Source organism: Nelumbo nucifera, chromosome 1, assembly GCF_055504915.1.
Source record: "Nelumbo nucifera cultivar China Antique chromosome 1, China Antique-T2T, whole genome shotgun sequence".
Lineage (NCBI taxonomy): Eukaryota > Viridiplantae > Streptophyta > Magnoliopsida > Proteales > Nelumbonaceae > Nelumbo > Nelumbo nucifera.
Window position 1 is genome coordinate 118,726,972 of NC_142649.1, and position 144,179 is coordinate 118,871,150.

Consider the following 144,179-nt stretch of genomic DNA (forward strand, 5'->3'; position numbering starts at 1 on the left):
AAACGGAGAGAGACGGACAAGAGTGGAGATACCGAGAGCGCAACACAAAGCAAGACATATGTATGTCTTTTTGGTAACTTGAGGCGGGCTTCATCTTTTTATTTTTTCTTCTTTTTGGATAAATTAGAAAGACCCTGTGATTTGTTTTGCGACAAAGACCCTATACTATGACCGTGAGATAAAGACCTCTTTCCGTTAGTCTTCCGTCCAAAAAAACCCGTTTTTTTATCCCTATACTACCCTTTTAATTAACTATTCCTTTAAAAATATTGTTCATCTTTCCCAACCTTCCTTCACATTTCTCTCCCACACAACAGCTGGCAGAAGAAAATGCTGCAAGTATCTCATACCATCACCAATGCCCAAATATCCCCAGCTAACCACAGTCAATATACCCATATTCACCTTCTCCACCCTCCTCTTCTCATCACCATCACTCGCATAAGAGAACTCCAGTCCCAACTCTGCCACAAGACCACTTGATACCGCGTTCGAGCAACACCCCGGCGACAGAAGCTCCTTCGAGAACCACCTCTTGCCTGCCGCAACAAGCCTTCCTTTCCCCTTACGATCCATCATGGAGAAAACTCCTCTCCAACCTTTTAGTACTACCGTCCATGTGACTCTCACCTCTCCAGACATCTCTATCATCGATCTGTTGTCGCCGTGAAGCTCAATATCAATTCGAAATACCCCGTTCCAGCGGTTGTTGAGATCACTGTCGGATTTTGCAAGAGTAAGAATGTTTGAATCGCCGTGGATGATGTCCACGGTGAAGATAAGGTGGTCGAGGGAGATATGGGGTACTGAAGGGCTGCGTAGACGACGCTTGCATGAGCTCTGTCCTAGAGCGAATAGGCGGTAATACGAGACGGCGGTGTCGAGGAGGCCGAGGGTCGAGAGGGAGGGGTAGTGAGTGAAGCATATGGGCTTCCAGAGGTGGTCTGAGGACATGGAGACGGACCACGACTTGCAGACACATGACGCCATGGCTAGAGTCTTGGGGTCAAGGTAGTAAACAACGAGGAGGAGGACTTCCCATGGAGGAGGATGGTTCGAGAGTCTGAGATGCAGAGATGTTCACTTCCATTTTCCTTCTCTTCTTCTGGTGTGTTCACTTGATTAGGGGGTGAGCAGTGTACAAGCCAGAAGTAACTCAGTTACATTCAAACACATTAAAGCGAGGCAATGCCGCAGGGGAATCCCAACAGAAATTAAAGAGCATAGATAAATTGGGTAGAAGAGAAAAAGAGATCACTCTCTCTTGAAACAACCTTTACCAGAAATAAGAGGCATCGACGTCGATACAGGAACTTCCACATCAACGTCTCCAGCTCCCGTGAAAGAATAAGAGCTCATCTTACCACGGCGGCGGGTAGGAATGTATGAAATCATCAAACCCCTCTTCGTTCTTCCCTGCAGCTTTGTAGTCCCCAAGCTCACTCAAGTCCTCCGGCATACTGATTTCCCCTTCGAAGTACCTGACCACCTGTCTCATGGTCGGACGCATAGCGGGGACACAGTGGGAACACATCATCCCCAACTTGAGAACCATCATCACCTCTGACTCGTCATACTCTCCATTCATCCTCGAGTCCACCACATCCAATATGGCCCCATCCCTCCATCTGTGTCATTCCAGCTCCGTAAGATTCCCAGAGGATCCACTAATTCGCTTTTGAAGGTTTGAAGAGCTTGAAAATCAGCTTGGCTTGAAGGACCAAGAACAAGTGGTTACAGAGGAAGAACCCGTTATTAAATGCAACATGCCAAAATGGCAGGTGAAATGCAACGATCCTCTTCCCCTTCACCTCTCACTCGTTCATCGCAATCTCAAAAGAACAGAGATCGGGTGAGAGAAAGAGAGGGAGAGGGAGAGAAACGTGAAGGAAGGTCGAGGGAGATGAATAGTAATTTTCTCAAAGGAATAGTTATTAGAAGGGTATTATAGGGATTAAAAAATATTGTAACAACAATTTTGGACGGAAGGGGGGTCTTTGTAATTTACCCTTTCTTTTTTTACCCTTTGTCTTTAAGCTGTTTTTTTACCCTTTGTCATAGACCCCATAGGGTGTTTTTACCCTTTCTTTTTTTACCCCCCTTGTACTATGACCCTGAAGGAAGGTCGAGGGAGATGAATAGTAATTTTCACAAAGGAATAGTTATTAGAAGGGTAGTATAGGGATTAAAAAATATTGTAACAACATTTTTGGACGAAAGGCTAACGGAAGGGGGTCTTTGTCTCACGGTCATAGTACAAGGGAGTCTTTGTTGCACATACCCCATAATATAGGGGAGTCTTTGTAATTTACCCTTTCTTTTTCTACCCATTGTCTTTAAGCTGTTTTTTTTTATTTTAGGAAAAATTCCATTTTACTACCCTTAACTTTGGGGTAGTGTCAAGTTAGTATCTAGTATCTAAACTTTAAAAATGTGTCAAGTTACCATTAATTAACTGTTAGTTATCTGTTGAAAATGTCAAAACTACCCTTCTAAAGAAGACAATATTAGTGTCTTGTTTTAAAGTTTATGTGTTCATTGTCAACCTGAAGTCTAACGGACTCTTCAAGTTCCAAATTTAGAAGAGGACGCATCTTCCCGCGTCAACAAGTAAATGAAGAAACCCTGGCCACCTATGTTCAGCAACAATGGAAGACATCGGGTTCTATGACTATTCGATTCCTAGATGGTGGTGACTTGGAGTTCTCATTTATAAATCATAATGACCGCTCTACTGCTTTAGAGGGTGGTCCATGGTTTTATCGATCGAGTTGGATTCTTCTTAAAGAATGGACAAACTCATTTACAAGTAAAGGACTGTAAAGCAGTAGAGTTTGGGCACATAGAGTTTGGCTCCAAATCCACATGATACCAAGAGGGACGGTAAAGGACAGTCGAGTATGTTATCTTACTAGTGCAACAGGAGTAGTGGTACCTAACCAGGATAAAATTCACACAGGACAACTCCTTAGAGGTATCTATGTTCGAAAAAAAATCATTATAGACCTCAGACAACCCTTGCATCCAGGACGATTCATCTTTTACAAGGGCAAGCCTATCTAGCTTTGCTTTTGCTATGAACAACTACCCCGAACTTGTGCCAAATGTGGATTTATTGGTCATATTTGGAATAACTGTAAGCGTTTAGACTCCTTCATTTCAGACTATAAGAGCTATCTTGATGGATGCATCATTGATCATCCAGGAGAGTGGCTCCAGGTCAATTTTTGGCCAGAAAAGCAATGAAATCTGCCGACTTATTCTACCAGCTCAAAGCCAGTTGGATCTTGTAAAATTATGTTAGACAGTTATGTCCTTAGCTCCAATTAGATTGATGTATCTTTTGACATTCATTGTAAATGAATAAAGTACATAATTGATTCATGTCATTGTGGTGTGTTTCTGTGTAATACCCTTAAACTGGACACTTATAAGACTCGTGTTAATTTAGAATCTTCACAACCGTTGGATAAATCTAGGGAGATTTATCCTTGGTTGGGGTGGCTTGTCTCAGCTGCCAGGGTGAGACCTGAGGTACATGCAATGTGGGTTTTTCTTGAAACCCTAAACCGGACCAAAATTCCAGTATTGCCCTAGACCTTGGAGATAGATGGGCAAAACTGAAATGTTACACCTGACCCCTAGACTCGATTATGGTACTGCACTAGGTGTCCGATCGGACTGTCTTTGATATGCCAATCAATGAGATCCTTAGTGGGGGTCAAAACTTGGGTATGTTGGGACAGTCCGGAAATTCATCTGAGTGGATGATCATAGTGACAGGATCAACCCCTTTGTCGGACAAAGTGAATGATCGGGTAATGCACTCTCTCTGATGGAACAGTGCTGCAGCACTGTTCCTTGTAGCCGAGGGAGAGGTCATCTCTTATTGGACAATGTTTGATCATTATGGGCTGATAGGTTAAGTGTAAGACCATTGAGGGTAATACCTGATGGGTTAATCTTGCATCTGCCCACATTCCTTGGGTTTTCATAAGATAGCTGGACCCAAGTACCATTTAGTGTAAATGTTGGGCCCATTAAGAGCCCATGGTGATGGACTCAGGGGGTTCACTGTCTCCTACAATGAATTCGGCCATGCCTTGTAACAAAGGTTGGGCTGAACCCATGTGGCTGATGTGTAGATCAATGTTTGGGTCTCACACCATACAAAGAGAGCCAATTGGACAGCAAGTTAAGAGGTTAAGTGAGCACATAAGCTTAATGGGCCTAAAGCCCAATTCGAACTGGGCTTAAGTTAGTTAAATAAAATGAGGCAAGATAGGATTTATAATCTAATTAGGATTAGCTGAAGGATAAGATAAGTCTTATCCATTCAAGAGTCCAGATCCAAATATCAGATTTGGATTAAGGAACTCTCTCCTAATTAGATTAGGAGGCTGATCCTAAGAAGGCTATAAATAAAGGGGCGGATTCCTCAGTTACATAACATAACAACCCATAGAATTCTCTCCTATTCTTGCCATCCCTACTCAGTTCCGTCTCCTCTTGAGGAATTGATCAAGAAAGGTTCTTGATATTGTTTCTTAGCTAAAGAAACAATCTGAAGTCGTGCTCACCAACCCCTGTTCGATTCTTGCTGAAGGATCCTTGTTCTTGTTGAAGAGCTATCCTACTGATACTGCTTCATTATACAATGTGTCATTTTCAGTGGAAGCGGGTTTTGGTATTCTCCTTGGAAGTGAACACCTTCATTGGGAGTTACTGCTACTTCATATCAGGTATATCCCTCTCCTCCTCTTTTGGTTTCAGATCTGGTCCGATTTTGGATTCAAGAACGATCCTTGAAAATGCAGTTTTCTAAAATAGGGAATGTGATTCCTAGATGGGAGAGAGAGAAATTTTTGAAATTTCGCCCAACCTTCCTGCAAGATTCGGCCATCCATATGATGGATCTCTCATCCCTTCAAATTCGCCACGTTCGAACGAAGATTTCGAAGATGGTTCTAGGGGCACAAATGGCGTTGTTTGGAGTAAAAATGTGATCTGCTCACTATGGTTTCCGGCCATGCATTGTCGCCGATGATGTCAAACGCCAGAGAAGGCCAATCGCATCGTAATACTCAAAACCATCAGCCAACACCTGTCTCGATGGAGACCTACCCTCATTTGCAAGGATGACACGCTAATATTCAAGTAGCGCCACGTACCTCGTATGCATGCGCCATGCATGAGCAAAAGTTGACACGTTCTCTTCATGCACATGAGCCGCATGGTACTTGTTTTGATAGTCCAAAGCCATCCATCACCACCCATTATTTCACCAAAATTGGTGGCCTAGGCACTATCAACCTTCTTACTGGGAAATGACGGCATGGCAAACCCAAATGCTACCACATGGATATGCCAACAAATACCCTTCTTGCAATCCGTAATGGACAAGTGCTCGACTACTTCATCGGTCAAGCCATACCACTTGAGAGAGTACTAGCACAAACCACATCGATTCTTCCACCTCCAGCATCTCTACAATCCTAGGCTCCATCCATCGGTACCTCCCACTTGCTTAGTCAGTCGAACAGTCTTGAGACATCCTTCCTGCCTAATATGGCTGCACCCACGCTTCCAATGGTTCACTGTGGTGTGGACCTACCCCCATTGCTCTTCTCTGACACTCCCATCAACCTTCCCTCAGTGTTGCCCACTTATCAGTTCTCTCAGGTACACCACCTCAAAGCTATGGTCATTTATAATCAATTGTTTACAGTTTTTATCTGTTTTCCATTCCTGTTCATTACCATGAAAATCATTTTGTGGATAATTAAAGGAGTTAATGATAATAAAAAGGTCCGAGAGTTAATAAAGTTTGCTAAAATAGAAATACTCGATCTGTTATTCCTCTCAGAAACTAAACTCTCGGCTGTAAATAGTACCCTACTGGCAAAAAAAAATGAAATTTGATAACTTCGCCTTCCAAGAAGCATCTAGCCATTCTGGTGGTCTCCTCTGTTGCTGGCTAAATTCTATCCTGGTCAACGTTGTTCATGTCAATACCCACTTAATCTATCTACAAGTTCTGAATTATCCTTCCCATACACCCTGGCAACTCCTTCTATTCTATGGTCACCCCACCAGACATCTCCGCAGAAATTTATGGGATGATATTTCCCTAGTACAAGCAACCTCTCACTCCCCCTAGATCATTGTGGGAGATCTAAATGACATCTACAAGATGGAGGACCACAAATCCTTCAAGCATAGCTCACCCCATCTCTCCAAGAACTTGCAAAATTTTATTTGCACATTCGATCTAATAGACTTTGATACTATGGGGCCCCAGTTCACATGGACCAATGGTCAAAAGAGCAAATCAAAAGTCCTTGAGAGACTAGGTCAGGCCTAACTACCCCTTCTTGGTGTCAATTATTTCCCAATACCATTCTTTGTCACTTTCCAATAATCAATTCAGACCATGGACCCATATTAGTGAACACTACACCGGCCTCTCCCCATAGAAAACCTCACTTTCACTTTATGTCATTTTGGGTTGATCACCTTGGCTTCAAGGAAATAATCTCTGACTCATAGAATCAGTCCATACACGGCTCTCCTACCCACCAGGTTATCACTAAATTGAAATCCTATAAACTTGCTCTTAAACACTGGAATAAAGTCCAATTTGGTCAAATACAAAGTCATTCAGAAAATCACCGACCAAATATCAAATTTACAAATGAGAGCATTAACAAAAGAGGAGCAAAGAGAACTTCATTCTCTTAAAAGCCAATGCAATTATTGGCTGCTCAAGGAGGAGCAATTGTGGAGAGTTAAGTCAAGGAAGGGGACAAAAACACAAAATTTTTTCATCGCATCGCCAACTTTAAGAACTCAAAGAATAACATCGATTGGATAAAATGTTGTGATGGTTCCTGGACCTCAAATCGGTCATCTATAGTCCAGATATTTAAGGAGGCACTTGTAGAAGTGGGAGGCCAACTAGAAGACTTTGATCTGGCTCAATTAAATGACATAAACCTCCCCAACAACAGTCCACTCTTTCAGTCCCTCCTTCCTTTGAAGAGCTATCAAAGGTGATTAAACAATTCAATCCTCATAAAGCACCTAGTCCAGATGGTTTTACACCATTCTTTTTTTAGCACTTCTAGAGCCTAATTGGCCATGGCATCTACTCAATGGTGGTGAAATTCTATGATTTAGAATTCCTACCAAAAGAAATAAATAATACAAATTTGGTTTTTGTACCCAAAAACAATAAGCCAGTGGATGTCTCAAGCTACAGGCCCATTAGCTTGTGCAATGTGTTGTTTAAAATCATATCCAAATGGTTGGTACTGCATCTTCAGCTGATTTTGCAGGAATTAATATCTCCTAACCAATCTGGTTTCCTGGAGGGAAGGCAAATCTCTGATAATATCTTCTTAGTAAAGGAGATACTACACAAGATGAAACTCCAGTCCAGAGGTAAAAAGTACATTGCAATCAAACTAGACATGTCCAAAGCATTTGATCGTATGGATTGGTCTTTTCTATATCATGTGTTTAGGAAGATGGACTTTCCAGATAAATGGTGCAATCTGTTACACCAGTGCATATCTACTGCCACCTCTATCAAAATAACTAGTGAATCTCGACTACTTTTCTTTGAAACGCGGATTAAGACAAGGTGACCCCATCTCCCCCTACTTATTTATACTAGGTATGGAGGTTCTTACCCAACTGCTGAATAATGTTGTGACATTAGGTCATCTTGAAGGGGTTCAAATTAGCTGAACTGGCCCATCAATCACACACCTCTTCTTTGCAGATGACTATATCATCTTCTACAAAGCTGAAGTTGGGCAAGTGAAATCCCTTGTTAACCTATTAAATTCCTTTAAAGCCATGTCAAGGCAGAAAATAAATTATGCTAAATCAAGCATATTTTTCAGCCATAATGTCCCTAGACATCACAGAAAAATTCTCTCCCATATCCTACACATCTCTAACACAATGGTTGGAACTAAATACCTTGGAACCCAAGTTGATGCAAATATTTGTTCCTCCCATAAAGAAGTTATTGACAAGATCTCTTCAAGGACAAAGTCTTGGAGCTCAAAACTCCTTTCCAAAGCAGGTAGAACCACCTTAGTCAAATTTGTATTACAAGCCATACCAATATACACCATGTCTACAGCAATCCTCCCTCAAGCCGTATGCTCCAAGATAGAAAAATTGATTAGGGCATTTTGGTGGGGAGTCTCAGCCAAAGTTTCTAGACACACAATCCCTTGGGGTAAAGTTTGTCAACCGAAGAATCACGGTGGATTGGGTTTTAGAGTTTTTAGTGCCATGAATAAACCAATGTTCAATAAGCAAATATAGAGGTTCTTAACAGATACATCCAACATTTGGAGTCACCAAATCAGAGATAAATACTTTCCCCATACATCATTGTTTGCAGCCAAGAAAGGCCATCACAGTTCTCAATGGTGGCTGCAATCCCACAAGCTGTTAAGACAACTACATCCTAAGTTATTGTGGTCTGTTCAAAATGGCAGTTCCATTGTGGCAGTAGCTGACCCCTGGATCCCCACTCTTAGGCCACGTGCCCCAACTAAAAGACTCGATGTCGCACTCTAATATCAGAAACCTGATGGTTTTCGAGTAACTAAATGCATAAGGGTCTCGGGATCTTCCTAAATTGTAGCAACTCTTCCATGAGTCAACGATTGGCCATATTCTAAATATAACTCCAGAGCCAAGCCTTTCGGATGACATTCTGGTTTGGAAGTGTAACACCTCCAGTGTCTATACCATTAAGTCGACCTACTGGTATTTTGCCTCCTTTGGGTGCTCCTCATCTGCTACTTTCTTCAACTGGAAGCTTAAGGTACCTTATAGATTTCAGTTATTTCTCTGGAAACTTGTTTGGGATGGAATGCTCACCAAAAATAAATTTCTCGCTTGGCTAAATGAATCGGATAGGCTTTGTACCTTTTGCAAGGTTCAAGAAGAATCCGTGCACCATCTCTTCTTCCAATGTACTTTTGCTCGAGTAGTTTGATGTGAGGCTCAAATTCCATACATACTCAATCTATACACATGGTTATAGCTGATTTGATTATCAAGTTAAGCACTCACCAAGGTAAACAATAAGTGTTGACCAGCCTAGGCCACTTCAGTATTATTGGATATCACATTTGGAAAGATAGAAACAAAAGTGTCTTTCAAAATGAGCAAGCGGATTCCAAAAAAGTGGCGCACACAGTTTCACCATATACACAAGAAGAGTATTTAAGTCAACCACAATCTGGCACACACTCCTGGCATCCCCCCACAAGTGGCATGGCCACGCTTCACCTTGATGGTTCTTTTGACCCAATTTCTGGTAATGCAGGACAAGGATTCCTCATCTGCCATTCCAGTCAACAGCTCACCATTGCAGAAGGATCGCCATGTTGGGCAATCAACAGCTATGACACCGAAGTCCGAGCCCTTCTAGGAGGACTACAAGAAGCTTTAGCCCACAACATCTCTCACCTTTTGGTATACTCAGATAATGAAGCATTGATAAATTTTGCTATTTCTGGTAATACATCCCAGTGGATTGATCAGTTACATAAGAATCACCTCAAAAGGCTAATCTCTTCTTTTGGTTTTGTATATTTTGTGCATGTTCATAGACAATACAATCAAATGGCCCACCTTTTTTGCTTATATTTCATGTAAGGGCCGGTTTAAGTTACACTACAACTCACAACTGTCACCACATGTAACTTTCTCGTTATAAATATATCTATCTTCTTTTTGCCAAAAAAAAAAACAGAAATAAAGATGTTTTTTTTCAGTTTTCCTTTGTGATTCTCTGCTTCTCTTGAACACTTTAAGGGTTGAGAATGCTCCACCCAAACTTCCCCCTTGGTCTAAGAGCTCTTCGGGGTTGGAGACCACTAGTGGAGGTGGATCAGTTTTCAGAGAGGTGGGTCTGAGAGCTCTCAATCTCTCTTCCATTATGTATAACAGAGAGATGTTTCTTTTCCTTACAATCCATATAACCATCAATCTCCTTTTTTTTCCTCACTTCCAAGCTTTGTCAATCGCCATCACTTCAAGAAACCGATCATCACTTCCTTCACTTCCAAGAAACCAATCATCTCTTCCTTCAAGCTAGCAAGGACAAAGGTGGGTATCCATAGGGGTGAGAAAAAAAACCCTAAAAATTGAACTGATCGAAACATAAACAAAAAATCGGTTAACGGAACCGATCGGTTTGGTGTTTTTAAAAAATCGAAGGTACTGGTTTGGTTTTGGTTAACCAATATAGAAGATCGACGGTTAACCAAACCGACTAGTATACATATATTTCTATATATTTTATATATTTATGTGTATTATATGTATATTTTATATTTTTATATATTATAAATTAATAAATATGCATTATATATAAATATATATTTATAATATATGTTATATTATTTATTATTTAAAATATAATATGCTTTCTTCCTTTTCTTCTCATGCAAACATGGCTTCCTTCCTCTTCTCCCATTGCTTCATCTATGTAATATTAAAATTAAATTCTCATTTCTTTATTAAATCTAATCCTCTCAAAAATCTCAACTCCATGTTCTCTTTGTTTATTCCTGAATCCCCACTTCCCAACAAGATTTCTTGTGATTATACCCACAAAAATCTTCCTCTTCCCCACTTAATTTCTACCCAAATTTCAACTTTCTTTCCTCCCCAAAAACCAACCTGCTTTCTCAACTCTGATCCAAGACCAAAAATGGAAAATAAGAACATTTATTAAAATTTACTTTGGAATTCCGAAAACAACAATGGTGCCCATGAAATTATTTCCTCAAAAGGATTATACCAAGATAGAATCCTAATCTGGCTCTCTACAACAATGGTACATATTGCGTAAGTGGGAAAATGTAGTGTAGATCGTGGAAGCAGAGGAGTGGAGGATAGTAGTAAATGATGCATGGTCATTGGTACTGATAGCATGGAACTAGATAAAATGGAACAACCATTGCCTTTTTCTTCTCAGATTTTGACTCCCTTCTAAGAGATTTTAGCCGAGTTTAGAATCTCGAACACCTCAATCGATTCAGTTTCAAGGTAGAAGACAATAAACAATGTCTTTTTTCGAAAGGTAGTTTTAACATTTTCAACAGATAACTGACACATAATCCAGCTTGGAATTGTTTTTTTTTTTTTCGAATTGACGTTCAATCTGATTATGTGTCCTTCGATGATGTGCTAGCCCTTCGATTCAATGATCAAAGGCTTGCTTAAAACTTGATAAATACCAATCCCACAGTGAATATAGGTTTTGAATTAGAGACAAAGTTGGTGGTGGGTCAGTATCTGTATATCATTTATACAATGCGATCTTTGTTTGTTGGATGATTTACCTTTACCATTGGACATTGATTGAAGGAGGTATCTCATTTAGAAACTTCTTAACACCATATTGGAATTTTGGTCAACAAATCAGAAACATAGATGAATTTTAGATCAGTTTTAGATTTAGATTAGTCACAAAATTTAGAATCCAATGGTGAATGCCTAGAGTTCATCTTGGTCTCTTGGAATCTGAGTCAAAATTTCTCAACATATTTTAAACATATGGCATTGCATGGTAAGAATGATTGATATTCCTACCTAACAAACTGAGCAATCTAAGCAGGCCACAGCCCCAAATGGCAATACTGATTACAACAAGAAAATTCACACTAAAGAACCCCGACATAGCCTATAAGGGATGCAAACGGATAGGATGAGATTCGAATCAGGGTATATCTGAATTCAATCTGATACTATTCATGTCAGATCCAATCGGATTTGATAGGTCTCGATTTGAATTCAAATCTTATTGGTAAATTGGATCTTCAGATTTGATCCGATTTGACTTGTTTTCTTTAAAAATTAATAAATTATTAAAAATAAAATATACCAATTTAAATAAAGTAAAAACAAAAAATACAAGTATTTTTTAATTATTTTCATCATATATATACATGTTTTTTTATAAAAAATAAATAATATAACAAATTTATACAAATACAATATAAATAATATATTTATAAATAAATAAATAAATAACATATATATGTATTATATATATTTATATGTATAAATATATAACATATATCAGATCGGATAGAGGTGATTTGGATCGGATCATATTATCCGATCCAAACATTCGACCAAATAGGACCAGATCATGATCCGATCCATTTGCACCCCTAGCCTATAGTTTTCACTTTTCACTTCACCTTTACTATAGCTTCACTCAATGTATCTTCCCTTAGGAATAGTGGTGCAACTTGGGCGGGCCTAACCCGAGCCCAAACTGGCCCAAACCAAAAATTTACATGGTCTGGGCCTAGTTTTTTGGTCCTCGGGCTGGGCCCGGGCCTAGAAAATCGGTTTTTTGTTTTAATTTCGGATTAGGCTCAGGCCAGACCATTGGCGAACTTGAACTCGGACTGACCCAGACCGATATCTACCCAAGCGCAAAAAACCCAAGCCCGTTCCGATGTCTGAGGCGGTAAGGCCCTTATAGTAACCCTAAAAAATATGTTTGAGAGTTGAAATTGAAAAAGCAAAAAGGTGGGAAAGAGTCGAAAGACTGAAAGTGTGAAACTGTGAATACCTTTCAATAGCCGATCCCTCTCTTACCTTCCAATAGTCATTCGTCAATACTCAATACCTGACCTATTCGAGTGTTCATTCAAGTTCCTTGTAAAAGACTAAAGTGTGAATCTTCTGGTTTTCTGCTGAGTACTGACAACTGATAACTGAGCAAGTTTCTAATATCTACCATGGCACCACATACTTTTCTTTATTCTTTTTTTTTTTTATGGATTAAATTTCTTGATTTTACTTTTCAGTTTTCACCCTTTGTCTTTCATCTTTCTAGTTTCTATTATAAAATAATGCAATGAATAAAATATTAGAAAATATAGAATGCTGCATCGATTCACTTTTCAGTTTGTCTTCTTTATTTTTTATTTAGTTATTTAATATTTATTGGATAGTTTGTCTTCTTATTAGTTTATGGCATTTCCTAAATCCCAACCCACCACAACCCTAATTCTGGCTTAATCATATTTCTCTATACTGGCTTTCGTAGAAACCATGGAAACCAGTTTGATCTGAAAAGATATGTCTAGGGAGTAGGGTGTCAAACTCCATTTGTCATTCTTTAATTCCATCTCTATCTCCACAACACAACTACGAGTCTACTACTGCCTTACTTCTGAGAGAGAGAGATTAACAAACCTGGACCGGATAATCAATACAAGGATTTGGAGTATACTAGAACAGAAACAAATCATATCTGTAGGTTTATACTAAAGCTTCTACAGAAAATCTAAACTCGAACTTTAAGAATTCTTTGACCGAGTTGACATGTGGCAAAATCAGCAATTTGGAGAATCATTTCTTCTACTGGAATTTGGGCAGACCCAATCATCCCTCTAGTACCAAAAAAAATCCAAAATTTTATACAGGTTACAGGCTGCTAGGATGGGCTTTGATTTTTATCCTCTAGATGGGCCATGGCTAAAAATCTTAAGCCTTTTTTTTTATTTATTTTTTAGACTTGGCTTGGATTTTGGGTCGTAGAATGGGCTTAAGCTCATAGCCTAAGCTTTTAAATTAGGGGTGAAACTTGGGTGGGCCCAACCCAACCCAAGCCCGGCCCTAGCCCGAACCCAGGCCCACTAAACTTGCACCCCTACTTAGGAAACTATACATTTGAATTGATTTTTTTATTCCGAAAATATCTATAAAAAAGTCTCATTTTATCCTTTCAGAAATAATTCCCCTATAAACTGGCAGAGTTAGGAATTTTCTTTGGAGGAGGGGGGAGAGTTAAACAAGAAAATGAAATAGGGAGTAGAAGAGATAGGGTTTTAAGAAAAATGGGACGGAAAAGTTTGGATCTATTACTGATTTTTTTTTAAAGAAAAATAAACAAAAAATTTTAATTTTGGGAATTGGGGGGCCAAAAACCAACTTTACTTGTTTTCAATCCAGCCTCCACTTACTACCTATATAAATGATGGTTTTAACAAAACTTTGGGGGGAGGACCCCACCAGCATACTTGGTTCTGCCCCTGCCCCCTCCTTATTCTATTCCAAAAATAAAACAAAAATTAATAGGAGAAAAAAATAAAAGTAAAAATAAAGTAAAATAAATAATAATAAAAGTAAAGTATGTAATAGTATAAAGAATATTTTATTGTATATTTTATTTTTATTCATTTTCTATTATCTTCCCTTAGTTTCTATTTTATTTTATCTTTTGTTATTTCAAATCAACATTTCAGTTATTTATTTTCTTTTAACTATTTTGCTTGAATATGTATCACGGTCAAAATGGCTTTTTCCACTTCCTTAAGCCATTGCAAAGTAGAGAGGGTACCTTAGTATATTGACTCGTAAATGACCCTAAATTTTACCATGTTATTGTTACATCTAGATTTTAGACACAACTTAAATTTACTCTTACATATATTTGGGAAAATTCCCCTTCCCATCTAACATAATCAAGCTTAAATCCGTCCAACATGCTTGAACACCCCACCGGAAAAGGAAAAAAAAAAAGAGAGAGAGAGACTTAACAAATCCTTGATATTGATTTCATACCTAAAGTCCACGTAATGGCATTGGCTACATTCAAACCAGTTGGTAAGGGATAGAAATATTTCCTGTAAAACCGGGGCCTGCCCTGCCTTGCCCCGAACGGGGCAGGTTTTTCTTGATCTTAAATAGGAATATGGCGGGGATGGAGAAAATATTTTTGTTCTAAATCGGGAACGAGGTTTGTATATAATTCTTCGGATCCATCTAAACCCAACGGTAGATTAGTAAACTATCTCTAGATTTAATATTGATTTTTAAAATGTCTCTAAATTTCTTCCAAATTTTTAAAATCCTAGTGTAAGCATTGTGGTTAGGCTATGTGAGAGCAGTCTCCTTGAAAGACAAAGGAAGAATCGAGGTAGGAAGTAGGGTTGAAGGATAGGGTAAATGGTAAAGTGATAAGGCCAAATGAGTAATGAGATGGTTGAATGAATCCCTCATCATGAGGTGGACCTTCATTTATAGGGAGGGATCCCAAGATCCCAAAAGGAAGGAGTCAAAAGTGTTTGATTCCCATTAGGAAATGAAAAATTAGATTTGTTGTTGGTCATCAAGGAGCACTTCTAGGGTTTTGTCACGTGTCTTATGAGATCTCTCAAGGACGAACTTTCCTTTCGTCCGAGGATTCTCATAATCCGTGTGTGCAACTTCCTTTCGTGACTCATTTAACCGATGTGGCACTGGTGACGTTATCATTTAGCAGGCACACCTTTATTAGACTTATGTGGCACCTTGTCACGTGTGTAACTTAAAGTTGCACGTGTAGTCGATATTTATTTCCAATTCATAGTGATCCTGCGGTTTTGTAATGGTCTTGAGTTCATCGTAACACTGCACGCATCTGAAGTTCGTCGCAGAACTACATGCATCCAAGGTTTATCACAAAACCGCGCGCATCTAAGGTTAATCGTAGGTTCGTGTTAGCCAAAGCTTATCATGTCTTGTGTCAAGTACGGGTTTGTCATGAACGTGCGATGAGTTGTATACTCATCGTAGGTAACCAATGAGTTATGAGCTCATCGTAAGCATCCATGTGGTATTAATTTAGTATCCTCTATACTTTGATGGTCTGAGCAATCACTATGTACCTACATTAGCCCCCTGCTTATCGGTAAGTGGAATCTTACTGATAAGCATTTTGCCTTCAGACTTGCCTTAAGGTTTTGTGCGTTGGGTCTGGTGATCGTTCCTATTTTGATTAGATCTCACATGGGTGAGGGAAAATTCATTTGGATCTTTTGTCAACACCCTTGCCTGTTGACGAACTAGGGATCAATCAATAGGCAGTTATGCATTTGGCTTATTGGTAACTTCGGATGAGGATTGGATGTTCATTACCGCTTAGCTTTCAACCCCCTGTCTTTTGATAATTTTCTTTCTATCAATAGGCAATTCTATGTCCGGTTTGCGAGTTTCAGCCCCTGCCTAATGGTAGGAAAAAAATTGCCAAAAGGCAAGTAGGGAAATGTGAAGTATGGGCGTGCAGTCCCCTTGTGTGTGTTGAAGTTGTGTCTATTGTGAATACATAGTGTTGGGTAGTAGTTTATCACTTGGTGACTTTTCGCATTTGGTTACCATTGAAGGGGGTGGGGAAGATATTAGGTGCTGATGACACGGCAGTCATTATTAGCACTTTTCCTAACCATCTTATCTTCATAAAGGCAATCTATTCGCGCGTGCGGCTCGGACGAGACATGCAACCTTTTAAAGTGGTTGTTGCTAATGTGGCATCATTTTTAAATTAATGCGTCATTTTGTCCTACCTATCTAGGGGTATGATTGTAAATTTAAGCACTTTGCCTTTTCGTTAAGCATCGTTTAAAAGATTGGAATCATGTATGTTCGTCTTCCCCAATGCTGTTTGTCATTCCCGACACATGGGAGGGATTTTATAAAAGGACAATACATCTTCTATCACTCTCTCCTATGTACTCTTGTTATTTTCGGTCAGTTTACTCTTTGTGTTTCATCTTTGTCTGTCTTGCAACTCTTCCTATTTGGCTTCTTCATCCTCCTACCTATTCTCTTGTCTGTCAATCATGTCTCCTCACCAGAAGAAATCTGAGTGCCCCTTCGTCAACTTCATCAGAGATTAATACAACGGAATTGTTGTCTAAGAGAGAAGCGGCTAGGATGGCTGATAGTGGGAGGGGTTTTTTGGCCTCCAATGCCAGTGTTGAGGGGAGAGGAAGGGGGTTTTGACACTGTGGGTGGGGATGAATTAATGTGTCTTTACAGGTGCCTAGATTGATCAGTGTCATTCAAGTGTTAAGAGCCCATTATCGATAGCTCAAAATCACCCAATAGCTATTCTGTTGGGCGCGTTACATCTTAGAAAACCCAATGTTCTACCATCTTTTACAGGATTATGGCCTTTTGCGCTTTGTAGATTGATTCATGGATCTTCCTGGTGGTACTTGGAACATTGGTGTTCCTGTACTCACACATTTGTGGGTGGGTTCGGTGAATTTACAATCACCGTTAAAGATGTGGTCACCTTATTGACATTACCCGTTGGTGGGGCGATGTCTGCCCACCATCTACAGTTTCCTGAGTCCCTTCCTGCTAATTTGTTGAGGCTTTGTGAGGAGCTATTGGCAGAGATTGCAGAGTTTAAGTCTCAGATAGACCAATTGACTGCCTGTGGGAAAATGCCTCTCGAAGCATGGGTGGCCTACTAATTTGAGTCTAATGGTAGGGGAGATGTAATGGTGTGCGGGGGAGAGAGCCAGTGTCACCTTGCGGCCTTTATTTTGTATGTGGCCTCTTGTTTCCTTTGCCCAAGGTTACCCGATTATGGCCTCTGTACGGTTTTGGTTCCTCTTGCTGTAGTGGCTGCCAAAGGCCATCAGCTCCCACTTGCTTCAATGTTCCTAGGGTATTTGTTCAAGCAAATGGATGGCATCGTCCATCAGATGATGGATCCAAGCCTTAAGAGATGTATCAGTTACATTTTTGCTCCTTTCTTGTTCATGTATATATGCGAGCATCTAGAGCTCAGTGTAACCCCCGTCCTCTTTCTCCAATGCGAGTCACCATTGTAACTTTGAAGGGGGATGAAACTAAAGACCAAATGTTAGGGGTTTGTTGTGGAAACCGGTGGCTTCACGCAACAAGGCTGAAGGACTTGGAGTGAATGAAGTCGAGTTGAAAATATCATCCATCGAGGGTTTTGTGTGGAGACCGTACACCCGAGGCGTTCAACATGCTATGCCGTTTTGTGTTGGCACCATGATTCCTGAGGATGGTGACCAACAATACGCTATGGAGATGGCACATCCTGTCGCAAGCGTAGCACACCTCATCCTGTGGCTTGGTGTGATCGCGTACATAGACCACGTCGATGAAGCTCAAATTACCGCCTACCACCCTGATAAGGTCCTATGCCAGTTCGGGTATGATGATCTTGGTGCCCAGTTTCTATGGTCCTCAGGGGAAGATGCCTTTTGGACCTGTCGGCATGATCTAGCATTCCCTGGAGGTGCCCGATTCCCTATTGCAAGTTATGAGAGGGTCCAAGCTTGTAAATCCTTCCACTTCGCTTACTTGTGTGCATTGTTCGAGGGTTTGCAAATGTTTACGTAGGCAATCCCTTGACCGCGTCATGTTATGGCTCCCACTAAGGGTCATGCTGCCAACCAGGAGCAGCCACCAATTAGCCCCATGCCGAGCCTGCCGATAGGAGAATTCACGGGCGTTGTTCAAAAGGGAAAGCGCCCCACTATTGAGAAGGGTGAAGGTATCTACCCTCCTACAACGAAGAAGCCTAGCTTACCGAGGGGACCTCGTACCACTGTTTCGTTAGAACCAACTACGCCACGTGCCCCCATATCAGACGTGGCATCATCTCGGGTTAGCAACGATCAGGATAAGCACTCGCCACTATTGGGCTTGGAGGAGGCCAAGAAAGAGCCTCCGATCGCTACGCCCGAAGTAAGGGAGACGGCTGACACAGAATCGGCGCAATCAGCAGTGTGATGCCCCTGGAGAAAGTTACTTCCGTCCATGTCTCAGGCGGACGTGTGAAGAAAATGGCTCCTCGTCCCATAGGAGGGTGCCTGAGAAAGTCGACTTGGTAATAATTTAAACTTTGTGCATTTGTTTTACTATTGCTGAAAATACCACTGCCATTACTGACTTGAATACAGTCCTTTATTCTGAAGCGAGTGGAGGCTGGAGATTCTTAGCCTGATACAAAGCCTCCACAAGCCCCTTCCAAGGACGTTGTGGGTGAGAAGGTATGTATAACTTAGGCATTTCTATGATTTCTATATTGCAATTGACTTAATGTGTTGATCGTTTGTAATATACCTCATCGCAGATGCCTTTCAATGTGGATCCTTCCACCATACCAATCTCGCCGATTATCAGATAGCAGGTTCATGAGTTGCAATCATCCCAACCCCCAGGTAGACTCAAGAAGCAAGTGAAAACCTTCATAGTGACCCTATGGGTGCCAAAGTGACTAAGGATGTTGGCGCCGAGGACATTGCTCCAGCTGTCGTCGCACAAGAAGAGGAAGCCCCCATGGTTGTGCAAAAGGAGACTCTCAGTGAGCTAGTGGGTCAACTTGAGGTTGCCCAAGAAAGACAGCCAAAGGATGTGCTACCCGGAGAACCCGCACAAGAGCCAGCGCAACCTGTCGCAAACAATTAGGGATAGGTACCCGTCGGTGCTAGTATTAAGGATGGTGGCACAGAACCTCCCTTGCAACTTCCTCATCATGTTGACGATGCAGGTGTAACTTCACCGCAACAACCTGAGGCTCAGTCTCCTTCAGGACCCGTGGCCGCAGAAGCTCTCTCACCGTCAAAACCTAGGGCTCTTAAGGAAAATTTGATTTATGTGTGCGAGGAGCTTGAACAGTACTATGCACTCCACAAGGTGCGCCCATTGGGTTATTTGGTTGACGATCTTGTTGCCATTCAGGGCATTTCTGAGGATGGCAAATATGTGGTGCCTAATTTTGTGGCCAAGGCTGCCTCATACGCCATGCAGTAGGGCTGGTTGCTTGATACAAAATTTCCTACGATTGTAATAGACACTTCCCTTAACACTATTGTAGGTATAATGAACTGCACCATAAGTTAGCCTTTGGAAGAGCTCTCATGGTCGGTGTTCACCCGTTGGCTGAAGACATGCACTTCATTCTCGTCGATGGGATTCCGACTAGAACAGATTGAGCAAAGGGTAGTTCAAATAACCTACGTCTTTTGGAAGGCTGGGTACAAGGAGTCCTAACCATTAACTGTAGAGGCTACAAGAGAAACTAATCTCCGTAAGAAGGTTGTTGAAGCCAATTTTGAGAAGTCCCAAAAGAAATTAAAAGTCATGATCAATGAGTGTGCGCAACAACAAAAATTGGTCTAGTAGTATGAAGTGGAGGTTAAAGAACTTACAGAGATTGCAGCAGATTGGGCAAAATTGGATGATATCACCCGTATGAAGGGTGAGTGGTTTAGAGAGCGGTGTACTTGTAAAACATATTGATACTCGCATGACAAGGAATGTCCTCTTTTGTCTATTTGTTTTCTTTTTGTCCTTACCTTGATAACCCCCTTTTTTTTATATGTGCTTGTGAATGACTCAAAAAAAAAACCATACTAAGCAGGTAAAGCTTTATCGCATACTAAAAAATTCGATACCTAAAAAATCCCTTAGTTCTTCGCGAAATTAGACATGTGACATTATAACGCCCTAAGGCTCAAGACTTATCGTAAAAAAGATCATTATTTGAGACCTTTAAATTTTGTCAAACGCGAAAGAGTCATCATAATAATGATAAGTAAATGTGTTAACCATAAGAAAAATGACAAACAGAATAATCATCTCGTATAGAGAAAACAAAATTTATGTCACTAAGATCTCGATGTGTCAAAAGGAATTGCTTTTATGAGAAAGGCGAGACCTTATCGCATTAGGTCATAGGTAAAGTTAAATGTTGCCCTATGCGAGGGTGTGACGAACGTAAGCATTATTTGTAAAAACTAATCGTGTAAATACCATCCCATGTGCCTAAATCGAGTAATATCGAAAAATTATAAGGCTTAGTACGAATGGTAAATCTAAATTGTTTTTACACAATAAGGCAAATGCCCAGGATGAATTTTAGGTAGAATAGAAGATAATTTCATCGTAAGGCAAATATCATTGCATGACGTATGCGAGAAGCGTTACGTGATTTGCAGAAAGGATCAAATACTATCGTGTCAGTATCCATTGTTGTCCTTTGCGAAAGAGGTGTTGTGAGCTATAGAAAAATGAAGTCCTATTGCAACTGAGGCAATTGGGCTTCATCTGTAGTTTTAGGGAATTAGATACTTATGTATCAGTGTTGTCGGGGCGTCGTTGTATTTAAAGTGGCTAAAATAGCAATTGTTTTTCGCAAATACAATGAGTTATGTATCGTCACAAGTGTTACTCACATTTATTCATAGAATGATGTTTGGTCAAAAGGGTAAATTCAACGCAAGACTCATAACATTTAAATGGCACGATGAATGCTATAATGAAGTGAGTGTAAGTGTGAATTCCTAAGTTAGGTTCTTAGGCAAAAAAGAAATAGTTTTCCCACGAAAGGTGTGGAACCCAAGGTTCAAAGTATCGATATGCTACTACGTATCAGCAGTATCGTATCGGTACTTAGAAACACACGAAACACCTTTTTTTTTGTTTTTTTTTCAAATCTTGGTTTTTGGGAAGTTAAAAATAGGTTTTTTTTTATTAAAAAAAGGTGAGGTTCCCGAAACACCTGTAACATGTGTTTCGAAGGTGTATATTTTTCAAAAGATACGATACGATACGCCCGATATGGGGCATGTCGTATCGATACTTTAAACCATGGCAAAGCCCAATCTTGCTGCAAAAAGAAATCAGCACTATTCAAACGTCCAAACACTATCCTACAAAAGAATTATCATGGAATTATGAGGAAATCAGATATTATCACAGAATTATCGCAAAATTAAGTAAATGAGGTTTTCTTCATTCATGCCAAAATCTGATATCATTACGCATTAGAAATGGAATCCAGGCCAATAAGGCCCCAAGCATAATCCTTGCATCAACAAGAATGAGGAAATGATTGCGTTCCAACTTATTGAAGTGGCATGACATACTCATAAGCAATTGTGTTAGTTTTATCTCATAGGCCAAACTTAACCACTATATTTTATTAGTTGTGTAGTCTGCTTGCGCATAAGAAAATCTTACCATCACAAATCTTTGACATGCTTGGTGCGATTAAATGTTCCTTGTGTATCCGTAAGGGCAAAAATACTCAGGATTCGCTATACCCGTATTCGGTATGTTTTACTTGAATCAACGTAATATGCAATATTCGTGTCTTGTTTTTGCCATCGGTCCTGGGGTTGCTAGGGCCTTCGTATTTAGCATACGGCTTGTGGAACTGGTCATGATGTCCTAGAACTGGCCAGGGTAAGTATGAGCTTACATGGGCTGCTAGGGCCTTCGCTTGTTACATGCGACATCATGGAACTGGCCACGACATCACGGAACTTGTCATGGCATCCTAGAACCGGCCAGGGAATGTGTGAGCACACCTGGGGTTGTCAAGGCCTTCACAGAAAGCATGTGGCATCATGGAACCGGCCACGGCATCGCGAAACCGGCTAGGGAATGAGTAACCGCGCTTGGGGTTGCCAGGGCCTTCTCATGTACCATGCAACATCATGGAACCGGTCGCGGCATCCTAGAACCATCCAAGGAATGAATAAGTGCACCTGAGGTTGCCAAGGCCTTCGCATAGAGCATGCGGCATCGTGGAATCGGATAGGGAATGAGTGAGTACGCCTGGGGTTGCTAAGGCCTTTGCATGGAGTATGCGGCATTGTGGAACCGACTAAGGAATGAGTGAATGCAGCTGGGGTTGCTAGGGCCTTCGCATGAAGCATGCGGCATCATGGAACCGGCCAAAGAATGAGTGTGTATATAAATATATATAGCAAGGTCAAAATTCATCGCACAAATTTCAATCAAGATATATTCATTAATAACAAATCATAGTCGCATCATAGAACATGCCAATATATCATAGCTTCATCGCAAGACTCAAAATACATTACAAAATGTCAGCTTATATCACAGATTCTAAAGTCATAGTTGAAACTCATCGCATAACATTTCTAGACTTAAATATGCATACAATGAATGTAAGGTACACTATGTTCTGAGTACAACACATCTTTCATATGACAATTGTCTTTTCAAAATATGTGACATGTTTGTCTTCACAAATACATAAGGCAACATTACATGTCTTTTTACAATGCTACTCAAAGTATGCTTTCAACCTGTGGCCATTCATGGTTTCATCTTATTCGCCAGTGTCTGCAGTTTTCAGGACATAATAGTCTGATGGGTGCGCTTCCTAGATTACATATGGTCCAACCCAATTAGGAGCAAATTTCCCAGCGGATTTACCTTGTCTAGCATGGAGCATTGTTTTAAGGACTTTGCCTTCTAGGCATCACCAATTTGTTAAAGTTTACAGCTATCACTAAGCAGTTGATCCATATCCCCTATTCGGAACCGTTTTCCCATCATAAAGGCTACACAGGCAGAGATTGTTTGTATTATTGTCAGTAGCACTGCCTCTTGACCATATACTAGGGAATAAGGTGTTGCTTTTGTACTTTTCTTAATCGTTGTGCGATAAGCCCAAAGAGTCTCTAACAATTTCTTTGACCAGTCCTTTTGGTTGACAACCACCATCTTGCTCAACATTCTTAGCAAAGTTTTATTTGTGGCCTCCGCCTGCCCGTTCCCCCATGGGTAATAAGTTGTAGACGTGCCCAATCTCACCCCGTGTTGCCCTAACAAGTTTCAGGCCTCTTGATTCTTTAAGGATAGGTCACTATCTGTTAAAATTCTCATTGGGACCCTAAACCTGGAATATGTGTTGCCTGAGGAAGTTTGCGATGTTTTCTGCGCAAATCCGTCATAATGTTATGGCCTCCGCCAAATTTGGTGCAATAATTTGTAACCACTATGATGAAACAATATCCCCAGGAAGATGGATGAATTTTACCTATTAAGTCAAACCCCCACGTGTGGAAAGGCCAAGGTGTGATGATAGGGTGGAGGTCATTGGCAGGCCGATGTATCTTTTCAACATGTACTTGGCACTTGCGCACATGCTTCTGGGTGTCCTCTACCATGGTAGGCCAATAGAAACCTAGGTGCAGGATGTGATTATATAGGGCCATTTGCCCTTGGTGTAGGGCAGGTTCAGCGCTGTGGGCTACCTCCAAAATTTCCTCTATCTCTTCACCAGTTAGGCATCATAGAGGTTTTCTAGTGTAACACTTTTTGTATAACATTCCGTCTTGAAGGTAGAATCTCTTGGCCCTTGCTAGGAGTTTTCTCCTCATCGTTGAGTCGACCAACACAGTTTTGTTTTCCAAGTAGTCAACATATAGGTTCCTCTAATCTGTTTCATCTATCGTGAGGCAATCTCCCTTATCTGCTTCTAGAATACACTTCTCGCAGTCATTTTGCACCTTGGCTACGTCTGACTTCATCGCATGTCAGTAATACCCCAACCTCTGTAGTCTCCTATATAGTTTGCATGTTACATCTCCACAGTAGGCCTTGTGAGCTTTGTCCAAGACTACTTCCGCTTCCTTAGGCCCTAAATACCTCATCCTAACTCCATTCGTCAGCCTATGGTACAGTACCCCGTTCACCAACTGAAACCTTAAAACTAACTTGCTATCTTGCATTGTCGTCATTGGGTTGTTCAACTTCTGTATTATGGCATGCCTCCAAACATCTATTGCGATTTCATCTTTCTTCTCTACCTAGTGTCCCAGTCTAATGGTTGAGGGTTCACAATGTGTTTGAATGGTGACACTGATAGGGTACTCATTGGGCTGGATTTTTTACCCCAAGGTTGCTAGTGCATCAACATATCTGTTCTTGGCCCTATTTTGGTGTTCATACGTTACCTCTAGATCGCTAGTTAGTCTCTAGATTAGGGTCCTATATGGCAGAATTTTTAACTCTTTGACTGTGGTGCTACCATCCATCTGTCTGACCACCAATTTTGAATCCCCCACTACTTTTACTCTTCTAGCCCTAAAATCTCTTGCTATGGTCAGTTCTAGTACTAGGGCTTCATACTCCGCTGTGTTGTCGGAGTAGGGAAACTAAAGCTCAAACGAGTAGGCCGAGGTGTTACTGGCTGGTGAAGTCAATGTAACTCCGGCCCCGGTTGAGGTACTAGTGCAACTCCCATCAAAGGTTAGCATCCACTCTTCGTCTTCAACTACTGTGATAATAGGTAGTTCTCTGAGCACTTCTTTGAAAATAGGGAAGTTGTCGTCTATTAGGAAAGCGACCAAGAGGTCTGCTGCCGCCTGACACTTGATGGCTCGGGGTTGGGTGTACTCAATCGTGTATTCACTAAGCATCATCCACTTGAATAATTTCCTAGAAAGAGGAGGCCTATCTATGAAGAACCTGATGGAGTCACTTCGTGCGATTAGCTTCACCTTCTATCTTAAGATGTAGTGCATAAACTTTTGCGTAGCAAATACCAATGCTAGGCACTGCTCCATATGGGAATAGTTCCTTTTGGTTGGCTTCAGGGTCCTACTGGCATAGTAAATTGGGCACTCAACACCTTCATTGTTGTCTTGGGTCAACAAGCATCCTACGGCCTCCAAGTTTGATGCGATGTACACCTTAAAGTCTTGGCCATTTTTGGGTGGAAACATGGTCGGGCCTTGGCTAGGGTGTCTTTAAACTGTTTAAACACCTTCTGGTGCTTCATTGTCCATTTAAGTTCCACAGACTTCTTGGTTAACTTCATCAGTGGCATCGCTGCATATGCAAGACCAGGGATAAACCTCCTAAGGTACGAAACTTTTCCTATGAAGGTCTTTAGTTAGGATTCATTGCTTTGAGGTGGTAGACCTAGGACTACTTTCACTTTATCTTTATTCGAGTGAATTCCAGTTCGGTCCACTCTATACCCTAAAACTTTCCAAACTACACTCCGAATGCACACTTTAAGGGGTTAAGCCTCAAGTTAAAGGTTCAGCATCGGTTAAACATTTTCCTCAATACCTCAGGGTGATCTTCCTGTTTCTTTGCCTTGACTACTATGTCATCTACATAACATTCAATCTCCTTGTGCATCATGTTGTGGAAGACACTTGTCGTCGCCCTCTGATATGTAGCCCCAATGTTCTTCAGACCAAAAAGCATCATCTTGTAGTAGAAATTCCCAATAGGTGTCCTAAAGGCCGTATGAGGTGCGTCTGTAGGGTCCATGAAAATCTAGTTATACCCGCTGTAGGCATCTAGGAAGGAAAAGAGTTGGTTCCTTACTGTCGAGTCTATCAGGATATTCATGTACGGCAGGGGAAATTCATCCTTGGGGCAGGCTCTGTTTAAGTCCCTAAAGTCGACGCAACACCTATAGCAGGGGTGGAAGGGGTTAGTTCACAGTATTGTTCTAAGAACTTAACTAGGCAACTAGACTTTAAATACAAACCTGAGTTGCCTGTTCTTTTTTACTGGGACTATATTGGCTTGCCACTGTAGGTGCACTATAGGTTTGAAAAACCCCACTTTTAGAAGTCATTTGACCTCCTCCTTGATTTTTAGAGCTACTTCTGGCTTGAAGATCCTCTGAGGTTGGTTTACAGGCCTAGACTTCGGATCTATACATAGGGAGTGTCTAACAAAGGCCAGGTCTAAACCTGGCATTTGGTCATACGACCAAGTAAAGACATCTTGGAATTCTATGAAAAGACACAGATTAGTCTGTTTTCCCTTAAACAAGTCCTAATTTGGTTGATAAGGAAAGGTTTTTACCTTTTAGCTGTGCGATCAAGTATTCTCTGTCTTCTTGTCCTAATTTGGTTGATATATACAATGGCCTTTTTTTTCTATCCCTTTTGTGACCATGTTGATTTCTTATAGAGGTTCTTCCACAACATCAATGGAATCTTGCATGCATTTGGGAGGCGGTTGAACCTCATCACAATATTCTGCGATTTCCTCTTTCTTCTCATGTTATCACGAGTAAGTCTTAATGCTTCTAATTTGATTATTAGTTATGTATTCAGTGCATTCTAGTATCGTACCTTTGATATTCGTTGTACTTGTTCAGGTTGTAATGTGTCTTTTTACGATGAGACTACTGCAATGTCTTTTTGTGGAGATGGCCCAGTGAAATAGTTCTAGTAGAAGTATTGTTTTGTAGACATAGTTTCATGAAGAGGAAGTCACAAGTATTCCATTCAAAGTACATGATTTGAAGATGATCTCGAATACACTCATATATATATATATACCCATTTGATGGAATGGCCATTACCGAAATCCCATTGGTGCTGACTCCCATTTCCATTCTCATTCCTAATTGAACCAAACAGACTATGGGAATGAACCATTCTGATTCCAATTCTGGCTATGATTATGATGATGACGAAATGTGGATACATGGATGCATTCAACGTTGAGAGAATGGTATCCCCACTTGTGAATTATAAATTGAAGGTGTTAGGCATTGATGCAATTCTTTGATTGTTGAGTTTAAAGAACTTGCCATATTGGCATTTTAACATAAAATGATAAAAAATCATGTATATAGATAATGAGGCTCACAAATCTAAATAGAAAAAACATGTAAAAGCAAAGGCCATCTCTATTGAAATACTCCAACCAACATAGGAATGGGTACGGGGCAGGGGGCACCTCCTCCCTATCTTTGCCTTGTAAGCAAGATGCTTTATCCAGTTCCCAGAAGTAGGACGGATTGAGGGTGGGGCAATCACTCCCCATCAATGACAAAGAATCCTCGATTTCTTTGCCCTAAATCAATTACCTAAAAATAATTTAATTTCTGGATATTTTACAAATAGGATTAAGAGAAATTGAGGGGTGAAAGGAATGGTAGGATCCATCGTATGGACGCCAAAACTGTTGCAGAATGGGTGGGCAAATTTCAAAAATTTCCTTCCTTCCTTCCAATTGGGAATCGCATTCCCTGATTTTAGAATCAAAATTCAAGGATCCTACTTAAACCAAACCAAACCAGATTTGAACCAGAAGAGAAGGGAGTGATTATACCTGATCCAGAGAAGTAGTATCTCCCAACGTTGGTGTTCACGCCCAAAGAAGATCCCAAGATCAGCTCCCACTAAAGATGACACAGTGATAATGAAGCCGAACCAGCAGTGTTCGTCCCGCGAACCAGGTTCTTTTGAAGAACTCGATGGAAGACTGTGAGCACCACACGAACAATCAATAACCTTTCTTGATCTTCTTTAACTGAGAACTCGAACTGGCAGAAAAGGTGGTGGCGGCTGCTGGAGGAGAATGCTAGAGAAGAAGGTGGCGAACTGTTATTTTCTTCTCTAGGGTTATCTGAGATCCTATCTCAAAATGCAGGGTGGTCTGCTGAAAACACCTAGGGTTCGAATTCAAGTAATTCGAAATTAGGATTTTCCTCCTCTTTCTTAGTGATTAAGAAAACCTCCTAATCATATTAGGAGTTGCCCTTATCCAAATCAGTATTTGGATTAGAACTCCTCTTAATCCTATCTGCATATTAGATCAGCTTTTGGGCTTAACCTAATCTCATATCCGCCCCTTTAAGTGACTGATCAAATCAGCCCAGATCGAAATAGGCTTTAGGACCAATATGTATTAAGTGCTCAATAGTCTTCCAAACTACTGCCCAGTTGGGCTTCTTTGTATAGCGTGGGACCCAAGCATTGATCTACACATCAGCCACATGGGTTCGGCCCAGCCTCTGTTACAAGGCCTAGCCGAATTCACTGGAAAGCCCAATGAACCCCTTGAGCCCATCACATGGACCCCATGGGCCCAACACTTACACTAAGTGGTCCCTGGGCCAAGCCATCTTATAAAAACTCAGGGACTGTGGGCAGATGCAAGATTAACCCATCAGGTATTATCCTAAATGACCTTACACTTAACCTCTCAGCCCATAATGATCAAGCACTGCCCGACAAGAAAGGACCTATCCCTCGGCTGCAAGGAACAGTGATGCACTCTCTACTCACATGGATCCCGGGAATTAAAATCATTTGCAAACATTTTGAAACCATATGTAAGTATATATCATATATATAAATTTTGCAAAACAAAATTCCAATGACTGAAATCAACTGCCGGCAGTTTGGTTTCCATCAGAGAGTGCATCCCCGATCATTACCTTTGTCCGACAAAGGGGCTGATCCCGTCACTATGATCACCCACTCAGATGAATTCTCAGACTGTCCTAACATACCCAGGTTTTGACCCCTGCTAAGGATTTCACTGATTGGCATATCAAAGACAGCCCAATCCAACACCTAGTGTAGTACCATAATCGGGTCTAGGGGTCAAGTGTAACTTTCCAATTTTGCCCTTCAATCTCCAAGGTCCAGGGCAATACTAGAAATATGGTCCGATTCAAGGGTTCAAGTAATCCTACACTGCGTGTGCCTTGGGTCTCACCCTAGCGACTGAGACAAGCCACCCCAACAGTTGGCAGCACACCAGTGTCAGCCTTAGCAGGATAAATCTCCCCAGACTTATCCAATGGCTGTGAACATTTAAAACTAACACAAGTCTTATTAAGTGTCCAATTTTAGGGTCTTACAAAGAAGCATACCACACAACATGAATCAAACATGTACTTTATTTATTTACATTAAATATCAAAAGTACATCAAAACTTATTGAAGCTAAGGGCATACAAAATTGTCTAACAGGGGGTATTTTAAGAATTATATTATGACAATTTAGGAATACTTTAGAAATAGAATTATGGGATCTAAGTGTAGGTACATAGTGATCGCTTAGACCATCAAAGTACAGAGGATACCAAATTGATACCACATGGACGCTTGCGATGAGCTCATAACTCATCGGTTACCTACAATGAGTATACAATTTATTGCACGTTCACGACAAACCCATACTCGACACAAGCCACCATAAGCTTTGGCTAACATGAACTTGTGATAAACTTTAGACGCGTGCAGTTCTGCGATAAACCTTGGATGCGTGTAGTTCTACGACGAACTTCGGATGCACACAGTGTTGCAATAAACTCGAGACCATTACAGAACCGTAAGATCACTGTGAATTAGAAATAAATATCGGCTGCACGTGCAACTTTAAGTTACACGTGTGACAAGACGCCACGTAAGTCTAATAAAGGCGTGCCCACTAAATGATAACGTCACCAGCGCCATGTCGATTAAATGAGTTATGAAAAGAAGTAGCACACACGGATTATAAGAATCCTCAAACGAAAGGAAAGCTCGTCCTTGAGATATCTCATAAGACATGTGGCGAAACCCTAGTAGTACTCCTTAATGAGCGACAACGAATCTAATATTCCCTTTCCTAGTGGGAATTAAACACTTTTGACTCCTCCCTTTCAGGATCTCGGGATCCTTCCTTATAAATGAGGGTCCACCTCACGACGAGGGATTCATTCGATCATCCCATACTCATTCGGCCTTATCACTTTACCATTTACCCTAGACTTCAACCCTACCTCCTGACTCGAGTCTTCCTTCGTCTTTCAAGGAGACCGCTCTCACATAGCCTAACCACAACGCTTACATTAGAATCTTTGGTTCCGTCCTTAATCATGAAGGATGGGCGCTCACAGGATCAATCTCTCACCCATTCCTGAAGAGCATGACAACATCCCAGGGAATACCAACCCAGAGATGGGGAACTAGTATGAAATAGAGACAACTGACTAGGTCGACATTGAGATCCTGTCGAATAAAGTCTACAAATTCGAAGCCTAGTTTGAGGCTCGATTCGATTGAATTGAATAGATGCAGGCCGACAAGGGCCGCCCTGCAAATTCTTCTTCAATAGTCCACCCAGGCTGAACACTCCCCTTTCACCCCGGCCGCTGCTCCCGCATCTATGCTTACCAACCATCATGCCTCCAATCCTAATCCTACCCTATCGAAGCAACCTACCAAGGTTAATCCGGTACCCGTGCAAGCCAGCCAGCCCACCATAGGGAAGTCCCAAGTCCTTCCTCAAGCAGACCCAATGACAGAAGTCCCGCTCAGCTAGAACAAACTAAAAGGGTATGTTCAAGGGATGGTAGTGGAAAGCCGAAACCAGGCCCAAGCTTCGATTGTTTTGCAAAAGTCTTACTCCGACCGAATCTTATATAAGCCCTACCCTGTCGGCTACACTCCCCAGAAGTGGTCATAGTATGATGGGCAAAAGGGGAGCCCCCAGGAGCATGTGAGCAAGTTTGAAGATGTCTTGGGGTCCTTCGCCCTCGATGGAGATCTAAAGGTTAGAGAATTTTCCAAATCTCTAATCGGGCCGACATACACTTGGTTCGTTAACCTTACTACTAGTAGCATCAAATCGTAGGAGGAGTTAGATAAGAAGTTTCTATCCAAATGGTTCACCCTGGAAAGAAGACTAACGTTGGTCGATCTGTGCAACATGGAGCAGCGCACAGGGGAGGACCTCCTGACCTACATCATGAGGTTCCATAAGTTGACCCATTCCGTTTTCGGCAAACATGCCACGGAGAAAAGCTTCGTCGAACAATGCGTATAGGGGATGCAACCTGCTTATAGAATAGGCATTGAAAATGTGGAGATTGACATGTTTAGCTAATTGTGGAGGTGCACAGAAAGGACATCGGGCACCATTAAGAACACTTCAACCCAGTCTACACCGATACTATGGCAGTATGGAAGGAACGAAGCTTATGCTGTTGACCGCAAGCTTCGCAATGCTGGAGGGCCCAGGCAGGGGCCCTATTACCATAACAACTCCCAAGGTAAAAGAAGCAGCTTACCAATCCCTGCTCCTTTTCCCTACACCAAGGAGGATGTTGCTATGATTATGAACAAGTTGGTTGAGGATAGAGTAATTAACTTGCCACCACCACCCCCAGGGGTTGACCCGAAAAAGGAAAGACGTAGAGGAAGATGGTACAACTTTCACCAATCACCGCATCATGATTTGATGGATTGTTTTTCTCTAAGAAGATTATTTGTACAAAAGGTAAAATTGGATGATTTTGTTAAAAGGAACCAAGCACAAGTAGAGACAGACCCCCTCCCGGCTCACACTCAGGGAGGAAGTATTAATGTAGTCAGAGCACCAGGCCAGTATCATCTTGACATGTTGATAGAAAGGTTTGAACAGAGCCCGGAGCTCTAGCAATTTTTCAGCAGATAGGGAGCTAGCGCCTCAACGAGGAGGTTGGCCATCAGAGCACTGACAGAAACATTTAGGAGGCCACTGGAACCACACCAATCTAACCGAACTAGTGTAGAATTTACTCAGGATGACATACTAGCCACCGACCATAGGTGGGGGCTTCAAGATGAGAAGGTCCATGGTTGACCCAGGGAGCTCTGTAAACCTAATATCCATCCATACGCTAAAGTTGATGAGTATACAGAAGGTGACAGTTAAAAGTTTGCCTATGGAACTGACAGATTTTAGCGGCAATGCATCCATCACGGAGGGGTCTATCGAACTGCCAGTCGCGATAGGGTCGTTCTCGATCATGCAGGAATTCCAAGTGATCTTAGGAATGACTGCTTATCACACTCTGTTAGGGCGGCCACTGATACATGGCCTGGCCCTACTCCCATCAACGTACCATCAGTGTATAAAGGCCAAACATAAGGGGCGTGTAATAAGAATCCCAACGACTAGAGTTCCCTTTAACAAATCAGAGGCCCACCTACAAGACACAATTTACTACACCAAATTGGTCGACAAAAGAGAAACAAGGATAGTCAAGGTGGAGGGACAGTAACTATCGAGCCTTACACAGAATGAACCCTCAACTACGCCGAAGAGGAAGAAGAGGACTAGGTGTTTGCGAATGACTAGTGACAATGGAAAAAAGCTACTACACCATCATTACGGATTTTGAGGATGGTGAGCCATCGACAACCAAGAAAGCAATCCCTAAGGTATGATTTTAAATTTAGTCGCAAGTTATAACTCATCCCTTGATATCTACTTTGTGCTTGCTAGAATAAAATATGACTGTTTTTGTTACCACCAAAAAAGCTTTGTCTATATATATATATGTAGATTTATTTATTTATTTTGGACATCACAACAAGCGAAACACTTTACATTTTGAGAACACCCCCTTAATTGTTCATTTTCAACATTTTCTAATGTGTTCTCTGGTAGTTCATGTTGGAGGGGTTTAGAATCCATTATATGGATGGATGAACCATGCTAGATGGTTAGGCAAAATTTCAAAAAAAATTCTAACCCTTTCGGGAACCGATTTCTCGATAAATTTGAAAACTAAATTTTCATGATCGATATTGCACTAAGTTAGACAAGATTTGAAACCAAATTAAAATGATATTATACCTAATACGGAGACCACAAACGTAGCTCCCAAGGTGGAAGTTCACGCCCAATAACACTCCCAAAATTGGCCTCCAATTGAAAATGGCGCAGTGTACGGGAGAAATTGATTCAACAACTCTGATTTCAGCAAATCTGCTATCCAACTGGTTTGGATCGAGTAGGATGAGTGAGCATGAGTTTCTTCAATGTTTTTATTGCAAGAAAATGAAAGAAAACTAATAGAAATCAGTTATTTCATGATGGGTATTTTGAAAGACAAGAGAGAAGAAGAAAGAAGAAGAAGAGAAAGCAAGAATGCGGATAAAGAGTCCAAGACTTGTTCACCCACTTCTCTCTTTATCTCTATATGGAACAAACTCCTAATCTGATTAGGAAATGATCCAAATTTGATTTGGACATAAGCTTTCCTATTCTTAATTGATAAACATTATCCTCTTAAGAGGATAAGTGCTCCATACCTAGTTTTGACCCAGATTTATACCTAGTTTATCCTCTAAAGAGGCTATGATATACCTAGATTCATACCTATTCTAATGTTTGACTTGCAAGGAGCGGTGAGGACATTCGAGAAACCCAAAGTTGAATGCCCAAAAGGAAGACAAATATCACTACTAGTGGCGTGTATCGTTAATATGTCAATTGAATATTGTATTTGAACAATTTGTTTTGGACTTTTCTAATATAATTAATCCTTAAATTACTAGTTGTTTTAAGTTACATTTTTATTTATCAAAGTTTTCATGTATCAATTGTCATAGGATTTCTAATAAGTAGGCATATTAAAATGTTAAATCATTAGAAAAATTCAGGTACAAAAAATGCTGAAATTAAGTAGGCGTATAAATTTTTTTTTAAAGAAAAAGGTCTATACCGGCGGTTAGTACCCGTCGGCTTAGCTATGAGCAAGATAGAAGTATGGGCCAGATAAGACCTAAGGCAGCGGTCAATGTCCGCCAGCTAGCTATTAACAATCATTGAGCCGGCGGTCATATGGCACCTAAGGCGGCAGTTTGGACCACTAGTTTAATCAGACTAAGTCAGTGATCATGGAAAACCTGTCGCTTTTGATAACATTGAACCGCCTTGGACCAGGAAGCAAAGGCGACAGTCATTCCTACCTAAGCCGACGGTCTTGATATAAGGCGATGCCAGCTTAGGCGGCGTGCATATGACCGCCGATTTATATCTAAGCCGCCGGTCTTTAGGCCTATGCTAGCGGTTTTGAGACAGCCGGCTTAGACCATTTTTCTTGGTAGTGTATACATAATTTAAGTTCAAACCTAAAATCCCTGTAGCATCCTCAATGAGAGCAGACAACAGAAGACTACCTTTTGCCATTGTATCAACTAACCTCTTCTGGTTTTCAGATCTGAAATTCTCATGCTGCAACACCGAGAGAATTGCAGCGACGGATCTGCTGGGAGTGATCATCTCCATAGCCATAACCTTTTAGAAGGAGCGTCGTGCCTCATTCGCCATCAAGGCCATTTGCCTGGCTTTCTCTAGAGCCATGTTCGGCTCTGATAGCTTTTCCCTCATTAGCAACGACTCTTCAAGAACATCAGCTGAGACAGAGCCACAGCAACCTGATCCGCAACGACCTCCACGATCTCAAGCTCCTGTGAGCTCCAGTCCCTATTCCCATTTGCTGGAAGGACCAATACCAAAATGGCATAGCAAGTCTCCATCATCTCCGGCATGCCGGTCTTGAAATTGGAAACTCTAAGCATGGGCATCCGAATAGCAACAACAGGTCCATTTTCGGCCACCCATCCTAACTTGGAATTAGGTCCCAAAACCCTAACCCGCTTTTGGAGGATGTCCACCAGCTCGGGGTCATTGACGGGAATAGAAACCAAATCGTCCTTCCACTTTAACTCATGCGTCAAATTCATCATAGAATTGAGCTCATCCGGCATCCAAATGTCACAGTTGTCCAGAAACAGAACGTTGGAGAGCTGGACGAGAGTGGTATACAAGATGGTGTGGCAGTCAAGCGATTAGCGGATTTCTCTAGTGAGCATGTGAACATACTGACTCGCCCTTCCTCCTGCCTTTTCATCAAACCAACCTCCTGGCCAAGCTCTTTAGTTTTCTTGATCAACAAACCCTCCCTAACCACCACCTTAAGCACTTGAGGAATGAGTGTAACTAAGGTAATAAAGGTGGTGCAAGAAACGAGAGTAGTGAGTATTTTGAGAATGGTTAAAGCAAGCATAACATACAAGGAGTGAGGGGCATAGGTCCAGATAGTGAGGAAGTGAGTCAAGCCACAAAGAACTATGAAAGCACCGAACTGAGTGAGGACCCAACGAAAGGGGAAGATGGCAGAGAATGTTGTCGACGGTCCAGAGAGCCTTCACACAGGAAACGAGTTCAAATCCTCACAGGAAATGGATTCAAATTCAATGAATCAGCCGCACCCACAAGAAAACAAAGAAGGGAACATGTACTCTTACACTAGTAGTATTTTATTGTGTATTTTAATTTTCTTGCTCCATACAAATATTGTTAGATTGAGATTTTATACCACAACTCAAGTGGTTCTTGTCTTGAGGTCCCAATATATTCTAAAGTAAATCATTTTTCTTTGGTTGAACATTTTTATTTTTGTCTTTTTATATAAAATAATACTGTTACTTGCGCCTCGTATCCAGACCACCCTTAAAAACATTAGTCGGTTTATTTCAATCTTCTATCTCCCTTTTCATCTTATAGACTTATACGGACAAATGCACATGCGATGAAGTATTATGATATGTTGCAACTATCAACAAAATATTAATACTAATTTTCTAATTTTAGATTGCCACTAAAATGTTAAAGGAGTCGACTATCAATATTTAAGTAAGTGTAGGAAAAATGAGTTGCAGAGTTAATTTTATTGTATAATTATTTTATTTTTCTGTTCAATGTGTCTTCAAACCCATTTTCCAAATATGTTTATGGGTTGTAATTAAACATTAAACAATTTAATAAAAATAATAAATTTTCTGTAAATAAGTATTTTTATAAAAAATAAGAGCAAAAGCATTTTTTGGAGAATTTATTTATTTATTTTTGATAGACGGTCAAAAATCAAAATGCACTAAGCAGTAAGCACATTGAACTGGGCCAATCTGAAAGACCCAGCCCATATTGTCGGGGCTTAGATTGGCCTTGCCCACACTATTTGGGGCTAAATTGGCCCGGTCCAGGGAGATCCCTAATATCGTCCCTAACGCACACAGAGATGATCCTTTGTTCTAATTCCCTTCTCCGCTCGCACATCAACAGTCCATTTATTGCAGCGGTGTTCCGGCATTTGGAGTGGTTAACTCCGTCCATTGCAATACAAACCCCTAAACGTCAGATCAGTCTTCATCATCGTCAAATTCAGAATCCTATCGTCATCGTTACAGTCCTCTGTGGTCGTATCCCCGAACACCAGATAGGTGAGCTCTATACGTCTCTTCCCCTTCTGTTGAACCGCTTCTCTCCATGTTGTCTATATATATGTATCGGCTTTATCTTCTTATACGGTTATACTGTTTTTTTGCTTCATCTTCTGAATTAGGGTTTTTATTTTTAAGGACTCCATTAGTTTCCGTGCCGCCGAGACAATTCTCATTATTTATTTATTTATTTTATTCTCATCCTAAGAAGAGATCTATACGGTTACGGTGCTTTTGGCATCTCCAGTTTCGTTTTCCTTTTTCATGTATAGATATTGAAGATTGTGATTGCAATCTGATGTCTGTCCTAAATCCAATTTTACAGAGGCAGGAACTGTGTAATCTCAATGGGTAGAAAGAAGCCCGCAGCCCGGGACGACGATAACCCTGTAACTCAAGGCGGGGGCAAATCGAAGAAGAAAGGGCATGTCATTGACGATGACGAATACTCCATTGGGATTGAGTTGTCCGAAGATCAACAAAAACCGGGTCCTGAGAAACAAAACCACGAAGATGATATTATGCCCATTGCCGGGAAGAAGAAGGGAGAGAAGGGCAACTCCAAGGCGGCAAAGCCTAAAGATGAAGAGGAAGAGAAAACTGTTGAAGAAGCGGAGGAGGACGATGCTCCTGCTGTTGTGTTGACTGGTAAGAAGAAGTCGAAATCAAAGAAAAGTGGTAACAGCATCTTCAGTGCGTCTGCTTTTGATGCCCTTGAGGAGCAGGAGGATGATAAGGATGATGAACCTCCCTCGAGGGCAGCTGCCAAGGAGGCACATAGGCTCAAGGAGGATGATGGCAGGGAAGGGGAAGAGGAAGAGGAGGAGCCTGTAATTAGCTTCACCGGCAAGAAGAAATCTTTAAAATCTTCGGAGAAGAATAATATTTCATTTACTGCTTCTGTTTTTGATGCCATTATCGATGAAGGAGAAGAGGAAGAGGAGGAGCCTGTGATTAGCTTCACAGGTAAGAAGAAACCTTCAAAATCTTCCAAGAAGAGTAGTAGTTCATTCGCTACTTCTGCTTTTGATGCCCTTCTCGATGAAGGTGATGGTCTTGAAAATAATGAATCTGCACACCAAGGAACAGATGAAAATAAAACCGAGAAGGACAATGATACCATAACTGTTTTTTCTGGTAAGAAGAAAAAACCTTCAAAATCGTCCAATAAGAGTAGTAGTTTGTTTACCACCTCCACTTTTGTTGGCCTTGCTGATGAGGATGAAACCAATGATGAAAATAAAGAAGAGGATGAAGATGCTCCTGTCATTACCTTTTCTGGTAAGAAGAAATCTTCAAAATCTTCCAAGAAGAGCAGTAGCTTGTTTGGTGCTGCACTTCTTGATGAAGAGGATGGAAATGATGTTTCTGCACCTGAGCCAGCATTAAGCATCAAGCCTGGTGATGACACCATTGGTGAAAGCACAAAGGAGAGTGAAGATGCCCTGGCAATTGCTTTCTCAGGCAAGAAAAAACCTTCAAAGTCTAAGAAGAAAAATAGTCTATTTACTGCCTCCAGTTTTGGCACTGGCCTTGAAGATGAAGGAGCTGAACCTGAGCAACCTTCTGTAAAAAGCAGTAGTAATGACGTTGGTGGAAACAATGCAATAGATGCCAAAGTTAGTAATCAGGGAGGTGAGGATATGGTGGAGACAGCTAAGAGCAAAAAGAAGAAGAAGAAGAGTGGAAGGACTGCTCAAGAGGAGGATGACCTTGACAAAATTCTTGCAGAACTTGGTGAAGGCCCTCCCCTTTCAAAACCTACTGCTCCTCTTCCACAGGAGGAAAAGGTTGTGGTTCAACCTGAACCAGTTGTCCAGGTTGATGATAAGGGTGAGGAGAAGGAAGCTGAAGTGGAAGCTGGAGAATCTGCAGCTGCAAAGAAGAAGAAAAAGAAGAAAGAAAAGGAAAAAGAGAAGAAGGCGGCAGCAGCAGCTGCAGCTGCATCTTCAGTGGAGGTGAAGGATGAAAAACTGGAGGAAGTGAAGAGCAAAGTTTCTGACAAGAAGCTTCCAAAACATGTTAGAGAAATGCAGGAGGCACTGGCAAGACGTAAAGAAGCTGAAGAGAGGAAAAAACGAGAAGAAGAGGAGAGGCTGAGGAAGGAAGAAGAGGAACGACGGCGACAAGAGGAGCTTGAGAGGCTGGCTGAGGAGGCCAAACGGAGGAAAAAGGAGAGAGAGAAGGAGAAGCTTCTAAAGAAAAAACAGGAAGGCAAACTCTTAACAGGTAAGCAGAAGGAAGAAGCTCGCCGGTTGGAGGCAATGAGGAATCAATTTCTTGCTCAGGGTGGTGCTATGCTTCCCCCTGCAGAAACTGGTGGTGCACCAACAAAAAGGCCCAAGTATCAGACAAAAAAGACAAAACCTAGTATTACACAAGCAAATGGTGTGGCTCCTGTAAAAGATGTACAAAAGGTAGAGGTAAAGGAAATCCAGCAGGATGCTTTAGCTGAGGTGGAGTCACCAGAAGTTGAGAAGGTTGAAGAAGCAGAGTCAACTGTGACTCTGGAAGAAAAAGTTGATCATATAGTTCAAGAGAACGGTATTGAGGATGAAGATGATGATGAAGATGAATGGGATGCAAAGAGTTGGGATGATGCTGATGTGAATTTGCCTGTTAAAAGTGCATTTGCTGAGGAAGATGCTGAACCTGAGCCTATTGGGAAGAAAGAGACAAAGCGTGTTACACCAGTGACTTCTGGTGAAGTAGGAGCCCCTCCTCCAGCAGCCAAAACAGTGGTTGCTGTCAAGAAGACTGTTGCTCCCCAACCTATGAAAACGAAAAGCATTGAAAGCAAAGAGGATCAACATGAGGCTGAAGTTACAGCGAAGAATGTAAAGAAGGAAGCACCAGCGAAAGGGAAAGTGCAGTCTATGGAGGTTCCTTCAAACCGTAGTGCAGATAACCTCCGCTCCCCAATTTGTTGCATTATGGGCCATGTTGACACTGGTAAAACTAAGGTCTTAGATTGCATACGTGGCACCAATGTTCAGCAGGGTGAGGCTGGAGGAATTACACAGCAGATTGGAGCTACCTATTTTCCAGCAGAGAATATTAGGCAGCGAACCAAGGAACTAAAAGCTGATGCCACATTGCGAGTCCCAGGTCTTCTCATAATTGATACACCAGGACATGAATCATTCGCAAACTTACGGTCACGGGGTTCAGGTTTATGTGATATTGCAATTTTAGTTGTTGACATAATGCACGGCTTAGAACCACAGACAATAGAATCCCTGAATCTCTTAAAGATGAGGAATACAGAATTCATTGTTGCATTGAATAAGGTACATTCTTATTAAATAGTAGTTCAGTAATGCTTCTGATGGGTGAAACATAAAGTGCATTGTTCTGTTTGGTAAGTGTAGTGTAATCCTACTTCGCTCTCTTTGTTTTGGCCATGAAGGTGGACAGATTATATGGATGGAAGACTTGTCCAAATGCACCAATTGTGAAGGCTATGAAGCAACAATCTAATGATGTACAAAACGAATTTAAAATGAGGCTTACTCAGGTAAGTGTATCTAGACCCCCTTTTCACACTGGGGATTGTCAGTTAGGCTAATCTGTTCTAACTCTCTTTGTTGCTCCCAGATTATTACACAGTTCAAGGAGCAGGGCCTGAATACAGAATTGTACTACAAGAACAAGGAAATGGGGGAAACTTTCAGTATTGTTCCTACAAGTGCGATCAGGTGTTTGCTGATGAACTTTATGCCAGGCTTTGTATCATGGTTGCATACTTGCATAAGAAATTGCTTATTCTTTTGTCTTTCTTTTTTATTGGATATTCTTTTGGTTATCTTTCTTCTGCCTTTGTTTTTTATTTTTTCTCTCTTCTATTTTTTTCTTCTTTTTTGGGGGGGAGAAGTGGTCTAATGACTTCTCACTTTCTGATTTTGTGGAAATATAACAGTGGGGAAGGTATCCCAGATCTTCTGTTGCTATTGGTTCAGTGGACTCAGAAAACTATGGTGGAAAAGCTTATGTTTAGCAATGAAGTGCAGGTGTAATTTTCTCTCTGGTCACTGCCTACTTAGTTATATGCATTAAAATGGTAGAAAAAATTTGGTTTCTAATTTTGGGTTGGGACTGTTCACCAGTGTACAGTATTGGAGGTTAAAGTTGTTGAAGGCCATGGTACAACAATTGATGTGATACTAGTCAATGGAGTCCTTCATGAGGGAGACCAAATAGTTGTTTGTGGCATGCAGGTAAGGTTGTTGATGCTTATTATTTATGGAGCACACACGTACAGATTTATCTATACTCCTTTAATAAAGTGTAAATGTGCTTTTGAAGATTCCTAAACATTTGTGACCAAAATACCTGTATTAAATTTGTGCATGTGTATATTGTCAAGTTTCTCATGTGTTGGTTTTCTCATTTTAGGGCCCTATTGTTACCACAATTCGATCTTTGATGACCCCTCACCCAATGAAAGAGATCCGAGTAAAGGTCAGAGTCTTTCTGCAACTTTCTTTTGTTTATCTTTCCATCTTGCCCTTGTAGACATGATTTTATTGAACCTGGAAGGTTGGCGCTAAATAAAAAACATATTAATATGTTATAGTACTTGTAAGCTTTCATGCAAAGTCAATTAGATGCATTTTATTCTGTTCCTGCTTTCCATTTTATACCAATATTGTCCATAGCTTAGAACTTTTATATTGACTTCATTTTATTTGCTTTCGTCTTAATATTACCAACTATACTATTGCTGCCATCTTTACTCGGCTCCTTATTTAGTTCTAGAAAATAAAAGAATCCCTTTGAATATGTCTTATCACAATCTGAGAACAGATTTCATCTCTTTCTTCTATAGAATATGCATGAGGATAAAATTAATTTGAAAGATTTTAGGTGATTAAGTTGGCATTACTGCTGCAACTGCAACTGTTTTCTTTTTTTTTTAATTTATATTTTTAAATTTTTGTAGGCAATTGCATTGCTTACTAGGTGCTTCAAAATTAATTGGTTAACCACATTCCACATAGGCTCTATCAACTGGATATTTACTTATGAGTTATGACCCAGGTATTTCTATTGCCATGTTATGGTGTGACTTACATAAAGTTCTAGGGGGAGTGGTTCTGCTAGTGAGGTCAAACATAAAAGCTAGTGAGGTCAAACATAAAGTTTTTCACTTAGAAGATTGATATTGAAGTTGGTTTCAAGGGTGAGTGTTATTGACATGGTGAAGAGACATGTGATATGGCAGGTTGTGGAAAAAAAGGAGCCCCAAGTAAGTCAATTCTTTTGTGATGGTGCTGTCATGAGCATGACATGAGAAGACCATTCTAGGGGAAGGGGGAGAGGTGTGGGTTTAGGGAGAAGGACAAGAAGAGGGTTTTGATAGGGAGGACTAATCTTGACTTTTGGGAGGAGTTTGTGGGTTTTCTACTTTGTTTTGGTTTTAGAAAGGGGAGCCAAGTTGTATGGTTTGATAGGTTAGTGGAGTCAGCTGGAGTTGCTTGATTCCTTAGCAATGTCTATTCTGTTGTTGTTTGGTTCTTGTTAGCTCAGGCTGTGCCTACTTGGTCAGGGTTCTTGTTGTAGGGATGTGCATAAGTTGGTTGTGTTTTTTGGGCCTTTATTTTCTTCTCTTGGGTGATGGCTTATCAGTTATCACCTTCCTCATGTGACTTCTTTTTCTTTTTATTTTATTTTATTTTTTCTTTTTCTTTTTTTTTTGTTTTTAATTTTACTCTTCTAAGAAAAAGAGCATGAGAACATCTAAAAGAGAAGGGAGAACTAGAACTGGTATATGGCAGGTTTAACAATTTAACTTGCATATTTGCATTAACCAATATTGGGCTAAATAAGCATCCATAGGAGGTCCCTTGGTAAATTTTGTTTGCCAATAATATAATACTTGATATTGGAGTGTGGTTAGATGCAAGTTCAAATAATGGAATGATGCTTTACAATACTTTGAGGCAAATAGGAGTAAAACGGAATGTATGCAATGCCAACATAATAATTGTAGGACTGAAGATGAAAATGATATCAGTGACCAAGAAATACCTTCAAACAACCATTTCTACTAATTTGGTTCAATAATCCATATCGATGCAGAGATTAAAGTAGATGTTGCCAAGGCCATTATGAAGTGAACAGGTCTATCTAGGTTCTTTCGTGATTACCATGTACAAGTTATGTTGTATGGAGCTGAATAAATTCCCATTTGTTTATATTCCTTTTGCATATAGCAGTAGTTGGCCTTATCTGCTACCTAATAAAATAAATAATTGGTCATGTTAAATTCATTAAGGAGAGTGAACTCTCACAATCTTGAGTTAGGAACCTCACCATACCATGTGCCCTAAAACTTCACCTATTGCCTCTCCCAAGCTTGAAAGGAGCACCCTTGACCAAGCTTCATAATTTTCTGAATCCCTTCCCAGATGCAATCTCCATAGCTACTATTATGTCTTGTTATTATCATTCCAACAGCCAGTGCCAACTAGCAGTTCATTTCTTTCCAATTCATTGTGATTATATTTTTTGGATAGATTTTTTTTATGATTAAAAAAAGAAAATATATTAAGAAAGGGCTACAAGAGATAAGATATCACCCGCAAGTCAGAAAAAGGAAACTCTTAGAACCCACCTCCCTCTTTTTTTTATCAGCAACACAGAAAAAATTTCATTAATTATGAGAGACAATATTACAACATGAAGTTGTGAAAAAGAACCAGCTATAGAAGCTGTCCCAAATCAGTACTACATTTGAGCCCAAAACATATGTATTCTATGTACCCCTTGCTTGCCTAAGCTATCTGCCAAGCTATTAGCAGTCCTCACCATTTCATTCAGATTAACATGTCCTGTGACAGCCATTTGAATTTCCTGAATTCATTCCTCAAGTGCCATGCCACCCCCTCCCCTTTAACCAGCGACTTAACCACAGTTTTAGAATCTCCCTCAATAATCAGCGTATAATACTCGGTTCTTTTGCCTTTTCAACCCCAAAAATTGCAGCCAAAAACTCTGGTCTTGCCACATCACCCTGCTCCACAGGGCCAGAGTATAAAGCAATTATATTCCCCTCCTCATCCCTAATGACTCCCCCAATACCTGAGGGGCCTGGGTTACCCAACCAATTCCCATCAAAATTTAGTTTCTTCCAACCATTTATTGGAGGAGACCAAACCTCAACAGATTTGTCTTGTAGTTAAGGATGCAGCAATGATACCCCAAGCTCTGAAGAAATCTTCAACCTTGAAATCCGAAAACATCTTCGAACTTTTTGCCCAATGGGCTATACTCTCAATGTTATAGTTTCAACCAAGGCTTCCTTGCTCCGTTCCTTCTCTCCAAATATTCTTGCATTTCTTTCCTCCCACACAGTCCAAATTAGTGCTGCTCTAGTGCATCTCCACAAGGTCCTGCCCCTCTTTTTTGTACAGCTAATGCTAGTAGGGCTAAACAAACCCTCCAACCTATCAGGAGAAGACCAACTGCATCCAAAGAGAGAAGTAAACCAATCCCAAAGAAAGCTAATAAACAGGCAAGAGATAAGAAGATGAATCACAGTCTCACCATTCAACTTGCAAAGAACACACCAGTTGGGGGACAAACACCAATTTGGTCTCTTCCTTTGAAGTAGATCAAAGGTGTTAATGCTCTTCCATGGAACACTTCCCAACAGAAGGTGCAAATTTTAGGGGGAATGAGAGAACACCAGATTTCCTTGACTGGGAAAGAATAGGAAGAAGAGGTGGCAACCAGAGAACGAAAAGGACTTGCAAGAGAAATCCCCATCAGAATTAGGGCCCCATACTCTAGAATTCAAGCCACCTTCACACAAGAAAACTGAATTCAGCAAGCTCAAAAGATCAGTCATCGTAGAAAGTTCAGATTCTCTAAGGTTTCTAATGAAGCCAAAATTCCAATTCAGTCCTGATATGATGTAAGAAGGTAGGAAGAAAATCATGGATAGCCTTCCATGGGGCAGCCAAGGTAACTCTACAGAGACATCCAACACCCCACCCATTGCTTGATATGCCATGAATACTCGCCACAACCTTGTGCCATAACTTTTCATTTTCATTAGGAAACCTCCTTAACCATTTGTTGAGTAAAGCCTGATTCTTCATCTTAACAAAACCAATTCCCAACCCACCTTCTGTTTTCAATTTCATCACTTTTTCCCATTTGATCAAGTGGTCCTTTTTTTCCCCGGCTCTCGGAAAAAATCCCTCATGAGTTTTTCAATTAACCTCACTACTTCCTGTGGCATCCTAAATACTAACATGTAGTACATTGGAAGGTTTGTTAAGGTAGACTTAATAAGGGTTTACCTCCCCCCCACCCCTACCCCCACCCCCACCCCAATGAAATATAGTTTCTCTTCCACCCAGCTAATCTCTTCTCAACCCTTTCCACCATTGGGGCCCAAAAGCTAGCTGATCTAGGGTTATCTCCTAGAGGTAAGCCTAAGTATTTCATAGGCCACTCACAACCTAAGGAGTCTGCCAAGCTCTTCAAAAGTTCCTCATCGATATTGGTTCCAACCATTAAGTTCTTCAACCAATTAATCCTTAAGTTGGACATTCTCTCAAATAGTTTCACCCCCAACTTCAAATTTTCCACCCCCTCTCTATAATCTCCATCACAAAAAATCAGAATATCGTCTACAAATTGCAAATGAGTGACCAAAATATTATCTCTCCCTATGGACCAACCCCTAAACAATAACAAGCAGTTTTCTCTTGAAATCAGTTTGCTTAGTACTTTAGCCACCAAAGTGAACAGAAAAGGAGAGAGAGGGTCACCTTGTCTAAAGCCCTCAAAGAAATCATACACCGTCCAATTAACAATAATTGAGTAGTGAGTAGACTACAAGCAACCCTTAATCCATTTACACCTCAATTCTCCAAATCCACACCTCCTCATAATATCAATTATAAATGCTTGTGACCAGACTGATAGGTCTAAAGTCCCCGGGCCCTATAGCATTGTTCTTCTTTGGAATCAACCCTAAAAAAGTAGAATTCATCCCCGCACTGATTACCCCCCTTCTATGGAATTCACATAAAACTTTGAAAAGATCATTTTTAATTATGTCCCAACAATCTTGATAGAATGCCATGGTGAATCCATCAGGCCGAGGGGTTTTTGATATATTCATAGAAAAAACTGCTTCCTTGATCTCTTCCTCTTCAAACAATCTCTCCAAAAAATGCACTTGATCCTCCTCCAAAGTCTCCCACTCCAACCCTTCAACCAACCACTTTTCATTTAAAGGCCTTCTATAGATAGACCTAAAATGCTCCAAGAAAGCCTTTGCGATCTCTGTCTGATCTGTAATCTCACTCTTCCCCAGCATTAGTGAACTAATTAAGCTCTTCCTTCTCCTTCCATTTGCAATGGCATGGAAAAATTTTGTATTACCATCCCCTTCTTTGATCCACCTTTCCCTTGATTTCTGCTTCCAACTTATTTCCTGTCTTAACAAAGTTTCCCCTAGCTCCTTCTTCAAAGACCATCTCAACTCCCTATCACCCTCATCAAGAGAACCCACCACTTCTTTGCTATCAATCACCTCAATTTGGGAGACCAGATCAGCTTTTTTCTCCTCCAGTCTTCCAAATTTCTCCCTATTCCACTCTCAAATCTCCTTCTTCACCAACTGAAGTTTTTTTAGGAAATTTTGGCCTTCCCACAATGAAGATTGTTCCAAGCTATTCCACCAAACTTTGACCTTCTCTTTGAAATCTGAATGAGTGAGCCACATGTTTTCAAACCTAAAAGGAATTGGACCACCATCAACACTCCTGAAACAAACAAATGGGCCAGTGGTCTGAGGTAATTCTAGGTAGAGTCCTCCCAGCTAGGCGAGTCAAATTTTCTTCCCAATCTAGAGAGACTAAGAGCCTATCAAGCCTATCAAGCTTAGATAAGATCGTCCCAGTTGAAAGTCTCTCAATTCAAATTCCTCAATAAAAGAATTAAACTTCCTCATGCTTGATGTTATCCTTTGTCTACCTCCAATTGACTCACCCACAAATCTTATGACATTGAAGCCCCCCCCCCAATACACCAGGCCCTTTCCCACATACCCCTAATGTCCCCTAGCTCTTCCCATAGTTTACTCCTTTCTTTATAAGAATTTGGCCCGTAGACATTTGTGAGGACCCATTCAAACCCATCTTGCAAATTCCTTAACTTAATAGGCACTGAGAACTTACCCACTAACTCTTCCGTACATTGAGCTGCCTCTTCTTTCCAAATTGTTATTGTTCCCCCCAAGGCCCCAAAGCACCCCAAGAAGGAGCAAAACTCCAATTAATATTCCTCTCACCTCGAATGCTTCTTATCCATTTCCTATCGACTACCTGAATTTTTGATTCTTGGATCAAAATAAAATCTGGTCTCTCCTTCCTCAATACTTCTTTAATTTCTCTCCTTTTTGTGGCACTTCCGAGCCCCCTTAGATTCCAATTTCCAACTAATGATCTTCATAATTGCAGCAAGAACTGAACCCAAGCCCTCTTCCCTATAATCCCCCCTTTCTCCTACCTCCTCTAGTACTGAACTCCTTATCCTCTTCCACATCATTAATAAATTTCTCCACTTCATTAAACTTCCTTCTCTTCTTTCCTCCCTTATTTTTAATCTCTTTATTTTGAGGTTTCATTTCCTTATCTTTCTCCACTTTCAACCCCATCTTGTCAGCCAACTCCATCACTGGATCCCTCTCATACTGATTTTCCCCACTTCTTGTATTCCTTTCCCCCTCATTGGTTCCTTCTTCTCTATAACTAGTTCCTCCCCTCTTGGTCTTTCCTCAGCCTGAAGCTCTGCAGGCCCTAAATCCCCATCCTCGCTGCTTCTTTGGTTTCCTGCAATCTATTCTCTCTAGCTTCCAGGACAAACAGCCCTCCTTCCTATCTCCAACTGTTTCCTTTTCAACAAGATCTTCTTCACCCAACCCCTTTTCAACAAGAACTCACCTCCCTCTTCTAAACAATCTTTCCAAAGCCCAACAAAGAAAAAACCCCACCCAAAACCCACAAGAACCTTGCATCACCACATACTTGATCCAATCCTCACCTTACGCTTAATAACCTACCCAGCCAATAACAAGACCATACAAACCCCCCACCATTTTTTTTTTTATCAATAACAGAAACTTTATTAAGATTTATGAAGCTTTAGGTACAATAAGGGGGAGATAAAGAGTCTTATCTCCCCATCAGCAAATTACAATGAAAGAAGATTAAAAATTAGCCCAAAAAATAGCCTCCCTATTCACCCCTTGCTTGGCCAACCCATCTGCAAAAGAATTAGCAGTCCTTTTCACCCAGCTGTATTGCATCTCAATGCCCCTACATAGCCATAAAAATTTTTTCTTTTCATTATTGTAACTCCACAAGCCACTGTCCTCTTTCTTCAACCAGCTAATCACCATCTTTGAATCACCTTCCAAATCAGCCGACTGATATTTAGTTCCCTTGCTCTTTGAACCCCTTCCAAAGCTGCAAGGATCTCAGCCCTAAGAGAGTCTCCTTCTCCAATAGGGCCTGAGAACAGAGCAATAACAATCCCTTCCTCATTCCTGAAAACTCCCCCAATCCCAGAGGGCCCTGGATTCCTTATGCTACTGCCATGAAAATTCACTTTTATAAATCTGGAGGGAGGAGGGGACCACAAGGGACTAAGAGTCCTCTTACACAGAGTAGAGGTTGCTATCTCTTTCCAGTTTCTTAACAGGTCAGCTATAGGAAAGTCTGAGAACAGTTCCATAGTTTTTAGCCAGTGGGCAGCCCTTAAAGGTATTAGGTCTAATAGTTCTTCCAAGGATCTTTCCTTTCTGAAAATATTCGAGAGTTTCTTTCCTCCCACAGTGACCAACACACAGATGCCTTAATACTCCTCCACATCATCTTCCCTCGCTTCTTAGGCCATTTGAAAAACGAAGGGGAGAACAAACCTTGGACACTCTCAGGAGGGTTCCAAGTACACCCAAAGCGAGAGAGTACCCACTCCCAAACAGTTTTAGTAACCTTACAAGAGAACAAACCCCCCACCATTTATACCCATTTAATCAGCTTGTTCGGAAATTTGGACCAAGGTTCAAAGTATCAATACACCCCAATACACCGGAAGGGGTGTGTCAGCATTTCGTACCTAACACATCATTTTTTATTTTTTTTTCAAAACTTCAGAATTAAGATTATTTAACTATTCACAACATTTTCCGGAAATACCTTAAAAATCATTTCGGGAGGTCACAGATACGATATGATAACCCTAAAAAACCCATCTTCAATCTGGCAAAAACTTTGGACACTCATATAGTACAGTGATTTCTTTGATTTCTGAACCTTCTTATTCCATTAGGAATCTTCTCAATGTCCTTGAAGTCCAGAGAGTTAGCATTGATCCTTTCAAGTTCCAACTTTCAAGACCACATTCTTCTCAAATATCTAGTTTGCTACCATCCCATGAGTCTCTTCAATCCCAACCCTTTCATCTCCATTTTCTCTCTCCCCGTTTTGTATATTTGTACTTCTTTCATTGTAGCAAGCCTCCTTATGAGCCAAACTGTTTTCCTTACCCATCAGAGGCTTGCCAATTTTTTTTCCAAGCCCTTGAGTTTCTTCCTCGCACATTCCTCCAATAAAGAGCAGTGCTAAAAAATTTGCTTACATCCACCGTAATATTCACTACTGTTTCCACATCAATTGTGTCCTCAACTTCATGAGTTTCATCAATTATGACATCTTCCTCTGATGACTCAAAGCTTATCATCACAGTCTTCTGTATCAGTGCTTCCATCTTCATCTTCTTTTCCTTCAAGCTCTGTTAAAGGTTTTGTGTTTTCTTTTCCTCGCATATACCCTAGGACCTGTTGCAATCATTATTGCTTTCCTTTTTACGGTCTCCTTTTTGCCCTCTCAACTTTTCTGTATCTACTTCCTCAGTGGTCTTATCATTTTCTTTATTATTCTCAGAATGTTCCTCAACCCTTCTATTCCATCAATGTTGCTTCCTATCAAAAAAAAAGCTTCTATCAAACCCTCGGTTTCTTCCAACATCCTAGCACCACTCCTCTTTCCTCTCCCCTTCATCATACATACCATTTCCATTTTTTTGTCTCTAGAATCTTTGTATTTTTTGTACTACCATCATCAAGATCCAATAATACTTCTTGTTTTTTTTTTTGATGAATAATAATACTTCTTGTTCTTGAACTGGCACAATTTCTAAAATCCCCTTTGTCTAATAAACTATTGTTGCACTTCCAGAAAGACAAGAAAAATCAAACCAACCTCCACATCCCAAATAGTCATCGTTGGGGAAGTGTGGCTCTCCAACATGTTATCAATTGAGTATTTCTTGATGCCTAAATCAGACAAAAAACCTTCCCTTGCCATTTTCCTTTCTACTTAGGTCGCTATAGTTGTCTTCTACACTCCTACCATTAGTAGCTTGAAATCCTTCTTCTCTCCATTGATCCTCACCTTCACTCTCTTTCTCAGTGCTTTCTTTTACCATAGACTAGATAACTTTCCCATCTTTAAACTCCTCATTTAAGCCTCCAGAAGTTGAATCTTGAAACCTATAATCATTACCGGCTGATATACCAAAGATAATCACCTTTACCTTTCTCCTCTGTTTTGTTGTCCATGAGGACCCTCGAATATTCGGTCTTCTTTTCTTTTCTCCTAACTGATCCTTTCACTTCACAAAATGAGCCTGATTCAATGATTTTCATTTGTTAAAAAAGACCCAACCTGAAAGCTTGGATCACAACTTTCCTTTCAAACTCTCAATTTGTATGTTTCTCCCACATAGAAAAGATCGAGCAGCATTAGAATCAAACTAGGGTCCTCTATTTCAATCAGGTTCTTGCCGATTGAATTTGCTCCCAAAGTCTATTACGAAAATCAAATCTTTTGAACTTATCACATGTGTTTCCTGTATCTTTGAATGCCTGGGTACTTGGTACCCCTCACATGTAGAGGTATGCCAAAGACTTCAATCCAAACAAATGTTTTTTGCTTTGCAATTTGCCCTAAACTTGGACACCAGCATTCCAGTTTCATTTCAAGGTAGCTTGTGAAACCCTCCTTTTCTCCTTCTAAAATTTTCTCAGCACCTCACCTTCTTTTGAAACAGAACAGGAAAACACCAGCACTCAGTTTCTTGTTCATGAGAAACCCCAACTTTTCCAATCTGATTTTGCCCACCTCCACCTTCACCGCTTCAGGATCCGAATTCAAAAAACCCAACTTTTCAAATCGATCTCCAACACCCATCACTAATCTTTGACAACTTACTATAGCTTTTGACGACTCTCTAATAATTGTATTAGAGGGAGATTAATACAAGAATATACAAGAAAGAGGATCCTTTTTGAGAAGATGAGCTTAAACCATAGTTGTCAAGGCAATGCCTAAGCAACAAGGCACCCATGGGGAGTGCCTCACTTAAGCACCTATCTGTTTTGTACTTATGAAATATTTTTATATACTTTATTTTTTTGAGATTAGAATAACAAAATAGACATTGTTAAATTAGAGTATTCATTTTGTGGGTTTATATAATAGCTTCTTTCTATTATGTTTTTGTTAGGCTATAGTCAACACACATGTCGATGTATGCTGTTTTGAAACCCCAAAGACTTCAAAACCTTAAGCGATAAGCAAGGAAGAACTTAAGTTTTTTTTTCTTCTTTGTCCTCATCATCATCCTTACAAAAACAGGGGCTCAGTCTCTATATTTTTTGAATTCTTCTTTTCTTTCTTCTTTTTCTTCTCATGGATATGCTGATTTCTATATTTTATTAAGAATTTTATACTTTTTCATGAAGACTATAGACAACTACTTGTGAAAGATGGCTGCTAGTTGTTATGGAACCTAGTGAATTATTCCTAGGATTCATGGTCTTCGTTTTAAAAAAATCCATCACCTGGACAGCACCTAGGTGACAAGGTGCCCCCCTGTTGACTAGCCTTGCTTTGGTGCCTGGAAAACTATGACTGAAACTGGGCCTTATGGGTAGGGGTTTAAGGAGAACTTGGGTGGGCCTAGGTTGAGCATTCACTAAATTTTGAAGTGGTGTTTCTATTGAAATTATTCAACCTGGGTGTGAGAATTTGCACCCTTACCTGTGGAAGTTGCAAGTTGCTGTGTTCGTTTCCTGTGGTCAAATTGGGAGCAAAGAAATTGTTGGGGGAGAGAAACAAATGCAAGAACAAACATGAAATTGGTAGGAACACCATGCATTTTCATCTTTTCCCCCCTTTTTGGTGGTTCATTATAATCATATGCATCAGTGGGAATAATTTTCTTCACACATTTGAGGTCTGATGAAATTATTTTGACAAACCTTTTAGTTTGGTTGCTTGGATTTATTTGGAAAGTAATTCCTTTTTCTTTGTTTACTGATTAAAGAGAGGCTTACTAATTTCTATCAAGTCATAAGGCTTGATTGCCTTTTCCTTTCAAACCATTATATAACAAAAACTCAAGTTGTTTATCTATTTGCAGGGAGACTTTTTGCATCATAAGGAGCTTAAGGCAGCACAGGGTATCAAGATATCTGCACAGGTGGGATTACATTCTGGAATGTTTGCCAAAATGCACTTTTATAGCTGCATACACACACAGACACACAAGCATACATCCAAAGAGAGCAAGAGATTTGAATTTCCCACTGTAATCTTTTTTATCCAAGTTTTGACATTTTTTCTGCCTTTTTGTATTGTGTTTGCTTGCAGGGCCTTGAACATGCAATTGCAGGCACTGGTCTGTATGTCATAGGGCCTGACAATGATTTAGAAGACATCAAAGAGGCAGCCATGCAAGATATGAAGTCAGTTATGAATAGAATTGACAAGAGCGGTGAGGGCGTTTGTGTACAAGCCTCCACTCTTGGGTCCTTGGAAGCATTGTTGGAGTTCTTGAAGAGTCCAGCAGTGAACATACCTGTCAGTGGAATAAGCATAGGCCCAGTACACAAGAGAGATGTCATGAGGGCCAGTGTCATGCTTGAGCGGAAGAAGGAATATGCCACAATCTTGGCATTTGATGTCAAAGTGACACCTGAGGCTCGTGAGCTTGCAGATGAGACTGGAGTTAAGATATTTATAGCTGACATCATTTATCACTTGTTTGATCAGTTCAAGGCTTACATAGACAATCTCAAGGAAGAAAAGAAGAAAGAAGCTGCGGAAGAAGCAGTATTCCCATGTGTTCTCAAGATTATTCCAAACTGCATTTTTAACAAGAAGGATCCAATTGTCTTGGGGGTTGATGTTCTTGAAGGCATTGCAAGGGTATCCTCTTTCTGTGTTTCTTTATCCTTGGTTATTTGTGTGTTGCATGAGCTGTTTAAGGTGCTTTTAGCTTTACATAATTATGCAGTTAAATATTAAAACAAGTATTTCTATGGGATTTGGAAGATGAAAAACCTGAGAAAAAAAGGAAGACCCCCCTCCCAAATAATAAATAAGATGTGTTTAAATAGTTGCAAGCCTTGCTTTATTTTTATACATTTTACAGTCATACGTAACAGAGTTCTAATTATACTGCACTTTGCTCAGGTCGGGACCCCAATTTGTGTTCCTTCAAGAGATTTTATTGACATTGGACGGATTGCATCCATTGAAATTAACCACAGACAGGTTGATGTAGCCAAGAAAGGACAGAAGGTGGCCATAAAGGTAGAGGATAGTGAACTGGAATTGCAAATTTCCAACAATTTGTTTGGTTGATCATATTGGGCATAATTCACTTACACTGTACTTTACAGATAGCTAGCACAAATCCTGAGGAGCAGCAAAAAATGTATGGAAGGCACTTTGAGGAGGATGATGAGCTTGTTAGCCACATCACAAGGAGGTCAATTGATGTACTAAAAGATAATTATCGGGTAATCTCAATAAAATCTTCTAGTTGTTTCGTTTCTTTCAAGTAAATAATTGAATGATTGAATGGTGTAGTTGAATTCTTTCTCTGTGATTGTTTTAAAATATACAGGAAGATCTCTCTCTTGAGGAGTGGAGGCTAGTCGTGAAGCTCAAGAACCTCTTCAGGATACAGTAATTTGTATAGTTACGATCTTAAACTGGATGGCTGTGCCAGTGGAAGTACGACAACTCCATATATGGCTCTCTGATTCCAGGAATGCGGGTTTTGATGTAAAGGTTTTCAGAGTTTTTGGCTGGAAAAGAGTTGTTTGCTGCGAATGCACTTTTACTGTTCCAGATTCTGGCATGCCGTGGCAACAAATTTGTAGTGCAAAAATGTTGCAGGGTGCGGTGTGAGTGTCACCCATTTTGGAAGGAGGGTGTCGGTGCTAATATGGCTGGAAATTGGCACATTTATTCCATCTTCAACTGCTAAATTATTATCTTCAAACTTGTGCTGTGGAAGCCTGAAAGGTGTGCGTAAGATATTATTGATCTAGGGTTGGCCTGTAAAAGTTGGGAAATCGTGGTCGAGTTTTGAAATTTACCTTTGAAGATATATTTTTGTGTTTGCCTTTTCGAACTTCACACAATTACTCGTGAAGGGGCATGCTAGATGCTACCAAATTATCTTAATTGCAGGTTTGAGCGTGGGAAACGGTCATTTTTCACTCAACAAGAGCTTTTAGATCTCCCTTTTCATGTCATCACGCCTCATGAGCATTAATAGCTTGTACTTTCGTCGTGACATTTTCAGAACAAGGATTTCGAGATCTTTGGTTAAAATGTCGGTTAGTCTGTTGTTTTTGGACTTTCTGTCATGTGTTGCAAGATTAAGCTTGCGTTTGATTAAAACTTCAGAATATATTTTATTTCTAAATCAGTTTTTTGAAAAAAAAAAATATCCATGTCCATACTCCAATTTACCATTCAGTAAACCTAAGAACCTCTGGAATTAGGAACAAAAACACAATGGATGCTTTAGTGGAAAAAGCCGCGATATAGCCAACTACTCTTACATGGCTAAAAGCTTGCACCGACCAAAATCTAGATAATCAGATGAATACATCATCTCTTTATAGCCCTCACAGCGCTGACCATACTCGAAGGCCCTCGAAATAGAAAATAGAGACAATAATTGACTAAATTTGCAATGGGAGAACAAAAATTTGGAAATTCCTGGATGGAGATGTAAATGTCATCTCAACGCCAATGAAATTATGTTTCTTACACAATGTAAAAGAATGGCAAAAAATGGATTTGCTATTTAAGGAACTGCTTTAACTAAGCCAGCTTTTTTGCCCGACCACTCGAAGTAACTGCTTCCTCCTTTTTTGAACCTGTAGTTTCAGGCTTTTTTGCCCAAGCAGGAGCTCGATCTGGCTCATAACGGTAATCATAGAAAAGCTCCTCTCCAGCATTTATCCGTTCCTTGGCAAATATACCCACCCTGTGATCCCCAGCTACCATGATGACCTAAAGCAGAATTATGAGCAGCATGAGCAATCACGTAAACAGAAAATAAATAAAATGGCAATACATCATTTTTTCCTTTACCAAGAATTTTGCAATTTTACGAGTCCCAACACCTAAGACATCCAAAGCTAGTTCAAAGAAAGAAATGCTCCGAAGGCATTGAGCTTAACATTCCGTGCATGCTCATGAAAACAGAAAATGTGCATGAGAGGGAGAGAGAGAGAGAGAGAGAACCTTGGCATAGCAATTTGGATCAGGTGAATGATTGGCAAACTTCAACTTGTCACCCTTACGATAAGCATCAAGGACAAACTGAAAGAAAGAAAGAAAGGAGGTTATAACTAAGAAATCAATGAAAAAGAAAAACAACTATGGCTTCTGGTACAGATCATGCCTGATCATTCAAATTGAAAAGAAATGATGAATTTTCACGGTCATAAATCTTTCCACGCTTATCAGCTTCACGGTGTGAAATCAGTTCTCCAGTGTACTCTCCAAGGTACTCATGTTTGCCAACACTATTCTGGAGAAATTGAAGATTATTTATTTAGTACAAGAAGAAACAAATGATAATATAAGACCCATATGTAAGAAAAGTTACCTTTAGAAACGCCCCCCATCCAGATACATCGGATCTTCCAAGTAGAACCTGTTGATGCATATGAACCAAAGCTGAATTCCAATTAGAATGATGCCAGAGAAAAAGGTTCATCTCCACTTCTAACTACTTCAGTTTTTACTTGGGCTCCACATTTTATAGAAAAAATTAATAACCCATGCTGTTTATACATCCACACTATGCTGTATTTCAGCTGATACTGGGGTGGCATTCATCAATTCACAGCATGAAACTCTTCAGCCTGCATCCAGACTCGGTGCATCTGTGCTGTTTGAAATTTATCCTAGCACTTCTGTCACTCATTTTTTTTGGATATGTTGCTCCTTGACTGCCCAACACTATACTCCATGCAGCATAACTGATCTTACAACTGTTTTATAAAATTTTCATTCTATGGGTGACATCTTCAACATCTCCCTCGTTATAAATTATCGACCAAGGTAACAAAAGAGGTCACAATGAGTTATATCTAGGTTTCCATCCCAAGATTACACTGATTTGCACTCCTAATATTGTTAAATTTAAATTGCATATATCCTGTCGTAGTCCTACATATTTTAAAACCTCTTGTTTCTAATGTAACTTTTTTTTTGGTAAGTCATGTTTCTAATGCAATTGTTCATTAACATAATTTTGCATTTAATCCTTCATTAGTTTTGTCAATTAGTACTATGTCATCTTGAATATACTTGCTCAATTCATCTATGACAAAATGCTGAACCTTGGAGAAAATCCATTGTAACCATAAAATCTGATGTCCCTCTACATGTTCTAACATTAGTTTTTGCATCTTCATGCATGACCTTTATTTAAGCCCACATATCTCCCTTGGGAAACTATTATATGCTTTCTCTAGATCAATGAAAAATTAAAAACCATATGGAGATTCTCTCTTCTTCTCTCTGAACTTTTCTATCAACTTAGTAACCGTTGCTCAGTTATTTCCACAATAATTATTACAACTTTGTATATCATCATTGTTTTTAAATATGGGCACCATAGTTCTGACCACTGTTTTGTGAATTCAATTCAGAAAAATCGGATTTTGAATATAAAGAATTAAAAAATATGAATAAACTTTCTATAGAAATTTATTCTACTTAATGAAAGAGAAATACTGTTCATGCAGCTGCTATAAAGTGAAGTTATCATATAGAATTGGACACTATCAAGGCCAACAAGGTCAAGATAATATCATCATCCTTACTACCAAAAAACTCAACAGACTTATTCCAACAATATGGAGTAAGCTACAAGATATCTTGTATTGCAAATAACTAAATAAGCAAAAATCTTAATTGGCCAAGTAATATTACCCTTTGTTGTTGTTTGAGGAGAAGCTTCATGTTCCTGCATTCATAATTGTCACCTCTTTGGGACGGAACTCCAAGAGTACCATCACCGCAACTGTCATGAGATATCACAGAACGTAAATGAAAAAACTTTGTAGCATGCTAATGGTGAAAACTAAAACAAAAAATAAATGACAAAAGAGGCTATACAAATCAACCATGTTTTAAACAAATTCAGGAATAGATCCTCAGTTCCTCATGTAAAGTTGCTGAAGTGTACTAGGAGGTAACAGGGCTATCTTTTACAATTCTAAGTAAAGGCAACTATCTATTGTTTTCAATTTCCTAGCTATCTGATGAGGCCTTGGCAAATAATCCGACTTTCAATTTCCTAGCTAGTGTGTTGGTTGTAATGGATGGTTGGAAGGAACCTCTCCCTTTACTGCTTTTCTTATTATATTTAATTCAATTTATCTTCATCTTTCAAAAAGAAAGTGGTTAATGATTATAAAGGTTTCAGTTTACATCTTTCCCTCAGGTGATGGAGGTTTGAACCTCAGACCTAAATATTAGCTCTTGCACATCTGCAATTCTTTCATACCATCATTTCAACTTGTTAAACATTAACAACTTCAACTTAATTATGCAATTTTTTATATTTTAAACGCAACTACATCAATTGTTTCATTAGAACTTCCATGAAAAACAATAACCGATGACAGCAATACTGATGCAATAAGAATAAATGATAAATAAGATGAAGAAATCGAATTCTACAACCATCTTAAAATTGCAAATTCTAGAAAGGAAAAAGGGGGAAGCAAGATATACCCAACCCAGCAATTTCTACAAACATCTGGATCACATTCCCTGTCTGCTGCAAAACATGGACATTGACGACTTCGGCATTGACTCTTGGCACAATGACAACCTCTGAACCTATTTTTACAGCTCTTAGGGCACCTATATTGGAAATTCGAGGAGAAAATGAGTAGAAACAGTAGAAACCAAAACACTTACTTGAGATAAACATATTTAAGCCTAGATTGAAATAATTGCTTGAATTAGTGAAAAGTTAGAGAATGTCCTTTAAAAAAATCCATGTATAGAACACATTTCCTAATGGAAAATCCAAGAGAAAATACAAAGAAAAACGTATAAGAATCATAATAACACAATAACGACCACAAATCTTCAGGGATAAGCTATTCAAATACATATATTCCTCTCAAAAATTTAAAGTGACTTACCCGCAGTATTTCTCACAGCAGGTTCCATTTAGAAGACAAGCACACTGCTTTCCACATGCTGACTTGCAATTACAGGGGTTAAACTGCCGACATGGTTGATCCTTCCTCTCAGTAATCCGTTTCCTAATTGAATGGTAACCAGCAGATTTCCAAGTATACTTCAACCGACGAACTCTACCCCTCCTACGCACAAATCTTGATCTTGTTCGCAGTTCACTACCCTGTAGTTTGTACCAAGCAAGAAAAGGGGGAGAGAGAAGAGGTATTTGCTTATTGTCGGAGAAGAAGGGCCAGATACTAGATGTACAGAAGCATAAAAATATACTAACCATAGTATCATTATAATCAACCTTGGAATGGCCTTCAACCAGAGAATTTGTACCATCACCTACTCTGTTTGATAATTTATTTTCCGTGCAACTCATGTACTGATAGACATCTGCACACGTCTTCATTCCATTCAAAAGGTTCCTTGCAATTAAACAGCTGTTCAGAGAAACAAAAGAACCCATACGAAATGAATAACCAAATCAATGCAAGGATTCCTAGAACTCTACATAGAAAAAAATCTTGAGCCATGATATTCTAGAAACCTTACAGAAGGACAATGCATTCCTTGTTTATTCTTCTTCAGTAATTTTTTATCTTGCTCCCCTTTTTTCAAGAAAATTGCCACACCCTTGCCGAACAGAGAAGAAAGAATCTAAAGGAAACCAAAAGGGAAGAAAAACGTAACAACGCCACAGTCCAAGTTCTTACTGTTCTTAATTTATGTTTCTATTTTGTTCAAGTCAAGAAATGAAAGGACAAGGTGCTAAAAAATGAAGTCAAAGGAACCAAGGAGTAGATTCAATAGATGATAAAATGACAAAAAATAAAATAAGATGGTTAGGTGGCGTGCAAAGAAGACCATGTACAGCACCTATAAGAAAAAAGTGGTCTGTTTGAAGTTGATAGGAACAGACCAAAAAGGACTTTGGTTGTAGTAAGAAATGATTTAAGGGTCCATTTGATTACCCGAAGTAGGCACCTAGAATCAGAATTGGAAAGGTCCATTGCAATTCCAGCTGTTTGGTTGGTTGGAATGGGATTCCCTCATATGTTAGGATGGCCTTTACAGACTCCCTGGGTATGAGATTCCCAACCCTTCATCCATCCCTGCCAACGCTCCCTACTTGAACAGCCAACTCCCCTTCCCTCCCTCCCTCCCTCTGTTGTTGCCGCTGCTAAAACCACCAGCAGTCAGTTTTCAATTCCGATTCCAATTTAGACCCTAAGCATGAACCAAGCAGCCCTAAGCACTCAAAATTCAAAAATGGATATGGCATTGGATAGAATAGAATGGAAAAACAGGATTTATGTAGCCAACCCCATACAATTGGGAGGACAAGGCTTAGATGATGAATCGACGATGATAATTTCAAATCATAATAGCTTTCTTGCTTCTAGTCTTGGTTTTGAGTTATTTATTCTTCAACCTTGATCTTGACCAACACCTCACTAATTTACTTCCTAATAATATTTTTTTGATTCTTAAACCATTTTTCAAATCTCTCAATCTCATTGTTGCCAACCCCTTCACCCCAAACCACTCGCCTTGTAAAATATCATTTTCTTCCACTCATGCCTTCTATGGTTCTACCCAGTACCACATTAACCTCCTACACAGACCAAAACCATTACAAATACTAGTCACCAGCATACTTAAGAATTGACCACTCATAGAATACAAGAGGGAAGAGTTCCACTCATATGGGCTATTTAGGCAAAGAGTTCCAGGCAAATCCTCTGTTCATCCTGGACATTCTCCACAGATTAATATTCAGATAGGTAATACCATAAAGCCTAAGAGGAACAAGAAAGACTAGAGAACTCTTGCAACATTTGATTCATTATTTTGACAATCTCATTTCATTAGTAACCACATATCACCAAAGAAACCAACTGGACAATTAGAATTGCCAACAAACCCATTTCTCAAGGGACATCAAGGGAGAAAGCCACCTTTGCCCCTATTATGTTAGTTCGGCATGTCCCCAATCAGATTAGCATCAGTTTCAGATTGGGGGGTGGGGGGTGTTCAGGAATGATTTTAATATTGTATAATATAATATATATTATGACTTGCAAATAACTTCTATGGGACTTGAACCCATCTCTTTGGTAAACATACAACATCAAAACCAATTTGTCAATAGATCTTTACTAATTTCATGTAAATATAAGCACATATACCTTATATAATCAGATAGGATCATAATGAAACGGATTGGGGTGAATTCTTGTTCAATCTAATTATAAATAGATCAATTTTGAATTGCCTTTAATGATAAACAAAAAACAGATTGAAAAAACTAAGTACATTATAAGAAAAATATCAATCTCTAAGAATTTTAAGTACCTAAAATAGTTGAGAAGATTAAGTTGTATTGTCTGAATTCTGGAACAAAGCAACTTATCAGGCAAAATTCAAGACTTTCATTTAGGAATATGTTAAAATTATCAGGAAGTTTGATTGGATGCTGAGGTAATACAAGTTTGTTATTTCAAAATTCTCAAAATCACATTCCCAGGGATCACCTGGCAATACAAATAAAAATAAATAAAATCTACATGCACTTAAAATAGTCCTTCCCAAAGATAGCTTCTCAACATGGCTGGAATGTACTAACCTATTCCTTCCAAAAATTTCCAAACCTTTTGCAAAAAGGCCCTTCTCGATAGTTTTCCAAGATTTATCACCTGTTGCTTCATTTTTACAAATGCTTTCATCAACAAACTCTTCTTTCTTTGAGGTCTCATCACTAATAGCCTCTGGTGGGCCTTTAACCATCTCATCAGATGGTTCATCATGACCATTAAATGTGGATTTGCTACTGTCCTGAGCTGGTAATTCCTTCTTCTTAGGCTTTCTTGTAGGTGGAGTTTTTACTTTTCGTTGTGAAGAAGTAGCCTCTTCATTTTCTTTGCGTGAATTAGACCTAAGCTTCATATCTCTTGGCCAAACGCATCCACTCACAACGAAGTCAGAATCAGAAGCAATCATTTTTTTCTGTCTCTTCCGCATGCAAACAAAAACACGTTCAGCAACTCGTTTGCTGTTTCTTTTGTGAACTCCACATTTTCCAACAAGCTTAGCCTTCTGAGGTGATGAAGAATTGTGGATGGAAGAATTATCCTGCCTGGGTCTTATCTCTGACTCGCTGCTTTCTGATGTATTTCTCGCATTAGATGAAGCACTTTCACTCTGGTTAGACTTTAGCTTTTTGCCAACAGATGAACTAGTACCTTTCTTTCTGGGAGATATTTGGTCCCCAGCACTACCAGATGAAGGAACTGGTTTTTCTTCAAGACCATTGTGCACAGGAGAGCTCCTTATAGCATTGCTTTCCAGTTTCTGGGCCTGAGACATCATTTAACTTGAGACCACATGAGTAAAGCAGGACAAACCCAGGGATTAATGTATCAATTTGGATCTTTATACCAAACTTTTATGGAGAAGTACAAGATAAACAAACAGCAACCATATCCAGCACATCAAATTACGTACCAGCCGGTAGCAATTCACACCACATGGTACATTTTCCTCATCTGTGTAGTTCCATGGAAGCTGTTTCTCAGCCTGATATCATAGGAACAAATAAAAAATAATTTAAGTCCAACAAACATCTAAACAACGTGAACCTCAAGATAATCAACATACAGGAAAGACAAGATCCTGTGAGCATCCATGCAATCTACAATCAAACACCTGCCAGAATAAAAGATGAAGTGCATCAGAAATAATTCTTGGAAGAAGTGATCACAGAGATCATAGCACAACATAGAGAATGATAACAATGGTTCTTACTAGACATCGCCGACAAAATAGATTGTCAAAAGAATCCAGTGCTGCATCTAAATCTTTATCAAAAAATGAATCATCCATTTGTGTTTTATCATCAGTGCTACCCTTCTTCTCGCACTGTGCATCTTTCTCTCCCTTCATAAGAATTTCATATCTTGCCTGTATAGAATGTTTGACGTTGTTTCATACCTCTGTAAAGCCAGCACAAGATGATTGGGAAACAGCTGGACCAGAGTTTCACACTATGACCAGTTTTTCAAATAAATTCTTACTATAACTACAAAACTAGTTCACAAAAACTGGTATCACACTTCTTATCATTGGAAGCATACCTTAACCTCACAAGGACTTCTAGAAAAGCACTGTGCCAATGAATCCAGCACAGCATCTGATAAACCAACCTCTTGGATGGTCATTCTGGAATAGAACATGAAGGGCAAAGTGAGTATCCCTTAAAGCAGAACTAGAATATAAAAGCTTCAGAGAACAAAAAATACAATAAGAAATAGTTAATAGACATCAGATAAGTACATTTTGAAGTAACTGAGAATCTAGTCATCTACTCAGGACCCATATGAAGGCACTCAGGCATGATATATGGCTTGACACATCCATGCATGCCCCCAAATTAGTAAAGACTAAACACAACATGGCATTAAATAGAATGGAATGAAAACAGGACCCATGTAGCCAACTCAATATAGATGGGATGAGGCTTGGATGATGATGATTATGAAACATAACAGACAGTCTCCACCATATGTGATCCAATTCATGAAATCATGAATTTACTGTTGAGAATATCCTTCCACACAAGAAACAAAACAGAAAAAGAGCAGAATAACAAACAACAGCCCTCATAATTTACATAAAAAGAACAACCATTAATTTCTAGAGGTTAGAAATCTTAAGAGCAGGAAAAGAAAAAGAACCATTAATTCACAAACTTCATTTGGTTTTATGGATATACCAACCGAAGGATATAATCTTCAGAATCCACAAATTCTCTCTTTTCTTCTTCCTCCTCAACTATTTCCTCCTCACTGTCACTGCAAATTAGAGCTTCTCCACCATTTTGATCATAATAAATTCTCCTTCGACCAACCACCGACTGATCCTCGGTCATTCTTTGGTTCCTGCATGGATTTGATTATGGAATCACTCAATAACCAACACAAGTTTAAAATAATGAAATTTATAAAATAAAATAAAAACTAGCACCAGCTCAAATGATAAGTGATCTTCAAAATAAAGCAGACTGAAAATTGAATGCACAAACACATATTCCAAAACAGAAGGGCATCCAGAAGAAATGCTCAAAGCATTAAAATTAATCACACAAACAACAAAATTAGTGAATTATTCATAAAAAACAAAGCCAACCAATTAAATAGTCTAGCGTAAAAAGTAATGGCATAGAAAGCATTTCCACGGTGAATTAGCATTTTATCTAATGCCAGGAAGCGAAAATAAAGATGGTCCATTCCGGGGACCAGACTAAAGAAAGCTTAGATGGCTTTTGATCAGAAAAAGGCAAATGTAATTTGTCTGAAGCTGATGTGGGATCTTTGTGATTCAGCACTATTCTTACAACCAACTTAGGTCTAGCTGCATAGCACAAACAAAGAACTAACAGAGGAAGAAAAGAAGAGATGGAAATAAGATGAAAGCCATAGGCAAACACACTTAAGGGTAAGGGCAATCACACCCCCAACTTGGCAATCAGACCAAATTCTGTAGAGAATTTTCTTTGTTCATTAGCAAAAACCTGTTCTTCAAATGAGCCTTACAAGTTTAATAAGAAAGAAGCTTCCGAAGGAAGAAACTTCCCCCCCCCCCCCCCCAAATTAGCTTGCCCAACAAGTCACTTGCAAAAAAAAAAGCTAGATTAGAGTAAACCTGCCCCAAACAATTACATACGTAAAGCCAAACAAAGGGAAATTACTAGACTATGACTTGTCCCCAAACATGCAAAATTACAAAATACCCTTACTGTCCAGAAATGTAAGAAAGTCAAATAAGCCCTGTCCAGCAACAAACTCAACCACACAAAGAGCATCTTAAGGTGGATTGAAGACTCTAGGGTCTTCCCAAGTTGATCCACTGCTAACCCAGCTCCCATGTGGGCTCCGCTTCATCATAATGATGCCAAATAAGCATAGGAGCAGCTTTGGTTCTCTTTTGATATGCCTTGAGTTGATCCCTATCAGAAGCCTACAGCAGGATAATAATAGATTATCATATTGCCATGGCTTCTTTTTTTATGAAAAAAAGAAAGCAAATTGTATTGTTGAAAAATAGTAGGTAGAAGACAACTCCTAACAGGCAGAATTGTTGTTGTTCTGTTTTATTGATAAATCTAACAGGCAAAATTGCTATCACTCTTGCAAGGACTTAAGCTAGATTATTAGTAGCTTGCCCTTAGGTTGGTCCACTTTAACTAGTGAAGAGAATTAGCAGGTGGTTTTAGACAGGATGCCTTTTGCGATAGTAGGTGTATCGTGTATGGTCTCTTAGGATCCAACTTAGAGAAGCTAAATCATTAGCTTCATTGCCAAACAGTTCATTGGGGTGGGTTCCTAGATCAGCCAGTGCCTGACTTGCATGCTAGAGGAGGGTAGAAAATCAACCTTGTTTGGGGAATTCCAGGTCCAGAGACTGATACACAGTGGTTGTTCCTTTGTTCACAATCTAAAGGTCTTTCAGATTGTTAATGAACCAACAAATAGGTAGAATATATGTGGCACCATTCGTTTCTCAGATTATAAAGAGCGGGGAAATCGGTCAATGGGATTGTGGTTCCCATTGACTCCTTTTCCCATGTTCATCTTCCGGATTCATCTAGGACCCATGGAAGAATCACTTTCCTGTGTATCACTTACCTGGGTAAGTGATACCAATCTCCCAGGTGGGCAAGTAACTTTTCCACCTGGGGGAAAGGTTGACAAAACAGGCAAGTTTTTCCTAGGTAATGCTTGCCCAGGTAAGTGAACTTACCCAAGTAAATAGCTTTCTAATAAACGAGCAAGGCCTAAAAGGACAAAAGCTTTCTTCAACGCATGCCCTATAGAGCATCAATTCACTATATCAAACAAAAATAAAATAAAATTAGTTCAAAATGAAGCTTACCACATTCATGAGAATTTAATAACCTAGTCCAACTAGGAAGTAATTTCCACAAAAATTTTACCAAGAAAAAAAGGTTGCTACAAAAAGTCCTACTTCTTTGCTTCCAAAGATGGAAAAAGGAACAAACCTCGACAAAATCCACTCAATGGAGCTAAAAACTTCAGACAGTCATAAAAGAAAAAGCTGTCCGATAAGATCTAGCAGGTATCACTGAATACCAAAATTAAAGTGAATGAAATTTTATACCATGGAAGAATCCTATCTTTGAAGAAAATGATCAACAGAATTCAGGTCCAGGTTATCTCAACACATGATCCATCCAATTCAGAACAGAGATACCCTTTGTACACTAGGTGAGCCAAAATATTATCTAAGAAAGCATGCCACAGAAATGCCCCCACCCTTGGAGGAGCTGGCACACCTACAAACTAAGGGCATAAAATGCATCTTCCACATTCCTTCATAAATAACCATATATACATATATATATAGAGAGAGAGAGAGAGAGAGAGTAAAATATCTCTTGATTTTCAAGCTTCTAAACCTGCTTCATCCACCTTAGAAGGAAGCATGATGGATTCTTAGTTTCTTACAGCTGCAAAAATTCATTCAGCCCCTTGTAAAAAAGAGATCTTGTAAAAAATAGACACTTCACCAACTCATCATCAATAATCATGAAACAAACAGATACCATAAAATAGAATCAAAGTGAGTAAATACCCTAAATGACATTATCCAATGTTGGTCCCAGATATTTGGGGACCTTGGAGGGGCTGACTGGATTCAATTCTAGCCTTTGGCATTTTTTTCACACAAAGTGGCCACTCTCAAACCCAAAATCAATGTTTTAAAGCATGGGAGGCATGACACAACATGAGGCATTCCACTACCAAGAGGCATGAGGCGTAGTTCAGAAAATAAGAGGCATAAGCCTCCTTAAGAGGAAGGGGAGGAGGAAGAAGAGGAAGGGTGATTTTTAACACTAGTTGAAGGGGGGGGGGGGGTCTTTCCTTCCTTACTCTTCCCTTTTCTTTTCTGATTGAGGTGTGCCTCCAGGCATACACCTCTCACGCCTTTTAAAACACTGCTCAAAGCCATACTCTCATACTTGCCAACCTTAAATTTTATCATTACACACACCAAGCATTGGCCCATGGTGAGCAGACACCCTAAAGGTGATATATATCTGAGGTGCAACTTCAGTCGGGTTATGTTCAGATTTTGTTAAGATTCGAAAGGGCCCAAGTAATAGTTGAAATTATTCAAACTGGGCAACCCAACTAGCACCCTTAAATAAATCATGTAGCTCATCAATGCAATTCCAGTCATTACCCAAAACAACAAAAGAAACACCCATTCCCCAACTTCACTTTCTGGTTGAGGTTGATACACATCTATGGGTCTTATGATCAGGTTTGTCATACAAACTACAACAGTTCTGCTGCCATTGTAATCACAGGTCAACATACACCAAACAGTACTTAAATCAGCATTTCCTCCATCCCCAACAAAAGTTTTGATACACACAGATCAGTTCCTGGTCATCTAGGCTCCCATGAACCAGGTTAGAGTGTGTTCTCAGATCTATTATGGGCTGATGTAGGTTTTTTGCATGTGTACAGCGTGTTTAATCGTCCTACCTTCAGTCCAGACACACCTTATGTGCCCACAATCTGAGAATCCTAGCCATACAGCTGGAAGTCCTATAGCATCAACATCAGTAGTTTGCAACCCCAGAACCCGGAAAAAGAGAAACAAAATTGTCTTGTTCGATCAGGCCACAAAAGATAAGAGTACCCAGTCCAATTGAAAAAAAAAAAGAGTAAGAATAAAAACTCATATCTAGGGGGGGCAAATGCTCAGATACCATGTTTTCTGCCATACAAAAGAGTTAGAAGAAGACAGTTAACTGTAAATACCAAAAACTGGTGGCCAGTTAAACCCATTCAGATGAGTTATACCCAATAGCTTGTGTCAACTCTGTATTTACAGAAAATGACTCTACAAAATGGACTTGACTCAAAATCCATTGAATCAAGTTCCAATTTGACTCACTGAGCTTAGAACAATGAATCAAACAACTTTACAGAAGAATGTTTGTGTGGGTGTGCATTTGTGTTCTCTAATTTAATTAACAATTTTATCTCTTCCCTTTCTAAATTTAGAATTAATTTTAAGTTTCTCTTATTTCACTTGTCTCTCTGCACAAATTCTGCTTTTAGGGTTTCTATGTAATGGCTTCTCTGGAGATCTTGAGATCTGGTGTCTGCAATGCACATATTGGTCCTCCACATGGTGATTTTGTCAGTCAGTGGTTAATCACACCCAACAGCATTATAGTGCATTCTACCCAGAGAACCAAATTTGAGCTTTTACTTTTCAAGTATAAGGCAAACCAGTTGAACTTTGAATGTTGGAAGAAAGTAGAAACACTGTTGTGGATTTGATCCATTCAACCAAGGAACAACTTCAACTGCCAGTAGACCTCAATACCCTTTTTAGTCTAGATGTAAGCATGCATAGTGTACCATATCCAAACAGATAAATTTGAATAGTACATTTTTTTACTGCAATCTCTTGCATCATTGTCTCAGAAACGAAGTGTTGATGAATTTCTTCATCATGCTAATTAAGTTTTAATGAGTTTATTCATTTTTTTTGTAAATAATTACTCTTTTATAAAATTTTCCTGGTTACCAGTTGATGAAACAGGAATCTCAGTTAAAGGGCCAGTCTACTCTAAATATAAGGAACTAAAGGCAAAGGGTACACAAAGGGAAAATTATGGGTTTTTAAAAAACTTTACACGCACATGATTCACATGCAAATGAATCTTGACAGATTGCTAATAGAGGCAAGGTTTTTGTCCAATGACATCACCTAGCAAGGGAGGTCTTAGTCCATTTTGAAAAGAGAAGGGAGGTTTAGTATTTACAAGAAGTGTCAAAGGAGATTGTGACTAACAGCAGAGACAGCCATAGATACTCAACAGAATTTAAAAAAAAAAAAAAAACAGAAAGCATTATAAGCAACCATTAACACATCAAATTCTAGCACATACAACCATTATTTTTTTATTGATAAAAAAATAATAATAACCACCTGACAAAAATCATACCAAGAGGACTCTTCCCATGAAGATAATGAGTCATCTAGAGAAACAGGTTGCAAGAGTAAGACCATGCAGATAAACAAGCATAAAAATATAAAACTAGCCAATTTCATGTCATTTGTCAATTCAAACACTGATATTAATCACCTATAAATAACCCATATTTTACAATAATATATATAAAAGGAACATCCAATATGGCATACATCGCAGAATAAATATGACAAAGGAAAATTAATGTGTGCAAGTACATAGTTGCATGACACACCTATCCAAAAATATCCATGTAGTATAAGGAGGCAATTTCTTCACTTCTGGAAGCTTGATGGGGCGAACAACATTCTTCATTCCGAAACTAGAACCTACAAGAACTGCTGATGAGGCATAGCTATCTTCCTGAGAACCATTCTTATCCTTTTCACCATTAGTCAAATCAAGACCATTCAGCATACCAAATGCATCTCTTTGCCTCTTTGTCAGCAGGTCTAGATTTTTTTCAGTATTATTTATCACACTGTTGCTTCTCTCTTTTGACAGTGTATAAACATGATTTGTAACACCGATCAGCTTTTCATTGTTTTCCACCATTCTTTTCTGTAAATAAATAAATAAGCAGCTTATACTTTCAAGGGCTAGAACCATTAGAATACAAGCTCCAATATTGAAAATAGGTACCAAGAAAACTCACCTTTATAAAGATGCATCTCTCAACAGCAACTTGTTTCTTCAAAGAATCAATAACTGACAGAATGTCCTTGGAACTTTGATTTGATCCTTGGACCCCCAACATCTGTCAAATCGATGTATAATTAGAAGCAAATTGAAAACATTGGAGAACAGAAACATAATGTGCCTAAGAAGTGTTATAAAGGAGGAGAATCTATAGTAATCATTTTAGCAAGGTTCAAAATAACTACTAGAAACAACTGGCTTTTTAAGTTCTCTGTTTATTATCAGAAAGAATGATCAAAAGGATTTCATTCATGTAGTACAATAAGTAAGAAAATCCATAGCATTTTATGTAGTTGGACCATATGGAACTAGTACATAGCTGACATTTTCAAGAGAAGTAAAGAAACCTTAGCAGAATGTTCCTCTAGGTCTTGTAACCCCATGCTAAACAAGTCGAACTTACCCCTTTCCTTGCTAATAAATCATCTAAGCCACTAATTGATCTGGGAGTCCACCCAAACAAGTAGTTCTGCCTGGCAGCCAAAGATGTCCTAGAGTTCAAAGTGTATCTCTGCATGCAGAAATCCAACCAATAATTACTTGACAGGCATGCAGTTCTGCTACAACTACATTTCAACCTGATGAGAAGGCTAATTTTAACCTATAAAGAAGAGCAACAAGTTCAACTCGAAGGAAATTTCTTTCAAGACAATGCCTAGACAAAAAAGGCATCCTTGGACGGTTACCTTGCCCAAGCACCTACATATTTTTATATAAAGTGCCACATAATGTTTTTATATTTTTGTTTTATGATATTAATAATATTAAAATAGATATTATTACACTAAATTATTCATTTTTTCAGGTTTATAATATGCTTATTTATTCTTATACCAGTTTCTTTTTATTATTTTCTTATTTGTTTGGGTTTAAATGGCACACAAGTCGGTGACATAGTCTTGAACCCTTTAATCCTTCAAAACTGAACCTATAAGTGAGAAAGAACTTGAAGATTTGTGTGCCATTTAAACCCAAACAAATAAGAAAATAATAAAAACGTATAAATGTGAAAGAACTTGAAGTTTTTACCCAATCAACACACAAGAGAAACCCTCTACTTCTTTGTTCTTTTTCTTCTCGTAAATATGTTGCTTTTCTATGCTTTGATATGAGGTTACTATTTCATGAGGATTGTGGTGATTATTAGTTAAAGATTACTGCTGATTACTATGAAACCTAGGGAGCTACTCTAGGATTTATATTTTATTTTAAAAACTCATCACCTGAGTTATGAATTTAATAACCATAATCTGTGTTCTGTAAATCCAGAAAGTTCACTAAGCCATACATGCTTGTCTACAAACTCTACACCACCTATTAAAAGATAATGAGAATCTCCTTCTTAGTCTACCATTTGGCCAAATTCACGACCAGATTTTATGAGTTTAAGGCTTTAAGCATTACACGATAGTCAAACATAGAAAAATTGTTATACCTTTCATCCTCAACATTGTTCAGAAACTTCATTAATTTCAACTTTTTATTGATAATGGTAAAAGAACTGTATTAATTTGTAAAAGTAAAAAGTATCAGTAAAAAATCCAATGGTTTGAACCAAAAGGAAAATCTGAAACTACCTATGATTTCAGACAGGCTTCCTACCAAACATACAAAAATTGAGATGATAGTAACATTCCTCATCCCTTCTCTTGCTAGATTATCTTCTAGTGAGAGGTGAGACAGGGAACCCAATGGAACAAGGGCTTCACTCTGATTACCAAGGATTCCGCCTCTCTGATCTGCTATGAGGGTATCCCAAGGCCAATACTGAAATTCCGATCCTCATTCACCTTGTTCCCAATTATAAGCCTCCCTCAGTGATTACCTTGTCATTAAATTCAAACTATAATTGCCACTTTGAAATTCCTTAAAAATCAGGCATTATTAAAAAGCAAAACACAGTGTAGTTGTACGCATTAGCCCTAATGATACATTTAGCCTTAGTTTGGAAGGAGTACAAATACAAATTTGTAGAGTGCAAAACCTTGTATTTTATATTATTTTTATATCATGTTGTATGTATTTATACCGTACATATTTGTATTTGTACTCTTTCCAAACTGAGCCCAAATATGACCCTTGAATAAATTCATATAATGACACCACGCAACAAGTAATGATACCGGAGAAATGGAGAAAGTGTGATCCCTGCGTAAGGCTCTCTAAACCCAATTACCTAATTAAAAGATCAAACAACTGCATTCAAATTAATCAAATCATACAGAGGGTCTGAAGTTCTAGTTGGTAATGTAAGGAAGGAAAGCAAGGAGATAAAATTTTTAACGTTGAATGGATTTCCTATTTTATGGAAGACTCTGAGTTGACTAGTGCTTATGACAAGTTTTTTTAAGTAAACTCTAGTTATCTTCCTTTTTTCCATTTTTGCTTCGCTTACCCGCCTTTGAAACAAATGCATCCATCTCACCATTGTTACTAGACAACAAAGGTCACTGTAATTCATTTCACCGCACTCTGCAATAGTAATGCAGGACCCGTAGACAATATATATAGAGAGAGAGAGAGATAGAGAGAGAAACAAGAGAAAAAGATGGGCCATTGTCCATTGAGGAAAGGAAAAAAGAAAAGGGAATACCTGAGAGTCCTTAGAGGGATCTGATCTGCTGGCGGAAGCCGAAGGCGTAGCCCTCGACGACATTGAAATCGTTGTAAATGTGGACGACGCAGCGTAAATTGAGATGCAACAGTTAAGGCGGACGACGATTGTGTTGAGAGTGGAGTTTTTGGCGGATCAGCCTTGGAAACCCTAATTTCCCGTGGGAAAGATGGGCGAATGGTTGGAGAAGGCAAAAGCGCGCACAGCGCCGTCCAATGCGAGATTGCAAGTAGGAAAACGCGTCAGATGCTGAAATTGAATGCGATGAGGATAGCGCGGGCGGGGAAATAAAATTGGGGGGAAAGACCTGAGATGGGGCGTCGTTGCTTTTATTTTGAAATCTAGTGGCGTACCTTCCCTACTTCACTACCGTATCTCTCTCTCCCCTACTAGTTCTTCGTAGAATCGTAGTTTGTATAATAGTTACCCGGTTTTTATTCTTTTCAATTAGCTACCTGGTTCGCTTGTTCCATGGCTAATTCGTCTGTAGGAAATATTTCTTCAAATGATGGAATTGATTGAAAGAGATGGTAAATACATATTGTTACTTAGTAAAAAATATAAGTAAAATTTAATGCGATTGATTGATATCCGGTGGAATGCACTTGTTTGGGTTCTTACTTTAACAATAAAGAATATCCATTTATTAAGTTTAGGTCTCGTTTATGACCATGTCTTTGTTTACCTACTATTTATTTGGATTTACAGGTTTTTATTTTTTTTTAAGATGGTGGAAATGAGACAAAGACCATGTAATAGCATAATGAGCTAGACACACCAACATGTAGAACTTTACAACATAGTGAACACATCTATAATCAGCAATTGTGTGGTGAATGCATCTTAAAACCGCATTTATGAAATCTATCACTGCTAATCCCTTCATGAGAAACCAGATATTGTCAATAGTTTCCAACTTTTCTAAGATTGAACTCTTCAATGGAACCAACTATAAGTGTTAAAGACAACGCCTGTTTTTTGCCTTACAACAAATAGGGGTAACATTTGCTTTGATTGAACTGAATCCATCGAACATGGAGGAACCAGCCCATTCTGTTGTTGCAGAACACTGGACTACAATCAACCACCTCTACACTAACCATATCCTAAACTACTTGTCTAATGAACCGTATAATGTCTATTCTTTTTACAATTTTGCCTATGAAATTTATAATGCATTAGATAATAAGTATGCTCTGGAAAATGCCGGAAATAAAAAATATGTAATTATCAACTTCCTGCACTTCACCATGAAATAAGACATGGACGTGTCTGCCCAAATAGATGAGTTCCAGGTTCTTGTGGGGGAACTAGCAAAGGAAGGCATGGTACTGCTAGATGAATTCATTATCGATTCTCTCATAGAGAAATTGCCACATATATGGAATTATTTCAAAACTAGTATGAAGCATAAGAGAAATGGCATTACTTTGGACCAAGTAGTGGTCCGAATTAAGATAGAAAAAAATAACAAAAGGAAATATGAGGACTAGTTTTCCAAAACCAATATAGTGGAAGAAAAGACTGCAAAATTAAAAAATAACTTGAATGTGAAAAATGATCAAAAATTCAATGAGCAACAAAAGAAAAGAAATTGCTATGTATGTGGCAAATCTTGACATTACAAGAAGGATTGTCGATACCGAAAGAAGAATGACTCTAGGAAACCGAAAGTCAATTTGACTGAGGATGTTATCACAACCATGGTAACTGAGGTAAACTTAATTGATAAGCCGAAACTGACTTCAGAAAAAATTCTAATGCTAAATGATGTGATGCATGTGCCGAAGATTCGACGGAACTTGGTATCGGGAGCACTCATCAACAAAGTATGACTGAAACTCACATTTGAAGCAGACAAGGCTGTGTTGACTAAAAATAATGTATTTATTGGAAAATGATATAATGTTGGAGGACTGTTTGTACTGAATATTTTTTATATTGTTATGAATAAAACTATTTCTTCTTCTGCTTATATCGTTGAATCTTTTGATATTTGGCATGATAAACCAGAACATCGTAGTGCTCCTTATTTAAAACATTTATGCAAGTTCGGAGTTTTGAAAGTCTCTATTAATTTTACAAATGAAAAATGCCAAGTATGTGTATAAACAAAATTCACTAAGAAACATCATAAAAGTGTACAGAGAGAAATAGAATTACAACTTATACACAGTGATCTAGGAGATCTTAAATGTCATAAAGTTATATGAGGAAAAATATACTATATAACATTTATAGATGATTTCTCTATATATGGAAAAGTAGTTTTACTTATATCAAATGATGATGTTGATCAAACTTTCATAAACTACAAAACTGAAGTAGAAAATCAGTTAGGAAAAAAAAAGACTTTGAACAAACCATTATAAATTTCTGTGAGGAAAATGGAATCATAGCTCCCTATCAACCTAAATTTAATGGAGTTGCAGAAAAATTGAATAGAACATTAAAGAAAATGATGAATGCAATGCTAATTAGCTTCTGAATTTGTGGGGGGAAGCAATCCTAATGGCTTGTCACCTTTACAATAGAATACTACCCAAGAATGAAGGACAAATACCCTTTAAACTTTGGCATAACAGAAAACCTAGTTTGAACTATCTAAAAGTTTGGGGCTGCCTAGCAAATGTTGGAATACCCGAAACTAAAATAAATAAATTATGACAAAAAACTTATGACTGTATATTCATTGGATATGCATAAAATAGTGTAGCTTATCGATTCCTCGTAATTAAAACAATTGAAAATATTGTCGAAAACAACACAATAATAGAGTCCCAATATGCAAAGTTCTTTGAGTACATATTTCATTGGAGAAAATAAACAATAAATAGGGAACCTTCCCAACACCAAACTAAAAACCAATAACAAGTGAGTGCTCAATGAGTTAGTACTTCACTTAGACAAGAACCAGACTTAAAGAGAAGTAAAAGACAAAAAAGATAAACAAACTTTGGTGACGGAATGTTCACATTTCTAGTAGACAATGACCCGGTAACTTATCAGGAAGCTGTAACTTCACCTAATGCAGTATCTTGGAAAGAAGTCATAGAAAGTGAAATAGACTCTTTAATCACTAATCACACATGGGAACTTGTAGATCTCCCACTTGGAACTAAGACACTAGATTGTAAATGGATCTTTAAGAAAAAACTAAAACCATATGTCACGATGGATAAATTCAAAGCCATATCAGTTGTTAAGGGGTTTAGACAAAAGAAAGATGCAGACTTCTTTGACACTTACTCCTCGGTTGCAAGATTAACAACAATTAGAGTTTTGTTTGCTATAGCATCCATTTACAAACGGATAGTTCATAAAATGAATGTGAAAACAGATTTCTTAAATGGGGGATTAGAGGAAAAAATTTACATTAGACAACCTGAAGGGTTCATAATGCCAGGACAATAAAACAAAGTATGTAAATTAATTAAGTCTCTATATGGCTTAAAACAAGCTCCGAAACAATGGCATGAAAATTTTGATAATGTATTAGTAACTAATGGATATAGTAGAAATGATTATGATAGATGTGTCTGTAACAAATTTGAAAATAATAAAGGAATCGTGATTTGTCTATATGTTGATGATATGTTAATAATGGAAACTAATCTAGATGTAGTAAAAAAAACAAAACAATTTATAATGTCCAAATACCAAGGACTTTGGTGAGGCTGATGTAATATTGGGGATTAAAATTCACAAAGAACATGAAAACTTTACTCTCTCCCAATCACATTATGCAGAGAGTATCCTTAGGAAATTTGGACACTATGATTGTAAACCGGTTAAAACACCTATTGACCGTAGTATTCACACTTAAGGAAACATGTAGGAGAACCTGTTTCACAAAAGGAGTATGCAAGTATAATTGGATCTATATTTTAATAAACTGTACAAGACCAAACATAGCTATAGTTGTGAGAAAAGTAAGTTAGCATACTCATAATCCCATAAATGAACATTGGGAAGCTCTAGTAAGATTATTAAAATATTTAAAATGAACCATAAATTTTGGTTTACATTACTCAGGTTTTCCTCATGTTTTAAAGGGCTTTACTGATGCGAATTGGATTTCAAATTCAAAGGATAGTACTTCTACAAGTGGATATGTGTGGAGGAGCAGTATCGTGGAAATCGGTAAAGAAGTCACGCAATACAAGTTCAACAATGGAAGCCGAGTTCATTGCACTAGAATTGGCGGGGTCCGATGCAGAGTGGCTAAGGAACTTGCTGGCATATATCACTTTGGCCACGGCCGGTTCGGTCCATATCTCTCCATTGTGATAGCCAAGCAACAATAACTAAAGCCAATAACCAAACGTACAACGGTAAAAGAAGGCACATCCATTTAAGGCATAACTTGGTAAGACAATATTTCAATTAAGGTATAATCGCTTTGGATTTTGTAAGGTCTGAAAAGAACCTTACAGATTTGTTAACCAAACCATAAACTTCTAAGGTGGTTTATGAGGCATCGGTAGGAATGGGGTTGAAGCCCGTTACAAAGTTATTGGTGATTGACAACCAACCTATGTGAAAGGAGATCCCTGAAATTAAGTTGAATGGGTAAAAATGAGTCGCTAGATGACTTGGGAAAGCACTATCAATTTGTGTTTCATTTCAGATGCCGAGGTAAGATAGTGCTTATTATAGTTTGAGGATGTTGAGCATGTGACTCTTAATCAATTAAGAATAGTGTGTGCAGTGCACGCTAATAACTGTTTTAAGTGAGTGTGAAGTGTGTCAACTTCTAAGAGAGATCTAAGGGCTGACTCTCTAAAACACTCTTGATTCCAAGAGGGGAACATGGCCGAAATGTTCCAAAACAAAAGAACCACTAAAGAACTGGTGAGTTGAGTTGATTGGCCGGTTAAGTAATTACGATAAGGAGGAAAGGTTGAAGGAGTCTGACTCCACCCGTACTCTATAACATAGCCTGTCATACCTAAGTGTTGATTGAAATCCAAAAGACATCACCATGAATACTTTTCTCACTGCGATGTTCAGATTGTTCGATCTTCTTGTAATTTTGAATCTTATAGGGGATTGTTGGAGGGAGATTCAAATTTTTAAGAATTTCTCTCATCCCTCTTATTTTTGTCTTTTCCTCTTGCCACCCTTGAGTGCATGGGAAGACTCCTTGTCTCACATTGTTTGGGAAATGAGTGGAAGTTGAGTATATTTGTAGCTTTGCTCTCTCTATGGGTAGGGACCCATAAGAAGAGAGCATTATAGATATTCCATGCATGTGAGGGGGGTTGGGGGTGCTTTTCATACGCGCGTGCCGAACTGGGCCAAGTCAGGGCGTAGGTGCGGGTGCACGTATGTGTACGTGTATGTGCGATGCATTGGATCATTTTGTTTTAACTGAATTACACATTTTTAAAATGTCTCTTCAAATTCAAATTTAATTTTAAAAATAAATTGTTTGCTTTTTTTGTTTATCTTTTTCCTCCTCGTGCCTCTTTGAACATGTGCACTGTTTTAAAGAGGCTCCTGTATGAAATGACACATATGTCCCCATTTGGGTCTGAGACCAATCTATAAAAGGGATGATGGTCGACCCAGTTTTCACACACAATTTTCGATAGTCTTTTTCTTTGTTTTCTATGAAATCTGAGCATCACCTTTTTGTGATTCGCGAAAGTCTGCTAAGCGAATACACGCTTATCAGTGGCGTACGGGTTGTTTTATCTTGGCGACCGATTTACGATCACCTGCCTGCACCGTAGGGGCAAATGCGGTTTTAAGGAGAATGACCAAGTGGCATGACTTAGCCCTCACTCTCCCTGCAATTTTTAATTCCAAATTTCTACAACAACATCACATCAATACAACTTCGACTTAAAAAGCGATTACTGATAAATTCCATTCTACCTTTCTATTTTTACTATTTTTACAACAATGCATGAAGGTGTGTCCATGACAACGCATCTCCTTAAGATGCCCGTATATAGAGCAAACGGATTCCTTCAAGCGATCATGACTTCAATTTATAAATTATAATGTGGCTCTATGCTAGATATATATATTTTTTTTAATGTGGCCGAGTATTATCGAATGATAATACTGGCATCGGATGAGTCTGTTCCCACTGCACCGTACGTCAAACATTAACTCGTGGTTTGTTCTTGAAATAAAATCACCATGTCATTTTCAGGCCCGCAAGCCAAGAGGCCAAACTATTTTCTCCGATCAAAGTCTGTCTTTGATTGAAATAGTCAAGGGTTAGCAAATTGGTAGCTGGGATTGTCCACCAATTTGGGCCTCTGTTAGCAAGCAAACAGGGTTGAATAAAAATTTTGGTTAGGTTTGAATTGGTAAATTTTTCGATATGTATGAGAGAAAAATTAATCGAGGCATGTGATGACGGGTGAATTTGCATCAGCGCCCCACACAATGAAACAGGGACACAAGGACAAGGACATGTGTCCTCCCACACGAGCTCTATCTTTATGTGTGTGGAGCTAACGCATGCTAGGCTGCTAGCTAACGGGGATCCCTTTCCCTCTCGATCCTCTTTTTTTATTCGATTTCAGAGGAGAACCCCTGTTTACACCGTCCTTTCGTCTTCGATCGAAATCTATTGTTTTTTTCAATGCTGGCATTCGTTTCGGCGGTCACACCGTCAAAAGGTAATAAACTCTCTGTCTCTCTCATCTTTGTCACACTTCCACTCTTGAATTCTTATTATTTTTTTCTTTGACTACAATCTGCAAACTAGAAGAGGGAGGGGTTTTTTCACCACCCCTCATCACCGGCAACATTTTTCACCTTCAGACCATTGGGATCATGTCATTAATATTGTCGTCGCGAATCGATGGAGGATTCGGATTCTTAGGACCTCATGTGCTCAATGTTGAATTCAACTTAGGCCTCTGTAGCGTTGCATTGATCCTTGAATGCCACCGGCTTGCGCTGGCAACCACATAGCTACAATCCTCTTTAATGCCGATTCTAAAAGTTTCTGTACTTCTCCTTCTTATTTCGAAACCTCCAAGTCATGTCACACTCATTGAGCTTCAACCCGTTAACAGGTGTCTAATAATCCAAGAACACAGTTGACTTAAATACCTTGAGATTGAACTTCGCAATCGCAACCAAAACATGCGGATCCGAACAATTCATAACTTTGCCACAGCTGGATTCTCCTCACTTTTCTCGATTATAGCTTCAGTCATTGGAACAACGGCAAACGCGGTGCTTCAGCATAGGGGTTGAGTTCATTCCACCTTGTCGGTGGTGAAAAAACCCCTCTCCCATATGTTTTGCAGTGAAAGAAAAAAATAATAAGAATACAGGAGTGACTACCTTCCGACGGTGGACCGCTGGAATTAATGCCGGCGTTAGAAAAATCAGTAGAGGAATGAGTGTACACTGAACCAGAAAGTAACAGTTGCTTTTCTGAAAATAGTAATGGGTGGAAGAGTGTAAAATTTTATATCGTATACATCGCATCCAAATATAACCGAAGAACGATAAACAAGGGTTCTCCTCTGAATTCGAGTAAAAAAAGGGTCAAAATGGAATCTCATTAGCTAGCATGCATCAACTCTGTAGTGATACGAGAAAACTTTGGCTGTTGGAAAACTTAGGGTTAACGTGTAATGTTAAGAACGTACAACAGTCAACAGGCCATTGGACCCCAACATTAACTCCTTGAATCTTTTGGCAAAAGGCGAAAAAGCTCCATTGAATATTGAATATATGGAAAATGCTATCCACACGAATGGGGCAAAGTCAACCATGATTTATCTGCAATGCGGGTAACCTAGACGATTCCCACCGTCCATCTGATCAGAGCAAAATCAAGAGTTTACTCACCAGCCACATGCATAATGCCAGGGAAAATTCTGGAGTAGACAAATAGCCATGTGTATATAGTCTTTGTCCTTGTGAGTTGTGACATACAGACATACTGAATGCAAGTGTACCATTAGTGCAGCACAAACATGTGCTTAGATTTGGATCCCATATCATGCATATTAGACCACAATTGTAACGAGACACCTGCCACAGAATGAATGGAAGTGCACAGTGGATTCCACCTCAATACCTAATACCATCTTGAAGAAATGCCAGAAAGGCAAGTCATCGGCAACAGAATGACGTAGGGAGTGTTGACTGATGCAAATGGTTTTTTTTGGGAGAATGACGGTTTATCCCAGGGTCAGCCAAAGTATAGTTGGAGTAGATACCAGCTCGAAATTAATGTAAATTCATGGGCGGGCATTGTATATAAAGTGGGGTTTTGAACATTTTGAATGTTTATAAATCTGACCTGTCCGTACTTTGTTTTCCATGACAAAAGCAACTGCCGAAATGTTTGATCAGTATAAAAGCATGCCTTCAAACTAATGGAAGACACAGTTACGTCGGTGGCAACATGAAATGAACACAGCTCCCATGTAATCGCAATGTCAAATATATACAACGGGAATCCAACAATACATACTGATGCAGGCACAACAGGACTCTCTCTCTCTCTCTCATTATTTCCAACTCCATGGTCTTGCGAAAGGCAAAGTTATTAAAGCAAAACCCTGATCATACTCTTGTTGTTACCACTTCATCCTCATCATGACACAACAGCGACGGAATTGGATGCTTTCTTGTTCCCTCTCTTCCTTCGCAACAGTAACTTTCTCAGCAGACCTGAACCACCTGTACGTTTCTTAATTGGCACAATAGCGAGAACTTCGACAGTGGTCGTCTCATTTTTGTGCTTAGTTTTCTTTAAACTAAGAGCATTCTCTAGAGATTTTACTGGGGCGATGGGGCCATGGACGGAATTGGAGTTATTGGAGGGATGACTAGGAAGTTTATTGGCATCTCCTGTGCATATAACTTCTTTTGTCGTGGGAGACTCGGTCACATCATCCTCAGCCAGCATCTGATCAAGTAGGGAGGATCGATGGTTTGTGCTCATGTTCTTGTTTTCGGTGGTAGTGATAGGGGAGGAGAAAACTTTATCAAACATAGCTGCCTCCCTGGGTGAAGCCAATGCCTTCAACTGCTTCCCCAGGTTTAAGATAGTTTCTTGGCACTCTGCCAACTTTTCAGAAGCAGCTGTGATCTCCCGGTCCTAAAAAGTTGGTTCAAGACAATTGGAATTAATACATGGCGAAAACATAATTTATAACAGGTTAGAGTAAAAAGTATTTCAAAAACCATTTGAGCAAAACTTCAGTCAAATCAACTTCGTCATATAAAAGATTGTGGTATTAAACATCCTTGGCACAAAAGGCTTTTGGAATAAAGAGCCCCCAATTGGGTTGAGGTTAGTTTTGAGATGTAAAATGTCAACCCATTCCAGTAATAATAATAATAATAATAATAACAATAATAATAATAATAATAATAATAATAATAATAATAAAGTCAAAGATTAGGTTTGTGTCCAGTCTACCTCCCAAAACCCCAGATGGCTAGGACCACCATTGAGACTGTGTATATAAATATGTAATGTTTTTGTGTAGACATCAAGTGTTTTCATTTCTTATTAGGTTATTCCCTATAATTTTATTTGTTTTATTTTTATTTAATTTTCATTGAAAATTTTCATCTTTTATCTCACCCGACCATGCTCTGATGTGTGCCTGACACTGCTTGGCAAGCTCTATTCATATTTGAGGTGGGATACGGTGAAGCCAGGTCAGGTCTGGGATAAGACCAGCTAGTACTGAGCCCAACCCATTGGCATCCCTATGCTAACCCACGGATCACCTACTTGGAATTGTCCCCTTCTCATTCAGAAGAATGTTTTCCGGTTGAACTCAAAGCTGGCATGGTCACTAGTTTCTGAAGGAGCAAAAGGCTAGGGTATTTAACGGTGTTGCATGGACATAGGAGTCAGAATCAAATGCTGGAAAAGTATGACTGAGCAAGATGAGAAAACATGGACTCATGCATACTTCTATGAAAAAACATATAGTATTAAAATAGTTCATAAATTTTGAATTCTAACATTATATACCTGCAATCATTGTTCGCTTTGTTAGTAACATTTGATATGAAAGATGACATTTATCTTGTACATCAGCGGTTACTTTATGTCAAATAAGCTAGGAGTAAAATGCAAATATTTCATAGAAATGTCCTTAAGAATCTATGGAGTATCAGATTCCAACGTGTGTCTGACATGGACACATCATCCATTTAGGAGAGCCCATGCAAGACTGGTATTTACTATTCTTTTTTCCATGCCTTCTGGCCATTGTTTTAACATGGTTGCTCAAACCAAATCATTTCTAAATGAATTGCAGTAGTACTGGGAACTTGGTAACAGAGCGCTCTAGATGAAGAAGTTGCAAGGTTGTACCTAAGGCTGCATTTGGAACCAATGTAAAACGTCATCGGTGTAAATATTTACGTCGGTTCGATTTTGTCAGCATTGGGAAGGAGTGTACAATCATGATTGACGTAAAACTCCACTCCGGTTCAGTTTTGCATACGTTTGGATGGAGTGGAGTTTTACATCATAAATCAATGTAAAAGTTCATTAAAGTCGAGTTTTACATTGATTATCGATGTAAATATTACATCAATAAAATCGATGTAGAACCCCGCTTTTCTCATGCACACTTTTCAAAATTCAAATGGTTACTTTTTAATGGTTCAATGTAAACCATCACCAGTGTACTTTTACATCAATGACGTTTTACATCAGTTCCAAACACAGCCTAATCAAATTATTAATCATTCCCTCCACAGTGTCTTTTGACATTGTTGGGCAAATTAGGTAGGACTGATGAGCTATATCTGTACAGAGAGCAGTGTACAGGCAGACAATATTGCTTATAATGGTTGGCTCAATCGTAAACACAGTACATACTGCAACAAACAATAACTTCAGAGATGTTTTTACAGGTAGAACAGTGGATTTCTACCGTTAAATTAGTCATGATTTATGCAGGGGCTTTTTAGTCTTTTTCCTTCTTTTATTTATGGCACTAAAGTGTTTCTTCTCTTAAGTCTCATAATCAGGGGTATTTATGTAATTTTTGTTTTTATGAATATAATATAGAGAAAATTTCCAATTAATACCTTGTACTTTGGGCCTAGTGCCATTTTGGTCCCTGAACTTTAAAACATGACAATTCAGTACCCTAAACTTTCAAAATGTGTCAATTTAGTACTTAACCACCTGTTAAGTGGCATTTGAAAAGGCAGAAATGCCATTTGAGTGTCATCTAATATTCTTTATCAACCATCCAAACATTGACCAAAAATGAACAGTCCCAAATCCATGCCTCTTCTATTCAAGAAAGTTTGGGTCACCAGAATGCCCACTGAGACATAACCCCAACTTTCTTGAATAGAAGAGAATGATTTGGGACTGTTCATTTTTTGTCAACATTTGGATGGTTAATAAAGAAAATTAGGTGACTCTCAAAGGGTATTTATGTCTTTTCAAATGCCACTTAATGGCAGGTTAACAGCAAGTACTGGATTGGCACGTTTTGAAAGTTCAGATACTGAATTGTCATGTTTTAAAGTTTGAGGACCAAAGTGGCACTAGGCCCAAAGTGCAGGGTACTAATCGAGAATTTTCCCCATAATATATTAAGTGGGCGGTAGTTGGGTCTCTCGATTCAGACTGTCTCGAGCCCTATTCTCTTCCTATTCTTCTTCTCTTCATTCTGCTCTACTATATCTCTGTATCCTGGGTTTCTACCAGGATTTTATTTGTTTATTCTGCACATTATACATCCACATAAGAAAGTTAACATTTTTTCCCATTTGTTTCCATGTCAATAAGATTAAGGCTGACTCACCCCATCCCCTTTCTTCTACTTTATTTGTAGTAGTGTTGGTGGGAATGAAATCCTTATGTAATGATTAGGAGTAACTTTTCCTTGTTTCCCATCTAACTCTTTAGGTTGTATTTGTTGATAAAATTTTTTAAGAGTTGCCTGAGGTCCCTACATCTTTATCTGTTCAAAAAATGCAGTAATGCACGCCAAGTAGTTCTGCTATAAGTATTAATATGAAATTAAAGTTAATAGTGTGCCAATGGATGGCTAATTTCTTTCTTTCTTTTCTTCTATTCCCCACTGAAAACCTCTTTTTTTCCACTCTTTATTTATTAATACAATAAAGATTGGAGCCTCTTACCTTCTCTACAATATTTTTTTTAAATGTCCATGTAAAAGAAACCCAGATAGCTTGCTGCTAATTTCTTGCCCCTCCAAATATATGGATGCAAAGAAAAAAATAAATGAAGGATGTTCTTCATCCTACTTTAGTCTGATTTGTTCTCTTTAAAGCTTTGTTGCATTTATTTTATCATATACTAAGTCCAAGGAAGTTTTTCTTCAGTCAGGAAGTAATTATACCAGTCATCTGTTCATATGATGATTGACCACTTTTGCAAATAAATGCCAAAGGTTAGGACCATATCCTGTCCACCCCTCCCAAGACCCCACATAGCTGGGACAACATTTGGTAATGAAATGTTCATAAGGGTGGACACGAATCAAGGTTTTAAAGAGCAATTCAAGCTCAGCTCGGTCTAAACCAACCTTTAAGCCGAGTTTGGGCCCAATTTAAAGGCTCATTTGCTAATCAAGCTCAAGACCAATGAAGCTCGAATTGCGAAGCTTGCAAGCCTAATCAAGCCTATATTATATATAATATTTTAAAGATTTTATATGTATATGAGTAAATAATTTTTTAAATGTATAATAAGAAATACATTTTTAAAAAATTATTTACTCATTTTTGTAGTTCGAATCAAGCTTGAGACCAAACTCGAGCCTTATGTTTTTCTATCAAGCCAAGCTCAAATAGCTAGATATTTGGCTCGACCTGAATCCACCCCTACCTGTTCATATATTGATGCTCAAAGTCTTTCCATTGTGAAGAAAGCATTAATTGGTTTATGAAACAGGTCATGTTTACAATTTAAGTATATGATCTGTATTTGGCAAATGTTAGCACATAGCGCCAAGTTAAATACACAAATTATAATTTTCTACATGTAGAATTTTTTATTTTTTATATGAAACTTGGCACATTGTCGAGCTCATGTTTGTTCAAATCGAGCTCGAGCCTGAGCCTGAACTCGAGCCTTATGTTTTTCTAACAAGCCGAGCTCAAATAGCCAGATATTTGGCTTAGCTCAGCTAGGCCCGAATCCACCCCTACATGTTCATATGATGATGCTCAAAGTCTTTCCATAGTGAAGAAAACATTAATTGATTTATGAAACAGGTCATGTTTACAATTTAAGTATACAATCTGTATTTGGCAGATGTTAGCACATAGCACCAAGTTATATACATAAATTACCATTCTATGCATAATGTCAAGCATGATATAATTATCAAATCTACAATTTATACTACTATAGAATAGAAATTATTTTCTTAACCACAAAGTTAACATTCTATTTTTTATAGTAAAAAAACAAAACACACAGGCATATAAAAAGAACCTTTACTACTGTTTCAATTCATCATGATGATTTAGTTCATTAAAGACTTAATTATTTATCTGTACAATAAAAATGTTGTTGTTATTATAAAGAAATGGGTTCTTACAGTTTGAAATTGCTTTTCCTCTTGATCTGGATCATGCTTTGGATTTTCCTTCTTTGTTACACTGAGAATAAAATATTACCGCAATCTGAGATTTACATCTCTGTGGAATCAAATTTAGTTGAATTCCAAAAACATTTAGGAATGAAAAGAAAAGTGTACCTTTCTAATTGGAGTTCTAATTCATGACAAGTCGCCTCTAAATCTACACAACAATTACGTTTATCCTCAAGCTCCAACTTCAGAGATGGAAACCTTTTGTGAGACTCATTTAATTCAACCCTGGCAACTTTAAGCTGGGCATCAAGGTCCTCATTAGCTAACTTGTTATTTTCAATCTGATCCTCCATAGTCCCTTTTGATTCTCTCAAAGTTTCTAGTTGTGCTTGTAAACTTGTAATATCTTTTCTCGATTCATGAATCTGATTCATCAAGGATTCACTCTTTTCAGTTGCTGATTGGAGCCGCAGTTCCAAATCTTTCTTCACAGATTCCACACACTTCAGCTCATCCTTTAATCTCCTATTTTCTTCATTCAGGACAGACTGAACCTTTTCCATTTTAGATACATTACTATCACCATTTGAGACACCAACTAAAGGCAAACATGGCAGTGGTTCTTCAATAGAATGTATTTTATCTGTTTCTGAAAGTGAACCATTCTCATGTTCAGTTTCACTTCTGGCATCATCCCAATCAAAGTGTTTCCTGATTGTATCCCTCATGCTTGAAACATCTTGAAGGGAGAAACAGTGGCTCGTAACCCACTCCAAAGCTGAAGTTAACTCTCTGGCAAAGTTTTCAAGATCAATTTTTCCATTCAACAGATCATAACAAGCATTGACAAAATTCTGCAGAACAGCAGTGAGTTCAGGACTTTTCCACTGAAAAATACGAACCATGTAACCTGTGGGAGTTGCTGAATTCTTATATGGTAAAGAATTCCCATCATTCTCAGCTAAGATCTGAGGGGTACTATAATCCATTAGAGACGGCTGACTAATTCCTTCAATAAGTTCAATCAGTCTAGAGATTGATTTATTAAGATTTGATTGAGGCTTCTGGTCCGCATTTTCCTTTGAAGAGAAGCTAATTCCAGATGATTCATCAAATGAATCCACTGGTAGAGAGTTATTCGGAGGTCTCCATGAAATATACCCACTAATATGTTGAGGATCCGAATCTGATGTTCCTGAATGGCTTGAGCTTTTCCTTGCACCAACTGCTTCACTGGGGTTTGAATTATTCGTATTTGTCAATGCAACTCTGACTTCCTTGAGAATCTCATCAAAGCTTCTTCCTGTAACCAGGTTTTGCTCCAACACTACCTTCAAGATATCCTGAAGCCAATGAGGATATTTTCCTAGAGATGCATCATTTGGTTGGGTTTTCTGAGTTATGTAACAAAAGCCTGAGTGACTATCCATAACTGGAACTAGTTCCTTACCAGCTGCATCTGAGGGATAAACAGCTGATTCAGTTCCCAAGGGCCCCACAGCTGCATTACTTTCATCTGAAGAAACAAGGGAATTTCCCAAAGGTGTATCCACAGAAACAATTGCCAACCTTTCCATCTCAATAAAGTCATCCATCAGACTTAGGTCTGAAATTCCTACAGATTTGCATGACAGTGGTGTCTTTGGTTTTTCATTTCTGAAATGTTCCAGTTCTGATATTAAAGCAGAGGCCCATGATTCTGCACAACTTAATTCATCATCGTTGCCAATACCAGATGTTGAATCAACGGACAACATATTTGGTATCGAACTATTCTTTGACAGAACCATAGTTTTCTGACCTTTCATCAAGATTCCAAGCTGAGCCTCAACTTGTGATAGTTTAGAAGCTGTGTGTGCATACATGATCCTTGAGGACTGAAGTTCACTGTCTTTCTTGATTAATGCTTCTTTGAGAGCCTTATTTTCTTCATCCATGCTACATAACCGTTCAACTAAGAAATTGATCCTTTTACTGGGAGCATCAGGAGAGTGTCTGGAAACAAATCCTACCACTGGACCTGCCATTGGAGGACTTGACTTACTTCTCCTCTGATCAGTTGGATCCCTTCCAAGCATTTCAACTTCATTTTTCATTTTTGCCAAAGCAGCTGGTCCAGGCAATCTCTTTTGAACCAGGAGTCGTAATCTCTGACATTCAGTTTCTAGTTTTGCTATCTTCTTTACACTCTCCAAATGTTGCTTGTGTGAAGCATCAGCTGATCGACGGTTAAATTCCCTCTCTTCATTCCGAATCTCAAGCTCTTTCTCAAGCACACGAACCTCATATTTGAGAGAAGAATTACCTTTCTCAATGGAATTTAATCTAGCTATTAGTGCAGCGTAATCAGCTTCTACCTGAGACTTGCTTGCATTTAACTCTTCAATCAACTTCTCCTTCACCAGAAGGGCCTTGCTCAATTGAGTATTCTCGGCACCTAACTTGGCAAGATTTTCATTTGTTTCTACCAACTTATCCTCTAAATCCATCCTTTCTTTTTCAAACTCTTTTGATGTCTTTGTTATAGCATCATGAATCCTTTTCTCCTGTTCTTCGCGAACAAACCGTAACTGTTGCATACATTCCTTCAGAGCTCCATCTATTTGAGCTAACCTTTCTTCTGTAGCTACCCTCTGTTGTAAAGCTTTATCCAATTCTTGCTTAAGAGACGTTGCTTTGGATTCTGCCTTCTCCCACCCTAGAATCAATTAGATCAGTCAAGACCAAATTTGAAGAAGATTTCAATAAATATGCTTGAGGAAAAAGGCTGCACACTGGAAATATAACACTGGATATAGAAATCTTAACTACAGAGTTAGGGGGGATTAGCAATAGTAGATAACCTGCAATGGCGTCTTCTGCTGCTTTTGCATGTTTTGTCACAAGATCATCTTTTGTGCTACACTCAGAGAGGGCAGCAGATAGCTTCTCATTCAGATTTTTCAAAGATCTTTCCCACTCTACTTCTTTATCCACAACATGTGCCTGTCAAAATAAGACAGAACATCAAATTGAAGAGCTATACATATTATAAAAGTATTTACATGAGGATGCAGGTTTTATATTTGCAATAAGGAGGGCCTATTTATAGACAAAAATTTTGCCTCGTGCTCATATAAAAACCAAGTTCAAAGCTATCTTGAATATTCCTGATATAAAGAAGACACCAAAAGAGGTAATAACCACATCCATAAAGCAATGAAGCAGAGACAGGAATGCATCTAAGAAGTCCAAGACAAGAAAACATAACAAGGAAACAATTAGTGCATGTTATAATATATCTATATGCTGAAGAATAAACGATCAAGTATAAGAGTATGGGCATTCCTGTAATTCTGCCATGTGTTCAAGGGTGTTACTGTAATTGTGGGCAATGGAGTTTATTTGTAGTTGCTTCTCTCAATTGGCTTGCCCTACGGACTTATTTAAGCCAATTTGTTAGTCTTGTAAGAGCATGAGAATGTAGTAAGGAGTAATGGGCATATAGAGGATAGTGATGTTATTATTATCAAATTCTCTTGTATTTTTGCCTATAGTGAAATATTCCTCTCTCCTGAGGACGTACACAATTTTTCTGAACCACATTAGAACCTGTGTTTCTTATTTTCTGCTATGATTTGCTATTCTTTTCTTGCAAATTCCTCAGCAGTGCATGCCAACTAGGTGTCCCAAATGCCTAAGATGGCCAAATACAATCATGCATCATTATGAACGGTTATTCCAATGATGATTGATGGCTGAGAATCAAGTCCTCATAGAAACATTAGCAGAAATTTATATCAAAAACAACAAAGTTAAACTTCTTGAAGTGATTTAAGACTGATATAATCAAAGGCTGGATAGGTAACAAATTTGTGAAAAGAATCCCTTAACCTTCTCCCATTTTGTATATCACATACTACTTTTATTTACCAATGGACGGGAAAAGGTAAGTCTAATTGGAAATTTTTCATTCAGGAGTGTGCTAAGAGCTTAACTAATGAAAGCATGAGGTTTCAGAGGAACAAATTTCATGTCAATACCATGAAACAATTTGAAACAAAATAACTTACTATTAACACCACTGAAACAGAACATGGGATGCAAAGACCATTTCACTTGCATTTGCAACACCTTTTGTTAAACAACAGAAGGGAAGAAGTTGAATAATGAATCAAATAAGAGGTCTCCATATACCTCTTCATTTTTTCCTTTTGACAAGAAGTTGGCTTTATCAATCACAACAATTGTCTTCTCAGATGATTTTTTCCTCCAAAGCCATGTCTTGTGGTCCATGATTTTACCACGTCCTGCCATACATAAGACATGGAAAAGCTTAAGATAAAACATCAAAACCTAGGATCAACTTCATTGAATATATCTTTATAAAAGAGTCATGAATAGTTGTACTTATTTTGATAAGCAACAGATAATTATAATAGTACATCCTTTCTACAACTTAGTTTCAGTACTCTGGACAAGTGTTCTTTATAAATTTAACAGATGTGCCCATACTCATTCCACCTTTTAAGATTTTTCTTTATACTTTTGACGACTCATATATGCTGATGGTCGCTTAAGCCCCTCTGGTCCATAATATTGTAAAACGAAGTATATAAATAATGCTCTTGACTAAGATGAAAACAGTCCAACACTTTTGCACATGTTAATTGACAAATAAATGCTCATATATGCTTACTATTGATGTATCTATCATTTTCATTTATGATTAACTATTGCTGAGGCAAGGATCAGTTGTCAAGGGAACAAGTTTATAATAATATATTGTATAGTCTCTGCAGTAACCTAAAGGTCCAATAGTCCACCTTTTTCACCAGAGGACTAGTTGTAGCTGATTGGACACTATCTTAATAAGTGATACAGTAAGAAACAGTTCGTGTGGGTTGAAGGGGGCGAATTTTGGCAAGCTTACATGCCTTACAGATCTCTGTGTATTAACACTTCTGCTCACTATGAAAGACCCAGACGTTTTTAGCCCGATTATCACAAGACAGTGAGAAATGATATGAGCTTTACACCCTCGTTAAGTTGACATTTTAAATACCTTTTTTTGGTAAAGATATGTACTAAATTCCCCAATGCATGAACATAGTGATACGCTCAAGTTATCTAACAAGAGGGAGAAGGATCTAGAATAAGGAGAAGAGAGAGAGAGAGAGTTTGTTTGTAGAAAAGCCAATGCCAACTCCATTCATTCAGGCTATATTTATAGCCTTATGGTGCTACAAACTGGGAGTAGAAATAGGAACTACTGCCCCTTAATCTTAGGAGCTTATCAACAAAAAAAACAGAATGCACTTATCTAGGAACAGAATTGAAGACTTATCTAATGCACTTATCTAGGAAACAGAATGCACTTATCTAGGAACAGAATTGAAGACTTATCTATTCTAACAGAATTAAAACTGAATGGATAAGGCTTATCCCAACTAAGAGCTAACATGACCGGGTCTTCTGCTGCTATCCACTTTGACCGGGTCTTCGGCTGCTGCATGCATTCACGTATCATTTTCCTCCCCCACTGAAGGACCCTTGTCCGCAAGGAAGTCGGGATAAGATTTTCTGAAGCGCCATTCATTCTCCCAAGTTGCATCCTCAGCTGGCGCCCCAATCCATTTGACCAAGACTTCGGATTTTGGGCGATATTTTCCCTTGTGAATAATACGACGATCCAGGATTGCTTCCGGTTGGGGTAGGATGGTCGAAGTATCCGAGATTGGAGGAAGTTGAGTGGAAGTAGGGGTGATGGGTCCCAAGTGCTTCCGCAGCAAACTGACATGAAACACATTGTGGATTTGAGAGCCGAGGGGCAAGGCTAAGCGGTAGGCTACTGGACCAATCTTCTCAATGATTGGGTACGGCCCAAAATAACGTGGGGCGAGCTTCATGGAACGCCGAAATGCCACCGAGGTCTACCGGTAAGGCTGTAGCTTCACATACACGAAGTCACCTGCTACGAACGAGACTTCTCGTCGGTGCTGGTCCGCTTGACATTTCATCCGGTTCCGGGCTACCTGGAGGTTATGTTGTAGCTCGCGTAGGATGATGTCCCGGTCACGCAAGTATTCGTCAACTGCCCCTACTCGAGCTGTACCCGGTACATAGGTCAGGAGACTAGGGGGTGGGATTTCGTAGACTGCTTCGAAGGGTGTCATTTTGGTGGAAGAGTGAGTGGAGGTGTTGTAGCTGTATTCTGCCCAAGGAACCCACTCTAACCATTTTCGCGGCTGGTCACCTGCAAAGCACCGTAGATATTGCTCCAATGTCTGGTTAACAACTTCGGTTTGCCCATCGGTTTGGGGGTGGTAACTTGAGCTCATACACAATTTCGTCCCATGCATCTGAAAAAGTGTCTGCCAGAATGAGCTGATGAATACCTTGTCACGGTCGCTAACAATGGATGTTGGTACTCCGTGTAGGCGGACAACGTTGGCAACAAATGCCTTCGCGACTGTGGTGGCAGTGAATGGGTGTTTTAAGGGAATGAAGTGGGCATATTTTGTCAACCGATCCACAATTACCAAGATAACCGTGTACCCATTGGAGGGAGGCAATCCTTCGATGAAGTCCATGGAGATGTCTGTCCACATTTGAGTAGGAATTGGTAATGGCTGAAGCAATCCCGTTGGTCTCATGCAATCTGTTTTGAAGCGCTGACATACGTCACATTGTTGCAAGAACTCCTTCACCGTCCGACACATGTGGGGCCAAAGGAAGCTGTGCTTGATGCGAGAGAGGGTCTTATGAAACCCAAAGTGTCCCCCTACAGGGGATGAGTGGCAGTCCGCCACCACCTTTGAAATCAAGGTGGAGGCGGGGCTCAAATAAATCTTGTCCCCCTTGAACCATACCCCATCCCGTTGAAGCAACTTGTGGGAGGGTCGCCTTTTCATCAATTCCCCATAAAAGGTGTCTTGTTTGACCTCTTCTTGTAGCGTCGACCACCAGTCTGCGTGTGGTATAGAGATGGAAAGAAACTGAAATTCAGCCATACGTGACAAGGAATCCGCACCTTGGTTCTCAGCCCCTTTTTTATACTCGATCTCATAGTCGTAGCCCAGTATCTTTGGCAGCCACCGCGTTTGTGCCGGTGTGGTTATCCTCTGCTCGAGTAAATATTTAAGACTTTTTTGGTCGGTGCGGACTGTGAATGGTTTCCCAAGCAGATATGGGCACCATTTCTTAACGGCTTTGACAATAGCTAACATCTCCTTCTCATAGGTGGATAATGCCAAGGCTGAACCTTTCAATGCTTCACTGAAGTAGGCCACCGGTCGGTTTTGCTGGATGAGGATGGCGCCAATCCCGGTTCCACTCGCATCGCATTCAATCACAAACCGTTGGGAGAAATCTGGTAGACGTAGGATTGGCGGTGAAGTGAGTGCCTTCTTCAATTGCTGAAAGGCCAGCTCTGCTGCCTCGTTCCATTGAAATCCCCCTTTGGTCAACAGTTGGGTTAAGGGAGCTGCAATGCTTCCGAAGTCGCGGATGAACTTCCGGTAATATCCTGCTAACTCGAGGAAGCCACGGACCCCCTTTGCTGATGTCGGTGTAGGCCATGCGAGAACAGCTTGTATTTTGGCTGGATCAACGGACACGCCTTGTTCTGAAATCACATGACCCAAGTACTCGACCTGCAAAACCCCAAATTGACATTTTGACATTTTTGCAAATAATTTGTTAGAGGATAATACAGTTAGAACAACTCTCAAATGAGATAGGTGGTCTTCCCATGATTTAGAATAAACCAGAATGTCGTCGAAGAAGACCAAAATAAATTTCCGGAGGTATGGGTGGAAGAGGTCGTTCATGAGGCTTTGAAAAGTTGCAGGTGCATTCATCAAGCCGAACGGCATCACTAAGAACTCGTAATGCCCTTCATGTGTTCGGAAAGCCGTTTTAGGAACGTCTTCTTCTTGCACTCGAATCTGATGGTATCCCGACCGTAGATCTAGTTTGGAGTAAAATTTGGTGCCATAGAGCTCATCTAATAATTCATCAATCACGGGAATGGGATACTTGTTTTTAATAGTGATTTCGTTCAGTGCTCGGTAATCCACGCAAAACCGCCAAGCTCCATCAGCCTTCTTCACTAGCAAAACCGGCGATGAGAATGGGCTATTGCTTGGTCTTATCAGCCCTGTCTGCAAAAGCTCCTTCACCATCTTCTCTATTTCGGTCTTCTGGTAATACGGGTATCGATATGGCCTCACACTCACCGGTCCTTTGTCGGGAAGCAGTGCAATCCGGTGGTCATGTGGTCGTTTAGGAGGCAGGCTTGTGGGCGGCTCAAACACATGGGAAAATTCGGTGAGAAGGTGGTCCATCTCGGGTGGAAGAAAACCTGGTTGGCCGCTGCTATGTGAAGGAACTATTTGAAAAAAAAAACCCGTACCTTGTAACCCATTGCATTCCTTGTTGGTTAAGGCTTCGATGCTGGCTCGTCCCAATCCTTGGAAGGTGCAAGAGAGTCCCTCCTTTTTGAACGTCAAGGTTAGTTGTTTGTAATCCATCTCGACGGGTCCAAGCGTCTCTAGCCACTGTACTCCCAACACCAACTGGCATGCTGCAACGGGAAGAACATAATAGTCAGCGGTAACGGGGTGTCCTTGAATGGCGAGGGTGAGAGATCGGCACTGCCCCATGCACTCGATCTTTTCACGGTTGGCCACCATAACTTGAAATTTCTTGTCTCGGTTCACTGGCAACCCGAGCTTGGAGACGATGGCTTGGTCAATGAAGTTGTGGGTGCTGCCGCCGTCAATTAATACGGTCACGTTCTTGTTTTTCAGTTTCCCAAGAACACGTATGGTTTGCGGGTGCTCAGCTCCTGCAATAGCGTGGAAGGAGATTTCAGGGATGGCTTCTTGGTTTTCCTCCTCTGATTCGACAGTCTCCGCGTCCGCCGGTTCCGGATCCTCAATCATGAACAGTTGTGGACGTGCACAACGGTGGCCGGAGGTGAACTTCTCATCACAGTAGTAACACAGCCCCTTCTCACGACGTTCTCGCGCCTCCTGGTTGGTGAGTCGCCGGAATGTTGGGGAAGGAGCACTGGAAACCTGGTTCACGCGCGAGCTTGGTGGAGGCCCAAGTACACCGGCTATGGGGATGGGCGACGCTTTCTGGGTTGTCATGGCTGATGGGGATCGAATCGGTTGGCTAGCTCTCCGTTGCAAGTGATTTCGTTCATCAATTAACCGGGACACTCCAATCGCCTCCATCAAAGTTCGAGGCTGCTTGATCTTCACATCTAAACGAACATCATCACGAAGTCCTGCAATGAAACAGCCAATGAGAAAGCTCTCGGGCAGGCCGTCAACTTGGTGAGAGAGCCTCTCGAAGGCTTCTTGATAAGCCGTCACAGTGGTGGTTTGCTTTAGGCAGGTTAATGCCTTTGATGGGTCCTCGTAGTCGGTGGGGCCGAACCGTTGTAACACCGCTTTGGAGAGTTCTTCCCATGTGAGCGGTCCGCGATGCTTGGTCAACCACCTGTGCCACTGTAAGGTGATGCCTTCCAAATGGAAGGAAGCTAGCTGCACCTGTTGGTCCGGAATAATATTTTGAAATTCAAAATACTGCTCCGCCTTGTAAATCCAACCGCTCAGATCATCCCCATTAAATTTTGGGAATGACAGCTTGACGTGTTGATGAGGGTGGTCATGGGTGGAGCTTGAACGGGAAGTATGGGGGTGTGAGGATTCTTCATGGGCGAAGGGGTTGGTCTCGGGAGTGGTATTGGGAGTGGTTCGTGAGGCTCGAAGGGCTTGGAGTTCAGTTAACATTGCTTGTAAGACAGTGTTCATTTGGTCGAAGCTCGACTCATGTCGTGCTAAGGTTTCATTGACCTCATTGCGGAACTCCACGTTAGTCTTTCCACGGGTGTCCATGGTCGAACCGGCTTTGATACCAATGATACGCTCAAGTTATCTAACAAGAGGGAGAAGGATCTAGAATAAGGAGAAGAGAGAGAGAGAGAGTTTGTTTGTAGAAAAGCCAATGCCAACTCCATTCATTCAGGCTATATTTATAGCCTTATGGTGCTACAAACTGGAAGTAGAAATAGGAACTACTGCCCCTTAATCTTAGGAGCTTATCAACAAAAAAAACAGAATGCACTTATCTAGGAAACAGAATGCACTTATCTAGGAACAGAATTGAAGACTTATATATTCTAACAGAATTAAAACTGAATGGATAAGGCTTATCCCAACTAAGAGCTAACATGACCGGGTCTTCTGCTGCTATCCACTTTGACCGGGTCTTCGGCTGCTGCATGCATGCACGTATCACATAGTCTCACCAATTTCTTATTTGCATGTTAATATATAGGAATTGAAATGGATAGCACTTCATTTGTGCCACTGGCTCACTGCACATTAATAGATTCCAATGTATCCGCACATCAATTCTCATCCTCAAGCTAACAGTACCAATATGGGGAAAAAACATAAACCTTCTACTCTGATAAAGATTCCTGGTTTTCATGATACTAGACAATGACCTAATGTGAAGGGGCACGAAGAAGCACTATAGTAATAAAGTAGAAGGCAAATAACAAGCCAAAAACCCAAACAGATGTATGTAAGACCATGAACTAACAAGATCAACGAATTTGAAGCATAATGTAGAGAGAGAGAGAGAGAGAGAGAGAGCATGTGAATAAGATGCTCTTCACATCAAGGCGCATGGAATGGATATAACTTTTTTTGTCATAATGAAATAGGGAGACATTAATTCATGGATATGCTCCGGTCACCATGTACCGCATCAAATTGTCTTACAAGCAAAGGTTAAACTACCGAATGTGAAAGACAATTTTGTCCAAATTCAAATACAGCTCATCAGCTCAAGCCTGGCTCTGTTCAAATCAAAAGATAAAGAAGCAAAGAAGAAAAAGGGAAAGGAAAAAAGCGCATGCCCAAGGACAAAAAAAGGAGTCGAGGAATGAACTGAAAAACAGAGAATCAGCGGAGCATAATTAAAAACAAATATAACATAATACGATTGCTGCTTACATCAAATTAGACACGTGAAAGAGAGTCTAAAGCTGTTACAGCTCTCACCTGACGTAGTTCAGCACCAACCGGTTAGTACTGTTCATGACTTCATGTATCATCAACTACCAACCCACCCACATCGAACCAGAGAGTAACACAGAAGAAGACTGTGACAAAGAAAAAAGAAAGTAATAATGGAGATTGGTAGAGGGAAGAGGGTGAGAGGTTTTAGGAGCTTGAAACACCACCGACACCCATCGACAAGGAAATGTGGGAGAAATAAATAGCTGGAAGAAACAGTAAGAGAGAGAGGTAAAAGAGAATAAATTTGTGGGGACAATCGAGCTTTCCCAGTTTCCCTGAAATGAAAAACTGAAGCATCAACAAAATCACAAAATAAATTAAGGGTTCTATGCAAGTGGAACATCTGGTCCTGCGTAGAGTAATGACAATGGAGACCAGAGAGAGAGAGAGTGATGCGCGGATGAGAACGTGGTGCGGTAAAGTTTTGCAGTTGGAGCATATTGTTATCATGTTCCGTTGTAGATATTCATCTGTATCAATCCATCGATCCAAGAGTCTCCTTTTTTTTTTTTTTATTTGGTCAAATGGGCTACTTACATTTTCCCGGCAGAACAAAGACAGCAAGTACGGGGCCTTGGTGTTGGTGGAATATTATTGGGCTAAGACGCAGAGCGAGAGGGCCCACTGCCAAACGCCAACAGTGGTATCCAATATGGAGTTTTCGTTTTTTTATGACACCCACATTCAACACCGTGAAAAGGGTGATTAGAAAAGAATTTTTTTTTATGTAAAAAAATAATAATATTTATTAAAAACCTACTATGTAGAAATCATATGATATTGGAATGAATTATAACCACACCCCTGTATATTGGCATGCGTTTCTCTTTATGACATTGGGTCCAGGCTGAGGGGTTTTTTGGCTTGTCATACGAAAGTGTTATTTTCAGAGGCCAGTAGGGCTCTTTATTTCACGTTTTGTTTTTGGGTTTATTTGTTAAAAATAAATAACTAATTAATTTATTTTAGTATTTGGTGTTATAATCCCCTTTTCCCCAAATCGCTAGTTGCATGAATCGATTTCAAATTCCACGTTAATGTTGAGCAAAACAGCTAAGATATCAATTAAGTCATCCTATCGATTGGTATTTTTTAGTATTTGAATGCCAATGACTTGATTCATCTTTTGTTCAACGATTTGTGTGTCATACAAGGTGTCTTCAAGAAACCGACCTAGATTCAAAATATCACATACCAGAATTTTATGTGATGTTTGGTATTGACATCGATTTTTTTTTGTCATTTTTTAATCAACGATTTTTGAAACCAGTGATTAAAAAAGAAATGTACATTTTGTTACTTGAAATCATTTCTGCCATGTAAGCTGGTTTTTAATAAATCAACTTTGAACCTGTTTTTTATTGACTCTCACAGACTGATTATTTTTGCGTTGGAGTTGTTATTGAATGTCATGCCAAAATTGGCCACCCAAACAGCAATTTCGGCATTGATTCCTCTAATGTTGACGTGGCTATGATATGACAGTGATTTTCAAGAAATTGGCATCGATGCCAAACATCTCCTTAATCCATCCAATGCTACTTTGTTACGGGATTTTCATAAAACATCAAAATTTTTATCCCAACGGATGAAGGGCGATTTGGGCTTCCAATGACGTAATGACATGTAGCACTTCAAAATAGTCAGACAACATCTCAACATCACGTAAACAAACCTCGGGAGCACCTCGAACACTTCGTACCCGCCTTGATGACCTCGGCACCACCTTAGCAAACCGAACCATGAATGACCTGGCAATACTTCAAGTCGGTATAAGAAGCAACCTGCTTCCGCCAACCTAGCCCGAGTTTAGCTAGCGACCTGCCTAGTGTGCTGAGCTACCTCCTTGTTTAGCGGGTTATCATCTCTGACTTCCTCGAAATCATGACACCATGTCAGAAGAGCCGGTTATCACCCTACCCGCTTTGGACACGACATGATAAACACTACCCGCTTATGCACAGTCCATCTCTGGGTGTGAAACCACCTCCGAACCAGACGAGCAGGAGACTCGGACGTGCTTCATGAGCCTCATGGCAGCTAGCCTATATAAAGGCATCCCCATTCATAGGAAAAGGTACGCGTGATTTGTCATTCACAGCTCCTTAATTCTCTCGATTTTTAGCTCTCTCAAAACTCTTCGCTAACTTAAGCATCAGAGCGCTTGCCCCGGGTAAAGCAACCAGGACACTATGATCATCACTATTTTGTAACTCAGCTAGGCGACCTACTCAGTTCGATGTCTGAGCTATCTACCAGCAGGGAGCGCTAGATTGTGCAACATCAATTGGCGCCATTTGTGGTAACACGCTACATAAAAGCTAAGTTCTCACTCGTTCTCTAAGCCTCAAGTAATGGCATCCTCAAGCAACAACATCAACGCTTGGATCGAATGAACCCCCACAAGGAGCAGAATCAAAATGATCAGCTCGGACAAGTTCCATTGGTTTGTCGAGTCGCCTTCGCGGGTCGAGCCCTTCAAGGCTCTTGTGCGAGTTGACAACCTACAAATAGTGGAGCCACCTCCACAGGTTGAGCCCCCTGTAGCTCTCCTAGGAGTAGACATTAGCGTCTTCGAGAGCTGATGCAGAGCAGCCACAACACCAACCTACAAACGTAGCAATATGATAACTCACCAACTCGCAGCGTGATTAACGTGATCATTGGAGAGTTTGAGGCAGCAGGTTCCATCGCCTCCGCAGGTTGAGCCTTAACTCACGGGCTGAACTGTGAGGGGGAGAACCCGCCAAAACAACGAAGAGTAGAAGAGGTGATCTACTTCAATGAAGACGATACGCGTGGGATCTGTTACCCTCATAATGACGCCCTCATAGTCAAGCTCATGATTCACGACTATGAGGTAAAAAGGGTACTCTTTGATTCCGATAGCTCAGTAGACATCATGTTCCTTGGAGCTGTTGAGCAAATGGAACTATGAAGGGAAGACTTGACCTGAGCCAATGTACCCCTGGTCAATTTTGATGGAGTGGCCCAAGCTCTTGGACGAACCAACTTGTCCGTGACAGCATGAACCACGCCAGACAGGACGAGGTTCTGGTATGACTTTCTGGTGTTGGTAATGACATCACATACAACGCCATTCTAGACCAACCAATATTGCACGCCCTCAAAGCAGTGTTATTGACATACCACCTTGTTATGAAGTTCCCCATCGACCACGGGATATGAGTAATGCGTGGTGATCGGCTTGAATCGCGAAAGTGCTACATTGAAACATTGAAGCATAAGGGGAAGTAGGTCAATGTCGACCTGGAGCCACCCCCGAAGAACAACGAGGAAAGAGCTCACCCGATGGACGACATTGTCTTGGTGTCGGTCTCAGGTACCGGCCCCTCGAAGATAGTGTAGATAAGTGCATGCCTCAAGGAACCATTGTGCTATGAACTGGTAAGATTTTTAATTAATAATCTAGATGTTTTTGCTTGGTCATCTGTCGACATGCCTGGTGTAGACCCCTTTGTGAGAGCGTGCAGTATTGGTCACATATTCCGGTTATTACAAGTGAATGGGTAGTATGAGGCCCGGGAGCCCACCATGTTGGTAATGGGGTAGACCGCTCTGTTAGTAATGCGTCCATCTCGCAATTATTCATCAACCAAGTGAATGGGTAGTATGAGGCCCAGGAGCCCACAATGTTGGCCTACCTGGCCAAGGTTATAGAGCTCCTGCCCAACATCCACTCTTGGTACATCCAGCAGATCCCGAGGTCCGAGAACACCGGGGTCGATGTGCTTTCGAAGCTGGCCTATGCAATGGACATCATGAAGAGAACTGTCTACATCAAAGACCTGCCATTAGGGGTGCCAACGGTATTCGAAAATCCGATTTTGAATTCGAGATTCAACATAATCGAATCATATTCGATTCAAATATCTAATTGGTTAAATTTGAATATCCTATTCATAACAAATAGCTAATCAGATTCTAATTCGGATATGACCTGATTCGGTCAGATAAATATTTGAATTTGACAGATTATTTAATTCTTATATATAATATATAAAATATTTAAATGTCCAATATATTTTTTATATATAATAATTAAATTATATGAATAATTTATATATTTCTATACTTATATAAATAAAATATTTATTTTATATATTTATTAATTACCTACAATAATTAATTAATCGAATTCAAATCAAATTGAATATTCAAATATTTAATCGGATTTGAATCCGGATATTAATTTTCAAAATTCGTCGAATATCGAATCAAATTCGGATATCGAATTTTCTAATTGGATTCTAATTCGGATATTCCTTGATCCAATTCGAATTCAATCCGTTTACATCCCTACCTGCCACAACCAAGCAATGAAAGAGTGGCGGAAGAAGTCGCTCCTGTCATGGTCAGAGAGCTGAGTTGGATAGATCCGTTCGTCGACTATTTAGGCCACGGGACCCTCCTTGAAAATCGTAATACAGTTTGGAGGGTAGAGCGATAGTCAGCTTTCTATGTAATCATAGGTGAGCAACTATATCACAAGTCGTTCACGCTCCCCTAGTTACACTGCTTGCACCCAACTAAAGCGAGCCAGGTGTTATGCGAGATCCATGAAGGTCTCTGTAGAGGACACCTGGGGGCAGAGCGCTAGCCAAAAAGCGTAGTGACAAGGATATTACTAGCCGACAGTGAAGGCAGACGCCACCCAACTCGTGCAGAAATGTGATAGGTGTTAGCAGCACGCTAACATACCCGAGTAACCTTTTACCAACCTAAGGTACCTAACCAACCCGTGGCCATTTTTGCAATGGGGGATTGACATGCTTGGTCCCTTTCTACCGTTAACCAAGTAGAGAAGGTTCTTGGTTGTTGCGGTAGACTACTTCACCAAGTGGGTAAAGGCCGAGCCACTAGTCTCTATTACAGCTAAAAATGTGCAAAACATCTTCTGGAGAAACATCATTTGCTGCTTCGGACTACCACACATGCTGATCTCAGACAAAGAAAAGTAGTTCAAAGACATCAAGTTCCAGAATTGGTGTGCCAAGATGGGGATTCAACAAAATTTCACCTCGGTAACTCACCCTCAAGCCAACGGGCAAGCCGAAGTGACCAATAGGGCTGTCTTGCAAGGCCTCAAAGCTTGACTCTCTCAAGGGTCTATGGGTGGATAAGCTACCCAGTGTTCTATGGGCCTACCAAACTACGATCAAGAATTTAAGTAGTGAGACTCCCTTCAACTTGATGTATGGGACGGAGGTCATCATCCTGATCGAGATTAAAGTGTCAACCTTACGGTCTAGGACATACGACAAAGAGGCTAACGAGGATGAGCTGCAAACTAATCACGGCCTATGGAGGAAGTTCACAACTTGGCCTACAATGAGACCGCACCGTACCAGCAACAGGTAGCTCGGTACTATAATGCCTGAGTCTTAAGGGTTATCGGTGAAGGCACGTACGAGCTCGAAACCTTAAAGGGGAGGCAGGTACCCCAGGCATGGAACATCGACAATCTATGAAGATACTACGCCTAAGGATCAAGTGCAGCCTCAACCTACGTAAAACACAAACCTCGACCAACCGTTTCGGCGACCAGGATAAAATCGACCTATGCTATAAGCACCTTAGCTAGAAAAATTAAAAAAGGGGGAAGCTAAACCGCTTTCAGCTTTAAGGCCCCCTCAAGCTAACCTCAAGACACATTGATCGATCAATGTAGGTTGGCCCCCATTTAACTAGCTCGGTAGCGTTTTGACTTTGCCGCTACTCTAATTGGCCAAGCCGCTTTTTAGCACCACGACCTAAGTGTACTTTGGTTCGAAGGAAGACCAGTTCGCTTTACCTCGACAGACATGCAAAGTCCTGCATAATGCTGCATTCAACCCTTAGACTCTTCCAACTAGGGGAGCAAACTGGACCAATGCCTACGAACTGATCGAACTAGTCATTCCAGGCCAAGGAACCCATAGCGAGCTACTCCCTTTACTGAACCGACCTCATCTAGGTATCGGGGAGCAATTGATGAAGGGCGATTTGGCCTTCCAATGACGTGATGACACATGGCACCCCAAAACAGTCAGACGACATCTCAACACCATGTAAGCAAACCTTGGGAGCACCTTGGACACCTTGCACCCACCCTAATAGACCTGTTCATGGGCCGGGTCGGGCTGGGCTCGGGCCGGGCTTTCACTTTGTATTAATAGATTTTTCTAAGGCCCGAGCCCGAGCTGGCCTGACCGTTGGGCCTACAACTTGGGCCCGAGCTCGACCCTCATAAAAAGCCTGAAACCCGGGCCTGGGCCCAAGCCCGATATTTAAACCATGCTGTTACTACTGCTGAAGCGGCTGAATAGAGAGAGAGGAATTATAAAGAAAAAAAATAAAAAATGTATATATTAAATCATAAATATATATATTTCAATAAATATTATATTATTTATATATTTTATATAATATATAAAATGCATATTATGTATTTTATAAAATATATAATGCTAAGTCGGGTCGGGTTGGGCTTGGGCCGGGCTTTTCAACAAATCCCGAGCCTGGCCCGAAACATAGTCGGGCTTACTGTTTTAGGCCCGAGGTCAGGCCCGCGGGCCTAATTACATGACCAAGCCCGACCAGGGTGTGGGCTGGGCCATCAGGCTACCCGGCCCATGAACAAGTCTACACCCTAATGACCTTGGCACCACCTCAACAAACTGAACTGCGAATGGCCTGGAAAGACTTCAGGTTGGCATAAGAGGTGACCTCCTTCCGTCAACCTGGCTCGAGTTCATCTAGCGACCTGCCTGACGTGTCGGGTGACCTCCTCATTCAGCAGGTTATCATCTCCGACTTCCACGAGATCACGTCGCCACGTCGGAAGAGCTACTTATCACCCCACCCGCTTCGGAAGCAACTAGATAAACACTACCCACTTATGCAGAGTCCATCTCAAGATGTGAAACCACATTTGGACCAGATTGGTGGAGATCTCGAATGCGCTCCGTGAGCCTCACGACAGCTAGCCTATATAAAGGCATCCCCATCCATAGAAAAGGTACGCGTGATTTATCATTCACAACTCTCTAGCTCTCTCGCTTTTTAGCTCTCTCAAAACTTTTCGCTGACTTAAGCATCAGAGTGTCCGCCCTGGGTGAAGCAACCCAGGCATTACTTTCTTGCAGCTCAGCTAGGCAACCTACTCAGTTTGGTGTTCAAGTTGTCCGCTAGTAGGGAGTGCCAGATCGTGCAACATCACCAACTATATATATATAGGAATGATTATGATAGTATTTGGAACTTATGTTGTTTTCTTGAAAATTGACACCACATCAATGCCGCATTTAAAATCAAGACCATGCTTAGTGTTTAGTTATGTGTTTTTTCCAAAAGAAATGATTTTTTTTTAAACCATGCATTGGAAATTTGGAAATGTGTGGTAGGAGAAAATGTCCTTTGGTGTTTTCTCATGTTTTTTATTTATTTTCTATTGCTAGTAACAATATACGAACATGGCATTCAAAAAACACCTATGTGGTAGCAATGAGCAATGGTTCCAAATAGGACAAAAAAGTTCTATAAGAAACAACATGTCAATGCAGCAATGTTTTCTCAAGAAACACTTCTCATGTGTTGGGTAAGTTACACTATAGTAGAAGAAATGAGTATAAAACCAATCCCAGGACAGCAATAACTTTTCCCCTAAGTTTGTGTGTGAAAATGGGTATGCCAACAACAATGATAACAAGTAAGCAATTCAGCCAAGTAACAGAAAAACAGATAACAATCACCACACAATAGCACACCAAAATTTTTACGTGGAAAACCCCAAAATCGGGGAAAAAACCATGGGACCTATGATTCGTAAAAGTCTTCCACTAATTCAGAAATTAATGAGTACAATAGTCTTTTCTAATTGCAACTAGAGGCTTACAAACATCAAGAAAATAATCCTTGGCTCACAAGAACAACATTAACATCACCAAATGCAAGGTGGATACAACACAAACAGATGTTTAGATCTCACCAAGTTGCTGTAAATCTAAATTGAGAAGTAGAGAAAGGAAAAATCACCAAATCTGAACTAGAGCGGGATTCTTAACTCCAACACTAAATATTATCAAGAACGGTCTTGAAAGACACCTCCGAACTTGATCTTGAATGGAATAAGAGCCAACTTTTCTTCTCTTCTTCACAAAACTCAAAGAACTAGAAAAACCCTCGGTTCTGTGTTTTTTTTTCTTGTTTTTCTCAGTTCGGGTGGTTACGAACATGATGCCCAAAAAAATTGAAAAGGTGGAAGCCTTTTTCTTGCACTATACGACTCCTTTTGGGAGCAAATAAAGGTGGGGTGGGCCACTCATATGGGCTGGACCCACACCTAACAATTCTCCCCCTCCAGCTCATATGGAGGGCTTCACCAAGCCTGCAACTTCTTTGCGGAATTCAAATTTGTCTCTAGGCAAGAACTTTGTTAACATATTTGCACCATTCTCATCTGTTTGAATCTTCTCATTGTTCAACAACGTCATATCCATCACATCCCGAATCTAGTGGTACCTTACATCAATGTGTTTGGATCTTGAGTGGAAAGTTGGATTTTTAGAGAGATTGATAGCACTTTGACTGTCACAATAGAAAGCATATCTTTCTTGCTTCATGTCCAATTCTTGTAAAAACTTCTTCAACCATAGGATTTCCTTAAGGCTTCTGTAGCTGCAATGTATTCAGCCTCTGTAGTAGACAATGCAACACACTTTGAAGTTTGGATTGCCATGAAATTGCTCCCCCTGCAAAAGTCATTAAATATCTTGAAGTGGACTTTTGGGAATCAACATCACCATCCATGTCTGCATCAGTGTACCCATCCAAATGACTTTACCATTCCCAAAGCATAAGCATATCTGAGAAGTACCTCTGAGATACTTGAATATCCATTTTATTGATGTCCAATGTTCTTTGCCGGGGTTAGAGAGAAATCGACTAACTATACCAACAACATGAGCAATATCTGGCCTCGTGCACACCATAGCATACATTAAACTTCTAACTGCCGAAGCATAAGGCACTTTCTTCATTTCAGCTTTGTCTTTCTCACTTGTAGGAGATTGTTTAGTGTTGAGTTTGAAATGACATGCAAGTGGAGTAGTCACTAGTTTTGCCTTGCTTATGTTGAACCTCTCAAAAACTTTCTCAATATATTTTTCTTGAGATAACCATAACTTCCCATTCTGTCTATTTTGAGAGATCTTCATACCAAGAATTTGTCTAGCTGGTCCCAAGTCCTTCATTGCAAAAGACTTGCTAAGCTCATTTTTCAACCTGTCAATCTTGTTAGAATCATGTCCAACTATCAACATATCATCAACATAAAGTAAGAGAATAATGAAATCACCATCAGAAAATTTCTTTACAAATACACAATGATCTGAAGTGGTCCTAGTGTACCCACGATCAACCATGAAGGAGTCAAATTTGCCGTACCACTGTCTTGGTACTTGTTTCAACCTATACAAGCTTTTCTTTAATCTGCACACCAAATGTTCTTTGCCTTTTTCCTTGAATCCCTCTGGTTGCTCCATATAGATCTCTTCTTCCAAATCACCATAAAGGAAGGCAGTATTCACATCAAGTTGTTCAACTTCCAAATTTAGACTTGCAACTAGTCCAAGCACAACTCGAATAGAAGACATTTCCACCACAGGAGAGAATATTTCTTCAAAGTCGACAACCTTTTTTTGACTGAAACCCTTCACAACCAGCCTTGCCTTGTATTTTAGTTGTGAGCCACTCTCATCAGATTTCAATTTATAAATCCATTTGTTTTTGAGTGCCCTTTTCCCCTTTGGTTCACCAAATCATATGTGTCATTCTCATGCAAAGATTTTAATTCCTCTTGCATTGCTTTCAGCCACTCATCTTTCTTATCATGTGACATAGCCTCTTGATAAGTCTCCGGCTCTCCCCCATCTGTCAACATCACATATTCATGTGGAGGATACCTAGTGGAAGGTCTTCTCTCTCTAGTTGATCTTCTAAGCTGAACTTGTGGTGAAGGAACTGAAGGTACCTGTTCATTCTGTACTTCCTCTGTATTTTCATTTATAGGAGTTTCATCACTAACTATATCATCCTGTTCATTTGGTACAGCTCTCCCGTGATCACCATCAACTGTAGGTGGGAAAACCGGATCCAAGTTAATTGGAACATCAATAGAGAATTTTGGCTTCTCAATTTTCTATATATTTTCAATTGTTTAATCCTCAAGAAATACAACATCTCTGCTTATGATCACTTTCTTGTCCATTGGATCCAATAACCTGTACCCAAACTCTTCGTGCCCATAGCCTAAGAAGATGCATTGTTTAGCCTTGTCATCAAGCTTGGATTTTTCATCTCTAGGAATATGAACAAATGCCCTATAGCCAAACACTTTCAAATGACCGTATGATATGGCTTTCCCTGTCCAAACTCTTTTAGGAGTATCTCCATTCAAAGGAACTGAAGGAGAAAGCTTAAAGAGGTCAACTGTAGTTCTCATAACCTCACCCCCAAAAGGATTTAGGTAACTTAGCATGAGAGAGCATGCATCTGATTCTATCAGTAATTGTTCTGTTCATTCTCTCTACTACTCCATTGTGTTGAGGAGTCTTAAGAACATTTTTCTCAAGTCTGATGCCATGGATCCTACAATATTCTTCAAAAGGACCCCTATATTCACCACCATTATCAGCTTAGATGCACTTCAACTTATTCCCTGTTTCTCTCTCAACCTTGGCATGAAAATACTTGAAAACATCCAACACTTGATCCTTAGATTTCAAGGAAAATGTCCACACTTTTCTGGAGTGGTCATCAATAAATGTCACAAAATATAATGCACCACCAAGAGATCTATCTTTCATGTAATAAACATCAGTGTGAACTAAATCTAAAACATGAGGCTTTCTAGATGGAGGAAATTTATGAAATCCAATTCTACTTTGTTTGCCAGCTAAGCAATGTACACATGTTTCAAGAGGCATACCTTTCATATTAGGAAGAAGATTTTCTTTGAAAAGTATCTGAAGCCCTTTTTCACTCAAATGTCCAAGCCTTCGATGCCAAAGCTCAATGGATGAATCATGAACTGCATTACCTCTCCTTTGCTCAACCTTTCTTGCATCACATAAAGGGTATTGTGCTTCTTTCCCTTTGTCACAATGAGTGAACCCCGATTGAGCTTCCATTTTCCATCACTGAAGGTGTTTGCATAACCTTCATCATCTAACCTACCAGTGGAAATCAGATTTAGGTGGATATCAGGAATATGTCTAACATTCTTCAAAATTAATTTGTAACCAGTATTGCCATGTAGACAAATGTCTCTCATGCCAACAATCTTGGATGCACTAGCATTCCCCATACAAACATGTCCAAAATCACCTATAGTATAAGTTGTGAAAAATTCACCATGGGGAGTAACATGAAAATAAGCACCCAAATCTATGACCCAATCACTGTTTGGGCATGCAAAGTTGACATAATTATCATCACAAACAATAACAACATCACCTTCGGCTGCAACAATTGTAGTATCTTTTTCTTCTTTCTTGCCTTCACCTTTCCCTTTGGCTTGTTCTCTTTTCCAGACTCTGCATTCATTTTTGTAATGTCCTGATTGGTTCCAGGACATTTAGGAGTGTGAATTGGCGTCAAGCAATTCATCTTGCTCTAGTATTGGCATCAAGACTGTAATCGGTGGTCAATCTGCAAAAGGGATTGGTTCCAGGTTCATTTAGGAGTGTAATCGGCATCAAGCCTGCAATCGACGTTGAGTCTAATCGGTGATAAACCTCAAGGCCAGGGCTGCATAGAACTAACATCGAGTTTAGACTGATCGCTTGGTGGAACAAAGCAAAGTTTGCATGCTAAGTGTTCGATAAAAGGCTTAACTTCAGGGCTAGAGATCAGTTGACTGTATGAGGCAGTGGTGTTGTCCAATGGTATTTCACGTTTCAGTCTTTTTTCTTTTTGAATTTCTTCATCTGTATTTAAGCAAATTAGCTGCTAAAATTTTGCTTGAAAACTCAACTACGTTTCTTATTATTTTTCTATCTTCCTTCATTATGTTCGATCCCCAAAACATGTTGGAATTTTCATTTTTTAAACTTTGTTTTGTTCTTTTAACCCAATTATCTTCTACTACGCCAGATGTAAAGGATTATTTAATTGTCAAATAAGTTGTCAATCTCTTTAATTTATTATTTTAGTCACAAAAATATCGATCCTACCTCATATTTTGTTGTGGAATGATTCTCAAATCTTGCTGAAAGCCAAAGCACAAGTGAAGAGAATTTCGAATTGCAAACAAAGTTGTATGTTCTTAAATTTTTGTTTTTTCAATTTTTTTGTAATTTTTTGTTGGTAATTTTCTGTGTTTTTTAATACATTTTCTCGTAATTTCAATTTTTTGTTATGTTTCTACTATATGTATTTTTTTCATTTGCCACATTTTCTATAATTTTATGTTATATTTTCGTGTAATTTTAAATATTTTTGTTCATTTGTTTGTATTTTAATAATTTAAAAAATTAATGGGTTGGGCCAAGGCGGGTTTGGACAAAATGAAAATTGCAATATCTGTTTTTTCAATTTTTATGTAATTTCTATTAATTTTATGCATTTTTATGTTTTTGTTTAATTTCTATTTTATTTCATGCAATTTATATTATTTTTGTGTAATTTTCATTATTTTATCTAAATGGGTTGGGTTGGTTTAGGTTAAACCCAACCCATTTAATTCTATCTAATTGGGTCATTAATGGGTTGACGGATTAGATGGGTTGGGTTGAAACTCAACCCAAATCGAACCCAACCCAACCCACCCAATTGCCACCTCTAGGTTTAAGTTCTGTTAAAAAGCCACGGGGGAGGTATAAGTATTTATGAGAAAACTAAAGGGAGGTTTAATTCTTTTATCCAAAATAAAAATCTATAGTGTAGAACTTTTGTTTGACTAAAAACCCCAATTTTTGAATTCAGTCATTCTCTAATTATAAGAACATAAATGTAATTTGATCACATTTATCTTCATTCAATTCCCACACATTAAGTCTTATGTTTAAGGTATTAGCTCTCATCAACATTTATTGAATCCTATTTTTTACTAAAATACCTATACTTTTGAATTCATTCCCTCTTTAATTGTGAGGTCACAAAATACAATTCGAACTACTATATTTTTCTTTGTTCAATTCCCTCTAATTGAGTTTTATATTTAGGATATTAACTCTCATTCTTTCATTGAATCCTATATTAATTAACTATAGTGTGAAAGAATAATTATTTTTATTGATGATAGAGATAAACTACAAATTTAAAACCAACCCAAGCATGGAGATGTTTTCTTGTTTGGTAGGGAGTCAAAAATACCATTTGGACCAAAATGTGTCAACCCATTGATGTTATAATATTTACATAACATGGAAAATTCTTGATCTGTACCTTGTACTTTGGATCTAGTGCCACTTTGGTCCCCTAACTTTAAAATGTGACAATCTAGTAGCCAAACTTTCAAAACGTGACAACCCAGTACTTGCCGTTAATGGACTATCAATCAAGGCCATCACGTGACATCATGTGTGGTTTAAATAATTACAAAATGGCAAAACTACCTTTTATGATATTAGTTAAACCATTTTACCCATTTTCTTTTAAACGTTAAAAGAAAGGGAGAATGTTTGTTTTCTCTTCAATCTAGGTTGAACGAACGACGGAGTGAACAGAGCAACAACAAACAAAAGCAGTGAACTCCCTCACTCTCGACTTTTTCCCCCCTCTTTCTCTCACACACACATACACACATTCTCTCATACTCTTTCCTTCTCCTTCCCTCCTTCCTTTTATTTTCTTTTATTTTTCTCTTTTCTTCTTGGCACCCCTGTTTTTCTACCACCGTTGTAACTCTAACCAATGGCAATAGCAACCTCCCTCCTCCATCCATCTCGGCTCCCCATTCTCTCTCACTCATTATCCCATATTATTTCCCTCTCCTTCCCTCTTCCTTTTTCTTTTCTTCTTGGTATCCTTGTTTCGCCACCGCCACTACAACCCAAACTAGTGGCACTAGCAACCTCCCTCTTCCATCTATCTCGATTCCTCTCTCTCTCTCCATCCTCTCTCACTCTCCTTCCCTCCATCATTTTCTTTTTTTTTTCTTTTTTTCTTGGCACCCTTGTTTCATCACCGCTGCTGCAACTTGAACTAGTGGCAATAGCAACCTCCCTCCCTCCCTCCCTCACACACACACACAAACACACACACATCTTCGTCTTATTTGAACCGAACCCATCCTCTTCTTTCTCTCTCACCTTTCTCCTCCCCCATCCTCCTTCCCAATCATTCCTTTGCAATCGAATCTATTGTTGCAACCCAATCCACACAACTGTTGGTGCAAATATTCAACATAGCACCCCCTACTGAAAGAACCTATGGAGCAATTGTCAATGCCTCATTCTAACCATGCTAAACCACCAATCCCCATTGATCTTTAGGCTATGTTTGGTTGCAATGCAAATAAATTTGCACTGATGCAAAATTCTGGTAGTGAAAATGACTTGAGTGTAAATTCTGACCTATTTTTGCATCAAATTTTAGCTTTTTTTTGTTTGATTGCATTACAAATGAAGTAAGTTAAGACATGAAGCATACTAAAGTAAAACCCAAAACAAAATAAAATGAGAATTTGCATTTTTTTTTTCATTTGCAGTCCCATGAATTTGTAATAGTGCAAATAAAATGCATTGCAACCAAACACAATCTTAGCTTCCAATTGAAGTGCAACCCATTGTCTTCCTTGTTCACATCCATATCGTCAGCCTAATTTTTTGGGTTTTCTCCTATCCACTTGGAATCTCAATAGCATTAGGGTCGTCTGTAGTTGAACCCCTGAATGTCCAAGCAAAACTAGAGGCATTTTCGACATCATCGTCTAAGAATTTCACCATTGAACCCCTACTTGACTACACATCTATCATGGTGTTCTTCCTACTAAGTTCTTCAACAAAGAGTTACTAAATCGTTCAATCACCTGTACTGAAAAGCCAAAGGATACTTGCATCTTTTTACATGATGAGTAACAGTTTGTTAATGACAGGTACTAGATTGTCACGTTTTGAAAGTTCGGGTACTAAATTGTCACATTTTAAAGCTCAAGGACCAAAGTGGCACTAGACCCAAAGTACAAGGTACTAATCAAGAAATCACATAAAATCATTAAAAAATATAAAAAAAATATAGAAAACATTTGCACACTTCTCTAATATCATATATTCTTCATATTGTACAAAAATAAATGTGACAAATAAGAATTATTTTTATAAACACGGAAATATGAAAAATTATAAAAAAAATTGGAAACATATTTTTATTATCATTATCATCATAAAAAATTCCCACATCCAAAACACGTACACACTTACTAACACTTACCAATAAAAATAAAAGAACATATCACCCTTTGGAAACTCAACATACATGATTTCCCCATATTTTAAGTATCAATACTTTGAGCCATATATATGGACGGACTTTATTTATTTTTTGTTTTTACATTGGTTGTTGAGTTATTATTCAATGGTCTATGTCAATTGACCAGCTTGGGATGTTATAGTTATTAAGTTAAAAAAAAATAAAAGATATAAACTCCAATTGTCCAATAAGGCAATAAATAAGTCAAATGAGTCTATGGTTCAATCGCACTTGTCCTAACTATTAGAGTGTAAACGGGTCGAATTCGAAGTGGATCAGGCAATATCTGAATTCAAATTTGATTAGAAAATTTGGTATCCAAATTCAATTCGATATTCGACGGATATTGAAAATTAATATTCAAATTCGAATCCGATTAAATATTTGAATATTCAATTCGAATTTGATTAATTAATTATTTTAGATAATTAATAAATATATAAAATATATAAATATATAAATTATTTATATAACTTAATCATTATATAAAATATTTTATATATTATATATAAGAATTAAATAATCGGTTGAATTCAGATACTTATCGAATCGAATCAGGTCATATCCAAATTCGATCGATTAGATATTTGAATTATCCAAATTCAATTCAATTATGTCAAATATTAAATTTGAAATTGAATTTTCGAATATCGTTGGCACCCCTAATTAGACCCACAATCATGACTGGGTCACTAAACCAATTGATAGTGGGCTAGCCTAGTAAGTTTCTAACTAATTAGTTGTATAAGTTGTAATGGAGAGCTGGAATCAAATCCCATTACAACTAGGGTTGGAGGGGTTATGAATAGGGACAAGACAAATAGCCCCGTGAAGCAAAAATGATTGGATCATTAGGTCATTCATTTATCTGACAAAGTCAACCCCAACTGATGGCCATTCAGTTGATAGGTTCTTTTAGTTGTTTGTAAGGGAGACATGGGAAAAAAAAATGGGAGAAGTACCAATCAGCCCAGATCAGAATTCTCTAGCCTCAAAGTACAGGGGGAATGCATCCTGACCGTGAATTGATGCCAAATTCACGGGCAGGATGTGGTTTATAGGGGGGCAGCTGGAATTCAGAATTCTGCATCGTGTGTTTTTGTACTTCTCCCAAAAAAAATCGTATCATGGGTTTGGGGGATAGGCCATCTTATCCCCCATGAAGCAATACCTTCTCATGTTACTTTTTTACCCTTTGTTTTTTGTTTTGAAACTACAATGTTTCTCACCCCATGTCACGATACAATCACACAAGCCATTAGGTCCTTATCTATTGCTTCTTTTTTTTTCATATTTTCATTTCATTTAGGGGGTGTTCTTTTTTTGGATTTTGAAATGGGGGAAAGTTGGTCAATGGAATTTTGATTCCTATTAACCAAAAAAAACCAATTTTCTTTTATCAGATTTATGTGGGGACCAGGGAAAGTTTATTTTCCTGAGTATCACTTACCCAGGTAAGTGATACCTATCTTATACGTGGGTAAATAATTTTTCCACTTGGGGGATTTGCCAACACTTGAATGGGACAAAAATGCCCCTTTTAATAATGGATTTATGGCTAAAATGGTCATTGCCTTATTTACATGGGAAATAAAGAACATGTGTAAAAGCACTTACCCAGATAAGTTTTTCATGGGAAACACTCACTCGGGTAAATGCATTTATTTGGATAAATAATTTACTGAAAAGCAAAAGGGCCTCAGTGACAAGTGCTTCACTATAGAGTTCGGACTAACGAATGCTTTATTGTGTAGATGACTGTAGAAATCAATGATAATGACTCACAGTAATGACAAAATATATGGGCTCGTAATGAGATGTTGAATAGATAATGGGCTCCATATATTTTATCTCGGGTATGGAGTGTTACTATGGGTTCCACAACCTAGGGGTGAGCATTATTCGGTTAAAATCGAAAAACCAAACCAAAAATTTTGGTTTTGTAAAATTTTGGTTTCGGTTTTAAAAATTTGGTTAATCGAAAAAACCGAATTAGCCGAACTTTATTATCTATAATATATACATTAACATATAATACATATATAATATGTATAAAATATATTATATTATATTATATTATATATGTATTAAAATATATAATTTATTATATACATTGTATAATATATATTTTTTTAATATATAATATATATTATATATTAAAATATACAATATATATTAAAATATATATAATGTTGAAATTTGGTTTTAACCGAAATAATCGAACCAAAAATTTCGGTTTCATTTATTTCGGTTTTTCAATATTTCAGTTTTGGTTTGGTTTTTCATTTAAAATTTTGGTTTATTCAGTTTGGTTTTTAACCGAATAAACTGTTTGCTCACCCATACCACAGCCTGTTATTCAGCTAATCCTATCTCTTCCCTATATGTATTTTGGTGCAAATGGAGTTTTTTTTAATGGCAATGGCTAATTTCATTAACAATGCTCAAAATCTCAAAAACAATCTATGAGAGTACAATCAACAATAAAAGTAAAAAAAAAAATAAGAAAAAAAAAGAAAAACCCAAATCAAATAAATTATAAAAAAAAAAACAAATCCTAAGCACTAGGAGAGAAATCTTGTAAGAACTCTACATACGACACAAAAAGACAGAAACACCAATAAAGGATGACTGACCTCCAATAGAGTCAAAACTCAGCAAGGAACTCCTGGAATGAGGATAAACATAATAATGATTGCCAAAGTCACCCGTTCAATATGCAACTAAAATCTTCAGACTTGGTAGGTGAAAAGGAGAAGACCAATCATTGTCTCGCCCAAGCTTGGACGTAATAGACATATTGCAAATGTAAACTCGACAAACAGTCCCTAGGCATGAGGCAAGAAAAAGGCAGTCCTTTCCAAAGTTTAAAATCATCCATAAGTGCCACGTTCCCCACTAAGTGATGGCGGTCCAAAAAAAGTGCCAAAAGGGCTCCTCCAATAACTGATAATCTGGACAATATCGGAGACTGAACGAAAACGATTGAGCTGCATTGGAAAAATTTATGCTAGAACAAAGAATATTCTTCTTCATCGAAGAACAACTCACAAGAATACATCCATGGAAAAAGATACTCCCCAACAGACGTCACCGTATAGATCGATGTTAGTAAGGACAACATCTTCAACCTTTCTGAAATTAAAGCCATTGAAGAACAAATGGTTGAGAAAGAAATAATAACCACTTCTTAGAATAAATAAATTAAAGCCATTGAAGAAATAAGAACCACTTCTCAGAATAAAGATGGAACATCGTATCAATCCGTGCATGGAAAAACCAACGGAAAAATACAACAATTGACTGACAAAAAAGAAACACAAAAAAAATTCCATGTCCATAAAAAACCTGTTGTAACGCATCTTTAGCGAACACTGATGGTGCGCAATCCGGCCGGTCTTAGCTGTCAACGACCTTGTCTCTGAACGGAATTGCGGGGAACCTAAAACGGAGAAGATGAGGAAACTCCGGGGGGAATCCGGTGTGGAGGCTCCGAAGCTCAAGTTAGAATCCTTCAAAGGCAAGATAAAACCAGATAGCGCAAAATTTGCATACCTTGTTCTTGGGGGTAGGGAGCCTTTTATAGCCACCTCGTGCACTCACTCCTAAGCTTCTGTCAGGTCGGGTACGATCACCTCTGGTCTCCTGCCAGTTCGGGTGTCATCCCCTCTGCTGGTCAGAACCGCCACTGCTCCCTTTTGTCGGAGCCGTCTCTACGACTAGTGATGATGGTGGCAGGTGGCGGTGGTAGGTGACCGTTGAAGTGCGGCTATCAAGCGTCAGATCCCAAGTTAGTCAGATGCGCCACCCTTGTATACGGACCTCCTTGGTGTCAGGTATGGTATGTTTGTTTAGTTTGGCGTCTCGGGGGCGAAGTGCTGGAGTGGCGAACGAAGTGAAGTCTTGAGTTCGGATAGAGGAGTGTCCCGAACTGCCATGAGGCGAGCCAGTTGGGTTACTGCCTTGCGTGGCTTGGGGCCTAAGGGAGAGTTCGGGCTCCTCGTAGGGAGTTCAGGCTCCTCGAAGGGAGTTCGGACTGCTGGTTTCTTCCCTTTGGTGCTTGCGCCCTGGGTGCGCGGTTTTAAGTGCCGAGCTATTTGCTTTTGCCACGTGGAGAGATTGCGAGGTCGGGCCAAATCTTCCTTCATCAATTGCCCCCCACTCCTCGCGGTAAGGGTCTTGCCCTGGCGCGGGGAGTTCGCAAGGTGTCAGGTGGATTTGCCCTGTACTTTGAATCTTGGTTCTGATGGCGCGAGGTGCGTTGTCAGGGTTCCTTGGCTTTCTTCGAGCGCCCAAAAAGGTGGGAAACGTGCTGACCTGCCTGAACGCTGATAGATGCGACGGCGCGCGCTTTATTTCGAAATTTCAAAATTTCAAAAAGCGCACCACTTGGGAGACGCGACAGCAGGCGCCTTTTCAAATTTGAAAATGTGCCGCTGCCGCCTTTATTGTGAGGAGACGTGCGCTGGAGTTCCGTTAGTTTCGAAAAGACGTGCGCCGGTGCTCTGTCAATTTTAGAAAGACGTGCGCCAATCACGTCTCGGTCTCAGGGGACGTGCGGTCAGTGTGACTGTGGGCCGTCGGATTGGCTTTGATCTAAGCCGTCGCTTTTCGATCACTGTGTATAAATAGCGGGGGGGACCCTAGTCGCTGTCACTTCTGTATTTCTCCCGAGCTCGCGTCCGAGTTTCAGCTCGCATCCATGTTTTTTTTCAGTTCGCGTCCATGTTTTTTCAGTTCGCGTTCAAGGTTTTTTGCTCGTCCGAGCTCCCGTGGTCTACAACCTTTTTCCGAGTGAGTACTTTCCTGGAATCCATCTCACTCCCCGATGTCTAGCTTGGATAGCTCAGATAGTCCTTCCAGTGGGTCTGATGCAGGTCTATGAACCGAGTTGCATCCCCTGATAGCTCTAGCGAGCCGGAGGTAGAGCTCGAGGAAGAGTTCGAACTCGTAGGCTGAGGCGCTTCAGGTAGTTTGGCCTCCACCTCTCATCGGGGTCGGATGTTAGACAAGTTTTGCCCTTCGACCATGACGCCTGAGGGGCTCTAATCCCTTATTACCTACTATAACTTGCCCGGGGAGTACGCTTATTTCATACCTTCGGGTAGCTTTCCTTGGGAACACGGCCCCGATGAGATCGTGATATTCTGGGAGCAGCTCGCCGCGGGGCTGCGATTTCCTTTCCATCCCCTCCTTGTCGAGGTCTTGAACCACTTCGGCGTGAGGTCGGCCAGCTTCTCCCGAACTCCATTCGAAATTTGGTGGGGACAATCTCCTTATTTTGCGAAGAGAGCTTTCCTTTGGACTTGGAGATATTCTCTTCAATCTTAATGCTTAAGAAGCAAGCGGGTCCCCTCCCCGGGCGTAGGCGGGCATATTACCTGTCTCCTCGCCCGGGCTTTAAGCTTTTACATGAACTCCCCAACAAGGTCCCGGCGTTGAAGCGGGACTATTTCGGGGTGCAAAGTGTGTTGGGGTGGCCATTTCAAACCGGGTGGGGAATGGCCGCTTCTGACTCCGGGGTCACGCTTGACAAAGAGACGACGAAGGGCCTCCGGCAATGGGCGCGGCTTAGCTGAAGTGTCAACAGTATCTGACGGAGGCCAAGCTCATTGCGGCCGGCCTGAGCTCGGGTAGGTTCTTCACTTGGAGGTTCTGTCTTGCTGTCTTTCTTGCTTTTTACTGATGGCGAACTTCTTTTCGCAGGTGTGATGGACTCTCGAGGGACCCGTGGTGGGCACTTGTTCCAAGGCATGAAGAGGAGGAAGCGGGTTGCCAAGCGAACTCGCGCCGAGCTTCCCCGGGATGCAAAGCCCGAGGTGTCGGATTATCCGTCAGAAGATCTACGTAGGGAGCCCGAGATGGTTCCTCCAATGCAGGAGCCGGCAGGGGTCCCTTATGCTGAGACTACTTATACAGGGGCTCCTACATACTCCGGTGCTCCTGCTAACTCTGGGTCTGCTCATACGCGAACTGGGCCCTCAAGCTCGGGGGCCCTGGGGATTTCAGGAGTGTGTTGTCACCAACCCATGCTCTTCAAAAGAGTAAGGAGGCCATTTTCCCCGAGGAGGTCGCGGCGTGGACTGATCTCCCTCTGCATCAAGTGGCCTGTCGTGTCGTTACCCATGCCATGGTGGTAAGTGATCTCCCTTTTTTAGAGCTCTTTGGCTTTCGTTTTGTTGGTTCTCTTGATCACTCGGTTCTTTTTGGTAGGTGAACTCTTCTATTCACGCCATGGCAGCCCAGGTGGAGAGGAGCTCGAGGCAGGTGCAAGCTGCCGAAGAGGCTCTTTGCGCTGCTGAAACGACTTCACGAGCTGCTGAAGGGGTTGCTCGTGCTGCCGAGGCTGCTGCTTGTGCTGCCGAGGAGGCTGCTCGTTTTGCACGGATCAGGCAGGCGAGGTCTCAGAGAGATGCCGAGGCTATGGGAGTGGTGGTGAAGCACATGGCGAACTTGAGGCTAGATCTGTAACATCAGGTTGAGTACCTTCAGGAGGACATCAGGAAGAGGACGCAAATCTTTTCTCAAGGTATTGAAGATGCCAAGAAGAAGGTTGTCGATGAGTACATTGCTTCGTCGGGCTTTGATGATCTGATAGTGGGTTCATACATGAGGGGTTTTAAACTAAGCCGATGGATGATCCGGAATATGTACCCCGAGATCGATATTAGCGCCATATCTACTTCGCGCATAACAAAGGAGATGGCCAATGTTGCTGATGGTGAGCCAAACTCCGAGGGCGAGGCGGGGCCTTCGGGTATCGTTGAAGTGCCTTCTGATAATGAAGAAGTAACTCCGGGCTTGTAAATTTTTTTTTTCAAAATGTACTACCTTACTTTGAAATGGAATGACTTTCTTTTGGTTAAGTGTTGGTTGTTCTTTCTCCCGAACTGAGCGTATTTTCCGAACTGACCATACGTCCGATCTGTTTCCTGCCCGGGTTACCGCACTCGCGCGGCCTGTTTTGGTGGTGATTTTATCCACTTTGCTTGGTGGTCTATAGGTAGTATCACCTTAGGTTGACGATGTTCCATGCTCGGGGTACTTGCTTACCCTCTAAAGTTTCGAGCTCGTATGCCCCCCCGAGTGCTTTCTTTACTCTGTAGGGTCATTCCCAATTTGGTCCGAGTTTGCCAACGCCGGGTTCAGGTACATTGATCTTACGGAGAACCAGGTCGCCGACGTGGAAGCTCCTCTTCTTTACTCTGGCGTTATAGTACCGAGCTACTTTTTGTGGGTAGGCCGCTGTTCGGATGTGCGCGAGGTCTCTTACCTCTTCCAGTAGGTCGAGGTTGGTGCACAACTCGTCTCCGTTTGTCTGGTTGTCGTATGCTTCTAGTCGCAGTGTAGGTATTTCGATTTCCGTCGGGATTACCGCTTCGGTGCCGTAGGTGAGGTCAAAGGGGGTCTCTCCCGTAGCGGTTTTTTCCGTGGTTCGGTGAGCCCACAGGACACTTGGTAGCTCATCCGCCCACAACCCTTTAGCTCGGTCTAGTCGTGCTTTCAGTCCACGGAGGATGGCTCTGTTCATTACTTCTGTTTAACTGTTTGCCTGCGGGTGTGCGACCGACGTGAAGTTCTGACGAATTCCCATATTTTGGCACCATTCTTGGAACTTGATATCCATGAACTGTTTGCCGTTGTCGGAGATCAGTACCCGAGGTAGCCCGAAGCGACATATAATGTTCTTCTAGAAGAAGTTCTGTATGTTTCGGGCTGTAACTGTTGCCAGAGGTTCAGCTTCTATCCACTTTGTGAAGTAATCTATTGCCACCACTAGGAACATTCTCCCACCTTTTGCCAAGTATGCAATCATAGTGAGCTCGCGTGCTTCGTACTCGCCTGTAACTTGGTTGACCACGAGTTGAGAATCACTACAAATAACTACGTGCTTCGCTCCGACCTTGTGCGCTAGGTTCAGCCCGGCTATCAATGTCTCGTACTCTGCCTCGTTATTGGATGCCGCAAACTCAAAGCGTAGTGCGTATTCCAATTTCGTTCCGCTCGGGCCGCGTAGCACTATTCCAGCCCCGCTACCCTACTGGTTCGAGGAGCCATCTACGTGAAGGAACCAGGGCTCCTCATCCCAGTTCGCGTTTGGCCTAACCAGGAGAGATGCTACACTGGCTACTACTTCACGGGGTTCGGACTCTATTGGCTTGGGAGCTTCGAGCTCGCCCGAACTGGGGATCTCGGGCTCGCCCAGCTCAGGGGCTTCGAGGCTAAACATGCACTCGGCGATAAAATCTGCCAAGGCTTGGGCCTTAATAACAGTTCTTGGCTTGTACTGGAGGTCGTACTCGCTGAGTTCGATGGCCCATTTCGTCAGTCGACCGGAAACCTCGGGCTTGAGTAAAACTTGCCTCAGAGGTTTGTCAGTCAGGACGATGACGGTGTGAGCCTGGAAGAACGGGCGGAGTTTCCGAGCTACTATCACCAGTGCATATGCTAGCTTTTCTATCTGCGGGTACCTTGTCTCTGCTCCCTACAAAATTTTACTAACATAATAGATGGGTCGTTGGACCCGGTTTGCTTCTTTTATTAGTACCGAACTGACCACATCGTCGCTTGCCGAGAGGTACAGTTCTAAGACCTTGCCCTCCTTGGGCCGGGCTAAGGTTGGCACACCAGCAAGGTAGCTTTTTAGCTCGTCGAATGCGAGCTGGAAGCCTCGGGTCCATTCGAACCCTTTGCCTTTGACTGCTTTGAAGAAGGGCAAGCAACGGTCTGCTGATTTGGACAGGAAGCGGCTTAGAGCGGCTATGCGGCCGTTTAGCCTCTGAACTTCTTTTACTTTCCAGGGTGGTCTCATATCTAGGATGGCTTTTATCTTGTCCGGGTTGGCCTCAATACCACGCCGGTTGACAATGTACCCTAGGAACTTGCCCGAGGTGTCACCGAAGACACATTTGTTAGGGTTCAGCTTCATGCTAAATTGACGCAGGATTTGGAAGACAGAATCTAAGTCTTGTATTAATTCCTGTGAAAACTGCGTCTTGACGACCATGTCGTCTACATAACATTCTATTTTCGTGCCAATTAAGGGTCGAAACAGCCTATTTACAAGTCTTTGGAAGGTTGCCCCGGCATTTTTTAATCCGAAGGGCATGACCTTGTAGCAATACAGGCCGAATTCGGTTATGAAGCTGGTTTTTTCCCCATCGGACTAGTCCATCCTAATTTGGTTGTAGCCCGAGTAGGCATCCTGGAAGCTTAGCAACTCATGTCCCGAGGTCGCGTCCACTAGGCGGTCAATTCTAGGGATGGGGAAGCAATCTTTCGGGCAAGCTCGGTTCAGGTCGGTGTAGTCGACGCACATGCGCCACTTGCCGTTTGCCTTTTTTACTAGCACTGGGTTGGCTACCCAGCTCGGGTAATGGACTTCCCTTATGAAATCTGCTGCGATGAGCTTTTTGACCTCCTCGTCGACCGCCCTCCAATGCTCTGGGGCTAAGTTGTGTTTCTTCTGTCTAACGGGCTTGACTATAGGGTCAGTATTAAGTTTGTGAGTTATCAGGCTGGAGTTAATACCGGGCATGTCGGCCGCGGACCAGTCAAAAATATCTAAATTTTGAAGTAAAAAAATCACAAGTTCGGTTCGTAGTGGTTCCTCGACGGAAGCACCGATCTGTAGTGTGTGAGCTGGGTCTATAACCGAAGTCGGGACTGTGACCATTTCCTCTGTGGGCGAAGCTCGTTCCTCGCCTTGCTCCGTAGGCCGCTCCAGTTCAAGGTCGTCGGCCACCTTGGTTTTTCCCTTCAGGGCGGCAACATAACATTTGCGGGACTCGAGCTGGTCGCCCCGCGCTACCCCCACACCAAAGTCTGTAGGGAACTTCATTGCTAAATAGTATGGGGAGACCACTGCCCGCAGGATATGCGTGATTGGCCGCCCTATTATGGCATTGTATGGGGAGGGGGTCGCGACCACTAGGAAATCATGGTTGAGTCTGACCGCACAAGGCCATGTGCCGACTTCCACAGGTACTGTTATTTTTCCGAGGGGTCTGACTTCCTCTCCGCTGAAACCCACTAGAGGAGTGTTCGCGGGCTTCAGCTCGCTCCTCTGTAACTGTAGCTGGTCAAATGCTGACTTGAAGAGGATGTCCGCTGAGCTGCCCGAATCTACGAGTACGCGCCTGACCTCAAAGTTGTTGATCCCTAGTTTAATGACAAGCGCGTCATCGTTGGGGTAGTGGACCCCTCGCGCATCGTTTTCTGTGAAGAAGATCGGTTTTTCAGTCTTTGGTCTTTTTGGGGGGTTCTGTTCCTCGAGGGTCGCTTCGCGAACTGACGTCCGGGCCGCTGCCGAAGTACACCCTGCTACCACCGAACCTCCCACAATTACATGGATGGTTCCCCGAACTGGCCTCTCTTCCGGAGGCTGTCGTTGCAACGGTTTGGCTGGTCTGCTACTAGATTCGGGGGCATCCTTTCCGTGCTCCCCTTGCCGACCTGCCTTATTGTTATTATTGTCATGCTGTACAAAATTCCTTAAGTATCCGCGACGGATGAGTCCCTCTATCTCGTCCCGAAGATTATTACACTATTTGGTACTATGACCGTGGTCTCTATGGAAACTACAGTACAAATTCTTATTTCTCTCGTTCGGATTTCCCTTTAGGCGAGGTGGCCACTTTACGTATGGGGCGTCCTTGATCGTCATTAAGATCTCGGTCTGCCTCGTGTTTAACGGTGTGTAATCCGTCCGAACTGCTAGAGGAACTCGGAAAGACTGGTCCGCCTTTGGCTCCCGGGCCGGGTTTTTCTGTCGACTGGGTTGGAGGTCTCGCCTTCCCTCTTTCTTTTCTCGTTCCCGCTTTCGGTTCGTTGGTTGATTTCTTCCTCTGTTCTCATGAACTTATCCGCGAGCTTGAGGAATTCGGCCACGGTTGCGGGCTGGTTAGCTACCATGTGCCATTTGAACTCTTTGTGCGTTACTCCTCTCTTGGCCGCCGCGAGCTGCACCACAGGGTCTAACCACGGTATCTATAAGCATGCTTCATTGAACCGCTTGATGTAGCCCCGAATGGATTCTCCTTCCCTCTGGACTACTCCGAAGATGCTTTGCTTCTAGGGCACCGCTTGCTGGTGACAAAGTGTGCGGTGAAGACCTGCACGAACTGGGCCCAATATCTTATCGACCCAGGGGCCAGGTTCCTGTACCAAGTGCGGGCTACCCCCCTGAAGGTGGTGGTGAAGGCCACACACATGCACGATTCACTGGCCCTGGCGAGATGCATTTGGGACTGAAAAGCATCAACATGGTCATTGGGGTCGAAGGACCCATCATACTTGTCCAAAGGTGGGAGCTTGAAATCTATGGGCAAGGGGACCGCCAGGAGTTCTGATGCGAGGGGGAAGGAACTGAGAGAATCGGGGCAGCTCCTACCTCGTCCGAGCTCGTCACTTCCTTGCCTCTGAGCTTTGGCAGGACACGGGTGGCAGTTCGGCGACTTCGCCGGTGCCTTCGTTGTTGAGTGGGCCTGGTACTGGCGCTGCTAGCCTCTGTGTTGCCGAGCTCGATGGGCCCGGAATGCTCGTAGTTTGCTGCCAGGGTGCTAAATCGGTTTTCCGTGAGCGGTAACTTGGGCTTGGAGCGCCGAGGTGCTGACCTTGCGGGCGAGGTTCCTGACCTGCTTGCGAGCTGCGAGGCGGGGGTGATTTTTCTCTCTCTTCGACCTGGGGACGAGGCCTGGCTGCTAGGGGGGTTCTGGGGCCGGGAGGCTTTTCCCTGGTGGGGGCGTCCATCCTGTGGGGAGGCCTTAACCGGCCTCGGAGCTGGATGCCGAGGTGGAAGTAGTGGTTGGTTCGGCGGCAGTTGGGGGAACTGCTGTTGATAGTGATACTGGGAGATGTTGTGCAGTACTTGGTGCTGATGGAGCTGGTGTTGCTGGAACTGTTGCATTTGGGCTTGCATTGCCCGCATGCACTGCATCAGGTCGTCCAACCGGTTTTGGCTGGTTGCCAGGGGGACGGCAGTTGGTTCAGTAAAGGTTGTCACGATAGGGGCAGGAAAGGGGATGCTCATGGCAGGAAGGTTTATGGGCGCCACTGCTTGTGGTGCATTCAAGCTGGGGATCCCATCCACCGAAAGGGGGATGGTGAATTGTTCGACGCACACCATGGGGACTTGAAGTTGTTCCCCGATGGTGTTTGTCTCCGTGCCACGTCCGGCGTTGCTAGAAGAAGCCATGAGTGTTGGGTTTTTTGAAGAAAAGATGTTATGAGAGTTTGGTGGGAGGCTTTTTGAAGCGTTCCCACAGACGACGCCAATTGATGGTGCGCAATCCGGCCGGTATTAGGTGTCAACGACCTTGCCTCTGAACGGATTTGCGGGGAACCTGAAACGAAGAAGATGAGGAAGCTCCGGGGGGAACCCGGTGTGGAGGCTCCGAAGCTCAAGTTAGAATCCTTCAAAGGCAAGATAAAACCAGATAGTGCAAAGTTTGCATACCTTGTTCTTGGGGGTAGGGAGCCTTTTATAGCCACCTCGTGCACTCACTCCTAAGCTTCCGTCAGGTCGGGCACGATCACCTCTGGTCTCCTGCCAGTTCGGGTGTCATCCCCTCTGCTGGTCAGAACCGCCACTGCTCCCTTTTGTCGGAGCCGTCTCTGCGACTGGTGATGACGGTGGCAGGTGGCGGTGGTAGGTGACCGTTGAAGTGCGGCTGTCAAGCGTCAGATCCCAAGTCAGTCAGATGCGCCGCCCTTGTATACGGACCTCCTTGGTGTCAGGTATGGTACGTTTGTTCAGTTCGACGTCTTGGGGGCGAAGTGCTGGAGTGGCGAACAAAGTGGTCTTGAGTTCGGATAGAGGAGTGTCCCGAATTGCCATGAGGCGGGCCAGTTCGGGTTACTGGCTTGCGTGGCTCGGGGCGTAAGGGAGAGTTCAGGCTCCTCGTAGGGAGTTCAAGCTCTTAGTAGGGAGGTCGGGCTCCTCGTAGGGAGTTCAGGCTCCTCGAAGGGAGTTCGGACTGCTGGTTTCTTCCCTTTGGTGCTTGCGCCCTGGGTGCGCTGTTTTAACTGCCGAGCTATTTGCTTTTGCCATGTGGAGTGATTGCGAGGTCGGGCCAAATCTTCCTTCATCAAACACCAACCAGAAAAGAATAAAAAAAAAAATTCATAAAAGTGAGAGGAATTTACACTTATGCGATAGTACCCTTAGACATTAGTGTAGGATATTCAAACTCTACATCGACGTTTTTTTGATACATTATGTCATTCCCATGCCAAATAATCTGTTTGGTTTTTATCAATACCTCAATGCTTAATTAAGGGTTCATTTGGTTTGTAGTTAGAATCAAAATCGGAATTAGAATCAAAATCCTTCAGAATCGGAATCGGAATAGTCTATTCCCATAATCTGTTTGGTTCAGGAATGGAAATGAAAATTAAAATCAGTAGGAATGACATTTCATTCCTAAGAGAGGGATAGGGAATGACCATTCCTTCAAATAGAGAAATACTATTCCAGTAGAAATGAGAATGAGATTCCAATTCCGCCTAACCAACAGTTGGAATCGGAATAGCCCATTCCCATTTCGATTCCAAACCCTTATTCCCACGAACCGAATGGGGCCTAATTTGTAATCAGGAAAAAAAAACAAAGTATTTTAGATGAGGATAATGTTCACCAAACTGGATTTTTTTGTCATTTTCACAATAAATGATCATGGGGTGGCCGGGTGAGGGCATAGAATAGGTACAGTAATTTTTTTTTTTTTCGAAAGAATAGGCACAGATGAGGGCCACCAACCTATAGTGGAGTTTGATCCCACGCCTCCATATTCGAGGGGCACTGAATGGCTATCCCAGCTCCTGAGTGATCAGCGTTTCAAGAGCCCACTTTGGACCACCAGACCCATTCACGAGTCCAGTAGTGATAAAATCATACGTACTAAGCACATTAGAATTATCATGCAACATGTCATTCACAGTTTTAACACCTGGGAAGATGTACTTGTACACTTGTTTTTTTATTAAATTCCCGTGTTTTGAAGTCAGGTTGCACCATAAAACAGTATCTAATTAGTCGATGTTTCTACTCTCAAATATTAGGCCCCGTAGAATAGGGGTCTGGAATCAGAATCGGAATCAGTTATTCTAATTTCAAGTGTATGGTTGAATGAATGGAATCGCAATCCCATTCTCATTGGTATTCCTCCCTTTGAGAGAATGGCCATTCTTTGCTCTTTCATTGAAAATTAAATCTCATTTTTGTTAATTCTAATTTTTATTTCTATTCCTGTCTGAACTAAATGGGTTATGGGAATAGATTATTTGGATTCCGATTTCAAAGGATTTCAATTCCGATTTTAGATGCAAATCAAATGGACTCTTAGTTTTCTAATAAATAAAAATTTAATTTTTTTTTAAATAGATTGCTTTAGCCTGGTCTACGACCCAGCCTAATCTAAGGCTTGGCCCATGGGTGATGGGCCAGCCCGACCCATGGCACGGTACGATCCGCACTTTACATAGATTGCACATGGGCCATGCCATGCTGGCTCAGCACGAGACCAGATCTGCTCCTCACACCTAGTGCCTCATTGGCGCCTCACACACACATCCTACCATGCATTGGGAACATCTCCTGTACTTATTAGTGAATATTCACGGGAGATGTTCCCATTGCACGGTGGATGTGCCTGTGAGGCGCCCATTTGTGAGGAGCACAGCCCGTTTTATAACTCTAACTTTGAGATATGGATTAAGGAACATGAATTGGTACGACTTCGAGATTGTGAATGTGAGTTACCTTGGTTTTTAAAACTGGACCGGACCGGATGGTCAGACCAGAAAAATCGGGGATCGGTCTCCTAACTGGTTCCATTTTTCCCCCAAAACTGATGATTTTGGTCAACAAACCACTGAACCGGCCAGCTAACCATACGAACTATTCAAACGGTTTTAACCGTTCTTCAATTTTTTTATTTATTTTTTATTTTTTTATCAAAACGGACCGATCATTTGAACCGATAACCAAACCCCTGACCGATTCGATTTTAAAAACCATGTGAATAACCTTTATCACAGTATATTGCAGCCTTCCACTAACAAAGTAAATCCTTGTCTTGGGCTCAAGACGTGCCCGCATGGGAGTGGATGCCAATGATTACCCGGCTATATAGGTGTAAATATGTATCTAAAGCTCCTTCAAATAATAATTGTGATAGTAGGAATTTATATAAAAGTTAATTTTAACGAATTGCTTTAATTTGAATAATTAAAATAAGTATTTATTTATGGGATAGTCTAATGAAATTTTATTTATTTTAATAAATTAAATAAGTTATCATCCATAAATGTTTATTTATTTAATTCAACATGCATCCAATATTTAGGGTTATCAATAGATTGAGTTTAATTTTAAATAGCTTGGACCAGTTATATTACAATAATAAATGAATATTTATTTATTTATTAAATTAAATTAAATTATTTATTTATTTATTTTATAAAATTAAGCAAATAGTTATTTATAGATTTTTATTTATTTAATTAATTAATAATTGACTTTACTAACAAATTCATTTTTTTCTTATCCAATAATTTACCTCTTGCAAGCCACTACAATACAGGCCCCTCCACTAGTTAGAATTATCAAGCAACCTGTCATTGACAGTTTAACACCTGGAAGATGTACCTGTGCACTTGGGTTTTTTTTTTTTTATTAAATTCCCATGTTTTGAGGTCAAGTTGCCTCATAAAACAGTATCTAATTAGTGGTTGTTTCTACTCTCAAATATCAGTATTCTAATAAATACACCTATTTAAGGAAAATAAAAACTATCCACTTAACTAATACAGCTTTTTTAAACCATTGGAACCTTCTACATTTTTGTTCCACCATAGCAGTTCCACCATAAAACCTTCAAATGCATGTAATTAAACTACTTTGCAGAGAAGATAGAGTTCCATTGTTTCTCATATCCACTTTGTATCTACAACTGCATTAAACTATTTTACTGCCTTGCATTGAGGATATCTCCATATTTATTTGCTTTATTTAATGGGGAGATATTCCTAATAAGCTGTTAGAACGGTGTGGACACATATTTGCCCTGATGGAAGCCGACCTCCATCATGTATTTTGGCAATCGCGTCCCATGCAGCTCACTTATGATATCCAAGATCGTGGCAATCGCGTCCCAGCTCACTTATGATATCCAAGATCGTGCCAATGAAGAAAGATCCCCATACTCCAATGAGGGTTAAGGATTATTTGTTTCCTTCTCCCTCTAAACCCAAGGTTCAAATATCAGAAATGTAAAATGTATCAAAAAGATAATAATTTTGCATTTTCATTTAATGTTTATTAGGAAATAACTTTTCTTTCTCATTTAATGCTTATCACCTATATTTAAAATGACAGTCTCACCCTTTAGTTTCCTTAATGATCCAATTTTACCTTTCCACTCTTTACCCCCCCCCCTATAAATTCATTCTTCGCTATTCCATATCCATATACTTTATCAACATACCTATACCTATATTGAAAATGACAATTTCATCCATTCCGTGTGCATTTTCATCCATCATTTCCAATTTGGTTCCTGTCTTCTTTCATTTTTTAAGTAACCACTACTTGTCACATTAATCTACTGCTAATAATCTAAGTGATCACCGGCCAATGAGTGGGGATCTACACAACTTCGTGTGGCTGTTCAAAAATGGGTAGAATTTGTACTATGAACATACATCAGAGCCCAAAACTTTTTGTGCTTGAGTGCCTAGCTACCAATCTCAATTCTGAAGATTTATTTTATGAAATTCAGGATAGTGATTTCAAAGTTAGAAGCTCAACCACCTTACTTCAAGTTTATCTCATGAATAAAGATAAAAAAATAAATAAAGAGAACACACTCAACACCAACTCTTGTCATCATTAGTCATCAAAATCAACTTTAACACAAGTTTCAGCATAGATAATATTAATTGTTGAATGGAGAAGAACAAGAAAGGCCATTACCCCACCCAATGTTCCTCAGTTACCTGGTTGAGGGTCAATTTAGAATATATTTAGGCCTGGTCCAATCCAAGGTTAAGCCCGGATTTGTCAATCCAGGCCCAAATCAAGCTTAATCCAATACATCTCTAATCAGGTCTGAGCCTGAATTGAGTTGAATCGGACTTGATTGAGCTTAAACAGATTAGTTAAGTTTATAAAAAAATTATGAATATATTTTTGTATAGTCATCTTTTGTTGAGCTTTATAGTAAAATTTAGGAATTGAATTGATTAAAAATATGCACAAAGTCCACTCCAAATTTAGATCAGACCCAAGTTTTCTAGCCTAGATACAACCCGCAACCCACAAATTCAGCCCCAACCCATGCAAAAAGTTGGATTGGGTGAAGTTAGGCCCACCCAAGTTGCAGCACTAAGCGGGACAAAATATATTTTCATTTGAGTTGAATCAATTAAGTGCAACCATGTATTTTATATGTATTTATATAAATACAAATATGTAGTGTAAAACCTTGTATTTATACTATACAAATTTGTATTTGTTCCAAATTGGGATGGAACAATAAGTATTTATTGGAAATCATAAGAGCATTTTCTAAAAATTTCCCATAATGAAACCTAGAGATCAAACTGCCAAACTTTGTAACCATTTGTCATGTTGTTTGGGGCCCTAAGAAAATAAAGAAAATTTTACTATATATATACACACACTCGTATGTATGTATATAATAAAGAAAATTTTACTACCCACTCCATTCAGGAGTGTCAACCAGTTAGGTTCGGACTAGATACATTCATACTCAATCTAGAGCTGTGCATAAATCCCACCAATAGATTTTTATTATTTGGTTTTGATTTTTATTTTTCTTAATTCATTTTAAAAAATTAATTTATTCGGTTCAATTTTTAATCAAATAAACCAAATGCTCACCCTTACATTTATAATATTTTATATTAATCATATAAACCAAAAATAAGAACGATGAATAATAATTATTTTATTAGTGATATAGATTAAATGTAAAATTAAAAACTAGCCTGAAAATGAAACCATTTCAATATCTAAATGGAAGGTCAACGATCTAATGTTGTATATTCATAATATTAAACAAAAATAAGTATGAAAAATAAGAATTATTTTTATTAATGATGAAAATGGAATAAAGGATTTAAGTAGAAAATGCAATTAAAATAATATTATTTAGTACATTCAATTACCTCTCATTTAAGTCTCACATTGAAGTCATTAAATAAATCGTTATCTCTCATTGAATCCAACATTTATACTTTTGTTTCTCATCATTAAATTCCACTAATAAATCCATACACAATAATTATTATTACAATGGCATTTTATATTTTAAAACATACCTAGAAATGAAATCATATTTTTCCACCTACGTGGTGGGTAAGTAGTTCAACCATTTGGGTCAAATGGATAATTCCATGATGTCATAAATAAATAATAAAAGGTTATAAATATAAAAATATAAAAATATAGAAAATAAAGAAATTTTGAAAAATTTGGATATGTTTCTATTATCAATGATGGACACGGAATATATATATACAACTTAAAACCGATGAGAAATGAAACAATTTTCCTATCATTGGTTAGTGGTTCAACCTTTTAGGTCAAATGGGCTAACTCATGATGTATAATTAAAAATAAAATTTAAAAAATAGAATAATATAAAAAATGAAAAACAATTTTGGGCACATCTATAATATTATATATTAATCATATAAACAAAAATAAGTATGACGAATAATAATTATTTTATTAGGGATATAAATTAAATGCAAGATTTAAAACCAGCCAGAAAATGAAACCATTTTCATATCTAGATGGTAGGTCAACGATCTAACCTTCCAAGTCAAATGGGATAATTTATGATGCCATAACTAAGTAATAAATAAGAAAAAATATGCATTGTATAAAGCATTTTGATACAGTTTTAATGTTATATGTTCATAATATTAAACAAAAATAAATATGAAAATAAGAATTACTTTTATTACTGATGAAAATGGAATACAAGATTTAAAATCAACCAAAAAAGTAAAATGGTTTTTCCATCAAAGTGGTGGATTAGTGGTTCAATTGTCCATATATATCAAATGGATCAACACTTGATGTTATAATTAAATAGTAAAATACATAAAATTATAGAAATTGTAGATAAATTTGGGTACATTCTATAATATTATATACTAGCAGGGACCTGTGCGATGCACGGGAAAATTTAAAGCATTGAATAATTTTATTTACTATTAATTAATTGATAAATTAATAATCAAAATTTGTTATTAATTAACTAAAAGTATTCAAAGTTATTGTTAATATTTAAAGTTTTAATAATTATATTTTTCATTTAATGTTCATTTACAAAAAATAATTATTGTTAATTTAATATGAACAAATATTTTTTAATAAATTTAATTTTATTAATCATTTGTAGTAATTTTATTAACTATTATTATTTATTATTGTTAAATGAAATTTTGATTGACTTTAAATAAATAAAAAATAATAACAATAGCAAGCATTTTTTACTAATTTCACTAATAATTAACAATTATATAGGAGTGGCAACGGGACGGATTCGAGGTGGGGCACCTCGTCCTTATCCCCACTCCGTAGTCAAGACACTCTACCCCATCCCCTTCTCGCCCCCAGTGTTAGGTGGGTTCAAGGCAAGGCACCCACTCCCCATTAGGGATGGAGAATCCTCAAATTTCCCCCGCTCACTATCAATGTCAAGCGATAGGGTTGGGTCTGTTTACTGTCGTTTTTCCAACCGACCCGACCTAGTTGGTTTACCTAGAAATGAAACCGAAACTGACCCTATATTTTTTCTCCCCATAAAGATATTAAAGCATCAAGAACCTGATGTGGCTTCCTTCTTTTCCTCCTAGAACATACTCATAGCTTGCTGAGCTGCTCCTCTTTGTCCCTAATACAACATCACTAGCAATCAATTCATAATGGCTCTTAACAGTTGTATCCTTCTCTCCCACCATTTGTATTTAGAGAAAAGGAAAGCCTCTCTTATTGAACTGAACATCACTAATGTCTAATAATAAATCTTAAACAGTTAAACTTATAACTGAACAAATGAACATCACTAATAAAGTAATAAAGCCATATTGGCTTCTAATAAAGCTTCTAGTTCCAAACTTCCAATAAAGCTTAAACTTGTAAGTTGTGCTGAACAACACTAACTTTTGGACTTGAAAATAAGTGTCAAGTAAGGTTTAAAAACAGTCATAAATTTAACATCATTTCAGCCATCCAATGATAAAATTTAAATGAAAAATTAATGACAAAAGTTGTTCATTAATCACGAATCCAAAATTGCTTGTAGACATTCAAAAACTAGGTGGCCTAATGGACTTTGGAACTTCATGTTTGAAGAAGAAATGCTGCCATGCTAATGACTCAACTATCAAGAAACAAACAAGAAAAGTTTGTTTTAGATTGTCACATTACTTGGAAAATGAAATTTTAAATTGTAGAAAAAATAATTACACTTGTAAAGATTATTAAGTCTTACCAAAACATCAAACATCATCACTTAATTACACTTGTTCCGTTGTTCCTAAGAATTCTAAAACAAAGAAACAAATATTAGTATGTAACCCAAAAAACTATATAAGTTATAAATAATATCATGAAATAAAGTTTATTCATAAGATCACAAATATTATCTAATGCAATTTCTTCATATTTTTTCACTTCATCCAAATTTCTCAAACATCAATTGGGATTGATTTAGACCGTAACCAATATTGGCCACATATAAGAGCCTCCACCATTTTCGGAGATAATGAACTCCTAAATGGATCAAGTAAACACCCACTTGTGCTGAATACCGATTCAGAAACAACTATATAAATTGGCATGGCCAAGACATCTCTTGCTATTTGAGAAAGTATATGATACTTTTGAGAATTCATTTTCCACCAAGTCAAAATGTCAAATGAATCACTTGGCTTTTCACAACTCTTTAGCAAATACCTTGCAACCTCATATTTACTTTCTTCACTTTCTAAGTGTTTTGCAAATTGAGATGCTAAAAATCTCCACGTATCCTCTTTATTATCATAAAAATCCATCTCATTAGAAGCTTTACTTGAACTTGATGCTTCAAGTCCAGCATTAAAATTTGAATTGCGTTCGCGATCATGATAATGGTAATATAAACGATTAAGAGTTGCCTCTACTCTCTTGGTCATCTCTCTGGCCCTCAAACTATCATATATTTGAACAAAACAAAATTTCTCATATTTTAATTTGTAACAAGGATCCAAAACAATGGTAACATATAACAAGAAATTCAGATTTTCAAAGTTCTCCCAATATTTTTCAAACTTTCGTTTCATGCACTCTGCCATAAAATTCAAGAGGTTGTTTCCGCTTCTAGATAAACAAACCAACCTAGTTTGCAATGCCACGAGTTAATGAAAAAATGCATTCGATGTGACATAAAGAGATCCTGAAAATCGTAATGTTACATTATAGAAAAGCTTTAGAAACTTCACAAATTTCTAGCATTGTCCCAATCATCATAATTAGGAGGCCCAACATGCTTATTCCCTCTCTCTTTTCCTTTCCTATTCCCACCTTCACTCTCCTCATTTTCATCCTCATCACCGCCTTCAAAGTATAAGAGATATCTTAAGTCAACCTCACCTAGTCAGTCAAAAGCTCTTTCAAATTTTTTAGCAACTTTCAACATCAAATAGGTAGAATTCCACCTACTCTCAACATCAAGGCATACAAGATTTTTATTTTATATTTTCTCCTTCTCAACACACATTTTGAAAGTTTGAATCCTAGATGGAGATGATCTCACATATCTTATTGCATTTTGGATTTTGAGAATAGACTCATGTAAGTCTTTCAATCCTTCTTTCACTATCAAATTCACAATTTGAGCAGAACGTCTTAAATTCATGAATTCACGTTCTAAGATGGTGCCTTTACAATCCCTAGTTCTTCTTTTTAAATATCTAATTGCACCATCGATCATTAGAACTTGCATTATCAATAGTAATTATAAAAATTCTATCAATGCCCCACTCTAACAAACAATCCTTAATAGTATTACCAATTGTTTCTCCTTTGCGATTAAGAACTTGACAAAAGTTTAAAATTTTTTTGTTCAAGTTCCATTCACTAATGTGCAGTTAAGCACATATAATTTAAATTTTGGATTGATGACCAAGTATCAATAGTGAAACATATACATTGAATTTTCATCACTTTTTGCAGTTTTATCTTCTCCTCAAGAAAAAATTTCATGCAATCTCAAGAAACTATGATACAGAATGGGACTGTAAACTTATGTTGCAAATCTCAAGAGTAGTTCTTAAATCCCTCCCCCTCTGCAATCCTAAAAGGCAATTCATCAATTATAACCATTTTAGCAAGCCCTTTCTAACTTCCTCAACACTAAAGGTCACTGCTTTTAGCTTACCAGTAGTGAGACCATCTTCTCCTCCTTCATTTTTAGGCTCAAAACACTTTTGCCTTTTATCAACCTTATAGGGATATTTCATGCACTGTTGCTGCAAATGACTCCACATGTTACTAGTGCCGTGATTTTTTGTGTCACATGCGTAGTCTTTGTCACAATAGTTAAATGCAGCCATAGGTTCATCCTTATCCTCCATTTTAGTGAAATGATCCCAAATTTCTAATTTTAATCTAGAACCTTGCCTTTTGTTTTACTTAGTGGGTTGTGTCCTAGTAATTTTACAAGGAGTATGGGGATTTATTATATATATAATATTTCAGATATTATAATATATATATATATATATATTTCAGATATTATATATATAAATATATATATATATATTTAAAATTGAAATATACATACTATATATAATGTTTCAGTGAGAATATATTTATTGGAAATACATTTAAAAATGAAATATATATTTCGGAAATACACATATTATATACAATATTTCAAAATGTATTTTCTGTAAATATATATATATATTTAAACGAAAATATATATACAAATATATTGGAATATTTATTTTCTGGAAATATATATCTAATATATTTCAGAATAAATATATTTTTAGATATATATTTAATTATTTATTATTTAATACTGAAATATCTATATTTAACAGATATTTTTTAGATATATATTTTTTTCAGATATTTCGGTTTTTATGCAAAACCGAAATATCTTTATTTAACAGTTTTAAATATAAAATATATATTTGAATTAAAACCAAAATATATATTTAAATAGATTAGGTTTTTCATACAAAACTGAAGTTTTTTGTGCAAATATATCATAAATAACCGGATCTTTTTCAAAGCTTAAACTTAAACAAAACACAAATAAAATATATCAACTTGTAACATGCATTAAATTTTAAAAATATTAACCTTCGAATGACTGAATGTGATGCTTGTTGCTTGAGTCTTGAGAAGTTGAGAGTTGAGACTTGAGCTTGAGTTGAGAGAATGAGAAGATGGGAGAGCCAAGTTGAGATTCGAGTGATGCCTTGAAGTTGAACAGTGAACTTGAAATTTTAAAATTTTGATTTTTGAGAGTCAAATTGTATTAAAGAAAGAAGAGTGCTTGATTTGAGGGGATGAAGGCGGACCAAGTTACCAAGAAAAAGAAGAGTCAAAGTGTATTAAAGAAAGAAGACTGAAATTTGGAAATTTCAAGAAGGCTTCTAATCTAAGAAAAGAAGGACACCTAATTTAATTATAATTGCCTATTTGGTGTAAATGACCTTAGAGAGTAGGGATCCTTTCTTTAAACATTTCCAAAAAATTCAAGAAGCCATCAAGCTAATATTTCTAAAGGAGAAAAGGTGTAGGGAGAAGGACTAGGGATTCCTTGCCTTGCAATGCTTGCCATTAATGGCATTCCTAAAGAGAATACTAGAAACTAAGTTAGGTTGTAACTAGAATAGAAACAACCTAGTTAAGTAATAACTAATAAGTAACTAGAAACTATGTTAGGTAGTAACTAGGAACTAAGTCGGTTCGGTTTTGGTTTGCATGTGTGAAAACCAAAACCAAAACCGAACCGAACCACCAATTTACACTTTTTGGTAACCCGAAACGATTGGTGCTGAAGAAAAGCCGGCCAACTCGGGTTGGGTCAAACCGGGTTGGTCGGTTTGGGTCTTGTTATGAACAGCTTTATCAAGCGAGTTTAGGGCAAGGTACCCCACTCCTCATCAAGGATGGAAAATCCTTGAATTTACCCCACCTCGTCTCTAGTGTCGAGTAGGTTGAAGGCAAAGCACCCACTCCCCGTCAACCGAATATTCAATTTGATAATAAAAATGATCAAAAGGATATGCTGAGCATCATCCACATGGTAAATTTCTAAAAGTACACTAAATTGTCTTTAATTTTACAAAAATGTAACTTTATAAAAATTTGTTACATTTTTGTAATTTTGAAAATTTATTCAAAATTATTTTTAAATTGTTAATAAATAATTTATTTTATTTTTAAATGGTTTAATTACAAAATTACACTAATTTATCTTATATTTTCTAATATAAAGTAATCAATAATTTTTTTCTAATATTATACTAATTCATCTTAATAATGTATGTAATTTTTGTTTCAAATTATAGTTCTCCCTTTTACATACGCATTTATCTTTAACAATTCTCAATAATTTACAATAAAAGTTACAAAATTTTTCAATAGTTTTCCAAAATATATCAAATGCAATAAATTTTCCTAAAATTTCTAAAATAATCCAATAATTTTCAATAATTATTTAATACATTTTAAATAAATTTTCAAACATTTTTTATCTTTTTATTTCCAAAATGTTATTTTACGAAAATGTAGTTTTATGAAAATTTTTTAAAAACTTATTACATTTGTGTAATTATGGAGATTTATTGAAAATTATTTTAAATTGTTACTAAATACTTATTTTTATCAAGTAGTTTACTAACAAAATTACACTAATTTATCCTTTTTTCCAATATAAATTATTTAATAATTTCTTTTTTCAAAATTATAATATTTTATTCCCCCATTTGCATTTGGTTATTAAACATAATAATAGCAATAACTGAAATTTTATACTTTTTGATAATTATTAAATATACTTCTCAATTTTATAGAAATTAGTTAAAGAGTTTTCAATTTCTATAAAATGTTGTTAATTAACATGAATATAACAATATTTACCCAAAATACTTTAAAAAGTGGTGATGGGTTAACTAATATCAATATTTATTAATTTTTGATAAATTATTAGTCATACTATAAGAATATTTATTTTTTGGTATTTTACTAACCGTATTTATTAACTTTTGGAAATAACACTATATAGTCATTGAATATGGGTCGGATTAAATATTAACCGTATTTGACTATTTATTAATTGATATGAATATTTTAAATGAAATAGAATGGATATAGATTGGGGAAAGAAATTTTAGGGATTGATTGGGGAGTGGGGTAACATGATTTGTTCCTAATGACTTAGAGGAGATACCTTATGAGAGATACTATAGGAATATCTTTATGTAGTTAGGTTTGGAATGGTGACATGGCTTAATGGGAGGGGTGGATAGGGTAGAGGAGAAAGGGAGCCAAGGAGAATGTAGGGTGGGGGTAATGAAGCAAGGAGTGGCATGCTAGCGGGCCCCGCGGGATGCACGGAATTGGACTTAAAACTTATTGTTCTATAGAGATATACAACTCCGGGGGTAGGAATGGAAATTTTCTCCATCTACGTCAAGTACTTAACCTTCTCGGTCAGGCGGGGATAGGATGGAGATTGCCTTAGTAGGGATAGGGTGGGGATGGAATTTTTTTAATATATAATATTATTTATTATGTTATTTATAACATTTTTATTATATATATTCAAAATATATTTAAAATATTATTTACATTTTAATTATTCCTTTATTTTAAATAAATACCTTTCTAAAAACAAACTTTTAATTAAAAGGTTTAGGGATTTAGGTCCTCGATGGGGAAGCCCTCTCTGTCGATGACCGATGCAAGCTAAAATTTTTTATAGGGATTAATTTAAAACTTGAGGTTGGGATGAGTATGACCCCGCCTCGAACCCACCCATTGCTAAAAAAAATAGTAAATATCAAAAGTACTAAAAATATAAAAAATAAATTTATATTTATTGAAATTAATTTTCCACTAAACAATTACTGATTTTTTTTGTTTGATAATATCATTAAATATTAATAAATTGACCAAAATTACTGAAAATATCAATAATTACTTATTGCTAAAAATTACTGATATTTTTTAATTATTAAATCTGTATTATTAATATTTTAATTAATTATTACTTTTTTAGTAATTATTGATTTCAATAATTAATTTACAAAAAAAATCTGAAATTAAAATACCAAAATCAGTATTTTTAAGCAAGTAGTTCTAGTAATTAAAATTCTCAATTTACCAAAATTACAAAAAAAAATTATAGTTTAGGTGTTGATATTTACTAAATAATATTCAATAATATCATTAATTATTGAAAATATAAAAATATTTCACATATTAATTTAACTATCCAAATTCATTTAATTAATTAATTTACCCACGTTTTTGGTTTTTAGATGATTTGTAATATAGATTAAGAGGTGTTTTAGGAGGAATTTTAGATGAGAGAGGTTGTTTAGGAAAAATTTTAGGAGGGTTTAAGTCGATTGGTAACATGAGAGAGAGAGAGTTGGAATGGAACTCAAGTGAATAAGAGAGGGCTGCCATGTAGCAATATGGATTAAGAGGTGTTTTATGAAGAACTAGTAGGAACCCGTGTGATGCACGGGCATTGTTAAAACAATTTGAAGCAATAGAGTTAGGGGTGCAAGTTGGATGTTCAACCTATTCTATTTGGAAATTGAGCTACTAAGCTCAATATGCCCAAACCCAAGCCTAGCCCGAGCAGGGATGGCAACATAGTGGATTTGGGGAGGGTTTTGTAAATTCTAGACCTTACCCGCCTAGCAAGTTCGATTTTGATAATCCAAACCCTCCGCACACGTGAAAATGCAAAACCCTCCCTTTATTCAAGGGTAGGATTAAAACCCGCATCTAATTTCGTATTATTAATTGATATATAAAAACAATAAATAAATAACATAAATAAACAACAAAATTTCCAATTATTTGATTAATATGTAAAAGGACACATAAACCATCAATTATCCTTTACGTCTAATTCAAAATATTATTAAATTCAACACCTAGTACATAAATTTTATATGCTTTACAACAATATGCAGGTTGAGGGGGTCCGGTTTAACCTAATACCCTACCCTATTCGTAACATACAGGTTATAGAATCCCAAAACCCGACTTGATCCAAACCCATTCTTCAAACAAAAAACCCACCCCGTCGAGGTGGGTAGAGGTAGATACCCATCAAGTATGGTAGAAATTGCCATCCTTAAGCCTAAGATGCTTAGTTAAGGTTGAGTTGAGCCTAGGTTGGCAAACTCAAGCTTAACCTTGAATTGGACCAAGCTTGAGCTGAGGTTTGAGACTAAGGATTGGATTGATTCTTAACCCAACCAAACCCACTCAAGTTGCACCTAGTAGGGACTCGTGCGATGCAGATGCTTTGTTAAAAGAAAGACAAACAATAAAAGTTCATAAGAGTAGACAATTGTTTTATATTTTAACCTTTTAAATAATTAATAATTAGTTATATTTTATATACTACTTTTAATATTTTTTACAATACAAAAATAACAGTAATTAATTTCAGATAGATTGTTCATCAAACCGGTGAAACTGATCAACATGACCCAACTCAACTCGAGTTGGTTGGTTTTCTAGTATTTCTAGTGGGTTTTGGCTCAACAATTTCCCAACTTAACCGGGTCGGGTCAATTTCGGTTTGGCCATTTGTAAATCAACAAAAACAAAACCGATCCGACCATAATATATTAATGTATGTATGTGTAATATAATATAATATGGAAAAGTGGGAAAATTCCCATATTCCTTAGTCTAAAATATTTTATATTGTAAATTTAAAGTCTTTAATTTATCTTTTTTAATAATACCATTATAGTTTTTAAGTTTAACTTTTAAATTTAAATCTTTTGAACCAACCAACCAAACCGAAAATTGACCCAAACCAATATAACCCAAGTTGCCTAGTTTTCACTAATGGTTGGTTGCTTTTGGGCGACCAACTCCCTAACCCAGCAAGGTCAATTTGGTTGGCCAAACAACCTACAAGTAAATCAAACCAATTCTTTAACACTCCTAATTTTAGCCAAATCAATAGTTTAATCTCTAATAAATAACAATAGTTTAATCGCCAATAATTATTAAAACTATATTTACCACAAAAATACAACAAATAAGTACTAAAAATACAATATATATATAATTTCAGTATATATAAATATAGATTAAGATTTTAAAATTATTATTAATAAATATAAATTATTATTAATTGATATAAAAATTATTATTATATTTTTTAATATCTACTAAAAACATTTTTTGAAAGTTATTACCTATTTTTTTTATTTGAAAGCTTCAATACCTCTAAATTATTTAATATATTTTTCATTATTTTAATGATATTAAAAAAATATTATTAAAATGTGATTTACTTATTAACTTTTACTATTTAATATTAGTTATTTACAATCTTATTTATCTATATAAATATTATCATTATTTAGTTATTTAAATATTACTTATTTATTTAATTTCATAATTCATAAAATTATAAGTTATACTACTATTACATAATTTCGTTATTAATTTTGTAAAATATAAAATTGTTATTAATTCAAATATTATGAAATCTATTATAACTGTTTTCTACTTTTAATAAAATTTTAAAGTTTATTACGTAATTTCGTTATTTTAACTATTTGAAATTTAGTTATGTTAAATATTTAAGTAAATTGTAAAATATTTAAATTTTTGTATTATTTAAATTTTATTTATTTTAAAGTTATTACATAATATTAAATAATTTTTTATATAATATTTAACTATTTTAATATTTTGTTATTGAAATTTTTAAATTTTAAATTTTATTATTTGAATACTATTTAAAATGAATAATTCATAGAATTATAATTTATATTGTTAGTAAATAATTTTGTTATGAATTTTGTAAAAGTATATTACTATTAATAATTTGAATAGTATTAAATCTATGATATTTTTTGTGTTTTTAATAAATATTTTAAAGTTATTATATAATTTCATTATAATTTTTAAATAATTCCTATTTTCTTTTTATTTCCAACTTTCTTTTGATAGATATAGATGAAAAGTATGGTAGGATAAATAGGAAATAGAGATAATTTAGGAGAGGAACTATCTAATAAAATAGAGACAATTTCAGAGATAAATAGGAATTATAGATAGTTTAGGAAAAAGTGGGGGATAGTGGTGACATTGACTATGTTAGATTAGATTTTGGTAAAGAAAGATTTTAAGAATAGTTTAAGGAAGGGATATTCAAAGGGATAAGGATAGGAAAGAGGGATGGGCCAAGTATGCTGAGATGTCAAAATGAGAGAGGGGGAAGGGAGTGATGAGGTGGTTTCATGAGGGAGCAAGGAAGGCTAAAATTAGAGGGGCTGAGAGTTCTCTGTTGGGGTAAGGGGTAAAGCTTAGGTCATAATGTAGCACCATTCTACTTTAGTATATATACTAGTTGGAATTCGTGTGATGCACGATATTTTTTAATTGAATTGCAAATTAGAGTTATTGGGATTTTAAATAGCCCCAGATACTTATACACACCTTACCACAAAATTTTCGCCATAGATAACCACATTTAACCCTTCATTACACTAAGATTTTAATTTGGGCTATCTCATTGGCCTAGATATTCATTTCTTAAATGCCCTTGAACATTCCGTTTATGGACCAATCAAACCCCACCAAATAATCTAAGAAACCAATACCTCTAGAAACCCTATTGTCAGCACTTGATTTTCTGCTTAATTCGTCGTCGAAACCCCAATTTACCCTGAACACTCAATCAGACCATTCCGATCCTTCTGAAGTACCTAAAAATCCCCGAACACTATCATCAAACCTATGACCTCCTAAAATATCTACCCCTGAAATTTCAACCCAAGATTCTCCTCTGTTTATTCTTTTTTCAAACCAAGATTCCCTTTTGAACCTTATCGCTAGCATGAAGCACCCACAACCCAAATCTCCTTAATCTTAACACCTCTGAATCAAATAGACCATACAATAATTGAATCCTTGACACACAAAAAACATCTACCCATATTTCAACCTAAAATTTCCTATTTACGCCATCATCAAACAGATATTCCATTTTGGATGCTCTCGTTGACCCAAGTTTCCATGATTTTGGCCCTCCAAAATCAATTAGATGTTTCCATAAGACCCTAGACACCCTAAAAACCTTACCCACAACAATTCAGCCTAAAATACATTTGTTTGCCCCTTCATTACACCAAGATTCCATTTCAAAGCTTCGCATTAACTAGATCAAGTCCTTTTCTGAATCTGTCCGATCGTGGCATAATTGGGCCAATTTGACCCTACCAATCAACCCATAATGCTCAAAAACACCATCCTGCCAAATTTCAAAAAAAAAAAGAGCCATCATTTTTCCCTCCATCACACCAAGATTCTGTTTCAAAGTTAATAAGTTAACTAAATCACTACCCCTCTAGATCTGCCTAATTGAGCCTAAGGCCAATTTGGCCCCACCAATCGGCTCAAAATGCCTAAAAACCCAACCCGATAAAATTTCAATAAAAAAATACCCCTGTTTGTCCTCTATATAAAAAGTTTCCATTTTGGCCAATCTTATTCGCACGTAAAACCACTATATATACTCAAATCCATCTCCATCCTTCATTTTTTAACCCAAAATACCCATCATTAGATTATAATTTTGTTTTGGCCTCCTTAGACCCAAATTAACTAAAATACCCCCTGAGCTACCAAAATGACCAAAATACTTAAAATAAATACCATAATTAATTATGGTATTTTTAACAATATTTTTGTTATTAATTATGGTATTTATTTTATTATTTAATGTATTTAATTAGTAAAAAGTATTTATGAAAATACTATTAATTAATTAATGGTATTTTGATATAATTAATTAATAATTCATTAATAATATTTTTATTAATTATGGTATTTAATTAAATAAATACCATAGTTAATTAATAAATGTTGTTAAATAATGTATTGCTAATGCCATTAATTAATTAATAAATAAATAGTTAAAGAAATATCATAAAATAATGTTAATTAATACTGATAATTAATTAATGTTAATATATATTCTATTAAATAATAAAACAAAAATAGATTTATATATAAATATTGAAAATCTATTTATCACAAAAATATAATAAATTATTACTAAAAATACAATAAATATAAATTTTAGTATATGTAAATGTATAATAAGTATAAATTAATATTTTAAAATTATTATTAATAAATATCAATTTTCTGAAAGTGATTTTCTAGAAATATTAATTGATAGAAGTTAAATAATGTTTTTATTATTAGTGCATCAATATTTGCAATTATTATTCTATTTTTAATAACTATTAAAGGCTTTTTTTTTAAGTTATTACCTATTTTTGTTAATTGAAATCTTCAATACCTCTAAATTATTTAATCTAATTTTCAGTATTTCAATAATATTTAAAGATGTTTAAATTAGTTATATTTTATTTTCTTATTATCAAATATTATTAAATCTATTATAATTATTTTTATGTTTTTGTTAAAATTTTTAAGGTTATTACATAATTTCTTTATTTCATCTAATTTATTTGTTTTAAAATTATCTTTAAAATATGATTTATTTATTAATTTTTTAATATCTAAAATAATTAAAATTAGTTATTTACCATATCATTCATCTATTTAGATAATATCACTATTCAATTATTTCAATATTATTTATTTATTGAATTTCATAATTCATAAAATTATAAGTTATACTATTATTACATAATTTTGTTATTAATTTTATAATTATAAAATTATTATTAGTTCAAATATTATGAAATCTTTTATAATGATTTTTTACTTTTAATAAAATTTTTAAGTTCGTTATATAATTTCGTTATTTTTACTATTTAAAATTTCGTTATTTAGTTATTTTAACTATTTAAAATATCGTTTTTTAGTTATTTTAACTATTTAAATTTTAGTTACATAATTTAGTTATTTTAACTATTTATAGCTTAGTTATTTAAAATTTATTACATAATTTCGTCATTTAATTTTTTCATTATTTAAATTTTATTTATTTTAAAGTTAATACATAATATTAAATATTTTTCTATATAATATTTTTAATATTATGTTATTTATAATATTTATTTATTGCAATTTTTAAATAATATATTTTTATTTTAAAATTTTATTATTTGCATAATATTTAAATTGAATACTTCTTAAAATTATAATTTATATAGTATAAAATTTCGTTATGAATTTCATAAAAGTATAAAATTATTAATAATATTATTAAATCTATGATATTTTGTGTGTTTTTAATAAATATTTTAAGGTTATTACATAATTTTATTATAATATTTAATTAATTCTTAAGTTTTTTAATTCAAACTTTCTTTTAATAGGTATAGATGAAAA

At 38.8% G+C, this 144,179-nt stretch overlaps 5 protein-coding genes and 1 pseudogene across 12 annotated transcripts in view; 1 reads left to right on the top strand and 5 right to left on the bottom strand.

Annotated features, from left to right (window-relative positions):
• LOC104601737 (PI-PLC X domain-containing protein At5g67130-like) overlaps positions 1 to 103 on the bottom strand; it is a 2,926-nt gene extending 2,823 nt beyond the window's left edge. For 3 of the 4 annotated variants that reach the window (XR_735948.2, XM_010265184.2, XM_088894072.1), the window contains exon 1: positions 1 to 103. This exon is cut by the window's left edge and continues 156 nt beyond it. The gene's annotated coding sequence lies outside the window, so the exon portion shown is untranslated. The other variant, XM_010265183.2, reaches the window with a different exon arrangement.
• A 170-nt stretch (positions 104 to 273) lies between these two features.
• Positions 274 to 990, bottom strand: LOC104601902 (uncharacterized). The gene has a single exon (XM_010265405.1). It carries the CDS (start codon positions 988 to 990, stop codon positions 274 to 276), a length of 717 nt encoding a protein of 238 aa, XP_010263707.1.
• Positions 991 to 33,474: 32,484 nt separating this feature from the next.
• Positions 33,475 to 35,597, bottom strand: LOC104601901 (ethylene receptor 2 pseudogene; annotated as a pseudogene).
• Positions 35,598 to 36,162: 565 nt separating this feature from the next.
• Positions 36,163 to 54,090, top strand: LOC104601736 (uncharacterized). The gene is made up of 12 exons (XM_010265182.3): positions 36,163 to 36,452; positions 36,778 to 39,742; positions 39,862 to 39,969; positions 40,050 to 40,150; positions 40,372 to 40,462; positions 40,559 to 40,669; positions 40,848 to 40,913; positions 51,963 to 52,022; positions 52,193 to 52,750; positions 53,018 to 53,137; positions 53,227 to 53,346; positions 53,454 to 54,090. Exons 2-12 carry the CDS (start codon positions 36,800 to 36,802, stop codon positions 53,517 to 53,519), a joined length of 4,344 nt encoding a protein of 1,447 aa, XP_010263484.1. The 5' UTR covers positions 36,163 to 36,452; positions 36,778 to 36,799; the 3' UTR covers positions 53,520 to 54,090.
• Positions 54,091 to 54,527: 437 nt separating this feature from the next.
• LOC104601735 (histone-lysine N-methyltransferase CLF-like) lies at positions 54,528 to 71,978 on the bottom strand. Of its 5 annotated transcripts, XM_010265179.3 has the most exons (19): positions 71,434 to 71,978; positions 69,244 to 69,351; positions 68,797 to 68,898; positions 68,377 to 68,702; positions 62,842 to 63,003; positions 62,200 to 62,284; positions 61,871 to 62,026; positions 61,724 to 61,771; positions 61,571 to 61,642; positions 61,309 to 61,423; positions 60,693 to 61,230; positions 58,350 to 58,506; positions 58,021 to 58,241; positions 57,602 to 57,733; positions 56,795 to 56,885; positions 55,461 to 55,508; positions 55,254 to 55,382; positions 55,094 to 55,171; positions 54,528 to 54,859 (listed from the first exon to the last, which is right to left on the bottom strand). In XM_010265179.3, the coding sequence occupies exons 1-19, from the start codon at positions 71,494 to 71,496 to the stop codon at positions 54,668 to 54,670; spliced, it is 2,823 nt and encodes a 940-aa protein (XP_010263481.1). In that variant the 5' UTR covers positions 71,497 to 71,978; the 3' UTR covers positions 54,528 to 54,667. The 5 variants fall into 5 exon arrangements, with proteins under 5 accessions (XP_010263481.1, XP_088750199.1, XP_010263480.1 ...); XM_088894073.1 differs by having other exon boundaries at positions 58,371 to 58,506; positions 60,693 to 61,423; XM_010265178.3 differs by having other exon boundaries at positions 60,693 to 61,423; positions 71,434 to 71,976.
• Positions 71,979 to 79,775: 7,797 nt separating this feature from the next.
• On the bottom strand, positions 79,776 to 96,517 carry LOC104601733 (filament-like plant protein 7). The gene is made up of 6 exons (XM_010265176.3): positions 96,065 to 96,517; positions 89,175 to 89,287; positions 87,842 to 87,983; positions 85,164 to 87,696; positions 85,005 to 85,065; positions 79,776 to 80,545 (listed from the first exon to the last, which is right to left on the bottom strand). Exons 2-6 carry the CDS (start codon positions 89,271 to 89,273, stop codon positions 80,039 to 80,041), a joined length of 3,342 nt encoding a protein of 1,113 aa, XP_010263478.1. The 5' UTR covers positions 89,274 to 89,287; positions 96,065 to 96,517; the 3' UTR covers positions 79,776 to 80,038.
• Positions 96,518 to 144,179: the final 47,662 nt, after the last annotated feature.

What these genes read in the sequence shown, in the direction of transcription:
- LOC104601733 (XM_010265176.3), bottom strand. Translation starts at nt 89,273, where the DNA reads ATGGACCACAAGACATGGCTTTGGAGGAAAAAATCATCTGAGAAGACA. An exon ending in CAAAAGGAAAAAATGAAGAG is followed by an intron (nt 87,984 to 89,174) that starts GTATATGGAGAC and finishes TTATTTTGACAG; the next exon opens with GCACATGTTGTGGATAAAGA. An exon ending in AGCAGAAGACGCCATTGCAG is followed by an intron (nt 87,697 to 87,841) that starts GTTATCTACTAT and finishes AATTGATTCTAG; the next exon opens with GGTGGGAGAAGGCAGAATCC.
- LOC104601902 (XM_010265405.1), bottom strand. Translation starts at nt 990, where the DNA reads ATGGCGTCATGTGTCTGCAAGTCGTGGTCCGTCTCCATGTCCTCAGAC.
- LOC104601736 (XM_010265182.3), top strand. Translation starts at nt 36,800, where the DNA reads ATGGGTAGAAAGAAGCCCGCAGCCCGGGACGACGATAACCCTGTAACT. An exon ending in GTTCCTACAAGTGCGATCAG is followed by an intron (nt 40,151 to 40,371) that starts GTGTTTGCTGAT and finishes GAAATATAACAG; the next exon opens with TGGGGAAGGTATCCCAGATC. An exon ending in TTCTTGAAGGCATTGCAAGG is followed by an intron (nt 52,751 to 53,017) that starts GTATCCTCTTTC and finishes CACTTTGCTCAG; the next exon opens with GTCGGGACCCCAATTTGTGT.
- LOC104601735 (XM_010265178.3), bottom strand. Translation starts at nt 71,496, where the DNA reads ATGTCGTCGAGGGCTACGCCTTCGGCTTCCGCCAGCAGATCAGATCCC. An exon ending in GTGTGAATTGCTACCGGCTG is followed by an intron (nt 61,424 to 61,570) that starts GTACGTAATTTG and finishes ATGATGTCTCAG; the next exon opens with GCCCAGAAACTGGAAAGCAA. An exon ending in TTGATTATAATGATACTATG is followed by an intron (nt 58,242 to 58,349) that starts GTTAGTATATTT and finishes TACAAACTACAG; the next exon opens with GGTAGTGAACTGCGAACAAG.